The sequence below is a fragment of the Dendropsophus ebraccatus genome, chromosome 4, assembly GCF_027789765.1.
Source record: "Dendropsophus ebraccatus isolate aDenEbr1 chromosome 4, aDenEbr1.pat, whole genome shotgun sequence".
In the NCBI taxonomy this organism is placed as follows: domain Eukaryota; kingdom Metazoa; phylum Chordata; class Amphibia; order Anura; family Hylidae; genus Dendropsophus; species Dendropsophus ebraccatus.
The window spans coordinates 100201791-100345969 of NC_091457.1; the positions used below are offsets into that span (position 1 = coordinate 100201791).

The 144179-nt window shown below is 43.8% G+C and overlaps 5 protein-coding genes across 19 annotated transcripts; 2 read left to right on the forward strand and 3 right to left on the reverse strand.

The window, feature by feature from the left end:
- The first annotated feature begins 6397 nt into the window (after nt 1-6397).
- On the forward strand, nt 6398-24958 carry KIFC3 (kinesin family member C3). 5 transcript variants are annotated; one of them, XM_069966427.1, is made up of 19 exons: nt 6398-6673; nt 8470-8557; nt 10791-11287; nt 11399-11443; nt 13065-13172; nt 13310-13531; nt 17778-17951; nt 18533-18680; nt 18906-19036; nt 19116-19227; nt 19482-19663; nt 19744-19848; nt 19928-20058; nt 20268-20391; nt 20481-20610; nt 20727-20956; nt 21853-21987; nt 22855-22918; nt 24796-24958. In XM_069966427.1, exons 2-19 carry the CDS (start codon nt 8533-8535, stop codon nt 24819-24821), a joined length of 2589 nt encoding a protein of 862 aa, XP_069822528.1. In that variant the 5' UTR covers nt 6398-6673; nt 8470-8532; the 3' UTR covers nt 24822-24958. The 5 variants fall into 5 exon arrangements, with proteins under 5 accessions (XP_069822528.1, XP_069822527.1, XP_069822526.1 ...); XM_069966426.1 differs by having other exon boundaries at nt 6398-6588; XM_069966425.1 differs by lacking the exon at nt 6398-6673 and adding an exon at nt 10571-10641 and having other exon boundaries at nt 8479-8557.
- Nucleotides 24959-25035: 77 nt separating this feature from the next.
- On the reverse strand, nt 25036-42197 carry KATNB1 (katanin regulatory subunit B1). 2 transcript variants are annotated; one of them, XM_069966433.1, is made up of 20 exons: nt 42047-42197; nt 40466-40636; nt 40265-40395; nt 37246-37363; nt 36991-37091; nt 35355-35396; nt 35196-35279; nt 34164-34279; nt 34009-34080; nt 33684-33834; nt 31000-31187; nt 30809-30906; nt 30678-30728; nt 30298-30371; nt 26233-26373; nt 26005-26154; nt 25852-25928; nt 25703-25777; nt 25511-25627; nt 25036-25435 (listed from the first exon to the last, which is right to left on the reverse strand). In XM_069966433.1, exons 2-20 carry the CDS (start codon nt 40503-40505, stop codon nt 25303-25305), a joined length of 1959 nt encoding a protein of 652 aa, XP_069822534.1. In that variant the 5' UTR covers nt 40506-40636; nt 42047-42197; the 3' UTR covers nt 25036-25302. The 2 variants fall into 2 exon arrangements, with proteins under 2 accessions (XP_069822534.1, XP_069822535.1); XM_069966434.1 differs by lacking the exons at nt 40466-40636; nt 42047-42197 and adding an exon at nt 39289-39346 and having other exon boundaries at nt 40265-40327.
- A 40-nt stretch (nt 42198-42237) lies between these two features.
- Nucleotides 42238-82632, forward strand: LOC138788506 (pancreatic secretory granule membrane major glycoprotein GP2-like). 7 transcript variants are annotated; one of them, XM_069966436.1, is made up of 10 exons: nt 42238-42331; nt 57303-57629; nt 78223-78301; nt 78399-78596; nt 78670-78866; nt 79521-79696; nt 79866-80108; nt 80248-80404; nt 80534-80648; nt 82470-82632. In XM_069966436.1, exons 3-10 carry the CDS (start codon nt 78223-78225, stop codon nt 82613-82615), a joined length of 1311 nt encoding a protein of 436 aa, XP_069822537.1. In that variant the 5' UTR covers nt 42238-42331; nt 57303-57629; the 3' UTR covers nt 82616-82632. The 7 variants fall into 7 exon arrangements, with proteins under 7 accessions (XP_069822537.1, XP_069822539.1, XP_069822538.1 ...); XM_069966438.1 differs by having other exon boundaries at nt 57303-57419; XM_069966437.1 differs by having other exon boundaries at nt 42269-42374.
- Nucleotides 57212-72943, reverse strand: DRC7 (dynein regulatory complex subunit 7). Of its 4 annotated transcripts, none has more exons than XM_069966429.1 (18): nt 72841-72943; nt 71696-71819; nt 71432-71603; nt 69755-69880; nt 68821-69015; nt 67047-67205; nt 66535-66753; nt 65886-66011; nt 65720-65780; nt 62168-62296; nt 61967-62095; nt 61657-61883; nt 60437-60652; nt 58985-59095; nt 58330-58440; nt 58050-58244; nt 57571-57710; nt 57212-57447 (listed from the first exon to the last, which is right to left on the reverse strand). In XM_069966429.1, exons 2-18 carry the CDS (start codon nt 71812-71814, stop codon nt 57357-57359), a joined length of 2526 nt encoding a protein of 841 aa, XP_069822530.1. In that variant the 5' UTR covers nt 71815-71819; nt 72841-72943; the 3' UTR covers nt 57212-57356. The 4 variants fall into 4 exon arrangements, with proteins under 4 accessions (XP_069822530.1, XP_069822531.1, XP_069822532.1 ...); XM_069966430.1 differs by lacking the exon at nt 72841-72943 and adding an exon at nt 72675-72807; XM_069966431.1 differs by lacking the exon at nt 66535-66753.
- Nucleotides 82633-88894: 6262 nt separating the features above from the next.
- On the reverse strand, nt 88895-114028 carry LOC138788509 (adhesion G-protein coupled receptor G1-like). The gene is made up of 14 exons (XM_069966443.1): nt 113963-114028; nt 111268-111337; nt 105950-106378; nt 97090-97168; nt 96895-97009; nt 96655-96777; nt 96458-96574; nt 95377-95410; nt 95177-95277; nt 94428-94549; nt 93838-94103; nt 93644-93752; nt 93295-93560; nt 88895-89925 (listed from the first exon to the last, which is right to left on the reverse strand). The coding sequence occupies exons 1-14, from the start codon at nt 114026-114028 to the stop codon at nt 89780-89782; spliced, it is 2043 nt and encodes a 680-aa protein (XP_069822544.1). The 3' UTR covers nt 88895-89779.
- Nucleotides 114029-144179: the final 30151 nt, after the last annotated feature.

Below are 144179 nucleotides of genomic sequence, written 5' to 3' on the forward strand. Positions count from 1 at the left end.
GCTCTTAAAGGGACCCAGGTCGCTCTTAAAGGGACCCAGGTCGCTCTTAAAGGGACATATTTCGCTCTTAAAGGGACATATTTTGCTCTTAAAGGGACATATTTTGCTCTTAAAGGGACCCAGATCGCTCTTAAAGGGACCCAGGTCACTCTTAAAGGGACCAATTTCACGCTTAAAGGGACCAATTTCGCTCTTAAAGGGACCCAGGTCGCTCTTAAAGGGACCCAGGTCGCTCTTAAAGGGACATATTTCGCTCTTAAAGGGACATATTTTGCTCTTAAAGGGACCCAGATCGCTCTTAAAGGGACCCAGATCGCTCTTAAAGGGACCCATTTCGCTCTTAAAGGGACCCAGATCGCTCTTAAAGGGACCCAGATCGCTCTTAAAGGGACCCAGATCGCTCTTAAAGGGACCCAGGTCGCTCTTAAAGAGACCCAGGTCGCTCTTAAAGAGACCCATTTTGCTCTTAAAGGGACCCATTTCACTCTTAAAGGGACCCAGGTTGCTCTTAAAAGGACCCATTTTGCTCTTAAAGCGACATATTTCGCTCTTAAAGGGACCCAGGTCGCTCTTAAAGGGACCAATTTCCCTCTTAAAGGGACCAATTTCGCTCTTAAAGGGACCAATTTCGCTCTTAAAGGGACCCAGGTCGCTCTTAAAAGGACATATTTTGCTCTTAAAGGGACATATTTCGCTCTTAAAGTGACCCAGGTCGCTCTTAAAGGGACCCAGGTTGCTCTTAAAGGGACCAATTTCACGCTTAAAGGGACCAATTTCGCACTTAAAGGGACATATTTTGCTCTTAAAGGGACATATTTCGCTCTTAAAGGGACATATTTTGCTCTTAAAGGGACCCAGGTCACTCTTAAAGGGACCCATTTTGCTCTTAAAGGGACCCATTTCGCTCTTAAAGGGACCCAGATCGCTCTTAAAGGGACCCATTTTGCTCTTAAAGGGACCCAGATTGCTCTTAAAGGGACCCAGGTTGCTCTTAAAGGGACCCAGGTCGCTCTTAAAGGGATATATTTCGCTCTTAAAGGGACATATTTCGCTCTTAAAGGGACCCAGGTCGCTCTTAAATGGACCAATTTCACTCTTAAAGGGACCAATTTCGCTCTTAAAGGGACCAATTTCGCTCTTAAAGGGACCCAGGTCGCTCTTAAAGGAACATATTTTGCTCTTAAAGGGACCCAGGTCGCTCTTAAAGGGACATATTTTGCTCTAGAAGGGACCCAGGTTGCTCTTAAAGGGACCAATTTCGCTCTTAAAGGGACCTTGGTCGCTCTTGAAGGGACATATTTCGCTCTTAAAAGGACCCAGGTCGCTCTTAAAAGGGACCCGGGCCGCTCTTAAAGGGACCCAGGTCGCTCTAGCGACATGGGTCTCTTTAAGAGCGACATGGGTCCCATACCTTTTGGAGTGTCCTGTCCCTTTAAGAGCGACTTGGATCCCTTTAAGAGCTACATGGGACCCTTTAAGAGCGACTTGGGTCCCGTCCCTTTAAGAGCGACTTGGGTCCCGCCACTTTAAGAGCGACTTGGGTACCTTTAAGAACGACTTGGGTCCCTTTAAGAGCGACATGGCTCCCGTCCCTTTAAGAGCAACTTGGGTCCCTTTAAGAGCGACATGGCTCCCGTCCCTTTAAGAGAGACTTGGGTCCCTTTAAGAGCGACTTGCGTTCCTTTAAGGGTGACCTGGGTCCCTTTAAGAGTGATCTGAGTACTTATAATGGTAAAGACCATTGCTCGGTTACCATGACAATCTTACTCATGTCAGGGTGACAAAATCGTTAAGGACCTTCCATATATTACATCTTCTATTGGCCAATAGTGGACATGTGACTGTGGATGGTGTGATACATTGCATGACGAGACCTTACAGTTCCTATTGGCTGCTATATTTCAGCTATTTGCATATGTGCTGTGATTGGCTGTTAGCGGTTAGAGTGTGGCCATTATTTGCAATGGGCCATTATTTTCTATGGGAAATTTGGGGTCGTTTAACGTAAATTTCTTAAAAACAACAAATCCGATCGAAACGAAAAATAGATAGCACACCACACACCGCCGAGGGCTTTGTAACGCAGTTTGAACGGAGTCTGTGCACAAAGCGGTTCGGGCTGTATTACGTGCAGAAAAATGGCTGGAAGAAAAAGAAGAAGAATACGGATTACAATATAGTGCTTTTCAAGCACTATAATAATATTTATTTGTATAATGCCAGATTTCGCAGCACGTTTTTAAAAAATATATATATAAGTACAATACAGGTTATAATTTTATTAAATTATACAATAAATAAATTAAAATAAAATTACAGAATTAGAGACCTTCTCACGAGAGCATACAGACTAGGATGACTGGGAGTGACACGAGAGGCAACAAATGCTTTATTTGTCAGTGTTCCAGTCATTGTACAAGTACAAGTCTTAAAGTGCCTATAGCTGATTGGGCGAGCCAGTCACACGGATAGATAAATGAATGAGCAGAGGGTTGGATGAAGGCACAATACAACATCTGTCCAGGAGCAGGAATTAATATAGTCTCTCAGTACCTTTCACCGTCCATGTTTAGTATTTATGGTTGGGGCAGTGTGTGATCTCCGCATTCCTATAGTCACCCACCTGTGTCTCATCAATTATTGGCGATGCTCCATGTTATCAGTAGATGTACTTCTGAGAAAAACATTGCATATATTGCAGCTTCTGGGTGTGAGGACTTGTTAAAACTTGTCAGCACACACACCTTATGATGTTAAAAAAATGTGAGAAATTCAACTGTCAGGAATTGTCCCATTGCTAATGTGGCAGTAACAAGACTGCACGTCAGAAAATAATGCTCACATGAGGCCAAGCATTGAGTTAACATCTAATGAAGCTATTGATGCTATTTTTATAAGAAAAAAAAAACCTTTGACAGATATGATAAACTAAAACATTACCGCATAAACATAAAATCAATATAATATTCCTTCAGAAGAAAAGAGACCAAACTAAACCAATGCCACTTGAGCCAGCCCTGTAATACTATATTAACAACCATCTCTTAAACTCCCCCATACTCCATAATGCTTAAAAACCATAAACATCAATATAAATCATTACGCTCTTACTATGCCTTTATTATAATATTTAAATACACACACATTCTCAAACTGCAACACAAACCAAAATTAGCTGAACTCCCAAACCTAGAATTAAGTCAGACTGACTCAAACTGCAAACAAGCCAGTCTGGCCTACATATTATAACATATTAGACATGCTTAAATAACCTAATTAACCCACCCATAGACAAACAAAACGTGTCAGATGTATCAGGCCCAACTGCTTTCAACTAAAGAAATATTACCCTAGCTAATAATACCATGTATACACCTACATGCCGAAATAATATGATATATAAATGATAAATCAGATAAAATCTAATGGTGATTTATTTCTATATCCAAAAGATAATACATCCATCCGTGATGCTGCGTTTCAGGACCATTTCCCAGACATCCTGTACTACTGACCCATCCTGTCACTACTCACTTGCATCTTACGGTTTCTGTAGGGGTTGGGCAAGTGTTATCTCTCGAAATTCCTCTCTAAAACCAAAGAGTTGTGCCTAACATTCAGACACCTCATGAGCAAGGTTTTCACTCTGGAGAGCCCTTCTCTGCTTCCTTCAATGCAGACTACGTAAGGGTACCTGACTCTGAAACAAATTGTCAAAGGCCCATTTTACTTCCCCTCCTGAAGATTGAATTCAGACTCCAATAGCCTTTTCCTATCTGAGGGGTTTCTGTCACATTTAAGGAAAGCAAAATTTGACTGTGGTCGGAGAACTCCACCTCAATCATGCACACTGTAAAAGAGTCTGCTTCCTCCTTTAAATAAAACCTGCCTGATCTAAATCTGCAGCTACGTAAATGAAAGGGGCTATAATAACTATGCTATTGAGAGCCACACTATCATAAGCAAGCTTTGACACCCCTTGAGTCTTGAGACCTCACAACACTATTGAATTCTCCACCAAAGATCACCTACCAACTCGTAAAAAGAAAGAACTTAATCCCCAATTTACCAAGCTCTTTATGAGAGTAGAAAGTGCCCTAATACATTTTTAAAAGAATTGGATCCATTGGCTAATACTTGAGGTCACAAATGTTTAAACTTCATATATTTTATTTGCACTTTAGGTAACTGTAGGACTGGGAGAGTGGTGGAGGTGGGGGAGGGGGGGCTTTTGTATGTGTGAGTGTGTTAACTAAATAATGTTCTGTAATGTGTAATGTTTTGTTTTTGTTGTCAGTCTATTTGATATTCTGCAACTTTTTCTTGGTGGTTACATTGTTATTGCCATAGTGTATCTGGAACGTGACTGATGTTTATTATTTGCATTCTGCTAATGAATTTTTTATATTGTTATTATTGAAAAGTATTAAATAAATTCTTCTTTTTTTTTTTTAAGTGAATCTGTCTTGAACCTGACTGCCTATTGAACTGGCAGCGCCAATGGATACATATCAATTTAAAAAAAAAAGACCCAGACCAGATGCCATGCTGATCAAAGTCTTTCTAGGAAATGTCTGTCACTTTCCACATACTTACCCAGTCAAGTTATGATGCCATAACAAGAAAGATAGTCATTATGTGTGAAAATAGTCACTACCATGGTCTTACCATGCTCTGATGAGCTATAGCTTCCACAGTGAAACCTCGCTAACCGGACTCATCAATTACTAGCTCATAATTAGACCAGAAAAACTCGAGCCTCTTACAAAGCTAATGTTGCACTCAGACAAGCTGTAGGGGTGGATCAAGGCAAAGCTGTCACTTGCCTTGAATCCCATCTAGAAGTGAAACTCCACCACCTTCCCTCTGTGTGGATACGCATGACTGCCTCTCCATACCAGAAGGGCCACATTCCTACGGCCTGTCTCCTGCCTGGATGATGGAAGCGACCATACCACTTCCCTGACGTTCTCCTAAAATGCCTCTAGCATATATCCTTCAGGGTAGTCATCCTTTTCGCCTTTACCTCGGCTTTCAAGGATTTGATCTTTGCAGAAAACTCTGGTCTTTTTTTTTTTTTTAATCCTGGGAGCCACATCAGCTTGGAACCTCTCTTACGGCCCCCATACACTTTATACTAATGTTATCCAGGTTTGGCCATCTGCATAAGGTGTGTGGGCACCTTGGCCAATGGATTTTCAGTGCCTGAACCCTTTTTTCTAAGAGGGATGTATGGGATGCCAGGTGAGATAACTGTTGGCCAAATGATCGTTCTTCCAACAGTTACTGAAGGTGTATGGCCACCTTTACCATATTCATTTTCTTTCCTACCTGACCTGTTTTTTGTTTTTTTTTAAATGATGATATAATGTATGAGAAGTTTTTGGCAGCAGACTCTTTCTTCCCATACCTTGATCTGATGACCTCTGGATGTTGCTGGAGACTTCTTACTTGCAGGTCTTTCCCCACCATAACTCGGAGTCTTGCAACTCTCAGCCATTACCAGAGGATGAGCGCCTATATTGCAGTGTAACCTTCCAGGACTATTCAGCCCTGATCCATAGCTTCTACTCTTCACTTCTTGCCGGCCTGGTCCTGCAGTTGGAGGCCCTGTACTCTAATGGCTTATTCCCAAGTCCCGTATTCCATGGAAGCTACAGATGGGGAGCCCTGTAGTAAACTCGTTCCCTGCCCAGCATCATGTATCAGTATGATGCTGGAAAATGAAGCAGATGTGTGGCTGTGTCATTACAGTGACCCAATGAATCAAACACTTTCCAGCTCCCGGCATCATATTGATACATGATGCTGTGTGGAGAAAGAGTCCACTACAGGGCTTTCTCTTCTGTAGCTTCCATGGAATACGGACGTCAGAATAAAACACTTCTGGGAAAGGCAGGTGAAGCTCATGAGGACACACAGACACACCAGGTGACCACACCTGCTTAAACTCCAGTCACTTCTAGAGCTGCAGTCACCATTATATTGTTGATCGTGTCTTATATTCCTTTCACCATCCAGAACGCATTCACTATTCTGATATTAAATCATTTCTCTTTTTCTTTCCCTTTTTCTCTTGTACTTTTTCTCCTTTTGCTTTCTAGCTCTCTTTCTACCTATTAATTTCTCTTCTTCTTTCCCTCCTTCCTTTCCTTAGGTACATCCTTCCTCCTTTCCCGCCTTTCTTCTTTCCTATTTCTCTGTCTCTTCTCCTTTTTTTTATCTTATTTTCTTCACTTTATCTAACTTATCTGCCCCTTCCTCACTATTCTGCTATTACGTCATGTCTCCCTATTCCCTCCTCCTCCTCCCTCTTTTTTTGTCTCCTTTTCTTCTCTCTCTCTCTCTCTCTCTCTCTCTCTCTCTCTCTCTCTCTCTCTTTCTCTCTCCCTGACCTTCTTTATCTTTCTTGCTCTTTTCACCCCTCTCTTCCTCTGCTTTTTTCTCACCATCACATAGCAGGCTAGGCAGAGTTGGGTAACACAGGAATGTAGCAGATACTTGGGGTGTGGTGCCTGGATGAGCAGATGAGGAGAGGTTTCCCTGTATTACAGAGTCAGTAAGATCAGAGAACTCTGCTACTGGGAGGTAGGTCTCAGATATGTGTGAGGGTTGGCGGTGGGCACCAATCTCCCCTCTGACATCCAGAGTGGGACTGGAAGATTAATCTGAGGTGCGTGATGTATATAGTGTGATGTATATGTAGAGCATCTGGCATGAGGCTGATGTGTATGTAGTGTATTGATGATGTCATTATGGCTAGAATTGTAACAAGTAGGCATTCTCTAGGATTACTGGAGTACAGGTTTCTAATTTTAGTAAGAATGGATTCTTTATTGTAAGAGCAGTAAAACTATAGAACTGCCTGCCAGCGGAGGTGGTCATGGTATATTAAGTAAGAGATCAAAGATACCTTGTAGGAGGGTTTGTCTTCTTCTGGATTAGCATTAAAGGATAATAGACTGAAGTGGATGGTTATATCTACTCTTCAGCCTCACAAACTGTGTTAATATGGAGTATATGATGTGTGCCTTTGTGTAGTGTAGATGTCTTCTATCCGGGTAGACATACAAAATGTACAAATGGATAAGTTCACTGCCACCCTAAAAGCGGATGGAAATTGGGTATTACAGCTATATAGATTTTTTAATTTACTTCTATTTAAACATCTCAAGTCTTCCAGTACTTATCAGCTGCTGTATGTATTGTAGAAAGTGGCATATTCTTTCCAGTCTGACAAAGTGCTTTCTACTGCCACCACTGTCCCTGACAGGGACTGTACAGAGCAGTAGCAAATCCCCATAGAAAATCTCTCCTGCTTTGGACAGTTTCTGTCAGGGACAGAGATGGCAGCAGGGAGCTAAGTGTCAGACTGGGAAGAATATAGCACTTACTGTAGGGCATACAGCAGCTGATAAGTACTGGAAGACTTAAGTGTTTTTTTTTAAGAAGTAATGAGGTACTGTGTAGATGTCTTGTATCTAGGGTTTGTATATAGTATAGCTGTCTGCTATCTAGAGTATAACCTCAGTCTATTATATGTAGTGTATGATGGGTATGTAGAATAGGAGACATCTATGTAGTATGTGATTTGTATGGAGTTTATAATGTAGATGTCTTCTATGTAGGATATGACATCTTTGTAAGCTATAGAGTAGATGTCTTGTTGTATAATGTAAATTCTTTGTATTTAGAGAATGATATGTGTAGTATATAGTCTAGATGTCTTCAACTCCAGAAACAACATCAAATCCATATACATCAAGACTTTATACTACACGTACCATAAAACATGTACATTATACACTACATAGGGTATACTGAGGTTATATCCTACACACAACACATCTACACTATACTATACTATACATCAAATGTTTTCTATGTAGAGTAGGATACTTGTGTTGTGTACAGTCTAGATGTCTTCTATGCAGGATATGTCTGGTACAACCTCTGTGTTATATATTTAGCACATGGAGTTGATGTCTTTTAAGTAGGATATAACCCGGGGGAATTGTAAGTAGTGATGCTGTGTGTATGAGTGCTATTCATGTTGGGGATGTTAAATATTTCATGTGTCAAGTATCAGGTTTACTGCAGACAGGGGCGGCTCTCTTGTTATGTGGAGATAACACGTGACAAGTACTGAGCCACCAGGAGCTGTTCTCATTGTGACACTATCAAGTATATTACTATGATTGGTAGGAAGACTACCAGATACTATACAGATCACATTAGTATTGGAGGACCTGAAGACAGATTTTTTTGAGCCAAAGCCAGGAATGGACTATAAACAGAGATTAGGTCATAAAGGAAAGACTGAGATTTCTCCTCTTTTCAAATCCATTCCTGGATTTGGCATAAAAAATCTGTCAGATAATCTGTTGGTGTAATAGGGCCCTATCTGTTAATGCTCTGTATCTATATAGGATGTGTCTACATTATAACAGGGTGTCTCTGTCTCCCCAGGGTGCCAAGGACTGCAGTCTGCATCAGTTCTCCCAGCGCTGCATCTCCAGTCTGACCCCTTGTATGAGGGATACCCAGAGACCCAGTGGTAAGTGTCCCCACCCAGCAGGGTACAGGAGGGGATAAAAGCTGCATGATCAGGTTAGATCACATTCCTGCCTTTATTAGACAGCCTCAGGCCCAGATATACATGGGCCTGAAGCCAAGACCATCAGCCTGCAGCCAAAGGGACTGCACCAGGTATGCTATTTAGAATATGTATGTCCTTTCCAGTGCTGAGTATCAGGTATATGTCTTTGTATGCTGCCAGTGTCTCATAGAGAGCTGAGTATAACTCCTGTATCAGGTATATATCTTGTACAGGGTCAGATATACTTGCAGTTTAGGAATATGTATTGTACAGAGCCGAATATACTGCCAATTTTAGGTACATGTCTTGTGCATATGGGATGATGGTTGTAGTTCTTTAATTGTCTGTCACCTGTCTCTGAAATGGGTTGTAGTCAATGAGTGACTCTCTCTTCCTTTGCTCCTCTGTCTGGGGCTGTCTCTGACATGGGTTGTAGTTTCTTAACCGTTTTTCTCTGGCGTCACTCCTGTTTTTCCAGTTTGTCTCTTACATGAGTTGTAGTCTCTGAGATGTCTCTGACAATGCTCCTGTTTCTCAGGCTGTCCCTGATGTGGATTGTAGTCTCTAAGTTGTCCCTCACATTGCTCTTCTTTCTCAGGCTGTCTATGAGTTGTCCCTCATGCTGCTCTTGTTTCTCAGGCTTTCCCTGATGTGGGTTGTAGTCTCTGAGTTGTCTCTCTCATGCTGCTCCTGTTTCTCAGGCTGTCTCTGATGTGGGTTGTAGTCTCTCAGTTGTCCCTTATGCTGCTCTTGTTTCTCAGGCTGTCCCTGATGTGGGTTGTAGTCTCTCAGTTGTCCCTCATGCTGCTCTTGTTTCTCAGGCTTTCCCTGATGTGGGTTGTAGTCTCTCAGTTGTCCCTTATGCTGCTCCTGTTTCTCAGGCTGTCTCTGATGTGTGTTGAAGCCTCTGAGTTGTCCCTCATGTTGCTCTTGTTTCTCAGTCTGTCCCTGATGTGGGTTGTAGTCTCTCAGTTGTCCCTCATGTTGCTCTTGTTTCTCAGTCTGTCCCTGATGTGGGTTGTAGTCTCTCAGTTGTCCCTCATGTTGCTTCTGTTTCTCAGGCTGTCCTTGCTGTGGGTTGTAGTCTCTGAGTTGTCACTCTCATGTTGCTCCTGTTTCTCAGTCTGTCCCTGATGTGGGTTGTAGTCTCTGAGTTGTCCCTCATGTTGCTCTTGTTTTTCAGGCTGTCCCTCATGTGGGTTGTAGTCTCTGAGTTGTCTCTCTCATGTTGCTCCTGTTTCTCAGGCTGTCCCTCATGTGGGGTGTAGTCTCTGAGTTGTCTCTCTCATGTTGCTCCTGTTTCTCAGGCTGTCCCTCATGTGGGGTGTAGCCTCTGAGTTGTCCCTTATGCTGCTCTTGTTTCTCAGTCTGTCCCTGATGTGGGTTGTAGTCTCTCAGTTGTCCCTCATGTTGCTTCTGTTTCTCAGGCTGTCCTTGCTGTGGGTTGTAGTCTCTGAGTTGTCACTCTCACGTTGCTCCTGTTTTTCAGGCTGTCTCTGATATGGGTTGTAGTCTCTGAGTTAGGCGCCCTCCCTCTGCTCCTCTTCCTCCCCCTTCCTCCCCTCTCCAGGCTCCCTCCCAGTGTTGAGCTCTCACTTTCCTGCCTGAAGTTTGTTATGGACCCTGGCACTCTCTATGAGGTATGGATCAGCAGCGACAGGCAGCTTGTGGGCACAGGGGCGAGACGCTATGTGTGCAGGGCACAGCTTTCTTGGTGCGTAGCTTCAGCAGCTTAATGGTTAACAGTGAGCGGACTTGTGTATGTGGAATGTACAGGAGGGTGACCTTGGTGCAGGCAGTGGTGGCAGTGAGGAACAATCCAGCGCTTCACCAGCTCTGGAGAGGCAAGAAATTCCTCTCTGCTGTGCTCATGGGAATGGCATTCATTTCCTTGTTGACGTCCTGACATTACCAGATAAAATCCACTTCTTATTTCTTCCTGTGATATCTTAAACCTCTCTGAGAAACCAGGGACCGATGAACTGAAAGGGTTAACTGCAAACAGATGGGACAGGACAGCAAACAAAGTTTCAGCTCTGAGGGTCAGTATACAACCTATGGTTTCTGGGGCTCCACCTGCAATACAGGATTACAAGCGACAATGTTTTCACTTTGTTCTGTTTGTATGAATGTGTTTGCCCCCTGTCTGGTGGACAGGAGTTTATATTAACTTACTGTTTGTTCATGTCAGGCTGCTGGTGGTGTGTGGTTGGGAAAACCTATGGTGCTCCTATCCCTTTGACCATGGTGGGGTCTCTGAAACAAGATGGTCAAGGTCCCCCAGAAAGAGAGGAGCCAGGGCAGAGGCCTCAGGAGCTGAGAGGAGCACAGAGACTGCCATCAATGGCAAAAGTCCAAGAGAGAAGAACACAGCAGGAGGGGAAAACTGCTCCAGGAAAGCGATGGCCTGAGCTCAGTAAACAGCAGGAAAACACAGGAGACGTCAAAGTACAGTTGCAGCTAATGAGACTTCAGGCAGAGCCGAGACGTCAACAGGAAAAAGATGACAAGAGACAGAATAAGCGTGAACACCCAGCAGAAATCAGACAGCTGGAGAGTGAGAGCTCCAGTCATGGAAAGAGCGCGTATGTGGATGACCACATGTTACATGTGAAGTTGCACGACATGCAGGACATGTTAGAACAGAAGCAGAAGGAGCATGAACAGATGTGCAAGAAACTTGAAGAGGTGAGGCGTTGTCATCCATATGGGCTGTTTTATTACACATAGGGGCTGCGTGGTGACCTTTGCAGGCCCCCTAACATGGCCACCCTGATGGTTTTTGCTTGTGTTTTACAGATGCAACATCAGGCTGAAGAGATCTCTAGTCTTCACACCCAGCAAGTAAGTGGCTCTATAGATCCCACAACTAATGGAGACAGTAATGAGATGTTTTACAAAAAAAGCTGGATTAATAATAGTACAGTGGTGCCTTGGATTACGAGCATAATTTGTTCTGGGACCGTCCTTGTAATCCAAATCCACTCTTAAACCAAAGCAAGTTTTCCCATAAGAAAATATTCTAAAGCCCCCCCCCCCCAAAAAAAAAAAAATAGTCATTTTTTTATTTCTGAATAACACGTAAAAAAATGAAACAAACATTTAGAAACAGCTGAATATGTCATATTATAAGTTACTGTACAGTATAGTATCAGCATGTGGAGTATAATGTATAGTAAGTGCATAAACCTGAAGAAACAGCAGCAGTTTGTAGATACAGGATGGAACTGCAGATCCCCATAATGCAGTAGCGTAGTACAACAGGCTAGAATAGAGAAGCAGGGCTGCTGTCAGAGGTCTGTGTGGTGACATGACTGCAGTTGGGAAGGGGTGTGTGTTCAGCATGGACCAATCAGGAAAAGAGAATCAGAGGTGTGCAGGAGGATGGTGACAGAAACTTTTCTATACAGCAATGTGAATGGAGGAGTGTAAGTACAGGAAGATTATAGCAGGAATGGAGAGGATGGGAAACACAAGGGCTGACAAAGATTGCAGGGAGCATGAAGGAATAAGCAGGACATATGTGGGCACATACATGCAGCACTCTCTGTACAGGAAGAGAGAAATCACAGCTATGTAGACATTACCTTCACAGTCCTGTCCCCTGATGCAGGCCCCAGCCTGAAGTGGATCTGCTATAATTTGGAAGGTTAACATTATTTAACATTATTAACATTATTTAATGTTATACAGAGGTTAGGAGACAAATGAAGGGTAGACTGAGCAATAGTTTTTATCTTTGCATGGACTTCCATTACAGATGGTGAGGCCCAGGCATCATTTAGTCTATTAGGTGAGGCTCCCATAGAAAAAGCACTGCTGTAGACCATGCTATGCTGACCAAGCTCTTCTTGCAAAACGCTTTAAATCCAAGTTACTCTTGGATTGAGAGCATGGTGGCTCAGTGGTTAGCACTGTAGCCTTGCAGCGCTGGAGTCCTGGGTTCAAATTCGACCAAGGACAACATCTGCAAAAAGTTTGTATATTCTCTCCGTGTTTGCGTGGGTTTCCTCCGGGTACTCCGGTTTTCTCCCACACCCGAAAAAAAAACCATACAGATAGGTGAAGCGCTGCGGAATCTGTGTGCGCTATACAAATAATAAAAAAAACAAACAACCAAGGTGCCACTGTATAAAAATATATCGCTATATTCCTACTATTAGGAGAATGGACGCACGTAATACAGTCCTAGAACACCATTTATATTTAATATACTCCAAAAAAAGAAAGTTCATAACAATCTCAGGGGTTCATGCAAATAAATGTACAAAAATAATTATTCTTCCATAGCAGGGAATGTTATGTTTCAATCTAAATTAGAACATGCTCAATAAAGACCTACTGTAGGTTAAAATCATTGATGTGAACCAGCCACTGAAGGTAGGGTGACCCCACAGTAAACCTCTATATGGGGAATTAATTTACATTTACAATAATTTGTGTGGCCTCTTCTTTTTTTTTTCAGGGGGGGACAGATTTAGAGAAGCACCGTGACCTCCTGGTGTCAGAGAATGGACGTCTAAGACAGGAGTTGCAGCGGCTGAGAAGTCGACTGGACTGTAAAAGTAACCAGGTAACACCATGTCCCGTCATAACCTAAAGTCTATAAGTCTGAGCCCAACTTCAGATCCGATCACTCTGTGGAGACCTCACCTTATTGTACCAGCAAAAAAATCTCATGATCGTCCCATGATTGTACTTGTGTTCCAGGAGCTGGCATCTCTGAGGGAACGTCTACTTCACATGGAGCAGGAGGAGAGCGAGAGAAAGGCATTAATTTGCACTTTGCAACGTGAGGTGCAGCAGAAAGCAGAGAGGCTTGCCGAGGCCGAACTCCGAGTGAGAGACTCAGTACGTGAGAGGGTGGAAGAAGAAGAGAGGCTAAATCGCAGATTAAGGGAGTTCCAGCTTTCCCAGCAGCCACAGATAAAGGTTTGGGGTTAATTACCATTTGTTCCCCTGAATATTATGGCAAAAGCACACAAATGTCTCTGTCCTTTTCCTGCTGGAATCTTAAAGTGTACCTGTCAAAAAATCCTGAATGTTCTAGGGACAGTGTTGTGTTTGCCACTAGGCACCCAATAGCCTATGCCCAGGGCGGCAGTGTTGAGGGAGGCGGCATATATATGAGTAAAACAAAAGTTAAATATTTTTCATGTGGCAGATGTCACAAGGCTGTGGCCCGAAGAAAAAAATCAATTCACCCCTTTGGATGAATCTACGTAGGTCAGAACTGCTGCCCAATTTATCAGCAGATTATGTTGTGGATTACTATTATTATTATTATAGGGGCTGGTGAATCCACAACACAATCCTCATGTAACGTTTGGGATTTTGCTGTGTATTTATGACAGATCTGCATGTGCTGATGTGGAATGACCCCAATGGGGTTTATTCAGTCCAAGAGTCTAAGGCAGCACAAGCTGTAAACATTACCCTGCCTTGGGACATGTCAAAAGTTTTTATTGGTCAGTGTCTAAGTGTTCAGACCCCAAGTGATCACTAGAAGAGAGTGGAAAGAAACGTGTGACAGTCCGCTTCTCAGCCCGTTTAGTATCTATGGTCACATGGACTAGCATTATTTGACTCTCAGCCTGTTTAGTATCTATGGTCATATGCAGGGGCCGTAGCAGCGATAGAGGTCGCTATGGGACCCACCACATCAGAGGTGGGGGGCATCCCTGCAATACATTGGGCCTCCTGATTTGTCTACATAATACCAAGGGAGCTGGGGGACACTATGTACTGGGGGGTAGGATAAAAGAGGACACTATGTGTGGGTGGGGGTGATACTAGGTGAGATGCCTACCACGAGGGATGCTAGGGGAGATGCTTTCCATGAGGGATGCTAAGGAAGATGCCTATCATGGGGGACACTACCTACTGGTGGTGGTTTACCAGGGGAGATGCCTAACATATGCAATCTACTGGGCAGAGGGCTAATAAACAGGGGGACTACCTACAGTGGGATGGGGAGGAGGGGGGGGGGCCCAATCAAAAGTTTGCTATGGGGCCCAGCCCTTTCTAGTTATGCCCCTGGTCATATGGACTTGCATTATGAGACTGCCAGCCTGTTTTGCATCTGTGGTCTCATGGACTTGCATTATGAGACTGTCTCAGTCATGTGACACAGAGCTTGGAAAGAATGTGCTAAGCATTCCCTTCTTAACACTCAGACCTAGACCAATCAGACCAATTTGTTATGTCTTTATTTAAAAGAAGAGAAAGGGCACTGTCAACACCCAGTCACTAACCCATTCACTATCAGCCTGTTCCCCAACTACAGACTGACTCAAGGCCTCTTACCTTATCCAGCATTAAAGGGGTATTCCACTGAACCATAACTTTTGATATGCTGCTGCCCATGGTGAGACTAACAATTCATTCCATACTTATCTATTTGGTTTCCTTCCCCCAGTTCTCAGCTGCTGCTTTCTGCTGAAAACGCAAAAATCTGTATGTGAGCTTTTCTCTTGGTCTCCCCTCTACTTTCTGAGACAGCTGATGTAAGTCCCTGACTGGCTTTATCTGCAACATTGTAGCTTCTTTGTAATGCTGGGAGGATTAATCCCATTAGCAACTTGACCTCAAAATAACCCTCCCAGCATTACAAAGAAGCTACAATGTTGCAGATAATGCCTGCCACTGACTTTTTTTTACATCATCTGTCTCAGAAGGGAGGGGGGAGGAGGGGGAGACAGATAGAGAGAGGTTCAAACGCAGAGTTTTGTGTTTTCAGCAGAAAGCAGCAGCTCAGAACTGGGGGAAGGAGACTGAATAGATAATAACATGTATGGAATGAATTGTTAGTCTCACCATGGACAGCAAAATTTCAAAAGTTATGTTTGAGTGGAATACTCCTTTAACTAGAAGCAAAAAAACCCAAAAACATTTATACCTTGCTGAAATGTTCTTGTCCTCACTGTATTAGAGTGCGTTCACACTGAGGAATCCACATGGAGAAGTTCCCGTGAATTCCGCTGCTCCCGCTCACATCACTGCCCGTCCAATAGAGTTAATTTTATGGTGAGGCGTATTCTGCCTGAGCATAGAAGAATGGAGTATACAGCACGGGTGAGGGTCAAGTGGGAGTGCGCGGGGTAAGCGTCAGAACCCGCGGGATGCTCTCCGAACAGATTCCGTAATCTGAACACGCCCTTAAAGTGGAATGAATATATCTTGTCATTGACCCTAGAAATGAAGACACAAACACTTGGTAATAACAATCTCTCTATAACATCTCCTTCCCCTTCCTGTGTGTGATATACGGCCATGTACAGCACGCAGGAGCTATTTTATTAGTGGAAAGGAAGCTGCTTGAGGACTTCAAGAAAAAGAAAATTTCTGAAAGAAAAACAGTTTACCTTTTCTCAATGTCCTCAGCATCAGTGCGACTTAAGCAGAGGAATATAGGAGGGTATGAAATGGAATCTAGCTCCATAAATACCGGTGTAGCAGGCCAGGTTACCCCCCTCCCAGATTAAACCCGGGTATAGTCTGTACTAGGCTAAACTTTACCCCAGGGTGTAAAATAGCCTTGGTCAGACTATATCCCTCCAGGCCATAATGATATCAATTCACTGGTTTTCTCACCATCTCTAATCTGTTTAAAAGTATGCAGACCTTTTTTTTTCTTTTTTTATTATACTCAGACATACAGCTGCTTCCTCTTGTTGGAAAATAAACAGCCTAGGCCGGACTGGTTTTCTCACTTTGTGGGAGAATTATCTAAGGCTATGTTCACACTACGTAAATGTATACGCTCCGGCCGGGATCCCGTGCGGCTCCGCAAATAACTGACATGTCAGTTTTCTGCATCCGCAATTCAATGAATTGCGGCCGTAGGAAACCTTATCAGTTCACACAGTTGTGCGCTATGGGAAGTTCTGTTGCGGGCGTGTGCTGATGCGCCCACATCAGAACCTTGCGGCCGGAAAGATCATCCGGCCAGTACTTAAGTACCGTAATGTACACGTACACGTAATGTGAACATAGCCTAAGGGTGTAAAATGTAGACTGGTGAAAACTGGCCCCAGCAAACAATCACAGCTCCTCTTTCTTTTCACCAGAGCTGGAAGCTGAGCTGTGATTGGTTGTTGTGGCCAGTTTGCACCAGTCTAAATTTTACACCCTTTGATAAATCTCCCCCTTTGTCTTAAATTTTTTGAAAATTGTGCTATCCCTTATCTCTGCAGGGCTTCTGGGTCATCTGACAGGTCAAATGCTGATCAGGTGACCCATAAACATTTGGCTGATAATCACCCCATGTAAAGCCACCTTTATAAGTTAAAGTTTCAGAACACTATGAATTCCTTATTTTTGAACACTCAGGTTTTTCTAATTGAAGTAATAAGTCTATGGGGGAATTTATCATCTGCGCAATTTTTTTAAGCAGGAGGTGCTTTTTATGGGTTGCGCAAAATTTTTATGGTTGTTGCGCAAAAATTACCATTAGGCGCAAGTGCCTTAAAAAATCTTCCCAATTTTTTGCACGATGTTTGCCTAAAACAGCTTGGCTAAAAAACTACACTAGGGTAGGAGTGGAGTTCTGCTGCAATATATTTGGGGCATAAACTGAAAATTCGCACAATATGAAAATGATGAAAAATAGTGCAAAACATCATTATTAACCAACAGAAATAGTGCAAACGCAATAATAAATGTTGCCCTATGTGTTTAGACTTTTAAGATTTATGTCAGTTAGCATTCCCACTTCAGCGTCTCTTCCCCTATAGGAATGTAACAGCAGGTTAGACGCTGCTGGTTTTCCTTTCAATGTGTCCCACACCACCACAGAAGAAGCAGAATAGATATGAGCAGAGAGTAGATTCAGTCTAGGCCTGGGCACCTCTCAACCCAAACTAAATTTAGTGCACACAGGTATATAGTCTGACAGACTCCTTTTAAGATATTTAACATTCTAAAAAAAATGTGGCCGAGCCCATAGTGTTTGAGCAGTTATAAGGTGTCATCAGGCGTCCCAAGGCGTCATTGGGATTTATCAGTCATCAACCGTGACCAGGTATAGTCAGCAATTATCAACATACATAATCAGGAGTCATCAAGATTTATCAGTTTTCACATGGTATGGTTATATTGCAGATCTTCATGCTAACCTTAACCGTTACATATTTAGGCAATTAAGGTTTATTTGTGTATTGTATGAATTCTATTGTAGTATGTGGTGAAGACTGTCGAGGTTGAGTCCGGAAAAATGAAGGCTGCTCTAAGCCAGGCAGAAGTGAGATGCCTCCATCTCCAGGAACAGTTGGATAGCCAGAACCAGGCCTTAGGGGACATGAAGAAGCAACTACAGCGTGAACAACAAGAAACAGCCAAGCTTCGTGCTCAGGTCAGGCTCTACAACAAACTCGCTAGTATTAAGCAGGCACCAGTCAACCTCTGCCCCTCCCCCCCCAATAACTTCTCCAGGTGACACTGGGGTCCACCCAACAACCTCCCCTGCTGAGATCTGGGCTCCTAACAAACTCCCTAGCTGAAATTGTGGCCACCCCAACAACTCCCTCAACTTAGAACGCCACCCCCCCCCCCCAATAAAACCCTTTCCAGCTGAGATTGGCACCTCCTTACAACCTCCCCAGCTGAGATTGGCACCTCCCAACAACTTCCCCAGTGGAGATTGGTGCCCTCCAACAACCTCCCCAGCTGAATCCCCCCCGCCCCCCCCCCCCCAAAACAACATCTTCGGCTCAGACTGCCTCCCCCCCCTCCCCCAACAACTCCACAGCCGAGATTAGTCCCCTCTCTCACTATGATCAGGCTTTTTGGTGACTTTACGGTCACTCTTTGGGGGGGGGGGGGCTGTTTTGGGATTTTGTTCAGTGTCTCCTTCACCAATTTAAACAGATTCCTGAACAATAAGTGCGATACATCTTGTAAAGTCATTGCATTCATTACCCTCCTTTCCTGCAGTTGGCACTGTATGCGTCAGAGCTTGATCGTGTCCAGGAGCAGATGGTGCAGGAGTTCCGTTCCCTGCAGGAGGAGAAGGAGATTGCTGTAGCTGAGGCATTTGAGCGAGCCCAGGAGGAGATGAGAGCGGTGCATCAGAGCCTGGATGGTGAGTTCCATTTGCCACCAAATTGTCACAGTTAATTGATCCATTCTGCTTCCTTCTGCTAACATTTCCCCATTATCCAATCATCTTTTATCTATCCTCTCATGCCAGGCCAACTGCATATCTCCAGTAAACTGATATATATGTTGTAAAGTCTAAAATGATATTGAGGTCTTCATGATGACATCCATGTTCAATGACTGTTTCTCTTGTCACTAATGATCATAGGTGTTCGCAGGAATCTCCTCATGTTACAGCCAGCACTCCGCACTCTGACCCATGACTACAATGCTCTGAAAAAACAGGTGCGAGACTTCCCTGGCCTGTTATATGAGACCATGCGAGAGGCTCGAGATGAGGTGGGTGCTGTGGGACACCAGATAAAAGGGTAGCTGGTGGGGAGTCTGACATTATTCTATATAATGTTGCCATTTTCAGTTTTCTCTAGCTGTGAAACGTGTTGAAGACACTAACTCTGAGCTCCTCTCCAAATACCGACGAGAACTTTACCTTCGTAAAGAGTGTCACAACCAACTGGTGCGTCTCCGAGGTGAGTGATTACCCCAATCTCTATAGTTCCCCCCTCAAGTATAGACTGGGGCAAAGACTTGGAAGACTTGGGTCAGGGGACAAAGAACCTATGGAATTCATTATTTACTTCATAGATTAGATCCTGCTTATGTTGTCTGCGGATGTAGTGTGGTATGGGAGAGCTGTCTTTTAAGGAGTATGGTGTCTCCATTACATCATATGATTTATTACTTATTAATTATTACATAGAGGTTTCTGTCTTGTCCCCCACAGGTAACATCCGTGTGCTCGCTCGTGTTCGGCCAATCACATCTGAGGATGGGATGGGTCCTGGGGCGCAGAATGTTGTCACCTTTGACCAGGATGATGATGGAATCCTGCAAGTCACAAACAAAGGAAAAATGCAGAATTTTGAATTTGACAAAGTTTTTCCTCCCAGCACAACACAGGAGGAGGTAAAAGCGGGGGAGAGGCCTTGTGTATAACAAGGATTGCAGCATGGACAGGTACTGGATCAGTTCTGTCTGTTTTGCAGGTGTTTGATGAAGTTTCTCCGCTCATCACCTCCTGTCTAGACGGGTACAATGTCTGTATTCTGGCCTATGGACAGACAGGATCTGGTAAAACATACAGCATGGAGGTAAGGGATGATGGAGAGGAGTTTATCTGCTTTATGTTAAGGTGAAGGCATGGGGTTAAACTATATGTCCACCTCTCAGGGTACTTCTGCAAATCCTGGGATAAATCAGAGAGCCCTACGTCTGCTCCTGTCAGTAGTGAGTGAACGGTCCAGCTGCTGGGAACATCATCTGAGCGTCAGCATGGTTGAAATCTACAATGAGACACTGAGGTAACTGCTGCACTGTGTTCCGGTAAAGCACATTACATTCCTAATAAAAATTACACCAACTGCTAACATTACACTAGTCATTGTATCTGTTCTGCCTATTCATATCCTATACAGTACCTGGATTCTTCGTATATATGAATTCTCCATGGTTGTCTTGGTATAATCACTCTGGGGTGGCCACATTTCCCTAACCACTCTGTGACTTTCAGGGATCTGCTGGGCTCTGACTGCCAGAGCTCTCTGGATATAAAGATGGTTCCAGGAAGCACTGGGGAGTTGTATGTCCCAGGGCTGACACAGCACAGTGTAAGGAACATGCAGGACATGAATAAGGTGAGCATGCAGTGATGCTGGAATACTTCACAGCAGCCTATCTCAGGTATATGATACACAAACAGGTCATTTCTCTTTTTCTGTCATAGATTCTGGAACTTGGACGCAAACAGCGAGCTACAGAACACACATATCTTAATGCCCACAGTTCCCGCTCTCACGCCCTCCTCATCCTGACAGCCAAGGGGCGAGAGACTAGCACTGGGATCTGTACAACAGGTGAGTGGGCGCTGCAGCACTACCCTCCACTCAAGCCCCGCAGTGCTCTTTAGAGGCATCCACACAATTAATTAATGCCGGGTGTTATGGAGTAATTGGCTCTATCTTCTCCTCAGGAAAGCTCTACCTGGTGGACCTGGCTGGGTCAGAACGAGTGTCACGGTCAGGAGCGTCTGGGGAGCGTTTGCGGGAGGCTCAGTGCATCAATCGCTCTCTATCTGCACTTGGTGATGTCTTCTCAGCAATGCGGTCTCAGCAGGCCCATGTTCCATACCGCAACTCCAAGCTCACGTACCTGCTGCAGGAAGCTCTGAGCCGAGATGGGAAGGCTCTTCTGCTTCTACAGGTGATTTCCTACAACACTCCTTTCATGGAATATGATCCAGAAGCAAAAAACATGGTTTACATGGATTGTGGATGCTTACATTGATGCTTTGCCTTGTTCGACAACGGGTGTAGCTTAACAGAAAGTGGGCAGACATTGTGATGTAATGTAAGGCAACCTATACTTGCTCTACAAAAAACAGTAGATTACTCCAGGGTAGTGATTTCCCTTATTGTGAAGCCTTGAATAACATGACCTTCAGTTACTCTCTAAGGAGAGGGAAACTACGATAATCTCAACCAAAACCAGCCGTCTGTTTATTTTAGTCTGGCAAATAATGGCCACTATTTCAAAACAATGGCTGTTGTTGTAAAATAATTGCACTTATTTGTCATTAAATGGCGGCCATTCACTCAATATCAACAGTGTGTGAACATAGCCTTTCTGTATTTTCAATCCACTCCTGGTTTTGGTTGCAAAATACGGACCAAAATACTGTGCAAAAATCCTGGATAGGAATTAGGGTGCATTTACACAGAGATTTATCTAACATATGTTTCAAGCTAAAGCCAGGAACAGACTATAAACAGAGAACAGGTCAAAAAGAAAAGCCTAAGGCCCCATTCCATGTTCATTCTTCAGTGCGGACAGAGCAGGAGCGCGCACCTCCCATAGACTCCCATTATAAGCAGGAGGCTAACGACATTCCGTGGCGGAATTGTCCGCCGCGGAATTCCGCAAATTTTGCTCAGTGGGAACGGGGCCTTAGATTTCTCTTTTCAAACCCATTCCTGGCTTTGGCTTGAAACATCTGTCAGATAAATCTCTATGTGTAAAACACACCATTACTAACCCTCTATTATCAGGAGTTTACAACTGGATCTTGCAGAAGTTCCAATCTCTTTACTTGTCTATAGGTTTCACCAGTGGAGCAAAATGTCAGTGAATCTCTCTGTTCCTTACGGTTTGGGGACAGAGTTCGATCTGTGGAGTTGGGAGTCCCAAGCAGGAAAATAGAGCAACCACCAGCAGGGAGCACAGAGAGTTCTGAGGTAAGAGCCCTTCAGCCAGGAAGGCGGCACACTATTAAAGGAGTAGTGCGGTGTTAAGCATTTATTTACTAAATAACACACATTACAAAGTTATACAACTTTGTAATTTGTGTTAAGTGAATGCCCCTCTTCCCCATGTTTCCCCCCACCCACGTCATCTTCAGGAGGCCGGCCAGACCTCTTCAGCCCTCCCTCATGCCGGCCCCCCTACAGCACGTCATCAGCTGCTCAGCCGCGATTGGCCTCCTGAAGATGACGTGATTGTCCCAAGATGGCAGCTGGGGGTCGACAGCAAATGCGTAACTATAATGCACCACACTTCCGGGTCTGGTGTGGGTGGGGGGGAAACACACATTGTATAGTTGTATAACTTTGTAATGTGTTTTATCTAGTAAATAAATGCTTATCACCGCATTACCCCTTTATATGCAGACCTCTCACAATACAAGGCCTCTGCAGCCAGTGGAAAGTGCTGCTTTACTAGGGGGAGATCTGGTAAAACATATGGGGGGACATTTATGAACCTTGCGCCCCTTCTCCCTGACGTACACCTAACGTATGCCCCGCTCGTCTAATAGGCGGACAAGTTGAGTGTGGCAAGGCAGGGAGGAGGTGTGGCCTCCTCCCCTGCCTCATTTACCATGATTTACGCCTGCTCGCTGGAAGCAGGTGAAAATTTGTTGTTCCAAGTGCAGGACTGGCCAGGTTTACTAAGAGGCCTGCACCTCTGAGTGAATCCGGTTGGGGAAAAGGGAATGGGCCTAATTTAAGCCCAGCACACTTGTAAACTGGTCTTAGTAAATGTCCCCCAGAATGCCAGTATTATAAAATTATTCTATCCTATAATCTATGCTTGTTCTTCTCCAGAGCGACAGCCCCTGTCCACGTGGCGCAAGACCATCATCTGTGCGTAAGAAGCTGCCAGCCTCAGGTATACAGAGCACCATAACCATGGGACACATAGTGAGTGAAGGGTTAGGATTTCCTAGGCCTCAAGGCATCCTTTGTGAGAATTTAACTGGGATGTGCATTTACATCTAGGAACTTAAGTAGATTTTAGCAATAGTCAACACCAGTTTTCTGGCATCGATTATAGGAAATCTGTGCTATAGCAGCTACCACCACTTTCTAAAAAGTGCTGAGTGCAGTGTAAAAAGTTGCAAAATGGTAGCTTGTTGGTGGGACTAGCCAACTATCTAATGTTTATAGGACCCTCTCAATTCTCTACTGACAGATGTCAGGGGTTAGAAGGGTCAGGCATGTTGGAGTTCCAACTGCTGTACCCTTTCGCGTTTATATGGAGATAAGATGTTGCTAGAACTGTCTCAGCTGCTTACCTCATGTCTATGGGGTGAATTGGAGAGAGTGTTGTCGGCCTAACAAACATATTAGGCTTTCAGATATTGATGGGGGTGTATGGGCACTTTAAAGCGAATCTGTACCCACAATCTGACCCACAAAATGCTTGTAGCTTCAGATAGCTGCTTTTATTCAAAGATCTGTCCTGGGGTCCGTTCGGCAGGTGATGCAGTTATTGTCCTAAAAAACAACTTTTAAACTTGCAGCCCTGTGCCCAACGGCCGTGGCCAAGATTGTGTATGCATTAGGCTGGCACAACCTCTCTGTCCCTCCTCATCATTAGGAATGCTCCAGGCAGATTGTCTTCTATTCCTCACCTGTGTCAGCCCGGCACATGGGCTGGATCGTTAAGGCACCTGTGCAATGTTCAGACAGGAGAAAATGTTCTAGGGGCATTCCTAATGATGAAGAGGGTGGGGAGGGGGGATGGAGGGGTGGTGCAAAGTTAGGGCACAGATACTCCAAGCCACTGCTGTTTGACTCAGGGCTGAAAGTTTAAAAGTTGTTTTTAGGACAATATCTGCATCACCTGCCGAATGGACCCCAGGACAGATCTTGGATTAAAAGCAGCTATCTGAAGGTACAAGTGGTTTGGGGTGGGGGTCAGATTGTGGGTACAGAGTCGCTGTATATTTACACTGTCTAAAACAGGGTAGTAAATAATACAGATGCCTAGCTAGTTTTATAAACTAGCATTATAAAATCTGACTTTTATATAATTCTTTCTGCCATTTTTATTGTGGTGGTTTCTTCATCACTTTTTTGTGCCAAAAAGTAAGAGGAGTTTATTAAAAATCTATCAAGAACCCTCACATTTACAGGAAGATGAGCATATTTTACCATTTGGCCTTAGGCTTTATTAACACATCAATTTTATTGCCATCTTTTGTAAACAAAAAAACAAAACTGAAATGAATTGGCCGTTCCAAGCCCCCCCCCTAAAAATCTGCTGATAATGCAAACATTGGTGGGAATAAATGTCAAGTCATACATTCTGTTTGGGGTTTCCAGTGCTTCCAGCACACACTCATAATATGGTCAGTTAGAAACTTTTTCCGGTGACACAAAGTAATTATTTTTGAGCTAAAAATGCACCACTTTAGCGCCACAAAATGCCAGCTTTCCATGTAAATTCCTTATTGTCACATATTTAGATTTTGTTTTTGTTTGGCACAAACCCCAGCAAAAAGTACTGGGAAAAGTCTCAATTTCTATTATTGTATAATTTAACAATTATTGCTACAGAAAAAAAAAATAGACACCTCCCCCTCCTAAACAGTGTATGTGAACATGGCCTTAGTACAAAATAATTTTTGGCAATTCGTATATTGAAAATATGGCTGACCAAAAAGTGGCACAAATAGAACACAATTAGAGTGCCAGGTTTTCATGGTTTTCCCCCTCCTGTATGTAATAAAGGTCACTAATAATAATGATGTTTCTTTTTAGTGCGACAGCGGATTGGCTTCCCCTGATGACAGCTCTATCAGCTGAACAATTCCTAGAACTAGATGGTTACATTAACCCTTTGTCTGCTGCCTGTGTACATGTTAATTTGTATTTTAATATATTTCTAGAGACCTACAAATTATTACAGAGTATTTTATAAGAAGTTCCTGCCTCATGTTTTGTTTGCGTCAGTCATTTGGAAGCAGTGCAGCATTTTACAGCAGATGAGTAACACACGTGTAAAATATGACACTTGTTTTATTAAACTATGAAGGAGACACTTAACACACAGGTTTGGGGCTGACAGAGTCCGGCAGGAACGATGCCATGAAAAATGCCAGTCTCACAGAGACAGTTACTCCTCCAGGCCCTTCTTTAGGGCCACCTTGGAATGTCATCAAGGCATGTGCCACAAGCCACCCCATGAACAAGTAGTCACAGCATCCATTGTCTGCTGCTGTAGTTTGAGGCCACGGCTATAGATCTCCGCAGGATCATCCATTCACATCACTCCAGTCCAGACATTAGGAGCTGCAGCTCACGGAAGGCACTCCCATATCTTCCAGTCTGCATAGCTCTGCTCTTCACAAGCATGTACAGGCTCTTCAGCTGCTTGTAACACAGCTTACATTTCATCAACCTGCAAAGAGAAGATGATCATTGGTGACTGCATCAACATGTGCTAGGTGTCTGTGGTCACACTGAGGCACCTTACCTCTCCTCACGTGAAATATCCACACCCACAGAGGGTGGAGCTGAAAGCATGTCTGTGATCAGCGGCAAGAACCTCTGCAGGAGAAGTTTGAGGGAGACGCACCCGGTCTGTACATAGCTGTAAAGAGAGGAAGAGATTACTCAGAGTGTGGCAAGCATGATGTGTCCTGTCTGTCATCACTATGGCACTCACCTCTCATACTTGCTTTGCAGCAGTTTGTCAATCTGAGGCAACACAGTTAGGCAGAGGTCCAGCTTCCATAGAGACCTAAACCAGACACTGAACGGTAAGTGACAAACAAGGTGAGGGCAGCATTACTATCATGAGGACAAGACACTTACGCTTTTTGGTTGATGATATTTAAGAGATCCACAACCACAGAGAGATCATTAACAGCCACTGCAGAGTCCATCGAGGTCTAGAACAAACAAAACTGCTTAGAGTGCCCTCCTCTGACCGTACAGCCCCAGAGAGCACACAGTACTGAGCTTTACCTTGATGTCTCCGGTGGTCCACACAGCTCTTACAGTATCAAGATTTCGCATTCTGCTGGTGAGCACCATGCACATGGTGTCATGGCCTTTCCGGATCTGACATACAGCTTCTTCATCCACAATTTCTGCTGGGCATGATCCCTTCACCACCTGCAGGAAAGAAAATGGAAGACATTCAGCCTATGATTTCTGGGTACCTTGACTCCTCCTTTACAAGATTCAACTTACCGGAAGAAAGTCTGCAACTTTAAGACCAATGGGCTCGTTGCGTGCAGCAGATATAACAGGGGGGGTATTGGACACGGCTGGAGGCTCCTGGCACACAGTTGGTGTAGAAGCTGCAACTGGGGGTTTGTGCATTTGTTCGCACTAATAATTTAACAAAAAGAATAATAATTTTTACATAGCTCAAACATATTCCACAGTACACAGTCACAATACCAGAGGATACGCATACAGTATAAAGAGCACATTACTTAGTATTCAACTTATCAACTATTTGAATAAGCATAAAAAGCCCTGCTCATAATAAGTAAAAAAAAAAACACTTGGGGGGAGATCTATTAAACATGGTGTAAAGTAGAATTGGCTCAGTTGCCCCTAGCAACCAATCAGATTCCACCTTTCATTTTCCAGAGTCTGTGAGGAATGAAAGGTGGAATCTGGTTGGTTGCTAGGGGCAACTGAGAAAGTTTCACTTTACACCATGTTTGATAAATCTCCCCCTTGATGTGTACAACTGTCTAAACTGTCTAGTCATCTTATTAAAAATAAAAAGTAAAATAAAATAAAAAAAAGCATAAAAAAATAAGTTAAATTCAACCCTCTAGATCAGGGGTGTCAAACTCAATTACACAGTGGGCCAAAATTAAAAAATTGGAGAAAATCGCGGGCCAACCTTAATATTTAATGAAGATTGCATGCAGCGTTTCTGGCACTGTCAGAGCAGTGTGCAGCGTTCCTGGCACTGCCTATCCTAAAATAATTGTCCCCACATGGTAGTTACCCATTATAGCCCTCAAGCAGTAGGTAATCCTATAATTGTGCTCCATGTAGTAGCCACCCTAAATAGTGCCCCACATACTAGCCAGGTCTACTATTAGAGCCCCATATAGTGTCTTATATAGTGACCAGCCCTTTAATAAGTGCCCAATATTGTAGCCAGCCCTCCCAATAGTGTCTTATATAGAAGTCAGTCCCTAAAATAGTCTCTTATACAATACCACACCTCCCCCATAGTTTTATATAATAGCCAGCTTTCTCCAATAGTCTTAGAAAGTAGCCAGATCTCGCAATAGTCTCTTATGTAAAAGCCAGCCCTCCCCAATAGTCTCTTATATAGTAGCTAGTCTTCCCAATAGTCTCTTTTATAGAAGCCAGTCCCTAAAATAGTCTCTTATATAATAGCGATCCCTCCCCCATAGTTTTATATAATAGCCAGCTCTCCCCAATAGTCTCTTATATAGTAGCCAGCCCTTCCTAATAGTATCTTATAGTCTCTTTTATATAAGCCAGTCCCTAAAATAGTCTCATATAATAGCCAGCCCTCCCCCATAGTTTTATATAATAGCCAGCTCTCTCCAATAGTCTTATGTAGAAGCCAGCCGTCCCCAATAGTGTCTTATATAGTAGCTAGCCCTCCCTAATAGTGTCTTATATAGTAGCTAGCCCTCCAAATAGTCTCTTATATAGTAGCTAGTCCTCCAAATAGTCTCTTAGCTGTCCGGAACACCCATATTATAATCTGCTGCAACCTCAGACGGGCCAGATTTAATACAGCAATGGAAAAGCTCAGCAGGCCAAAAATAATGGCACTGTGGGCGACTGCTCTATATTCAGTCATCAATACGGACATCGACATATAAACTGTTAGTAGCTACCAGGATTTGAATAGCCTCCCCATGGTGCAACTGATGTCATGATGTAGATCAGTCATGTCAAACTGTGGCCCGTGGTGCCATTATTTTTGGCCCGCCAGGCAATTCACAGTTTTAATTACATCTGGCCACTATATAAGAGACTATGTGGGAGGGCTGGCTACTATATAAGAGACTATGGGGAGGGCTGGCTACTATATAAAGAGACTATGGGAGAGGGCTGTCTACTATAAAAGAGACTATTGGGGAGGGCTGGCTACTATATGGGAATCTTGGAGGACTAGCTACTATTTGGGCACTATTGGAAGGGCTGGCTAATATGTGGGTCAATTTTTTTGGGGGGGAGGGGGGGGGGTTGGTTATTACATGGGTTGGGGTTTAAACATGTCATAGCAATTTATCATGTCACGTCATTTATCATAGTGCACAGCACCGGGAGACGCACACCACTGACAGTGCCAGGAACAACGCACATTGCTCTGACAATGCCAGCACTGCGGCATTCCCGCTTCTATAATTATCAAGGTTGGCCTGCGACTTTGTCTAATTTTTAAATTTTGGCCCACCGTGTATTTGAAATTGACACCCCTGCTGTAGATTGACAGTTTATAGATCATGGCAATACATCGAATGATTTACAAGTTCCCAAGGGGCATATATTCGCTACCTGTGGAAATATGTGACTCATCCCATACAGTTAACACCATAACAAAGAGGAAAAAAAAAAACAGAATTGCCATTTTTTGTACCCTCATCCCAAAAATGAACTAAAAAGCAATCTAAAAATGTCCCATATAAACAGTACTGATAACTACAGATGACACCACAAAAGATAGATCCCTCACCCAGCTCTATAGACAGAAAAATAGAAAAGTTATAGGGTCACAATATGACAATTCAAAGCAATGAAAAAAAAAAAAATGACATGGCCACAGTTAAGCCTCAGTGTATAGTAAGTTAACCATTATAATCATTATTATGGTTTATTGCAAAGTTGTTCAGACGTGACCAACCTGTTTATAAGTGATCAACTAGAGAGAGATAGTCAACTGAGCAAAAGACTATATGCTTCAAAAGAATCTTTTTTTACACAGCTGTAGTTTCGCATTCGAGCCACTAAATTTATCAAGAGGTGAAGTGGTACATTTTGCTGTCACTAGATTGATGCAGCTGGTGCCCATGAATATCGAGGATTGCAGAACACATAATGGAGAGGACTACTTATTGTCCATAGTATTCAGAAGGATATCTCTTATTTTTTTACATGTCCTAGAGACATGCTAAAAGTTTTAATTTGTCAGAGTCTGTATGTTGAGACCCCTAAGAATCATTGGGTCAGGTAGAAGCATTTAGCCAAGTGCATCACTCCATGGCTTGCAACTTTTTTCCATTACACTGAAGACAATCTCCATTGCAAATCTATAAAGGCTTTCTCCTGCAGCAAGACAGATTGCAGCAAGCTAGGGAGTGAAGTGCTAAGCAAAGTTCTTTTCCCACCTCAATGTTACGATTAGTGGGGATCTGAACAGCCAGATCCGACAATCAAAACCTTTGACAAGTCTCTAGCACATGTAATATTTTTTTAAACGACAGGGACACTTTAAAGTGAATCTATCCACTGTAATTCGCATCCCAAACTGATGATAATGTTAGGTCACAGAGATACTTTTCATCTGTCAGTATGTGTTTCCAGAATGTAGAAAAATGCTTTCATTCTCCTGTGAAAAAAATGCTTTACCAAGCTCCTAAAGTGAATTGCAAGCTGGGATGCCTCCTCACTCCATCCATGACCCTGCTTCCAGCTGACTGTCAATCAAGCAGAGATTAGGATGGGAGGAGGAGAAGCAAGAGGGCATTCCAGCTTGCAGATCAGGGGCTTAGGGATGCCTGACACTTTGCACAGGAGAATAAAAGTATTTCCTATGTCTGAAAGCAGGCAGATATATAAAAAGTACAATGTGTCTAACAGTTATCTGACAGTGTGAGCAGTTAGGGAGGTAAATTTCAGCTGACAGATTCATTTTAAAGAAAGAGCAAAAACTTGCAACTCAGGATGGGTCTGAAGAAAAAAGAAACCCACAATAATAGACAACCCGTTTAAAAGAGAAGGGGAAGATCCTAAAAGAAAAGATAGATTGAATATTTAAGTTGTGGGAGTGGGGGGGCTGGGGGGAGGCTGAACAAGGTGCAAGGAAATAGGGTCAGGGACGGGAAAACTGACTAATCCAGCATAAAATACATTTTGAAACAAGTGGCAAGGTCTTCAGATCTGTGATAGATACCAGCAGTATACACAACTTATCGAGGCAGGTGCTCCCAGCCTATAGGAGGGTCACAACCACAGTCATATAAAACACTACTCAGCAAGCCCCCCCCCCCACACACTTTCTATACTCATATACTGAAAGGTACATACGTTTTTCTTAACAGTGGGAAGAGAAGTAATGACCTCTGGTGTTGCTGGCACAGCTTCTTTTATCGCAGTGGAGTCTGTGGGCAGGAAAAGTAACAATATGGAGAGTGACTGAAGAGACTGGTAACATATCAGGTGTATGCAATATGGACCAGCATTCCTCAGTGCCATCCACACAAAAGTCATAGTTCCAGCTTTTCTTACTACTAATTTATATATGAATTAAAAATGATGAATTGATCTTCCTGTGGGATATTCATACATCATGACCTATTAGAGGTACAGAGCACTCACAGAAAGTTAAGGGAAGCTACAACCAGTAAGGGCGGTCATCTCTTTAGTGTTGTGGATAAAGGAAATGTAGGTATGAGTTATAATCTTACCATCCTCTGGGGGAGCTGGAAAAGGTTCATCATTTCGTGGAGGAGTCCGAGCTGCAAGCAAGGGGGGAAAAAAAACAAACTATGTTCCTTGTGTTCTGATCAGAAAGAATTGATCCAGTGTATCCACTTACAGATTGCATTCTTGGGCTGGAAGATCTCCTTGTAATCTTCTGGATTCTGGATCTCAGCTCTTGACTCTTTTTCCTCATCATCACTCGTTGGGCTGACTCTGCGACATTAATACATTCAATATTACAACAAATATTATGCCCAAAAGGAAGTCACAGTGAGCCCTGAGTATACCTGGCTGATGGCTCCATACCTTTTTGGCTTTGTGCAAGTAGTGGATGGTCGCTCATAGTTGCGCCTCAAGGATGATCCTGTTGGAGTGGGATGACTGACTGGTGTTTCTTTTTGTAGAGACCCCTGTGATCCTGATCCAGTCATTTTCACACGATTAAGGTCAACCACAAAAGAAGAGACATTGGTCTGGGTGCTAGAAACTCCAATCTGCAAAGCAATATGGACAGCTCAGATTATGTCTTTTTAAAGGGGTTATCCAGCGCTACAAAAACATGGCTACATGGCCTCTCTTGTCTCCAGATTGGGTAGGGGTTCCATTGAAGTAAATGGAGCCTAATTGTAAACCACACCTGACCTGGAGACAAGAGAGGGGGAAAAGTAGCCATGTTTTTGTAGTACAGGATAACCCCTTTAAGCAGAAAAATCAGGTACCCTAATTTGGTCAGCCCACCATTTTTTTTACACTCCTAGTACTTGTTTCCAGAATAAAATACATAAAGTTTCAATAAAAATAGTAATAACAATGCAGAGTACCCAGATAGAATAAATATATAAAACAATTAGATATTGGATAAAGTAAATTGACACTGGTGCATACGTTTACATCAGTACACACAACTGATACATATAAATAGGACTGTATCTCGCATATACTTATGAGAATAAAGTGAAGAAAAAAACAAGTACATCGCTTGTCAGAAGAAAAAAAAAAACAATAAATATAAAGTATGGCCCATTGTATATAGTGAGATATGTGATGAATACTGCCTGAGCTATATTTCATAGTGAGATGGGTATAAAAACGGGGGCAAAGGTAGTTACTAAATTATGTAGTGTATGGCACCCTTAAAATGTCTTACAACAGAGGGACATGTTACATTAATGCCTTGCTGAAAGCTAAGAATGCGTATTATACCATTATAGTAAAAGACTCCAATGATATAATAAAGAAAAACGTCACCAACATGACATCGCCAGAGAATGAGAGAAATGAAGGAGATATATTCAATGAATCATATTGTCATGTATAGTAAATATGCATAGAACGTCTCATCTTGTCGTCTTCATCATTGGTCATACAGGGAAAACATAATCCCTCTTACTTGAGCTTTTACACACAGATTTGTCACATGCACTATACTATTAATAAAAGATGGCCGGACTATTGTAGAAATTAAGCCAAAATTGTAAAGTACTGCAAAATAGTGATGGCACTAAATAAATAACATTACTACTATATATTATATTGGTATCTATCACTTCACTCATGTAGCAAGATACACTGGTAATTCATAGTCCATTTCTAAAGCGAACAGTGTATGAACCTGTTAGAAATGCCATAGCAAAGACCACCATAAATAAACTATAATGCTGTGAAGATCTAAAAAGAAAATTATTAAAACTTAGCTTTTAATAGTATAATAAAATTGTGCGAACAAAATCAGTGAGTTAAAATAAAGTGAGATGTAGGGAGTCCAGTAACAGTACAACAGTAGTCACTTAGTGATATATTCAACAGACTCAGAGTAAATTGCAAATCATGCAATAGTACATATCAAACAACCATTAGGTGGCTACAGAGACTTAGTATGTACAGTAATTCACATAAGGCGACAGCGGCCCAGGTACTTTGGCTGTATTATAGCTCCGTACCAACTCAAAGTTTACTGTTCCCTAAGTAGCCATTAATCATTAAAATCACACCAACATCCCATCACCACCCCAACGTTTCACCACTAGCCACTTTCAATGTAAGTGTCTATTGGTACACTTTTGGAGCGGACTACAAATCTGTTGGGATGTTGAAAGGGTAAGGCTGCATTCACACGTTCAGTGATTGTCAAGGTCCACTATCTACCTCTGTGATCCGTGCAAAAACATCCATTTTGCAACAGTTTTGCTTCTGTGTCTGTTTTTTTTCATAGATTTGTTTAAAGGAGGAGTCCAGCGAGAATTTTTATTAAAGTATTGTATTTCCCCCCAAAAGGTATACAAATCACCAACATACACTTATTATGGGAAATGCACATGAAGTGCTTTTTCCCTGCACTTAGTACTGCATCCAAGGCTTCACTTCCTGGATAAAATGGTGATGTCACGACCAGACTCCCAGAGCTGTGCGGGCTGTGGCTGCCGGAGAGGATGATGGCAGGGGGACACTGAGGGACACAGGACACTGAGCATCCCTCTGCAATCATCCTCTCCAGCAACCACAGCCCGCACAGCTCTGGAAGTCGGGTCGTGACATCACCATGTTATCCAGGAAGTGAAGCCTTGATGCAGTAGTAAGTGCAGGGAAAAAAAGCACTTTACAAGCATAATAAGTGTATATTGGTGATTTGTATATTTTTTGGGGGCAATACAACACCTTAATTAAAAAAAATTGGCGGACTTCTCCTTTAAAGCTTTTTAAATTACACTAATTACATCACATCTGTGTTTTTCACGGATTGCACGGTGTACAAAGATGTCAGATCAGTGGAATCCGTGAAAAACACAGATCTCTAAGACTTCTATGGGGAAATCTGTGCCATGATCTCGTCTGAGTTTTGCCATGTCCTATTTTTTCATGGAACGGATTGTGGATCTGTGAAAAAAAAACGCAACGTGTGAATAGCCCAATAGAAAGCAATGGGCTATAAAATTGTCCATGATCCCCTAGGTCAGCAAACATCAGTCCCTTACTTCATAGGTTTTACTTACAAGCTGATTATTACAGATAGACAGGTCTGACACCTTGCCCCATACCACAGGAACAGTGTCGAAGCAGCGCTCTGGTTCCCAACCATAAACACGTAGAGCATCCCGGCCTCCACAGAACAGACAGCCACCATCACTACTGAATAGAATGGACCTGCAGAACAAAACCTTACATGTTAAACATAAGAATCTACAAAAACACAAGCTAATGTGGACATGGTAACAGCTCGGGGCTAACCAAGCATAACAATCATTACCATCCGCCAGACATATGGAAATGCAAGGTAGTAACAAATTGTGAGATAAGAAAGCAGACTAAAATTCTCACCTGAATGGTGTGGCTTCTCCCTCCATGCAACCCACTGACTGGAACTTTTCCAGATCCCAGAAACGAACCGTCCTACAAAGTAAAACCCTTAGTCACAAAAGTCAAATAAGATGAGAGATAAGGAAGTTTTAGGGTAAGAGACAACCCCCATATACCTGTCTCCACTCGCTGATGCCAGCAAATATTCATTGGGGTGAAACTCAACAATCTGCACAGGTCCAGTGTGCTCTGTGAACTCAGCCATTAGTTTTCCTGCACTTATATCCCACAGCTGGAGAAGGAAGAAAAAAAAAAGTCTCCGCCATGTGTTGCCATTAAGTATACTGTATTACACACCACAAAATCTGAAACTTTACAATATATAACTTCTAATATTCAGTGAATGGAACATTCTTGATTATATTCAGAGGATAACAACCACTATTTCCTAGTCCAGCTAACACGTCTTTGTTTCAAAGTAATTTTACTGAACTTCAAAAAGGCACGTAAACCTGTAGCACAAATCACTACAACAATTTTCCACACAGAGATAAAAGGTTGCAAAGAAGAAAAAGCATATAAAATAAAAAACGACAGTCCTTCTCAGGACCCAACTAATAGAAAGATTTAAGATGGTCTGCACCTATATCCTTGTGGATTTGTAACAAAAACATCCAGATTCACTAACAGTAAGTAAGGATTTTAAACAGTTACTGTCAAAAAATACTATTGGTAGGTCACAGAGACTTGTCAAAAGATTTGATCAGTGGGGGTCCAAGTGCTGAGACTCCCTCTGATCTCTAGATACAGTCAGGAAAAGCTCCCCCTGGTGTCCTCCTATGGGATCGCGGGTTCCCCGCTGAATAATCCCGCCTCAACTTTTGAGAAGGACAAGTCTCGGCAGTGACATTCCGCTCAGCAAATCACTGGACGAAGCACTGTGACGTATCAGAAAGTAATTTTCTTTCATTGCCAAGACAAGTCCATCACAGAAGTGGGGGTGGGATCGTTCAGCGGAGGACTCATTTCATTCTTAAAACATTTTATTGCAGATTCTGACTTGCCCATTGTAGTCAATGGGAAAAATTCACAGATTTTTTCTTATTGTATCTTTTCTTGAGGACCTCAATTTTAGCTATACATCTTTATATGGACTGACTGACTTTCAGGATTCTCTCACAAATGTACACACCAGGCCCCTCGCCTACCTTTACAGTGTGGTCATCTGAAGATGATGCCAGCCACTTGCCATCTGGACTGAAGCGCAAGCAGCGTACGGCTTGTGTGTGCCCCTGAACATAAAGCAAACAGAATGAGGAGCTGGACATGGCTGCAGCTTACTATATATAATCACAGAGAGCACTTACCTTGTAACGAAACACACATCCCTTTCTGCGCACGTCCCACAGCTGCAGAGAACAGATGGTGATAAGTCTACAGTGGAAACCCTTCATCCTGGCACCACAAAACTCCATCGTTATGCCCTATTAGCGGCAGGATCTGTTCTATGTGACTTTCACATAACATACGTAAGGAGAACATTTAAAAAAGGTAGATTCTAAAACTGGGGAAATATAGGGGCAGCAGTGGAGGAGATCAGAAAAACTAGTGGACAACACATCATCTACTGGAAGCTAAGTCACACTATGGAGCCCTCTACTGTAAGAGCAGTCACACTATGGAGCTCTCTACTGTAAGAGCAGTCACACTATGGAGCCCTCTACTGTAAGAGCAGTCACACCATGGATCTCTCTACTGTAAGAGCAGTCACACTATGAATCTCTCTACTGTAAGAGCAGTCACACTATGGAGCCCTCTACTGTAAGAGCAGTCACACTATGGAGCCCTCTACTGTAAGAGCAGTCACACTATGGAGCCCTCTACTGTAAGAGCAGTCACACTATGGAGCTCTCTACTGTAAGAGCAGTCACACCATGGGGCCATCTACTGTAAGAGCAGTCACACTCTGGAGCTCTCTTCTGTAAGAGCAGTCACACTATGGAGCACTCTACTGTAAGAGCAGTCACACTATGGAGCCCTCTACTGTAAGAGCAGTCACACTATGGATCTCTCTACTGTAAGAGCAGTCACACTGTGGAGCTCTCTACTGTAAGGGTGGTATTACACGGGCCGAGCAGGGCCCGATAATACCTGTAAACGAGCGCCGATCTGCTAGATTGTCGCTCTTTTACTGGGCCTATTACACGGCCCGATAATCGTTAAACAAGAGCTGCAAGGACATTGTTACCGATGTCCTTGCAGCCCTTGCTAAACTGGCATACATTACCCATCCACGTTCCAGGGCTGCTCCTGCCGTCCGCTTCTCCCCGGGTGAAGCCGCTGTGAAGCTAGAGCGCGTGGGACCCCGGGAGAAGCGAACGGCAGGAGCAGCCCCGGAACGTGGATGGGTAATGTATATCGTTAGTCGCCGCCCATGCACCGCTATTACACTATAACACGCAGCGGTGCGCGGTCGGCGCCCGACAAAAATAGGTTCTAACCTATATCAACGATCAGCCGATGATCGTAGTCATTGCCTGATCGTTGCATTTATTACATGGAGCGATAATCGGCCAATTCGGACGATTATCGTTCCGTGTTAATAGTACCCTAAGAGCAGTCACACTATGGAGCTCTCTACTGTAAGAGCATTTTCAAACAGAGTAAAACAGGCAGCAGCAGGGAGTGTGTTTAATGGGACGGTTTGCGCACCTACACTCAAAGAATTGACATGTCAGTTCTTTGAGCAGAGAGCTTTGGAAGCGGAGGCGCGCGGGCATCCTACTGACACATTGAGGCAGGCGGGATTCCGCGGCAGATAATTCTGCCTATCATACTCAGTGTGAACGGGCCTATAGAGCAGTCACACTATGGAGCTCTCTACTGTAAGAGCAGTTATACAATGGAACTGCGAGAGGGCTTAGTGCTACTAGTACACATTATACAGGAGTAACAGTTTGTTTTTACAGGATAGCTACAACAAGCAGAGAACACACTGGATACCTTAATGTTTGTGTCCAGAGACCCCGATGCCACAAACTCCCCATATGGGTGGAAATCTAGGCTGCATACATTGGCTTTGTGCCCCATTAATGTCCTCTGTACTAAAGAAAAAGAGAAAAGGGTCATACATATGGATCTCACTTTCAAAAACAGAGACAATGCACATGTATTACATACACACCCAACATACATTTCTAATACATATGCAGCATATGTATCTAACACACACCAGTGAATCAGGTATGGGACACTTACTTTTAGCTTCTTCCATGTTCCACACCCGCAGAGAACCCGACTGAGATCCGGCCACAATGAGCTTCTCAGAAGTGCTAAAGCGGACACTCTCTACTGGGGATGTGTGTCCTGTCAGACTCTGTTAAACATACACATGAGCCACGTTACAGAGGGCTGTATACTGGTGAAACACAGGCCATTTAATGGGGGAGTGCAGGGTGGGTTCATTCAGTTGATTTTAATGTTCTTCTTTCCCATCACTTTTTGTTTTCTCCTTCAAAATGTGAGCCTGCTGTTACTCTGCAATATGCACTCATACTCAGTCTCCTGTTTTTATATAACCCACAAAAAAGAACTACACACACAGTGATAAAAACATATGCACTGCATGATCAAAGAACCTGATATCTTGTGACCAATAGGGGCACCAGAAGGTGACAGCTTTGCGATTAGCTCTCAGATGACATATTGGCTTCTCCTCTGCACCGCAGAAGGTAACACTTTCCAGTCATGGGTAAATATGGTGATTTGAGTGTCTGCACTTGTTAGCCAGGAGTGTGCCAACATGGGATGAACCGTGGACAGCCATCCCCAGCAGATGATCACACAGAGGCAAACCACATGTGGTTGATCCAAGGGGTGAGCATCAGGTGGCACGTTTGGTATTTCAGCAATGATGTACCACAGAGGACCAACTAATAACTTAGGCCCCCTTCACACGTCCGGAAAATCTGTCCGGATTTCCTATCAGGAAATCCGGACGGATTTCCGGACTCATAGGCTAACATTGGACACGGACACCCTTCCGGATTTTTCCGGAAGGGTGTCCATTCCGGAAAATAGGACCGTATTTTTAAGATCCTGTCCTATTTTCGTCCGGAAATCCGGCACGGACGCCCCCATAGAAGTCTATGGGAGCGCCGGAATCACGGGCATTTTCCTGATGTATATCAGGAAAGTGCCCGTGATTCCGGAATGGTAGAGAGCCAGGACCTCACCACGGGGCCGACCGCCCGCCCGCCCCGCTCGCTCGCACGCCCGCGCTCCGCTCCACCCCCTCCCTCCCGGAAACTCACCACCGGCCCGCCGCATGCTCCGGACCTCCGACCGCTGCCGCCGCCCGGATCTCTGCACTGCACAATGCCCGGACCTCAACCTCGCTGCCCGGACAGAGCAGGATCCAGGACAGGTGAGATTACCCCTTTAGGACTACTACTCCCACCATGCTCTGATGGAGTTACCAGGCCATGATGGGAGTTGTAGTTCTGCAGCCTGTGGCCATCCAGGTTGCAGAAGTACAACTCCCATCATGGCTCTGCTGGCAGGCCATGATGGGAGTTGTAGTTCTGCAGCCTGTGGCCATCCAGGTTGCAGAAGTACAACTCCCATCATGGCTCTGCTGGCAGGCCATGATGGGAGTTGTAGTTCTGCAGCCTGTGGCCATCCAGGTTGCAGAAGTACAACTCCCATCATGGCTCTGCTGGCAGGCCATGATGGGAGTTGTAGTTCTGCAGCCTGTGGCCATCCAGGTTGCAGAAGTACAACTCCCATCATGGCTCTGCTGGCAGGCCATGATGGGAGTTGTAGTTCTGCAGCCTGTGGCCATCCAGGTTGCAGAAGTACAACTCCCATCATGGCTCTGCTGACAGGCCATGATGGGAGTTGTAGTTCTGCAGCCTGTGGCCATCCAGGTTGCAGAAGTACAACTCCCATCATGGCTCTGCTGGCAGGCCATGATGGGAGTTGTAGTTCTGCAGCCTGTGGCCATCCAGGTTGCAGAAGTACAACTCCCATCATAGCTCTGCTAACAGGCCATGATGGGAGTTGTAGTTCTGCAGCCTGTGGCCATCCAGGTACACTAGGGGCTGTGTGGGTACCTGTGATTTATGTTGGCATACTAGACCATCTCATCAGGAAATCCTGAAGGTTTTTCCTGATGGTTTCCTGATGGTAAAAACGGATTACTATCAGGAAATCCTGATACTATCCTGATGACATTTGAGGTCTCCTGATCAGGATTTCCTGACAGTAAAAACTGACACGGACGTGTGAATGGGGCCTTACCAATACATGGAGCCTTCCCTCTAGTGATGTAGCTCGGTCCCTGCCCATACACTTCTTCCTGTATAGAAGCATGTGATGTTACGTGGTACTTTATCTCTTCTATAACACAATGCACTCAAGCAAGGAGCACAGGCACCGTGAAAGAGGCAGAGTGACATGTATCACCATGTCGGAGCTACATCAGAGTATGGGCCAAAGAGAAAGCTCCCTGTATCATTAGGTCATCAGTTATACTTACTACAGTGCTTTTTTAAAAAGACAGGAGGATAGGGTAGAAAGGGTGGTCTACATGTAAAGGTGTCAGAAGGTTGTCTAGTGATCAGTACTGTTTCCTGCTGAACCAGACAGATGGCCGGGTCCACATCTAGCATAAACAGTATGAAGCCATATCCCCTGGATGCACTATTGGGGTTCAGCAGGCCAGTGGTGATAGTGTCACGGTCTGGGGAACATTCTCCTGGCATGCCCAAGGACTGATTGTCATCTTACCACAATCCTTGAATGATAAACCCTATAGGGAGCTGTTATCTCACCTTTTATTCAGAAGGTCATCCTTGACCACAGTGCTGTCTTTCAGCAAGACAAAACTCAATGTCATTACGCTCAGACTACTAGAGAGTGGTTTGAAAAACACATAAGCAAATACTTCACAATGCCTTGGCCTCCAAACTTGCTGGACTTTAGAATATGCTTGGGATATGCTGGGATGGGCTGTAAGATCTACTCCCATGTGTTTAAAAACTGTGGCCCATCTGAGTTGCTGGAGCAGGCTTGGGTTGAGTATGGAGACTAAGTATGTTCCCGGATATCTGCATGATTTCCCAGAAAATGGGTCAATTATTCAGTATATTACACACACACACACACACACACACACACACACACACACACACACACACACACACACATGCAGTGCTATTGACTGAGAGGGGTGCACTATATCCTCAGTGTTTGGAGAGGGGATGTGGTTTCTCACCATTATGCAGTTAGGTTTACTGACAGACCACAGATTGACACGGCAGTCTTCTCCGCCAGTGGCCAGGAGGCGGCCGGAGCTCTTCCCCAGAGCGAGAGCTGACACATTGCTGGCGTGAGCCACTATTTCTTCTGTAAGAAAAGCAAGATGTTACCACACAGAGCCCGCCAACACGTGCCCACCGTGCCCAGCGACACTTACGCAGCTTCCATGCTGTTTTTGTCATTCCAGAAGTCGCCATGTTTATATGCCAAGGGACAGAAAAGCATCACAGGACTGAAGACGTGACGTTTCTGGGTTTGGAGGGGGTGTACCCCCCAGTCCTCCGCCCCAGACACAAAGGGATCCGTGTAGTGAGGACACTTAAGGGATCTAGGGGCAAAATAACATCAGAGGTCACCACAAGGCAGAGTTCCCCAATACCTGACTCAGCACCCATCCCACACCTGTCATCCGGCCCTGGGCTGTGGACGTCTCATACATATAATTACCAATGAGGAATAACTCAGCTGACACAATGAGAGTCCACAAAGGACGAGTCATTGGGGGAAGGGAGACAGCTGGCTGATAACAGAAAACAACACCTGCACCCCAATCTACAATGATCAGCCCGCACATGGATCCCCCACATCTACTTATCACCCTAATGTGTAATAACTCACTCAACCTAGTTACCATACAATCCCATAGTCACATACCCCCCAAACACCCTGATACTACACCCACCCATAATCAGACATTACACCCCATGTCTACCTGCCCCCCAATATCACCCTGATACTACACCCACCCATAATCATCAGACATTACACCCCATGTCTACCTGCCCCCCATTATCACCCTGATACTACACCCACCCATAATCATCAGACATTACACCCCATGTCTACCTGCCCCCCCAATATCACCCTGATACTACACCCACCCATAATCATCAGACACTACACCCCATGTCTACCTGCCCCCCAATATCACCCTGATACTACACCCACCCATAATCATCAGACATTACACCCCATGTCTACCTGCCCCCCATTATCACCCTGATACTACACCCACCCATAATCATCAGACATTACACCCCATGTCTACCTGCCCCCCCAATATCACCCTGATACTACACCCACCCATAATCATCAGACACTACACCCCATGTCTACCTGCCCCCCCAATATCACCCTGATACTACACCCACCCCTAATCAGACATAACACCCCATGTCTACCTGCCCCCCAATATCACCCTGATACTACACCCACCCATAATCATCAGAGATTACACCCCATGTCTACCTGCCCCCCAATATCACCCTGATACTACACCCACCCATAATCATCAGACATTACACCCCATGTCTACCTGCCCCCCAATATCACCCTGATACTACACCCACTCATAATAATCAGACACTACACCCCATGTCTACCTGCCCCCCAATATCACATACTACACCCACTCATAATAATCAGACACTACACCCCATGTCTACCTGCCCCCCCAATATCACATACTACACCCACTCATAATAATCAGACACTACACCCCATGTCTACCTGCCCCCCCAATATCACATACTACACCCACCCATAATCAGACACTACACCCCATGTCTACCTACCCCCCAATATCACATACTACACCCACCCTGGTCACCTACTTTATCACATACCCTACACCCCAAAACTACACCTGTCCTACAATCACCTACCGTCCCACGTGTACTCTGCCCCACCCCCCTACAATATGCCACCCTACTACACCCCCACATGCACCCGGTTCTACCTTCGTATTACAGTCGCTCTCCTAAACGCATCCAAAGACCCAGTTGCCCCCGACCCGGTCTACAGGCACCAGGTTATAATCTGAGCTCTCATTCGCGGTTTCCTGACAACAGGCTTCAAAACAAACGTATCTCCACGCCCCTAAACGGCCAGCGCGTGCCTCTGACGTAGTACGTAACACGCTCGAGAACGTGTCCCCAAACCGCCATGACAGTTACTGGCAGAGTCACCCGGGAACATGGGGATTGTACTGTAACAGAATAAAGACTGCCGACCGGACTCCTGTGTAATATAACTTGTATCTGAGGATCGGTGGTCGTAGCACTGCGGTATAATATAACATGTCTGGAGAGCAGTGATGTCACTTCTGCATAATATAGTAATATAGAAGTGACAACTGTATAATATATTAGGGGAGCAGTGATGTAAGTGCTGTATAATATACCAGGAGAGCAGTGATGTTATTGCTGTATAATATACCAGGAGAGCAGTGATGTTATTCCTGTATAATATACCAGGAGAGCAGTGATGTTATTGCTGTATAATATAATATACCAGGAGAACAGTGATGTTATTGCTGTATAATATATCAGGAGAGCAGTGATGTTATTGCTGTATGATATAATATACCAGGAGAGCAGTGATGTTATTGCTGTATGATATAATATACCAGGAGAACAGTGATGTTATTGCTGTATAATATATCAGGAGAGCAGTGATGTTATTGCTGTATAATATATCAGGAGAGCAGTGATGTTATTGCTGTATGATATAATATATCAGGAGAGCAGTGATGTTATTGCTGTATGATATAATATACCAGGAGAACAGTGATGTTATTGCTGTATAATATAATATACCAGGAGAGCAGTGATGTTATTGCTGTATAATATAATATACCAGGAGAGCAGTGATGTTATTGCTGTATGATATAATATACCAGGAGAGCAGTGATGTTATTGCTGTATAATATATCAGGAGAGCAGTGATGTTATTGCTGTATGATATAATATATCAGGAGAGCAGTGATGTTATTGCTGTATGATATAATATACCAGGAGAACAGTGATGTTATTGCTGTATGATATAATATACCAGGAGAGCAGTGATGTTATTGCTGTATAATATAATATACCAGGAGAGCAGTGATGTTATTGCTGTATAATATATCAGGAGAGCAGTGATGTTATTGCTGTATGATATAATATACCAGGAGAGCAGTGATGTTATTGCTGTATGATATAATATACCAGGAGAACAGTGATGTTATTGCTGTATAATATATCAGGAGAGCAGTGATGTTATTGCTGTATGATATAATATATCAGGAGAGCAGTGATGTAAGTGCTGTATAATATACCAGGAGAGCAGTGATGTTATTGCTGTATAATATACCAGGAGAGCAGTGATGTTATTGCTGTATAATATAATATACCAGGAGAGCAGTGATGTTATTGCTGTATGATATAATATACCAGGAGAGCAGTGATGTTATTGCTGTATAATATACCAGGAGAACAGTGATGTTATTGCTGTATAATATATCAGCAGAGCAGTGATGTTATTGCTGTATGATATAATATATCAGGAGAGCAGCGATGTTATTGCTGTATAATATATCAGGAGAGCAGTGATGTTATTGCTGTATAATATATCAGGAGAGCAGTGATGTTATTGCTGTATAATATATCAGGAGAGCAGTGATGTTATTGCTGTATAATATATCAGGAGAGCAGTGATGTTATTGCTGTATGATATAATATACCAGGAGAGCAGTGATGTTATTGCTGTATAATATAATATACCAGGAGAGCAGTGATGTTATTGCTGTATAATATATCTGGAGAGCAGTGATGTCACTTCTGCGTAGTATAGAAGTGACAACTGTGAAATATATCCGGAGAGCAGTGATGTTATTGCTGTATAATATAATATACACTGCTCAAAGAAATAAAGGGAACACTCAAATAACACATCGTAGATCTGAATGAATGAAATATTCTCATTGAATACTTTGTTCTGTACAAAGTTGAATGTGCTGATATCAAAATCACACAAAAATCATCAATAGAAATCACATTTATTAACCAATGGAGGCCTGGATTTGGAGTCACACACAAAATTAAAGTGGAAAAACACACTGCAGGGTGATCCAACGTTGATGTAATGTCCTTGAAACAAGTCACAATGAGGCTCCGTATTGTGTATGACCTCCCTATAGTGCCTGGGCATGCTCCTGATGAGGTGGGGGATGTTCTCCTGAGGGATCTCCTCCCAGACCTGGATTAAAGAATCCGCCAACTCCTGGACAGTGTGTGGTGCAACATGATGTTAGTGAATGGAGCGAGACATGATGGCCCAGATGTGCTAAATCGGATTCAGGTCTGCGGAACAGGTGGGCCGGTCCATAGCTTCAATGCCTTCATCTTGCAGAAACTGCTGACACACTCCAGCCACATGAGGTTTAGCATTGTCCGTAAACTCGTAAATCTGGTTTGCGGACCAACTGTGTGATTTACTCAATTGTGAGCAATGTATCTGGATACAACCAATTCCCACTTCCTTGGTTCATACAACTTCATATATAGTGTATCCTGTACTGACTTGACCTATGTCCATATTCATGTGAGTATATAGTATTAGAAAAGCAACAACTCACGTTTGGTAGTCTTCACTTCGACTTGGATTTATTTTGCTTACTTGCAAGATTTGGCTGCGTGTGATCAGAACACTGGAGCTCGCTGGAGGCTAGGCGTCCTCTCCCTGCCGCGCGACGTTTCGGAAGGCGTGGCTTCCTTACTCATGCGCACAGGTGAGTGGTACCTGCTCAGCTAAGTACCGACGTCTGAGATCACATGTGACCTGTAGCATATAAATTCATATAAACTTATGATTATACAAGTATAACAACTTTTGCATGGCACATAATAAATCCACATTAGCATGATGAACTAATTATAAAGTGAGATGAACTCATTATAAAGTAGTATAAGACGTCGTTTACTTGGGGGTAAATGTATCTATAGGTACGCCTTGAAGCTGCACACTTCATTAAGACCGGATGGTTCAACGCTCTCTAGCTTTCTTATCCAGTATGTCTCCCGTTGTAATAACAGCTGTTTGTCTCTTGTTTCTGACCCTGTTGTTTGTATTTCCTCTAATATGCACCATTTTAGCTCATACACATGATGCCCTACCTGTTTAAAGTGTTTGGCTACACTCGTCTCTCCATACTTCGATTCTGTTGTGTCTTCCTGTTTTAAATGTTTTCTGATCATGGATTTGTGTTCATTTATCCTCACTCTCACTTGTCTCATTGTTTGCCCAACATATGTTTTGCCACACGGGCATTTCAACATGTATATAGCTCTTTGTGTATTACATGTGAAGAACCCTCTTATGGGGATCTTGTAACCTTGTGTGGGATGTTGGATGTATTCCCCTTTTATGATGGATGTGCAATTCTGGCATTGTAAACATCCATATGTTCCTTTTCTTTGTGATCTTAGGAAAGTTTGTTTGTTGGGTTTTCTCTTTCTGATATCGCCCTTTATGACACTACTTGCTATGGTTTTGCCTTTTTTCAAGGCTAGCATAGGGACATTTTGAAACAGTTTTCCAAATTTTGGCTCTTTTTGCATTATTGGCCAGAATTTTTTAATGGCTCTACGTATGACTGGTATATGGTGATCATATGTTGTCACAAAAATTTGTCTCTGTTGGTTAGATGTTTGTGAATTTGTTCTTTTGTTTTTTGTTATAGCACGATTTATTTGTTTGTATTTGTACCCTCTCTGTTCAAATTTCTTCTTCATGTTGTTTTGACACTCTGTTTTCTCTATGTCAGTGCTGACTATCCTCTCTATTCTCTGCATCTGACTTTTTACGATGCTGTCAAATACTTGTGGTGGATGATGACTCGTGCGATGTAATAAATTATTTTTATCAGTAGACTTGACATATAATGTTGTATCAAATTTGTCTCCATTTTTCACCACCTGTACATCAAGGTAGTTTATAGTGCTTCTGTCATACTCTAACGTAAATTTTATTGTGGGGTGACACGAGTTCAGATAAGACACAAAATCCATCAGTGATTGTTCACTATCTCTCCATAGGAGGAACACGTCGTCCACATATCTGTACCATGTGAACGGCGTGTTCCCCCCTGTTTTCTCTATCACATAGTTGTTTTCAAAAGTTTCCATGAAGATATTGGCGACACTAGGTGCCACCGCTGACCCCATGGAAACTCCATACTTTTGTAGAAAAAATTCCTGGTCAAACCGGAAATAGTTTCTAGACAGCACTATCTCCAGAAGTCCCATTAAGAAATTTATGTCTGCGTTTGTCATTTTTTCATTATTTTGCATAAGTTCTCTAATGGCTGCCATGCCCTCGTTATGTGGTACGTTGGTGTACAAACTTTGTACATCCAACGTACACACAAACGTGACATCTTCCACTGTTTCTTTTTTTATTTTGCTTAAGAAGTCTTTTGTGTCTTTCAAACACCTGGGAAAGCTTTTTATGATGTCCTGTAGGAAACCATCAATGTAAGTGGCCACTGGTTGAAATATGGACCCTATTTGTGAGACTATGGGTGAGACTATTCTCTAACCAACAATAATCCTAGGGTTCCAATTCTATATTTGGCCCCTAAGATACATAAATGTTTAAAGTCACCACCAGGCAGACCCATAGTCTCACAAATAGGGTCCATATTTCAACCAGTGGCCACTTACATTGATGGTTTCCTACAGGACATCATAAAAAGCTTTCCCAGGTGTTTGAAAGACACAAAAGACTTCTTAAGCAAAATAAAAAAAGAAACAGTGGAAGATGTCACGTTTGTGTGTACGTTGGATGTACAAAGTTTGTACACCAACGTACCACATAACGAGGGCATGGCAGCCATTAGAGAACTTATGCAAAATAATGAAAAAATGACAAACGCAGACATAAATTTCTTAATGGGACTTCTGGAGATAGTGCTGTCTAGAAACTATTTCCGGTTTGACCAGGAATTTTTTCTACAAAAGTATGGAGTTTCCATGGGGTCAGCGGTGGCACCTAGTGTCGCCAATATCTTCATGGAAACTTTTGAAAACAACTATGTGATAGAGAAAACAGGGGGGAACACGCCGTTCACATGGTACAGATATGTGGACGACGTGTTCCTCCTATGGAGAGATAGTGAACAATCACTGATGGATTTTGTGTCTTATCTGAACTCGTGTCACCCCACAATAAAATTTACGTTAGAGTATGACAGAAGCACTATAAACTACCTTGATGTACAGGTGGTGAAAAATGGAGACAAATTTGATACAACATTATATGTCAAGTCTACTGATAAAAATAATTTATTACATCGCACGAGTCATCATCCACCACAAGTATTTGACAGCATCGTAAAAAGTCAGATGCAGAGAATAGAGAGGATAGTCAGCACTGACATAGAGAAAACAGAGTGTCAAAACAACATGAAGAAGAAATTTGAACAGAGAGGGTACAAATACAAACAAATAAATCGTGCTATAACAAAAAACAAAAGAACAAATTCACAAACATCTAACCAACAGAGACAAATTTTTGTGACAACATATGATCACCATATACCAGTCATACGTAGAGCCATTAAAAAATTCTGGCCAATAATGCAAAAAGAGCCAAAATTTGGAAAACTGTTTCAAAATGTCCCTATGCTAGCCTTGAAAAAAGGCAAAACCATAGCAAGTAGTGTCATAAAGGGCGATATCAGAAAGAGAAAACCCAACAAACAAACTTTCCTAAGATCACAAAGAAAAGGAACATATGGATGTTTACAATGCCAGAATTGCACATCCATCATAAAAGGGGAATACATCCAACATCCCACACAAGGTTACAAGATCCCCATAAGAGGGTTCTTCACATGTAATACACAAAGAGCTATATACATGTTGAAATGCCCGTGTGGCAAAACATATGTTGGGCAAACAATGAGACAAGTGAGAGTGAGGATAAATGAACACAAATCCATGATCAGAAAACATTTAAAACAGGAAGACACAACAGAATCGAAGTATGGAGAGACGAGTGTAGCCAAACACTTTAAACAGGTAGGGCATCATGTGTATGAGCTAAAATGGTGCATATTAGAGGAAATACAAACAACAGGGTCAGAAACAAGAGACAAACAGCTGTTATTACAACGGGAGACATACTGGATAAGAAAGCTAGAGAGCGTTGAACCATCCGGTCTTAATGAAGTGTGCAGCTTCAAGGCGTACCTATAGATACATTTACCCCCAAGTAAACGACGTCTTATACTACTTTATAATGAGTTCATCTCACTTTATAATTAGTTCATCATGCTAATGTGGATTTATTATGTGCCATGCAAAAGTTGTTATACTTGTATAATCATAAGTTTATATGAATTTATATGCTACAGGTCACATGTGATCTCAGACGTCGGTACTTAGCTGAGCAGGTACCACTCACCTGTGCGCATGAGTAAGGAAGCCACGCCTTCCGAAACGTCGCGCGGCAGGGAGAGGACGCCTAGCCTCCAGCGAGCTCCAGTGTTCTGATCACACGCAGCCAAATCTTGCAAGTAAGCAAAATAAATCCAAGTCGAAGTGAAGACTACCAAACGTGAGTTGTTGCTTTTCTAATACTATATACTCACATGAATATGGACATAGGTCAAGTCAGTACAGGATACACTATATATGAAGTTTAGCATTGTCCTGCATTAGGAGGAACCCAGGGCCAACCACACCAGCATATGGTCTCACAAGGGGTCTGAGTATCTCATCTCGGTACCTAATGGCAGTCAGGCTACCTCTGGCTAACATAGGGAGGGCTGTGCAAAGAAATGCCACCCCACACAATTACTGACTCACTGACGGCCGCACGTTGCCTCTAACCACCCCAGGTTGCATGTAATCACAACAGATTACCCGTAACCACCCCAGGTTGCCCGTAATCACCCCAGATTACACTTAAGCACCGCACGTTGCCCGTAACCACCGCACATTGCCCGTAACCACCGCACGTTGCCCGTAATCACGCCAGATTGCACGTAACCACCGCACGTTGCCCCTAACCGCCCCAGGTTGCCTGTAATCACACCAGATTACCCGTAACCACTGCACGTTGCCCCTAATCGCCCCAGGTTGCCCGTAATCACGCCAGATTACACGTAACCACCGCACGTTGCCACTGACGGGCGCACGTTGCCACTGACAGCCGCACGTTGCCACTGACCGCCGCACGTTGCCTCTAACCACCGCACACTGCCTCTAACCACCCCAAATTGCCAAAGACCCCCTCCAGATTGCCGTAACCAACCCAAATTACATATAAGCACTTCAGTTTATCCGTAACCAACCCAGATAGTCCGTAACCACCCCACGTTGGCCGTAACCACAGCAGGTTACCTGTAACCACCCCAGATTGTCTGTAACCACCACAGATTACCCGTAACCACCTCCAGATTACCCGTAACCACCCCATATTACCTGTAATCTAATTTTTTTATTGTATTTTAGTAACTGCGCTATTCTAATAACTGTTTCTAGCTGCGGTTTTGCTCCAGCAAATTGGCGCTCCTTCCCTTCTGAGCCCTGCTGTGTGCCCATACAGTGGTTTATGCCCACATATGGGGTACCGTTCTACTCAGGAGAACCTGCGTTACAGATTTTGGGGTGCATTTTCTTTCCTGTTCCTCGTGAAATTTAGAAATTTCCAACTAAAGGAACATATTACTGGAAAAATTCGAGTTTTTCATTTTTACTGTCTACTTTTGAATACTTTCCTCTAATACCTGTGGGGTCAAAATGGTCACCACACCCCAAGATGAATTCTTTGAGGGGTGTACTTTCCAAAATGGGATGACATGGTGGGATTTTACTCCGCTGGCACTACAGGGGCACTAAAAAATGCACGTGGCGCTCAGAAACTTCTTCAGCAAAATCTGCACTGAAAATGCTAATTGGCGCTCCCTTCCTTCTGATCCCTGCTGTGTGCCCATAGAGTGGTTTATGCCCACATAGGGGGTACCGTTCTACTCACGAGAACCTGCGTTATAAATTTTTGGGTACATTTTCTCTCCTGTTCCTCGTGAAATTGAGAAATTTCAAAGTAAACAAACATATTATTGGAAAAATTTGAGTTTTTCTTTTTTACTCTCTACTTTTAAATACTTTCCTCTAATACCTGTGGGGTCAAAATGGTCACCACACCCCAAGATGAATTCTTTGAGGGGTGTACTTTCCTAAATGGGGTGACTTTTGGGGGGGTTCTATTCTGCTGACACTACAGGGGCGCTGCAAACGCACCTGGCGCTCAGAAACTTCTTCAGAAAAATCTGCACTGAAAATGCTAATTGGCGCTCCTTTCCTTCTGAGCGCCCATACAGTGGTTTATGCCCACATATGGGGTACCGTTGTACTCAGGAGAACCTGCGTTACAGATTTTGGCATGCAGCTTCTCCCCTGTTCCTAGTGAAATTGAGAAATTTCAAACTAAACGAACATATTATTGGAAAAATTCTAGTTTTTCAATTTTACTGTCTTATTTTGAATACTTTCCTCTAATACCTGTGGGGTCAAAATGGTCACCACACCCAAAGATGAATTCCTTGAGGGGTGTACTTTCAAACTGCAAACGCTCCTGGCGCTCAGAAACTTCTTCAGAAAAATCTGCATTGAAAAAGCTAATTGGCGCTCCTTCCCTTCTGAGCCCGGCTGTGTGGCGATACAGTCGTTTACGCTCACATATGGGGTACCGTTGTATTCTGGAGAACCTGCATTACAAATTTTGGGGTACTTTTTTTCTCTTGTTCCTTGTGAAATTGAGAAATTTCAAACTAAACAAACATATTATTGGAAAAATTTGTGTTTTTCATTTTTACTGTCTAATTCTGAATACTTTCCTCTAATACCTGTGGGGTCAAAGTGCTCATCCTACCCAAAGATGAATTCCTTGAGGGGTGTACTCTCCAAAATGGGGTGACTTTTGGGGGGTTTCTCGTCTGCGGACACTACAGGGGCTCTGCAAACGCACCTGGCGCTCAGAAACTTCTTCAGCAAAATCTGCATTAAAAAAGCTAATTGGCGCTCCTTCCCTTCTGAGACCGGCTGTGTGCCCATACAGTGGTTTACGCCCACATCTGGGGTACCGTTGTATTCAGGAGAACCTGCGTTACAAATTTTGGCATGCTTTTTTTCTCATGTTCCTTTTGAAAATGAGAAACTTTAATCTAAACGTTTATATTATTTGAAAATTAAAATTTTCGATTTTTTTTTTTACGGCCTAATTGTGAATACTTTCCTCCAGCCCCTTTAGGGTTAAAATGCTCATTATACCCCTAGATTAATTCTTTAAGGTGTCTAGTTTCCAAAATGGGGTCACTTATGGGGGTTTCCAGTATACAAGCCTTCTAAATCCATTTAAAAAAAAGAACTGGTCCCTAAAAAAAATCAGTTTTGGAAATTTTCACAAAATGTGATAATTTGCTAATAAATTTCTAAGCCCCATAACACCCTAAAAAAGTAAAATATGTTTCCAAAATTATGCCAGAATAAAGAGGACATATTGATAATGTGATTTAGCAACTAATTTATGTGCTATGACTTGCTTTTTTAGAAGCAGAGAATTTCAGAAGTTCATAAAATGCAAAATTTTCAAATTTTTCATGATATTTTGATGTTTTTCACAAAAAATACACAAAGTAGTGACCAAATTTTGCTACTAATATAAAGTGCCATATGTGACGAAAAAACAATCTCAGAATCGCTAGCATACGTTACAGCATCACTGAGCTATGAGCGCATAAAGTGAGACAGGTCAGATTTTGAAAAATGAGCCTGGTCATTAAGGCCAAAACAGGCTTTAGAGGCAAGGGGTTAAAGCACCACCAACATTCAAAAGTGACAAAAATTTCAGCCAGAAAGCATAGGTACTGAGAAGGGGTCTGTGGTCCCCACCTGTAGAACCATTCCTTTATTGAATATGTCCTGCTAATTGGCAATAATTTACACCTGTATTTTAATTCCACTTGCACAGCAGCATGTGAAATTGATTGTCAATCTGTGTTGCTTCCTAAGTGGACAGTTTAATTCTGCGTTTACACGTAACGATTATCGTGCGACTTTGCGAGCTACCGATCAAATTCGAACGATAATCGTATGTGGAAACGCAGCTAACGATCAAACCACGAACGAGAAATCGTTCATTTTGATCTTTCAACATGTTATCAAATCGTCGTTCGCAAAAAATTCGCCGATCGTTCCGTGTAAACAGTTGTCGCGCGATAGTCCGGCCGCCATCAGCCCCGCCCCGCTCGCAGCCCGGCCCCCGCTCATTCGCAGCCCCTCCGCCGGCTCGATCGCCACCCCCGCCGCTCCGATCGACCCCCCCCCGCCTCGCCGCCGCCGCTCCGATCGCCACGACCATACGTTACCTGCTCCGCTTGGCAGGTCTTCGACATCCCCGACTCCGCTCTTCAGTGCACTGATTGGCTGAAGAGGTGATCCGGGAATTTCAAACGGCTCCTCTTCAGCCAATCAGTGCTCCTCTTCAGCACTGATTGGCTGAAGAGGAGCCGTTTGAAATTCTTGGCTCCCCTCTTCAGCCAATCAAAGCACGGCAGCACTGATTGGCTGAAGAGGAGCCGTTTGAAATTCCCGGCTTGCCTCTTCAGCCAATCAGTGCACTGAAGAGCGGAGTCGGGGATGTCGAAGACCTGCTACGCGGAGCAGGTAACGTATGGTCGCGGCGGGGCGATCGGAGCGGCAGTGGCTGCGGGGGGGGGGGGGGGGGGAGCGATCGGAGCGGCGGCGTTACCATCGGAGCGGTGGGGGGGTGGGGGGTGGCGATCGGGGCGGCGCAGGGGGCTGCGGTTGACCAGGGGACCGGGCTGCGAGCGGGGGGCCGGGCTGCGGGCGCGCGATCGCAAAATTATTTTCCGTACGATATACTGTACCGTCTAAACGCTGATCGTTTTGAAAAAAAAAATCGTTACTCCGACATCGTTAATTGTACGATCGGCCCAATTATCGTTTCGTGTAAACGCAGCACTATGCTGCGTTTACACGGAACGATTATTGTTCGAATTTTCGCAATAACGATCACATTTGATCGATAATCGTTCCGTGTAAACACAGCAAACGATCAAGCGATGAGCGAAAAATCTTTTATTTTGTTCTTTCAACATGTTCTCAAATCGTTGTTCATTGTTCGCTAAAAACTCGCAGATCGCTTCGTGTAAACAGTCTTTCAAAGATTCACCCTATGTAAAAGATGGGCTTAAGCGATCTTAAAAATGATCGCATTAACGATCTTTCTTACGAATTTTCTTACGATTTTTCTAACGATTTATTTGTCTTAACGCTGATCGTTATAAAAACCAAATCGTTGCTTCAAAATCGTTAAACGATCGATTGGGCGAATTATCGCTCCGTGTAAACCCAGCATTATTCCACGGAAGTTTGATTTACCTGTAGTTGTATTATATAGTGTTGTTTAAGTGTTCCTTTATTTTTTGAGCAGTGTATTTTTTGAGAGCAGTGATGTTATAGCTGTATATTATATTTCTGCAGAGCAGTGATGTTATAGCTGTATATTATATTTCTGCAGAGCAGTGATGTTATAGCTGTATATTATATTTTTGGAGAGCAGTAATGTTATTGGGTTTGGAGGGGGTGTACCCCTCAGTCCTCCGCCCCAGACACAAAGGGATCCGTGAAGTGATGACATTTAAAGGGGTACTCCAGCGGGGGGACTATTTTGGGATCTGGCCGGGGAGGAGGGGGCTGAGAGAAAAGATGTCCACTCACCTCCCCGGATCCAGCGGCGGGTCCCGTATCGCGGCGCTCCGGTCCCTGGTTCCCGGCCGCTTCCTGGTGTCTGACGCGGGCTTGAGACGTGACGTCTCAAGTCCGCTTAGCCAGTCAGTGACAGAGGCGGGATCTGAGCGGACTTGAAACGGATCCCGCCTCTGTCACTGACTGGCTGAGCAGACAGGAAGCGGCCAGGAACCGGGGACCGGAGCACCGCGATACGGGACCCGCCGCTGGATCCGGTGAGGTGAGTGGACATCTTTTCTCTCAGCCCCCTCCTCCCCGGCCAGATCCCAAAATAGCCCCCCCCCCGTTGGAGTACCCCTTTAAGGGATCTAGGGGCAAAATAACATCACAGAGGTCACCACAAGGCAGAGCTCCCCAATACCTGACTGGAATGTCTCACTTCCTTGGCTTCCCTGTTCACCAGATTTATTGCCAACGATTTATAGTACCGTCTTTGACACCAGCTTCAGCAGCCTATAAGGGTCAAGGATCTACATGCCCAGCTGCAACAGCTATGGGCAAATGTGGTGCAGGATGCCATAAGAAACCTATATGCCTCCATACTCCACATAACATATCTAGGGAGTTGGGATTAGAGATGAGCGAATCTACAGTAGGAACAAAGTGAATGGCTTTGTTCAGTGGCGTAGCCACCGTGGTCGCGGGGGTCGCCGCCGCGACCGGGCCCGCCACAAGGGGGGCCCGCGGGGCCCCCCGATCAATCACTCTTGTGACCGCAAGCATTGTTTTGCTTGCGGTCACAAGAGTCTGGCTCCGTCTTTCCCCGGCTTCTGCGCGGCTGCCGGGGGTGTCGCGTCTTACCCCCGGCAGCGCGCGCATCCCAGAACTCCCTGCGCGCCTTGGGCCCTGACTTCCGGTGTCCGGCGCGCAGGGAGTTCTGGGATGCGCGCGCTGCCGGGGATAAGACGCGACACCCCCGGCAGCCGCGCAGCAGCCGGGGACAGACCGAAGGCGAAGGAGTGAGGATCAACGTGGGAGCGCGATGTCAGGTGAGTTAAGTTTTGTTTTTTTATCAGCCTGTACGGGTGGGGGGAAAGAGGGGGACATCTATGAGGGTGGGGGGAAAGGAGGGGGACATCTATGAGGGTGGGGGGAAAGGAGGGGGGCATCTATGAGGGTGGGGGGAAAGAGGGGGCCATCTATAAGGGAGGGGGGGGGGAAGGGGACCATCTATAAGGGAGGGGGGGGAAGGGGGCCATCTATAAGGGAGGGTGGGGGGGGAAGGGGACCATCTATAAGGGAGGGTGGGGGGGGAAGGGGACCATCTATAAGGGAGGGTGGGGGGAGAGGGGGCCATTCATAAGGGAGGGTGGGGGGAGAGGGGGCCATTCATAAGGGAGGGTGGGGGGAGAGGGGGCCATTCATAAGGGAGGGTGGGGGGAGAGGGGACCATCCATAAGGGAGGGTGAGGAGAGAGGGGCCATCTATAAGGGAGGGGGTAGAGGGGGCCATCTATAAGGGAGGGGGTAGAGGGGGCCATCTATAAGGGAGGGGGTAGAGGGGGCCATCTATTTGGGGGGGCAACATAGGGGGAGAGGGAATACACAGAGGGGGGCATATATTAGGAGGTCACATAGAGTCAGGGCTACCCACTAAATGAGGGTGTAAAGGGGACAGTACAGATGTGCAGTGTGTAGAGAGATGAGGATGGTGTCAGAGTGTGGAGCCTAATATGTCTGTCTGGCAGATTCTGTGGATTCGTGGCTCGGAGAAGTTCTCATAACGGCCCAGGACGGATGGAGAAGATGATGAAAAGGAAAGAACTCCGATCAGAAAAGACGTCTCCTGTGAGTCACCTGATATATCTGCACTGTAATGTATATGGTGTATAGAGCCTGTGTAGAGCTGGGGCCACCTCTATATGACTGGATGAGGTGATTTAGTATACTGGATTTGGTCAGTAATAATATGGTGGTGATGGTAGTGGTTGTGGTGTGGCGGTAATGTTTCCTCCCTATATACTGGTATTACTGGTAATATTGGTCTCAGTATACAGGATTTGGTCGGTAACAGTATGGCAGTAATAGGTAATATCTGTCTTGGTGTGTGTGTGTGTGTGTGTGTATATATATATATATATATATATATATATATATATATATATATATATAGTGGTACCTTGGTTTAAGAGTAACTTCGTTTAAGAGCGTTTTGGTTGAAGAGCTCACAGTTTTTCAAAATTGTGACTTGGTTTAAGAGCATTGCTTTGGTTTAAGAACTTCCTGTATTGGGTGGGAGCGCGAGTGGAGAAGGGGCATGGCCTGCATAGCGGGGTCTACAGCACTGTACTCTAAACACCTTCCAAATCATAGCAGATCCCCTTCAGGCTGGGGCTTACATCAGGGGACGGGACTGTGTGGGGGGGGTTAATCTCTCCATAGCTGTAACCCCTCTCTCCCCGGACAGAGAGTGCTGCATGTATGTGCCCACATCTGCCCTGCTCATTCCTTCATACTCCCTGCAGTCTCTGTCCACCCTTGTGTTTCCCATCCTCTTCATTACTGTACAGTACAGAATAATAAATATATTTGGGGTGTGGAACCAATTGTCTGCATTTACATGATTTCTTATAGGAAAATTTGCTTTGGTTTAAGAGTGGATTTGGATTACAAGCACGGTCCTGGAACGAATTATGCTCATAATCCAAGGCACCACTGTGTATATATATATATATATATATATATATATATATATATATATACACACACACACACAACAATAGCATCACTTGGTCGTGAAAGGAGGGGGGGGGGGGGCCCAAGTTGGCCTCTCGCACCAGGGCCCAGGAGACATTAGCTACGCCCCTGGCTTTGTTCCTATCTGCCTCCTGCTCATCAGGCTGCGGGGCTTTGAAGTCTGCTTTGCTCCCTGCTGCTTCTCCCCGGGTGCTTAGAAAAGATGGATCCAGTCCTGGGAAACTGGGAGAAGTTTCCCAGCACTGGATCCATCTTTTCCCAGCACCCGGGAAGAAGCGGCAGGGAATGGAGCAGACTTCAAAGCCCCGCAGCCTGATGAGCAGGAGGCAGATAGGAACAAAGCCATTCACTTCGTTCCTACTTTAGATTCGCTCATCTCTAGTTGTGATGTCATTGCTCAATAATACAACTTGTATATCTGGAGAGCAGTGATTTAACCTTATGTATGGAAAAATTAGTTTCAAAAGTAATGCCTTTTGTATAATATGACTTGGCTGAGGAGAGCGGTGATGTCAGCTCCTGTATTACATAACATATCTGGGGAGTGGTGATGTCATTCCTATATAATGTAAAGCACTGGATTGTATAGCAGTATATCAATTGTGCAACATTTATTCTATCGCTTGTAGTTTTAGTACATCACAGAGGCAGAAACATTTTGTAAGGAACATCCCATCTTCATCTCTTCTCTGTCTCACAGGTCACATGACTCCTGACTGGGGAATTGGAAAATGACAGTATTATCAGGTTCAGACTAAAGAGAAAGCAGCTGCTCACACAGACGAGGGTCCTTGCTGAGCCGATCTTCAAGGGCCAGGTACTTCTGAGGTGCCAACTCCTTGTGCCTGGAAAGGGACAGATATGAAGAGTCATCAGATTAAGATGATCGGAGATTTACCAAAGAGAAAGTAGGCAGAGAGCACATAACCCAAAGTAATGAGGGTGTTGTAATGACATCAAAGCAGCACCTGTTCAATCTGGTCTCTAGGATCTGGATGCGGAACATGGCCTCAGAGCAGTACTCTAGGTATGCCTCCTCATCCTCCTTGTTCATTGATGGCTGGTTCTGGTGATACCACTGCTGCTTCTTCTGCAGCTCTTGGGTCTCCTAATGTGGGGAAAATTATAGAGACATATGTAGTAGAGTTATGTACTGTGAGTGTGGTGTCCAACTCCTATATAAGCATGGATTAGAATTTATGTGTGGGGTAAACAAGCCACCCATGGATTCAGTCTGCAGGACACAAAAGTCTATGAGAATATCCAGGGTCATTACTGAGACAGTATAGGGGACAAAGGAGCCTATGGAAAAATCTGTACGGTCACGACCACACAACGTCCTTTTTTTGGCCATTTGACTACCGTTTTTTTTTTTTTTTAACGTTTGTCATTTTGGTGCCAGAATGCAGCTGTTATGGCTGTAATTTGTTGTGTGACCAATACTTACCTTCTCAAAGCGTGCCTGGATAAGATTGGCTTGCTGAATAAGCCTGTTTTTCAGGTCCTGCAGACAGTCCTCCTTCACCTGCTGAGCCTGTACCCTTGTCAGCTTCTCAGGGTCTCCCAGAAGTGCCAAGTATGGAGCCAAATAATCCAGTTCCAGTACAGCTCTTCGCTGCCTCTCCTCTTGTAGAGCACGCTCCTATGACAAAACAACGGCTTATCATCATATCCATCCATGATTTACCCTAAGGGCCAAACAGATACCTCTCATAGTGACCACTTACCTCTGAGGCACGCTGCTCCTTGCTTTTCTTATTTCTCTCAGTGTCATAGATAGAAATTGTTAGCTGTGGATCTGCCTCTTCCTGAGCCCGTCTAGAAAGGATCTCTAGCACCTGTGTGGACGGTCATACTCATCAGCATACCTCAGTTATCTGCCACTGTACACATCACATCTATCAGTATACCCCCAACATCCATCACATCCAGCAATTCCCCAAAATTCTATCAAAATGTATTGGAAGTGTATCCCTCTATCCATCACACTGTTTTACAACTACCAGTTTACTCCATCACCCCTTATGGTGCATTTACACAGACAGATTTATCTGACAGATCTTTGAAGCCCAAACCAGGAACAGACTATAAACAGGGAACAGGTCATAAAGGAAAGACTGGGATCTATCCTCTTTTCAAATCCATTCCTGGCTTTGGCTTCCAAAATCTGTCAGATAAATCTGTCTGTGTAAACGCAGCATTAGTGTATTCCATCATCAGTCATATCTGTCAGTATAACCACTGTCATCTCCATAAGTTTACCTCATCATCCAGCACTGTACCTGTGGCATGTGTCACATCTGTCAGTGTATCCTTATTAAAGCATCAGCTCATATCTCCTTTTATTATAATACACCTTAGCAGAACTGTATAGCTGTGTACCTCTGCCTCAGATTTCCGAACTGCCTCCTGAGCGCACTGCTCCCCCTGCTGGAGCTGAACAAGAGTCTCGTAAACGTAGAGCTGTTTGTTAAACTTCTCCAATGGTTCCACCTGGTGGACAACACACAACAAAGCTTGTAAGAAATATATATTTCTATATATATGTTTAAAGGGGTATTCCAAGAAAAATTAACTTGTCCCCTATCCACAGGATAGGGGACAAATAAGAGATCATGGGGGGAGTCTGACCTCCGAACCCCCAGCGATGTCTGTATCGGCCCCTGGGCACAGCAGCACTGATTGGCTGAGCGGGACCGTAGCCAGGAGCCTGACATGCAGCTGCATCGCTGAGCAGGTAATGTATGCTGTCGCCGACAGGCTGCGGGGGGTTAACGCACATACTCACAGCGGGATGTCAATCCTGCCCTGTACACTCTGGCAGACAAACTCCCAGCAGGATGGACATCCCGCTGCGAGTTTGTCAGCAGCCCGCCCCGTTAACCCCCCCCCCCGGTGCCAGAGCCCTGCTCTTCACCAGGTCCCCGCTCTGGCTTGCTTCGGGGCTCCCAGTGTCTTCATGTCCCGCTCAGCTAATTAGTGCACTGTGCCGGGGCAGCGCACTGATTGACCAAGCGGAACGTGCCGGGAATCCCCGAAGCAAGCCGGAGCGCGGACCAGGTGATGTATAGGCTCCGGCGGCGGGGGATTAGCGGGGCGGGCTGCTGACAAACTCGCAGTGGGATGTCCATCCTGCTGCAAGTTTGTCTGCCCATAGGGCGTACAGGGCACTGATCCGCAGCGAGAAATCCGCTGCGGATCCGTTACGTGTGAACGCACCCTAAATGTTACCCATTCACTTAAGTGCAAATAAATAACGTTATCATGTAATGTTGTAACTGGAGCTTATACTATACAGATGCACCCTCTGTAATGCCAGGAACAAGTGTGAAGAAGATGGATCAGGCACATTCAGTTCAAGGGCATCAAAGTGTCAGACTGATTTACTTTAAAAGTGTACCTGTCACATTTTTCCACCTGCAAATGCAGCCGCCAAAGGACAAACGGCTTGCAGTGGAAACATCAAGCATTGGCAAGTTCCATGCACAAGCCCTATTAAGAAGAATAGAGCTGATGCACAGAACTCATTAACACTTTGCATGTTTCCACAACAATTCAAGACCCCCTTAGCAGCAGGGGGAAGTTTGAATGGACCCACGGTTTACACCACCAATTAGGACCCACAGACTGGACTATGCTGAGCCCAGTGATTGGCTGCAGGGTGGCCCAGGACCTAATCAGGGTGCCCTGGGAGGAAGTGTCATACAAGTAAACAGAATCAAGGGGCAGGACTGGAGCGGCAATGCATCCTACAGAATGTTATCTCCCATTATACAACCTGTAGCTTCCCCTCCTGACATGTGCCAGACTTGATAAAGGATAGCTGCCAATCACCTGGTAGGAGATGCAAGTTTCAGGGCTTAGCACCACATGTGCCCCCTTCTCCCCTAGGTTGGCTGGCTTCAGGAATTCCCACGTGGATGTGGTGATGTGATCGTCTTGCCGTTGATAGCGTACATGGATGCGATCCTCAGTGATCAAAAAGATCCGCTCAGCCACATCCTCATTTGCTGACTTCTCAGGGTTTCTATGGAAACGTTCAGTGATTTTCTATCAGAAATATAGAAAATTTGAAGATTTACAATTATATCTGGAATTCAGAAAAAAATGGTGTATGAATTAAAGTAGTCCCTGAAGATGAATCTCTTGTGAATGATGACAGAATACATTGGAGCCCTTTGACACCTTATATCACGCATGTAATATTACAAAGTGCCTGTATGACATGTTTCATATTACATGACAAAAGCCTCTGTGTAACATCTACAAGATCAGAGGTATTGTCTATGTTACATTTGTGATATTACATGGGGGGTGTCTGTATTACATGTGACATTACATGGAGGGAAGGGAGAGTCTTTATAACATGTGTGATATTACACAGGGGGACTGTCTGTATTACATGTGTGTAATAGAGAACATTTTTTTCCCCCTTAAAGGAGAAGTCTGGCGAAAATTTTTATTACAGTATTGTATTGCCCCCCAAAAGTTATACAAATTACCACTATACACTTAGGGGAAATGCTTATAAAGTAAATTTTTCCCTGCACTTACTACTGCATCAAGGCTTCACTTCCTGGATAAAATGGTGATGTCACGACCCGACTCCCAGAGCTGTGCGAGCTGTGGCTGCTGGAGAGGATGGTGGCAAGGGGATGCTCAGTGTCCTTCCAGTGCCCTGTGTCCCTCTGTGTCCCCCTGCCACCATCCTCTCCAGCAGCCACAGCTCGCACAGCTCTGGGAGTCGGGTCGTGACGTCACCATTTTATTCAGGAAGTGAAGCCTTGATGCAGTAGTAAGTGCAGGGAAAAAAGCACTTTTTAAGCATTTCCCGTAATAAGTGTATAGTGGTAATTTGTATAACTTTTGGGGGGCAATACAATACTTTAATAACATTTTCGCTGGACTTCTCCTTTAAGCAATAGGGCCTAGACACGTATCTCTGCACCCTCTTAAGTTAAACCAATGACTGTGTGTATAAAAAGTATGGATGAACAAGAATAAATGCTGATCTCTGGTCACTTTTCTCATGAATGATGGATTAGGGTCAGTACCAGGATCGGTCGAGGGTTGACCTCAGTAGGTCCTCCAGCTATGGATACTTTCTTTGGCCTCTTCCCATAGAGAGTGTGCCGGTAAGAAAGGAAGTCCTCCCGACCCTGAAAGATCTCCACCATTTCCTTTGGTTGCTCCTCCCGTTTCTGTAATCCATCTAGGCGAGCCTCATGGTAAAATAGCATTGTGCGCTCTGTTTCTGGGGCCAGTGAGCGGAAGGTGTGAACTAGAAGATAGTGGGAAGGTTAGTAGCATCATTTCTTAGCAATGCTCTTCTTTTCTTCCCCCATCATAGAGTCAACATATTACCCTTTAGAGCATCCATGCGACCTGGAGAAAAGTATTCAGTGGTGACTCCAGACTGTCTCTTCTGCTGCCTCATGTCCAACTTGTCCTTTCGATTCTGAAACCAGTCCTGGACTTGCAACTCTTTGCAGCCTGGGAAGAGGAGTGGGGGTCTTAGCATTTGAATTTTAACCAAGTCTATCATGGAAACTTGTGGGAACTTACATTCTGTGTCCTGGTAGAGGGTGAGACGGGATATTTGACCATCCTTCTGTAAATAAGGGGCCCATTTCTCTAGCCTGGACTTTTTGTATTGTAGAAGCTTCTTCCCCTGAGGACATCGTGTTTCAAACTCTGAGGGATGATGCGTTAATAAAGACAAACATACAAATCCTTAAATTTCATGGTGACCAATGTGGGTCTTGACCAAGTCTGACCAATAACACTGATATAATCTGTGATGGCAATAACTGACATATGACTGGCAATAATAAATTGGAAAGGTAAATCAAGACTTCATCTCATCTCTTAACACCCATGAAGGTCTGGGCAGCTGTCCCATGTGTAAATGACAGTGTACCTACTGCTGTATATCCCCAATGTTGCACTTATTCTCCCCTCCCCCTTTAGCTCTTCAGCAGCAGCAGCAGCAGACCAATGCTTAGTATAACCCCTTCTTTGCTGTGATCCTGCTTCTATTTTTTTAGAGACTCTCATAGGCTGGGAGTAGACATAATATTTTTGTCAGTACTTTGGGGGAGATTTATCAAACTGGTGTAAAGTAGAATTGTCTTAGTTGCCCCTAGCAACCAATCAGATTCCACCTTTCATTCCTCACAGATTCTTTGAAAAATGAAAGGTGAAATCTGGTTGCTAGGGGCAACTAAGACAATTCTACTTTACACCAATTTGATAAATCTCCCCCTTTCAGTCAAAACCAAAAGTGGAATGTACACATAGAATAGTGGTGCGTTTACACAGACAGATTTATCTGACAGATCTTTGAAACCAAAACCAGGAACAGACTATAAACAGGGATCAGGTCATAAAGGGAAGACTGGGATCTATCCTCTTTACAAATCCATTCCTGGCTTTGGCTTCCAAAATCTGTCAGATAAATCTTTCTGTGTAAACGCACCCTAACAATGATGGAAAGAGTTGTACCTTCTACTGTGCTATAGACCCACTTATTTTTTAGCTAAAAATACTGACTGAAATGAGGAATAAAATACTACAAGTGAAGCCAGCCATAGACTGAGGATAATTTCCTCAAAAATAAGTACAGACACGAAATGGAATAGTTTTAAAATCCTATTTATATTAATTTCACTGTAAGCGGTGTATACCTTATTGGGATAAAAGGGTCAGGAACGGGAAAAAAACCAATGAGGATAAATAAAAGAGAGCAATAAACAAAAATAAAGCATTTAACCCTTTGAAGACCAGGCCCAAAATGACCCAGTGGACCGCACAAATTTTGATCTTAGTGTTTCCGTTTTTCCCTCCTCCCCTTCTAAGAGCTCCAGCACTTTCAGTTTTTTATCTACAAGGCCATGTAAGGGCTTATTTGTTACAGGAATAGTTGTACTGTGTAATGGCGTCATTCATTTTACCATAACATGTATGATGGAATTCCAAATATATTATTTATGAAGATATAAATTGGTGAAATCGCAAAAAAGAATGCAATATGGTAACGTTTGGGGGGTTCCCCCCCCCCCAATCGCCCGCGGCAAGCTCGGCCCCCGCGATCACCCGTGACAAGCTCCGCCCCTTGCAATCGCCCGCGTCCCCGCCAACTCAGCTCTGCTACATCGGCGTCCCCGCCAACTCAGCTCTGCTACACCGGCGTCCCCGCCAACTCAGCTCTGCTACACCGGCGTCCCCGCCAACTCAGCTCTGCTACACCGGCGTCCCCGCCAACTCAGCTCTGCTACACCGGCGTCCCCGCCAACTCAGCTCTGCTACATCGGCGTCACCGCCAACTCAGCTCTGCTACACGGTCACTTCCAACTCAGCTTTGCTACACCGACACAGCCAACTCAGCTCTGCTACACTGTCATCATCTCCTTCATTGTCTCAGTTCAGCTACTTCACCATCATCAGGCAGAAGCATTGCATGATGGGAAATGTAGTTTCCTATCTTGGATATAGACCATGTTTTAGAAAAAGTTGTAACTCAGGAACGGCAGCAGCTAGAAAGATGGGAGACGGCTCAAAATACTCAGGGGGACTTGGTGAGGAAGACCAGCTAGGTTTGGGAGCATTTCATTTTTTTAGCTCTTGGGGGGAATACCCCTTTAAGCTACTAAAACAGGAGAAAAAAAAATAAAAGGATAAAATATGTTTAAAGAATGCAGCAAAGGTGGGGACAGAGACTCGTTGTCAAAGACAGAAGAACTAACCCTAAAATGTTCTTCAGGATTACAAACAGAAGGTTAAGGCTGGGTTCACACACAGTATATTTCTTTTATGATTCCAAAGAGCTTTATTGAATTAACATTACACATCACACAGTATATTTCAGGCAGCATTTGGTCCTCATGGCAACCAAAACCAGGAGTGGATTAAAAAACACAGAAAGGCTATGTCCACATAATGTTGTAATTAATTGGATGGCCGTCATTTAATGGCAAATATTTGCTGTTATTTAAAACAAGGGCTGTTGTATTGAAATAATGGCCGTTATTTACTGTTATATGGCGGCCATCCACTCAATTTCAACATTGTGTGAACAGAGCCTTTCTGTGTTTTCAATCCACTCCTGGTTTTGGTTGCCATGAGGGCCTGACATGAGGACCAAATACTGCCTGAAATATACGGTGTTTAAACCCAGCCTAAGGGTAGCTTCACACGTACCGTATAGCTGCGTATTTAAAGCTGCGTATTTATCGCTGCATTTTTAGCGCTGCGTTTTTGGTGCGATTTTTACATGCGAGTTTTAATTTCCACATGAAAATCATGTAAAAATCAAAACTCGCATGTAAAAATCGCACCAAAAACGCAGCGTTAAATACGCAGCGATACGGTATGTGTGAAGGCACCCTAAGGCTAGATTCACAACCCGCCGCACTAATTGGCTGAGCGGGTCATGCAGACAAGCCCCCAAAGCAAGCCGGAGCGTGGAGCAGGTGCAGTATGCTCTAGTCTGCGGGGGGGGGGGGGGGGGGGGGTAATGGATCTGCAGCGGATTTAACTGAGATTTTGCAGCATGAAATCCGCTGCAGATACATTGTGTGTGAATCTAGCCTAAGTAAACACTGCGTAATTCCGCGGCGGAGAGCTCAGTGTGCTGCTTTGAGTGAATCAGAGGGCGCACGCTTGTCCACTGCCGCCGCTCTCCATTTAAAGAACTAACATGTTAGTTCTTTCAGCGGGGAGGAAGCAGAGAGCTCCGCCGTTGAATTGCGCCGTGTTTACTCCTAAGGCTGAATTTGTCAACCCTTTAAAAAGCAACGAAAGAGGATAAAGTGACGAATCTAGATACCATTTACTGTCATGTTCTAGGAGAAATATGTAATGTAACCAAGACCTAGACGTAGGGTCTATTTCACAGGACTGGCACATGGCAAATGCGGTGCACATATTCAAAAGGGGTAAAAAAAGGAATTCTGGCAACTATTGGCCTTCTTTAGTGAATAAACTAGGAACTAGCAAGTTTTCTACGAGATGCTGTACTGGAGTATCTCAATGAAAATAAACATATAACTCCATACCAACATGGGTTCATGGGGGATTAGTCTTGTCAAAGGAGGTAAGTTGTAGACTGGCACAAACCTTTTGGTGACACCACAATAGGCAGCGCCCAGGACACTGGCATATGTAGCATCACCTGGTCCTAGAGAAAAAAAAAAACAATGTGTCATAGCTACACAGATTTCATGACTCTCAGCCTTGTTAACTTCTAGTAATACTGATGACAGGTGATCCATCTAATCCTTACCTGGTCTCCATCCTCCTCCTCCTCATCTTCCTCCTCCTTCATGTCTGGGATGAGCAGCAAGGGCTTTGCGGTACTTAAAAGCATAAATTCCCAGCACACAGGATCCCCCAAGTCAAAAGTCACATCCTATCAAAAGAAAAAGGTAGGCCCATGGACCATATAATAGCCTTCTATGGTGTTCATCATCCAAATCCCCGTGTTTATCTGGCACACATCACCACCCCATGTCAATCCTTCCAATCTACAGACTACACTGCCCTTATGTCACTTCCCTCACACTACACTGCATGCTGCCTGCACTGCCTTCATCCTTCATGGTTCATATTATAGGAGTTGTCCAGGTTACAAAATGTAACTTAATATTTAGGTAACAGTAAACTAATAGAGATGTAGAAAAGCTACTCTAACTCGGGAAGCCCTATCCTGCTCTGCCTTACACTGACAACCCATTGATATGAATGGGCTCTGTGTAATAATTAATTTTCCTTGTGGTGGTACTGTGTGGAAATTAAAAACTCACTGCAGTTTAAACACAGGCTTGCTGTCAAAGGATTCACCAAAGTGGAAAGCAAAGTTAATTCCAAAAGATTTTGAAAATCTACACAGATCCATGATCAGATGATACAACCCCTAACTTCAGGCCTGGTACCTTGCAGCCATTGCGACAGTCTTGCATGTTGACCCAGTAATTTTCATGATTCCACAGACTCTCAATACCCAGAAAATGTGGGTCTTTTGTTTCATAAGAATTGCCTGTCAGGCTATCAATGAAGAAATTGTCTGGCACTTCTCTCTTCCCAGCCAGGACTAACACCCAGCAGTGGACTCTGCGACCGTACAGGGGATCTGGACCAGGCCTCTCTGCATCCTGTGGACACAGATCATGCTGTTAACTCATAGATGGTGAAGACTGTATTAGTAGGACATACTGCACCAGCATTACGTACTAGAAAAGATGATCAGTAGGGATCACACCACAACTCATCATCTGCCTGGGTGTCAGTGATGCCGCATCCCAGTGTATGATAAAAGACACCTGTGTGCTCATTACACACAACATACAAAGCCTTTATACAGTGCAGGGCATGGTCTGCATGCACACATGATTTGGAATTACATGGAGATACCTAATATACCAAGCACTCTTGCATGTAATCTTACCGCCAAGCGCTGCTCCTCCTCTTCCTGTTTTTTGAGGTGGGCAGCCTGGACTTTGGCCTCTTTCTTGATTTCTTGCTCAAGTTCAAATTTACTGACCAACTGTCTTGGAGGACGCACACTGTATTTCTTGTGAGTCTTTACAGATGATTCTCCAGGGCTCTGCATTACAGAATAATACAGGAATTATTGGGGAAAGGGGGGATGTATTAAAGAGGTATTCCACTCACGTATACTTTTGTTAGGTGATCGAAATGCAAAAGAAAGCAATTTTGCAAATGAAGTTTGGCCCCCTTCTCTCGCTGTCCTGTTGACAATGGTTGCCTAGGATCCCAATCACCTCTCAGCTATGAGAGAGGTAGCGGGACAGTAACGGGACTCGGTAGTCAGAAGCTGGTCTCTTTATAATTTTACTATGTCTCCCTCTGACATCCCACATATCTCCAGGGCTTGGGTTGTCCCTGGAGGCATGTGTATTGTCAGATGAAGACACAGGAGTGCCAAGCTCTTTCAGCTATGGACCTCTAAAGTCCTATTCTAGCTATGGGATGTTAATTTTGCTATAAAGGTATGTCAGTCATATGTACTGAATATGCAGTTTATTGGGAAAAGAAAACACACGTGCATGCACATTTTAAGCAAAATGTTATGTTTATTGCTCTCTTTACATTGTTTAATCTAAGGAATTTTAAAAAAATAAAAAGTCCTGTTCTCGCTCCCCCCACACAGAACCAGGGAGTGGTATGCGGCAGGGCCTGTCTAAAAAGGGGGAGATGGGACTCCTCCTTTAGGCTATCTTCACACTGCGTATCTTTCCGTCCGTAGTGCGAACCGCGAATATACGCACATAGTTTTGAGGTTGATGCGTTTGCTTGAAAGTATACATTATACGCCCGCACAATTCACACTACGTATGAGCTTACGGCCGGATCATATACGGCGCCGTGAAAAATGAACAAGACCATTGTTTGAGGAAGGAAATGTTGAAACTCACGGCCGTGGATTTTAGTGCGGTCCCGTACAAAGTACTTATTTCAGCCAAATTGAACTTGATTTTTCGATCCAAAAGGTTCTGTGTGGTTTACGGGGCTGGGCGAAGATTTCCAAGTAAATGACCTGCCTCAGATCGCTTCGAATCATAACTGTACTACAGGCGTATGTTCGCGGTTCGCACACATCCGGCCGCATGTCGATTTTTTCTCACGCCCGTAGTTTCAGCCGCACTTGTACGGCGGCGTACGAACTACGGACGGAATCATACGCAGTGTGATCATAGCCTCAAGGTTTTATGCAGGGTTTTTGGTCTAAATAGTAGCAATTTTTTTGCAAGGCTCAGTTACACAAAAATGTGTGACTTTTTAAATGCAATTACACCATGCTTATGGGTGGAGCATGGTTTAGAGAGGTGTGACCATGACAGTCTGCCAAATCATAATGGAAATCTACACCAGCTCTGGACGGTCATTCAGAGTTATTAGGGTCCGGTGTCTCTGCTAAAATAACAGGCAGCCTGGTCAGGGAATAAGGGGTGCAGGTTTTAGAAGTATTTACCTATATGGGAAAAGATTGGAAGGAAAACAACAAAACCCAGTCTCTGATATCTATATGGGTTGTACAGTTTTGTCATTGACGGGCATCAGCCAAGGAAGTCCTTGTTTCTATCCTAACTTGTGGAAGACAGATTTCTGCAAGATTCACTTCTCAGCTGTTTTACTTAGTGGGCGCCATCCACTGCACAGCAGAGACCAGGGTGGACACAAGTAGGACACTTTCTCACCTCTTGTGAGGTTTTCAGTAGTGGACAAGTTTCCCGCGTCTCATCCATAAGACACATTTCTCGAGTGGCATAGCCGGTGACACAGTAGGCATCGTATCCAGCACCCAGCAGCAAGGAACAAAGCAAGACAGAGAAATCAAAGCAATTCCCCTTCTGTTCCCGCAGAATCGAGTAGGAGGAAAAGAGGTGGTGTGGCTGTGAATGAGAATATGGGGGGTGAATGAGGGAAACAGGAAGACTAATAATTAATAATACATAAAGAAAACTGAATATGGGAAAGAAAACTATAGGGAAGAAATTTGAAGGCAAAATTGTTAGAGATATATGAAGAAAAGAGAAAGGATGGCTGAATGGTGGAGACGTATGAACAGCAGAGAAGCGGATGGATGGATTAATTAATTAATGATTGAGATATATTAGGAGAGGATGAATAGTAAAGTTGTGAGAAGAAAACTTAAAAGAATGGAGGAAACAAATAAACAGCATGAAGATAAATATATTGTGGAGAAGAGAAGTTAAATGAATGCTGGAGATATATGGAGAATGATGATGTAAGAAGAGAACATGAATGAATAGTGGAGACAAATGAAAAGATGCGATTAATGGATTGTTGAGACTTATGAAGAGCAGAAAAGATGAATGCATGGTGGGGATATATGAGAAGATGGATGAATTGTGAAGTTATAGGAAGAGAAGATGAGCAAATGTGGAGATATATGACGATAGGGTAAATGAATCATGGGATATAGGAAAAATAGATAAATGAGTGGTGTCTATAAACGACAAGAAGATGGTGGAGGTAAAAGAAGAGTAGGTGAATGAATGGTGGAGGTAAGGGAAGAGTAAAAAAGATAAGTTATATGAAGAGCAGAAAAGATAAATGCTGATATATGAACAGTTATGGGTAAGGAACTTAGGAAAGGCTGCTTCTAACCGGTTCCATCGCTGGGTTCAGTGGTTCCATTGTTAAAAATTCTGACACAAAATTTGCACATTCGGCCCAGTTGTAGAGATCTGGGTATGGAAGAAGCGTCGGTCGCAGCGTGGTGCACACAAACTTCTGTAAATGCAGAAAAAGATTGAGATGGTGAGCAGAGTGCATGCACAAATCCATATAACACACCAGGAGACAGTCTCTGCTCGTCCCCCATCTTAGGGCCCTATTCCACGGGACGATTATCGTTTGGATAATCGTTAACGATTAACGATCTCAAACGACCGCTATTGCGAAAGACCTGAAAACGTTCACTCATTTCCATGGAACGATAATCGTTACTTATGATCGTAATTGCGATCGTTTCTCTTCGCTATTTATTCGCTATTGCGTTCGTATCTATTGAGAACGACCGAACGACGTCTTATTCAATGCGAACTATTTGGGAACGAGCAACGATAAAAATAGGTCCAGGTCTTATTAAACGATCAACGATTTCTCGTTCGGTCGTTAATCGTTAACTGCATTTCAACCGAACGATTATCGTTCAGATTCGAACGATTTAACGATAATCTGAACGATAATCGTCCCGTGGAATAGGGCCCTTACACACACACACACCAGGAGACAGTCTCTGCTCGTCCGACAGTCTCTGCTCGTCCCCCATCTTACACACACACCAGGAGACAGTCTCTGCTCGTCCGACAGTCTCTGCTCGTCCCCCATCTTACACACACACCAGAAGACGTTTCTGTTAATGCTCCATCAGACACACACCTCAATACAGTCACCGCACATCCTCCATTGTACACACCCTACAATACAGTCACCGCACATCCTTCATCTTCCATGACACACTCACTAGGTGTCTTCCATTCTAAAAAAAATGCAAAATAGTCCACAGCACTCCAGATAGTTCGTGCAAAAAAACTGTGATTTTATTCCGTCAAAAACGATAATTCAAACATGTGAATATAAGCGGCATGTGCAGACGAAACCTTTCGACGATCTCACGCCATTTTTTTTTTTCATGCTTGAAAAAGATGGCGTGAGGTCATCGAAACATCGCGTCTGCACATGCCGCTTATATTCACATGTTTGAATTATCAATTTTGACAGAATAAAATCTCAGGTTTTTTTGCACAAACTATCTGGAGTGCTGCGGACTATTTTGCATTGGATTTATCAGCCCTTGGTCAGGGCAATGTGCTGGCACCAACTTACCACAATTTTGTATAGTGCTGCTTTAGTATTTATTTTGGTTCTATTCTAAAAAAGGATAGTTAACAGACATCCTCCATCTTCCACACCCCAGGAGTCGCTCACCTTATGTCTAGTGTTGAGCTGATCTGTCAAATTGTTCGAATTTGGCAGCTGGAACACTCTGCATTTGATTACCCGTAGCTGCGGAAACTGCATGCCGCCCTAGGGCTGCCAGGAAAACATCGACATTACCATAGGTTGTATCCATGTTTTCCTGGCAGCCCTAGGGCAGCATGCAGTTTCCGCAGCTAAGGGTAATCAAATGCTGAGTGTTCCAGCTGCCAAACTCGAACACTTTGACAGATCAGCTCAACACTACTTATGTCTTCCATCTTGCACATGCCATTAAGCAGTCACTGCAATATCCTTTATACACAAGTGAATCAATGCATGTCCCATCTTATACACGCTTACCTCCACCCCACACTCATTTAATGGGGACCTGAAGAGCGGCTTCCTGTCAGGGTAGAGGTGTGTGTACTGACGGCAGAAGTTCTCGGCCAGGTTCAGCAGCGTCTGCTCCTTAGGTGAATTCTCTGTGTAGGATAATGGGAATCTTGTGACATCTGCGACTCCTTCCTCTTCTCTGGGAAACAAAGAGAAGATTTCAGTAAATAGCAGAAGGTGCAGTTGATGCCATGTCCTGTCACCTGCACTGCATCACTGGACATTGCTCACCTGAAGGCGTCCGTCACTTCAATGAGCTCTATGTGCTCCTGTATATGGTGCAGCTCCTGGTCATCCAGGATGTCTACCTCCTCAATTCCACGCTCATCCACCTCCTCTAAAGCCTCCATGACACCTGGTAAGGAACAAAACAAATGTAGGAACAGCACCATATTGACAACTGATGGATACACCTGACATAAAATGTCAATGTTTAATCAATAGGCCAGGTGATTTTAAGAAACTTTGTAATTAGGTTTATTAGGCAAATATGCCATTATTTGCATTCAAAAAGACTTTCCCAGGTCCCCCCCTCCTCTTTCTCATCCACTGCTCATTATTAGGAAATCTCGAATCTTTTACATCAGTCGGGCCCTGTGTAACCTATAGAGGGGGGGGGGGAGGGAGATTAGTTGGCAGCAGAGAGCAGAGAACAAATGATTACACAGCGGGATCTGTGTGAAAGCGGTATTTAGAGGTCAGCGTTGACTGTCAGAGGAGATAGCCGGTGATGTAGCAGTAAATTAACTCTTTGTTGTCCTGTTTTGGTGCCTCATCTCCCTCCACCCCTCCCCTCTCCATAGACAATCATAAAGACAGGGGGGAGCTTCAATCTGCTTTTTCATGATAAAAATGCATTTTTCGGCTAATAACCCCAATTACAAAGTTTCTTAAAATTGCCTGTACTGTTCATTTCTGCAAAAGAAATTTAAACGACAGTGACTTGTTAAACCCTCTCTCATCCCCCTTTTCACTTCACTAGTAGCTGCGACTGCAGTAACCGGATACTACACAGGGCACAGTGCCCACTGCCTCCAGCTCTGTTCTCACTGTAGTGTGGGCACCGAACAGCTGGCAGAGGGGCTGGACAACCACTTTAAGTTGGATGGACTTGATCAAGTATACATGAAGAAAATGTCCAGCCTCAGGCTTAGGAAAGACTATGTAAAAAGTAGAAACCCTTGCTGTTGTGTACTGCTGTTGTCTTCACCTGGTACAGAACAGACATGCCATGATGGTCACAGTGCAGGCAATGCTGATGGTTATGATGATAACAGTGTGGAGGGCATGGGGCTCCGGATAATATGATGATAGGGAGATAGTGTGGAAGCCAAAATCACTCTTATTATTACCCTGATGCTTATGATAAGTCTTACCTGCACGTTTCTTCTGCGCGTCCGGTTGCTCGGCAACAGAACCGGAAGCAGAGCGCAGAGGCTACAGGGAAATGTAGTCCCGCTCTTCGCGGACTAAGCTGCGTTACCTGGAACGCGGTGGCTGATGGGAGAAGAGAACAGGAAACAAACCTGATGATTGACATCTGCTACTTTATAAGGGGGAGGAGAGGGGAGAGAATGGGGTCGGTTGGAGCGTGGCGTTCACATGGTGATTTATAGCGTTATTTCACGGGGATTCGTGCATATATATATATATATATATATATATATATATATATATATATATATATATATATATATACACATACATATATATATACACATACATACATATACACACATACTCCCTCTTCAGATACACCTCTACACATTATACATCGCATTCCCCTCTGTGTGCTCCCTATATGTTATATACATCGCATTCCCCTCTGTGTGCTCCCTATGTTATATACATCGCATCCCCCTCTGTGTGCTCCCTATATGTTATATACATCGCATTCCCCCTCTGTGTGCTCCCTATATGTTATATACATCGCATTCCCCCTCTGTGTGCTCCCTATATGTTATATACATCGCATTCCCCCTCTGTGTGCTCCCTATATGTTATATACATCGCATTCCCCCTCTGTGTGCTCCCTATATGTTATATACATCGCATCCCCCTCTGTGTGCTCCCTATATGTTATATACATCGCATTCCCCTCTGTGTGCTCCCTATATGTTATATACATCGCATTCCCCTCTGTGTGCTCCCTATGTTATATACATCGCATCCCCCTCTGTGTGCTCCCTATATGTTATATACATCGCATCCCCCTCTGTGTGCTCCCTATATGTTATATACATCGCATTCCCCTCTGTGTGCTCCCTATATGTTATATACATCGCATTCCCCTCTGTGTGCTCCCTATGTTATATACATCGCATTCCCCTCTGTGTGCTCCCTATGTTATATACATCACATCCCCCTCTGTGTGCTCCCTATATGTTATATACATCGCATTCCCCTCTGTGTGCTCCCTATGTTATATACATCGCATTCCCCTCTGTGTGCTCCCTATGTTATATACATCACATCCCCCTCTGTGTGCTCCCTATATGTTATATACATCACATCCCCCTCTGTGTGCTCCCTATATGTTATATACATCACATCCCCCTCTGTGTGCTCTTATATACATCGCATTCCCCTCTGTGTGCTCCCTATATGTTATATACATCGCATTCCCCTCTGTGTGCTCTTATATACATCGCATCCCCCTCTGTGTGCTCCCTATATGTTATATACATCACATCCCCCTCTGTGTGCTCCCTATATGTTATATACATCACATCCCCCTCTGTGTGCTCCCTATGTTATATACATCACATCCCCCTCTGTGTGCTCTTATATACATCGCATTCCCCTCTGTGTGCTCCCTATATGTTATATACATCGCATTCCCCTCTGTGTGCTCTTATATACATCGCATTCCCCTCTGTGTGCTCCCTATATGTTATATACATCGCATTCCCCCTCTGTGTGCTCCCTATATGTTATATACATCGCATTCCCCCTCTGTGTGCTCCCTATATGTTATATACATCGCATTCCCCCTCTGTGTGCTCCCTATATGTTATATACATCGCATTCCCCCTCTGTGTGCTCCCTATATGTTATATACATCGCATTCCCCCTCTGTGTGCTCCCTATATGTTATATACATCGCATTCCCCCTCTGTGTGCTCCCTATATGTTATATACATCGCATTCCCCCTCTGTGTGCTCCCTATATGTTATATACATCGCATTCCCCCTCTGTGTGCTCCCTATATGTTATATACATCGCATTCCCCCTCTGTGTGCTCCCTATATGTTATATACATCGCATTCCCCCTCTGTGTGCTCCCTATATGTTATATACATCGCATTCCCCCTCTGTGTGCTCCCTATATGTTATATACATCGCATTCCCCCTCTGTGTGCTCCCTATATGTTATATACATCGCATTCCCCCTCTGTGTGCTCCCTATATGTTATATACATCGCATTCCCCCTCTGTGTGCTCCCTATATGTTATATACATCGCATTCCCCCTCTGTGTGCTCCCTATATGTTATATACATCGCATTCCCCCTCTGTGTGCTCCCTATATGTTATATACATCGCATTCCCCCTCTGTGTGCTCCCTATATGTTATATACATCGCATTCCCCCTCTGTGTGCTCCCTATATGTTATATACATCGCATTCCCCCTCTGTGTGCTCCCTATATGTTATATACATCGCATTCCCCCTCTGTGTGCTCCCTATATGTTATATACATCGCATCCCCCTCTGTGTGCTCCCTATATGTTATATACATCGCATCCCCCTCTGTGTGCTCCCTATATGTTATATACATCGCATCCCCCTCTGTGTGCTCCCTATATGTTATATACATCGCATCCCCCTCTGTGTGCTCCCTATATGTTATATACATCGCATCCCCCTCTGTGTGCTCCCTATATGTTATATACATCGCATCCCCCTCTGTGTGCTCCCTATATGTTATATACATCGCATCCCCCTCTGTGTGCTCCCTATATGTTATATACATCGCATCCCCCTCTGTGTGCTCCCTATATGTTATATACATCGCATCCCCCTCTGTGTGCTCCCTATATGTTATATACATCGCATCCCCCTCTGTGTGCTCCCTATATGTTATATACATCGCATCCCCCTCTGTGCTCCCTGCATATGTTCTCTGTATGCTACCATTGTTATATACATCACCTCCTCCTCTATATGCTTCCTATATATGTTATATCCATTGCCTTGACACATCAAAATGTTATACACATTCCCATTCCTGCCATATACATGCCTTACATGTGACACCCATCACCACTATATATACACCTGCATGATATATATTTCACCGTATATAATTCCCTCCCCCTCTTTATATGCATCACTGTGTGTGTGTGTATATATATATATATATATCACCTAGCTGCCTTATACACCCCTACATATTCTATAAATTTCCCCTTTTTATACACCCCATACATCTTGTATACAGCATCTCTCCCCGCCATATATACCCCTTACACATTATAAATATCTCATCAATATACAGCTTTTTATATGCATATCTCTTAATCCATCACTGCATGTTATATACATAATTTTCCCCACTATATATTCTCTTTTAATCTAAGACTTTATATAATACGTGTTATATACATCCCCCTCTCCTTTTCATATACCTCTTACGTGTTATATACATCCCCCTCTCCTTTCCATATACCTCTTACGTGTTATATACATCCCCCTCTCCTCTCCATATACTTCTTACGTGTTATATACATCCCCCTTTCCTCTCCATATACCTCTTACGTGTTATATACATCCCCCTCTCCTCTCCATATACCTCTTACGTGTTATATACATCCCCCTTTCCTCTCCATATACCTCTTACGTGTTATATACATCCCCCTCTCCTCTCCATATACTTCCCACGTGTTATATACATCCCCCTTTCCTCTCCATATACCTCTTACGTGTTATATACATCCCGCTCTCCTTTTCATATACTTCCCACGTGTTCTATACATCCCCCTCTCCTCTTCATATACTTCCCACGCGTTCTATACATCCCCCTCTCCTCTTCATATACTTCCCACGTGTTATATACATCCCCCTCTCCTCTCCATATACTTCCCACATGTTATATACATCCCCCTCTCCTCTTCATATACTTCCCACGTGTTATATACATCCCCCTCTCCCCTCCATATACTTCCCACGTGTTATATACATCCCCCTCTCCTCTCCATATACTTCCCACGTGTTATATACATCCCCCTCTCCTCTCCATATACTTCCCACGTGTTATATACATCCCCCTCTCCTCTTTATATACTTCCCACATGTTATATACAGCCCCCCTCTCCTCTTTATATTCCCTGCCAGTAGAAAGAGAAGCACACTGAATTTTTAGGTAAAAATGTAAATTTTTATTACCCGTCAGCAAGAGAGGTGATGTTTCGGTTCCTCTAGTGATAATGGTTCCATAGAGCAGTGTTCCCCAGCAGGTGGTGATGAGGGGATTTCCTATATATAGTGATATAATACTAGTCAGTGTATTGGGTATTTCCTTAAATCATGACCTGTTGGGGTTATGTTAAGACTGGAGTTAAGAGACACTGCTATAGAGGAACCAAAACATCGCCTTGATGAACATTTACGTTCTTGTTGGATGATTTAGTGTGCTGGTTGAACATTCGACATCCACCCACGGAGCTGTCCACCAGGTATCTACACAGTGTTGTCACACTTTGGATTGTTACTGTTACCTGCCATATACATTCTTACTTGTTCTATACATCACCTTTCCCCTCCACCTCTTTACATTATATACATCCCTGTTCTCTGCCATATACACTTGTACATGCTATATACATGACCTCTCCCCTACATATGCACCCTACATGTTATATTCCTCTCATGTTCACATCTGAATGTCTGAATATCTGAATGTTATATTCCTCTCATGGTCACATCTGAATGTCAGAAAGAATCTATTACCTGCAATACACATTCCAAACTGCTAACACACATGGTACCTTTCATATATTCATTTGTGCTTCTAGAATGTAGAAAGTGGCTTTAATCTATAGTAAGAGTCAGAGGCTTTCCTGAGCTCCTGATGTGCACCAGGCTGTAACACCTCCTTCCATCCCTGACCCTGCTTGGGACTTAGGAAAAGGAGACACATGGTATCTTTTCCCAACAGATATAGTGTCAGTTTGGAACATGAATTACTGCTGACAGATTCCTTTTAAATACATCACCTCTCCCTACATGTTAAATATATAACCCTTATGGTGTCATTTAGACATCCGCACACATTTTAAACTATGTATAACTTCCTCCTATATACTCACGCTAGTTATATACATCACATTTCCCAATTTGATACATAAAGTACAGCAAATGTCACATGGCGGCCCTGAAAGGTACAGCAGACTTTCATGATCTAGGATTGCATTGGAGCATGGGTCTCAGCTGCGGCCCTCCAGCTGTTGTGAAACCACAACTCCCATTATGCCTGCACAGCTAAAGCCTTGGATTTTCCTGTCCAGGCATGATGGGAAATGTACTTTTGCAACAGCTGGAGGGCTGAAGTTTGGAAACCCATGCATTAGACTATACCTAATGTTAGAACATACAGTGGCTGATAACAGAGAGCAGCTGTCTGGACTTGGTCAGTAGTGATTCAGCAATAGAAGCTGCATTGGTTTGGAGGCTTTCTGGCCAATGACTTGTCCATGTGTTGTGGTATGGGATGTGTATGTGGAGCTTTAGGTTACCATCTCTGTTTTGTTGTACAGATGGCGCCCCTGGGTACTCACTGGTGGTTAGTTGCAGCGCTAGGCCTGATGGTTTTGGTCAGTTCAGAGCAGGTTGATGGTAAGTTGTGGGACTGTGGCAGCTCCTCCATGCACCACTTCTCTTTTCACTCATCTTTTAAGTTTTTTTTCCCTTACACCCATTCTTCTTCATTCAGGAAAAGATGGTGAAGATAATGTGCATGTCTTCTACCGGGACCCGTGGCCCTTGGAGCAGAGCACAGAGCCTGCAGCCACCTTCAGGATGGGCGCTGCTTGTCCTACTAATATATGTGAGAATCAAGGAACATGCAACATGCTCAATGGACAACCTCATTGCCTGTGTAAACCAGGCTTCATGGGTAACATGTGCCAAGGTAGAGTGGCATGTATATACTTAATGGGTGGGACAGGGTGCTGGATCCTATCTAAGTTTGTTTTTATTTTCAGATCTACAGCTCCAGCTGAGCTGTGATCCAGACAAGATGACCTTCCATGTCCTAAAGAGCGCACTCCATCATCTGAATGTGAACATGTCCTTCTTACACCTGTCCAACGCAGCATGTAAACTGCTGGACATGTCTGAGCTGTATGCCTCTGTCACACTGACCCATGAAAATCACACTCTGTGCGGCACTAAGGTCCAGGTAAGGGGAACCTCAGTCCTGTTTTACAAGTTTGGGGCATGCTGTGATCTCCAGAGTCGGCCTAGAGGATATTGTCTCCCTCAACCAGAAAATTAGTTGGTGTCACTTTAGTTACAAAAAACTCTTTTGACATGTCAAAAGTTTTGGATCAGTCCAGGTCTGCGTGTTCAGACCCATACCGATCGGGAGAATGAGCGGGGAGAAAACGCACTGCAGCACATCCACAATTTTATCTGAGTATGAAAAAAAAAAAAGTCCGACTTATAATGGAGCCAGACTCCATAGAGCTGGAAAGGGCGTGCTGCGATGTGGTCCTTTCCCTACTCTTTCTCCTGATCGATATGGGTCTAAACACTCAGACCCGGACCAATCAAAACTTTTGACATGTCAAATGTTTTGTGTAACAGTGACACTTTAAGTTGACATGAGGTTGTTTGAGTTGGCAGTTGCTTAAGGTGCTATTAGGAGGGGGGCACGGTTTATGATTTGATGGATTTGACAAGAAAGGAGCATCAAGGGACAAGTAGAAGAACAATTGCCCATCCAACATATTCTAAAACCTAAAACCACCACCTTGGTCACCATTTGAGATTGCACCACCTCTGCTTTACTTGATTGAATTTTATTTGTCCTGTCATTTATCATCTGTAACAGGTGAATGGCAGCCATCTTATCTACACCAATGAGCTCAGTACAAGTACAGCTATGGAGAGGGCAGAGGTGCCCAGCCCTATGATATCCAGGTCCCCTGGCATCCAGATTGGCTTCTCCTGCATATATCGCTATGACCAGGTTGTGTCCCTGCCGTTCCCTCTTGTCACTAGCGCTGCGTAAGTAGAGAATAAAGAACTGTATTGTAGTCCCTGAACTATACTCCAACTCATCTGCTGCATAAAGATTTGTACAGTCTTTTTTTTGGTCATGTAAGTAGATTCTCTGATGCACTCAGAAAAGGGCCTGTCCCACCTGACCACTTCTGCTTCCTTTCTTTATATTCAGATTGGTAACTTTCATGGTCAAAGAAGGAGAATTCAATGTCACAATGACGCTTCATCCCACAGAGGAGTACCTAGAACCATACGCTCACCTCCCTGTCATCCCTCTGAATCGTCACTTGTATGTCCAGCTGCAGATCCATGGTCACGGCCCACAGAACTACTTTACCCTAAAGCTGGAGGAATGCTGGGCCACACCATGGGCTCACCATGGCAGTGCAGTCCGGCATCTCCTTATCACCAATGGGTATGCTTCAAGTTCCACCTTTAGTAACATTAAAGGGGAAGGTGGATCCTCACACTTGTCTTCTCCTGAGGCTTTTATTACTGGGCTGTGGAGGAGACAGCAGGTTCTCCAGTGATTCATTGCTTCTGTCGTCTTACAGGATTGCTAATGACTCCACGGTGGATGTTATTGACTTTGGAAACCAGTCACTGAGTCGCTTCTCCCTTCAGATGTTCCGCTTCATAGAGTATCAGGAAGTTTACCTGCACTGCCGTATCTGGCTCTGCCAGTACAACGTCACACATTGCAACCAGCAGGTACGTGCGGCCCTCTTAGAGGAGCTGTGTAATAGCATTATAATGCAGCAGTAGGAGTAACACTTGCTCCTGAACATTATAGTGTTCAAATGTTTCATGGTAAATATTTATTTCCGGTGTCCCCTGCAGCCCAGCTCCATACGACATAAGAGAGACCTGAGTGACCCATACAGAAAGGTTGTGTCTTGTGGTCCCATCCAGCTGGCTGGAAGTGTCAGGACCAGCATAGTGGAACCAGAGTCTGGTATGTCATGCCCTGAATGGTGAAGATTAGAGGATAATGGGATAGCAGTGCTCTCATATTTAGTTAGAGGGAAGCATCTTTTCACAGGCTTTCTGTCCACAGTTCTGAATACAGTCCTGGCCACTGCAAGGAGTGTAGTATTCTTTCCAGTCTGACACACACAGTGCTCCCTACTGCCACCTCTGACCATGTCAAATTCCCATAAGAAACCTCTCCTGCTCTGGGCAGTTCCTGACACAGACAGAGGTTGCAGAAGAGAACACTGTCAGATTGGAAAGAATAGACCACTTCCTGCAGGGCAATACAGCAGCTAAGTACTGGAAGACTTGAGATTTTTTATTTTTTTTTACATAGAATTAATTTACAAATCTATATAACTTTCTGACATGTTTTTTTTTCTTCTCCAGAGTACCCCTTTAGGGTATGTGCACGCTAAGGAATCCGGGATGATCACATGCTGCAGATTTCGCAGCTCGTGTCCCCGCGCATCTCCACTGGACTTCATTCTAAGGTCAGGCAGATTCCGCTGTCCGTCCGAAGAATAAACAGATTCATGCTTTGGGCAGACGGCGGAATCTGCCTGTGCATAGAATGGTCTATGGCACAGGCGGAGATACGAGCGGGGGTGAGCTGCGGAATCCACAGTGGGTGATCTGCCCGGATTCCTTAGTGGGCACATACCCTAAATTGGCAGCTCTCCTTGAGTAGAGGGTGAATTAACCATAGACTGCTGTCTAAAGACTATAGGACATGGAATTTCAATTAAGTAAATTTTATCTATGTATAAAAGATGTAATAAAGGGGTTATTTGGCACTTTGCTATTTCCCATATGTCTGCAGCACAATATCAAAAATTTTAAAGAGCTTATGTTCTTCCCACACCCCCGTCATTCGGCAGTGTCTCTGGTGTCCCTCGCTGGTCGCAGTCGCTGCCACTTCCAAGACAAACTTGTCCTGGGAGTGACAGCCTGCTCAGCCAATCAATGGTCTCAGTGGTGTCCCATCTCAGTCAGTCAGTGGCTGAGTGGGCTTCCACTCCTGAGACATGTTCATCTTAGAAGTGGCAACAGTGGCTGCAACGAGCGGGGGACACCAGAGACACTACAGAACGCAGGGGGTGTCCAAAGAGGTAAGCATAAGCTTTATTTAATAATTTTTATGCGCTAGATAACCCCTTTAATTCCTCAAAGCAATTTATGACTATAGTGAGAACTGTTTATCAGCTGAGGGTTATCTCCCTACACAAACTAAAAACATCCAATGAGTGCTGACAGGCTCTGCAGGGGAATCCCTTCTGACTGGGATAATGGCAACAGCCAGCTGTCAGTTCATTCATAAATATTCAGAAGGAATAAGAGGAACAATGCAGTGTAGAGATCTAAGACAGAGCTGCTGCTGTGCAAAATACGAGTTATTCTAATTGATATTCCAGGAGAGGTAATGGGTCCTTTTTAGGGCTATGTTGACACATAGTATTTCTAACAGTTTTTTTTCAACCAAAAACGGGAGTGAAACGAACAGGACAAAATTATAATGGAAAGATTTGCAGTTTTCAATCAACCCCTGGTTTTGGTTGAAAAGAACAGAAATACTTGTGTGAACATTGCCTGAAGAGGTTTCCAGAATTAGAAAATAACTACTTCCTTCCAGAAACAGTGCCACCCTTGTCCTCAGTTTAACTGCAGCTTAGTTTCATATTAGTAAATGACAGATCTGGCACAGTTTCTAATTAACCCCTTTAATACCAGCTGGCACAATGGTGGTTGGCATATACTGTACCTGCATGGACTCGTCCTAATCTTTGGCTTTTCTCTTCTCCAGGGCTCAGTGCGCTCGTCCTTGCAGGGTCTTTTGCAGCAGGAATCATTCTCCTTCTCCTCAGTTCTGTTGCTTTTGCAAAAGCTTTTAAAAAAATAACCTCATTGAGAGAAAGCACTAATCCTGCTCGGACTGATCCTCCCCTCTGAATAAACATTGAACCTACCATGTTGTGTTCGCCTCTTATGTCCTAGATGGGCCACTAATGGCTCTGAGAGTTTCCAGGTCCCTATGATCCCTACAGTCATAAAGATATAGATAGATCTATACTTAACATACAATAAAGAGATATGCTATAGCCTGAGATAAGCTGACAACTCCTGGTTTTATACAGACACTGGGGAAAATGTAGTATCTTTTGAACAGCCATTCTTATGCCTGTAAGTAATGTACTTACAAGCAACCAATTTATCAAACCGACGCACAATAATTAGTGAATTGGTAGTATGGAAGTATATGCTTAAGGCTAGGTTCACACTGCGTTTTCAGCATCCGTTTAACGCATCCGTTTTTTGCAAAAAACGCATGAAAAACTGATTGCAAGAAACGGATTCATTTGTGTGCATCCGTTTTTCCATTGACTTCCATTATAAAAAAAAAAAACGGATCCGTTTTTTTTGACGGACCAAAACGGACAAAAAACGTTGCTGACCCTATTTTTCTGGACGTTAAAAAAAACGGATCCGTTAAACGGATGCTGAAAACGCAGTGTGAACCTAGCCTAACCAGGATTTCAACACTTATCTGTGCAATAAGAGTGTAAATTTCTCTGTTAATACACTCCAAGTTAACTTCACATTGTGCAAAAATGTGCGACTTAAAAAAAATCAGCGTGTAAATGATCCTTACAGGCCAGAGAATATTTACGTATCAGGCACTTCAACATCTGTTGGAATTTGTAAAGAAACAAAGTTGCAAATGTTTGAGCAATGAAGTAATTGCACAAAAATTACCATCAATTTGCTGAACACAGCCATTCATATGTGCTTAGTAAATATATAGTGTGCCGTACAGTTTGCCATCTGCTTTCCTGTAAGCTGCATTGGTAAAAAGCATATCATTGCAAGTTGGCACCTGGCAGGTGAATGGATGGCTAACTGGTGATGTGACTTTCAGCCAATAGAACATACAGAACACCCACCACACGCTTGAAGTGATGACAATGTGCTGATATTTCTAGCTGCACAGTATGATTTACTGTGCAGCTCCCCAAGGCTACCAGCTATGTCTGCAGCGGTAGCTTTACATGGAAAAATTTAGTTTTATTCTGGTGCACAAGGCTAGGAGACGGATGGAACTAGTCATCTGGGTGGGGAGCCGCCAGTGACTAGTTTTTTTTTTTTTATAAATGTAATTTTTATTAAGATTTTTGAAAAACATTTTGTAAGAACTATACAGAGTAGCCAGACAGGCAAATAACACAGTATTGGACAAATGTGGAACATGCAGCTCATATTCACATCACAGGTGATCCCTCAGCATGTATAGCCCTGTGCGGAAGAATAAGCATCCCACGGAGCCCAAACCTGGTCGAATAAGTCTATCCTTTAATTCAGGGAAGCCGTGAGGTACTCCAGAGAGAATCTCCTTGATCCGAGCAACCAGGTCTGTAAAGGGAGGCAGGGTCCGCTGCTCCCAGTGTCGAGCAATCAGGGTCTTCGCTGCAGTTAATAGGTTCAACAAGAGTTTAGTGGGTTTTTTACCGAACGTTTTAGGCGTGAGATTTAGTAATCACACTACCAGATCATATGGGATGGGCTGCGGGAAAATGCTAGAGAAATTATTGCAAAAGGTTGTCCAGTAGGTTTTAACAACTGGGCAAGTCCAGAAGATGTGATACAGGGAGCCTGTGGTCTGGAGGCATCTCCAACATGTAGGGGCTATACTCCTGTTCAATTTGTGTAGGCGCTCCGGGGTATGGTACCACATCGCCATTAGTTTGTATTGGGTCTCTTTATACGTTACGCAGATAGAGGAGGAAGCCGCCCGATCCCATATGATCTGCCAGCATTCCGGAAAGATCTCCTTCCCCAGGGCCGCCTCCCATCTATCCATATATTTATGACGAGTGAGGTTATCATCTCCCGGAGAGCCCAGTATTTTATAGATGTCTGAGATTAAGCCTGTGGTGGATAAGCCCGTTCTCATCCTCTGTTTGAACGGTGTTGGCCGGTAGACTGTGGTAGCACCTAGGCACGTCCTCATATAGTGCTGCAACTGCACATACGTGAACCTTTCAGAGGAAGGTAAATTATATTTATCAGCTAGGTCTTCAAAGGACAACAGCGTGCGGGTAACAGGATTAACTAAATCTGCGAACTGGGAGAGTTTCTTACCCCCCCATGTTCGAACCACACCAGACTCTAACCCAGGGGCGAAGGACGGATGAAGAAAGAATGAGATTAGCAGGGGGGCAGGAGAGACAAGCTGGAATTTAGAGGCACAGATAGACCAAATGGACTTCGTAAATGCAATAGGGCCTAACAAACAAGTGGAGGGGGGAGGAGGCTGGATCCGGTGCCACAATAGAGAGTTGGGATGTGCCAGTGACTAGTTATGACTCTCTGCTTGTCAGCGCACAGTGCAGAGATGATTGACAGGCAGAAAGCCCACTTAGTGGCCTCTCTGCCTGTCAATCATCCCTTCACTACACGCTGACAGGCAGAGAGACATACCTAGTCACCGGCAGCTCCCCACCCAGATGACTAGTTGCTGCCCTTCTCCCAGCCTTGCACGCTGGAATAAAACTCCCTTTCCCCTGCTGTTAAAGGGGTTATCCAGCGCTTCAAAAACATGGCCACTTTTCCCCCTTTCTGGTCTCCAGATTGGGTGGGGTTTCAAACTCTGTTCCAATGAAGTAAATGGAGCTTAATTGCAAACCATACCTGAAATGGAGACGAGAGGGGGAAAAGTGGCCATGTTTTTGTAGCGCTGGATAACCCCTTTAAAGGGGTTATCCAGTGCTACAAAAACATGGCCACTTTCTTCCAGAGACAGCCCCACTCTTGTCTCCAGCTTGGGCGGGGTTTTGCTGCTCAGTTCCATTGCAATTAAGCTCCATTTACTTCAATGGAACGGAGTTTCAGAACCCCACCCAAACTGGAGACAACAGTAGGGGGAAAGTGGCCATGTTTTTGTAGCGCTGGATAACCACTTTAATTGCAAACCACACCTGAACTGGAGACAAGAGTCATGTTGTTTCTGAAAGAAAGTGGCCATGTTTTTGTAGAGCTGGATAACCTCTTTAAAGCTACCGCTGCAGATACAGCTGGTAGCCTTGTGTGGATTGGTTCCCTTTAACAGTCTGTATATTACAGCTACACATCATTATTGTGGAGAAGTTTTATATGTGAGCAGTTGTGGACCCTGTTCCATTACTTAAAATGGTCCCACCTGTAGGGATTTATAAGGGAACAATGCTTGTGTATTCCATTAACTAACTGTTAGGAATATGAATTCCAGACCTCATACGGATCACAGGGATGGAGACAAATCTTAAATAGATTTTTTTATGGCGCAAAAAGAAGCAAATATACAAGCAAGGGGGGAGATTTATCAAACTGGTGTAAAGTAGAACTGGCTCAGTTGCCCCTAGCAACAAATCAGATTCCACTTTACATTCCTCACAGATTCTTTGAAAGGTGGAATCTGACAATTCTACTTTACACCAGTTTGATAAATCTCCCCCAAGATCTGTATATAGTACACTAAATACACATAAAATCCATGTCCAGCACACAGTATACACGTCGTCTGTGTAGAGCACCCCAGGTACACACACTAGATTAGCATATATGCAATACACAAATAAGTAAGTTTTCTGGTCATCCCACAAAATGCATAATAAGTTATTTCACCCTCCAGCTGGAAGACATATACAGCCATATACATTTTAGTCCATATTGGCCATTACAGTTGTTTAGAGAGGCAGGGCAAGCAAACGTTCTAGGAAAATTCTGAGAACTTTCTTGTGAAAGATTGTTTGTGGACTAGCAATTCTTGGACAGCAATGTCAAACATGGTCAACTTCATTTCAGAATCTAATCAATTAAAACAAGACATTTCACATGAAATTCAAAGAGGTTGGGGAAATCTTATGCTTGCATACTGCCTCCCCAGGATATAAAACAATATGTGCTGGTTTCCTGCTCCCCTGGTGTGCAGAATGTGGCACAGCGAAGGGGAACAGGGGGTATATATGGTTTGTTTGTTGTTTTTATGCCACAGGGAGGCAGTATGCACGGTTTCAAGTTTCAGCAACCTTACTTAGCAGTTACCATTTACAATGGTATTTTTGTGCAAAAATTAGCAACACTTGCCATTTTTTTTGCCAACTACACCACATTTAGAGGATGATGCCAGTCTTAGTAATTGTGTTTAGGCACCACAGAGGTGATGTTTTTACTTTGACATGGAGGGAATGCTACCTCCAGCAGGTGGCACCAGAGAGCTGCTTTCTATATCCTTTTTACCATGTTTAGGGTTTGCATTTAGCAGTGTCCCCTACATGTCGCTCGATGGCTTCTTTGGTTAGGCTCCATTCACATGAAGCAAAACTAGCGGAATGCCACCAGCCTCCCTGTCATAATGACAGTCTATGGGAGGCTCGCACCCCTCCTCTCTCCACGCTGTAGAATAGACATGTCCAGCAATAGTAATAATTGGCCATATTATGTAAAGTGCTGCAGGAACTGTGTGCGCTATACAAATAAAAGCATTATTATTCCGCACGGAGAAAGGAGGCGCACGAGCTTCCCATAGACTGTCATTAGGACAGGGAGGCTGGTGTTACTTTGCCTCGGAGAATTCCGCCAGTTTTGCTCCGTGTGAATAGAGCCTAAAAGGGGCATTTTGGAGAAAAGAATTTTTTAAATCAACTAGTGTCTGAAAGTTATCCAGATTTGTAATTTACTACTCTATTCTGTCCTTCAGTAGAGGGTGAATAAACCATAAAGACTGAAGGATGTGTAATTTTACTAAATTTCATCTTTTTACAAAAAAATTAATGTACAGTACAACATATACAATCACAAGCGCTGTAGGATTCTTCTCTGTACATAGGGAGCTAGTCATGTATAACATTGTCAGAGACCAGCACCATACATTGTGCTGATATAAAAGAGCCCTCAGTCTATACAATGATATGAGTATGCTTAGTCTATACCACGATGTCAGAAAATACTAAGCTTATACTATGATGATGCATCTTATTACAATTTGGCATCCTGTTGAAACATCCTGCTTTGTAAGACTAAAGCTATGTTCACACTGCGTTTTTGCAATCTGCTTAACATATACATTTTGTGGAAACAAATGGATGCAATTGTGTGTCATCCATTTAGATCAATTTTCCATTGACTTCTATTATAAAAAAAAAAAAAGGATCGAAACTGATGTGTTTTTTTTTAACACACAGGAAAGTAGTTTTGACACTACTTTTCTGTACATTTAAAAAAAAAAAAAAAAAAAAAGCATCTGTTTATATATTAAACGGACTGCAAAAACACAGTGTGAACCCAGCCTAAGGGGGAGATTTATCAAACTGGTGTAAAGTAGAACTGTTTTAATTGCCCCGAGCAACCAATCAGATTCCACCTTTCATTTTCCAAAGAATCTGTGAGAAATGTAAAATGGAATCTGATTGGTTGCTAGGGGCAACTAAGACCATTCTACTTTACGCCAGTTTTCTAAATCTCCTAAGTGTCCACAGGTTGACAGATCAGTTCTATGCATTATATGTTTTTAAATGGATCAGGTTTTTTTTCTGTGTCTAAGGCCTTATTCAAATGTTCAGTATTTTGTCAGGGCCATATATTATATCCGAAATTTTTATCCAACATTTTTGGTTGATCCGCAAAAAATTGCGTCGCCGATTGCAGATCCATACGACTACGGGCAGTGTGCATAGCCAAATAGAAATCAATGTACACTAAATTTACAGATAAATTTATGGAATGTGTTAATTTGCTCTTAGAGGTGTTAAAGTCAATTTTGTGTTTAATTAAGAGGGAATGGATGTCATACAGGATGGTACACCAGGATGCTTAACCTACAACAGGGGTAGGGAACTTTGGCTTTCTAGCTATTGCAAAGCTTTAGCTTTCCAGGCATGATGGGAGTTGTAGTTTTGCAACAGCTGGAGAGCCAAGGTTCCCTACCCATGTCCTACAGGAAACTGTTGCCATAGACTTGCACAAGCTAAATAATGGATCTATCAGGATCTTGTTTTTATTAGGACAGTAAAATAAGTCAGCATCTGCCTATCCTGTTAAAAGAAAAAAAACATCCTGATGAAAACTTGTCAAACAGACATATTTAACCATAATGAAAACTTGTTTGAAATAGGTAGAAAAACAAACAAACAGTGGGCCATTTTAATAGGACAGCCAAACCTGACGTGAACAGACCATAAGGCCTTGAACATACCATATTTTTGCATTCTGTTAAAAAACAAACAAAGAATTAGAAAGAGGGCTCCTTTAAAAATGGATGCAAAGGGGTACCAATCCTGCTGCCATTGTTTTCTTTGTTAGGGTACGCGCACACTATGTAATCACGACGGAAAACCCGTTGCGGACTCTGACTGCTGCGCGCATCTCTGCCCGTGTCATAGACTCCATTTTATGCACAGGCGTATTCCGCTGTCCGTCCAAAGAATGGGGGTGACCGTATCATTTTAAGGGTAAATTTGCTCACTAAAAGAAACAGCACTAATCACTGTCTATACAGTGATCATATAACAAAATAAGAGAGCGCTTGCTATATAACATGATCATATGCACTCAGTATTCTGTTCTAAAGCTACGACTTAGAAGATTTGTGTGTTCTTATTGGCCGCGGTCCCAACAGCTATTTTTACGCTTTATCTCCACTACTTTTCCTCCACACATCCTTGTCTGGCGCCTTCGCTCTCACGGGAGATATATGGTCACAAAATGTTCCACATTTCACAAGAAACTTCCTTTTTCCTGGATATGTGGCAAACTGTGCAGGGGGTGGTTGGTTATGTTGCTGCTGTTTGGTTTAAGTCCTATTACAGTAGGCGTAATACATGATGCAGACAATAGTTGTAAAATACCAACATGAAGAGAGAAAGGATTATTGATACTCCATGCGTGCTGTTACTTGAAGTCCTGGCAGTGAAAACGCCTTAATGCAGTCATCAAAAGCTTACAACGTAGACCCGACCAACAGGAACACGAGCTGCTGAGACAACAATGCCCCTTCCAGTCTGTGGTTCTGGCCAAGTGCTCCAGTTTTAAGTAAAGTGCTTGTGTGAGAGGAGAGAAGACAGGGTCATCAGGGCTGTATTATCACGATAGAAGTTTCTTGTGGTCACTGCTGAGGCTCTGATCAGCCCGGGGGGAGGCTGGTGTGGCACTTGTACAGTCTGAGGATTGTGACTGGTTCTTGGCAGAAGGTTGCGACAAGGCACAATACCAGAGGAAGATAAAGAAACCTGGAGGGAAGGAAACATCAAGGAAGTTACAGGGAAGCTTACATTACCTATAGATATATGTAGTATATATGGGGGACCCTTGAGCTAACATCATCTGTAGATATCGACAGTATATATGGAGTAGCCTGGAAGTGACCTTGCCTAGATATATACTGTAGGTACAGTGCATTTGTAATGTCTTAAGTCCATTTCAGCCGTTTTTTTAAATTTTGTTATGTGGTGTCCAAAATAAAAATAAAAAAATCACACTTATAAGATGTACTGAAAGGAAAAAATGGAAAAAGGAGGACTTATTGCAGAGCGTCTCCGTTATTCTAAATGTTTGACATTTCTGTATTATGACTACATATACATAAGCATACTATACAATTGATAAGACTGTGCCTATTACCAAAGTACTGTTTACTGCACTGCAATGAGAATAAGAAAAAAAATTGATATATAAAAAAAATCTTATTTTATTTTTTAACTTAGACATGCTTCTGCACTTCGAATGGAGTCTATCTGTGGTAGATTGTTGATTGGTTATGATTGGGATACACACAGTCCTTTTTATAAGGTCTCACATCTCACAATACATATCAGAGCAAATCAAGAGAAGGAAAGGACTGCTCAGGGTTAAGGGAAAACTGGCTGGAGCAAAATAGAGAGACAGGGGTTTTCTGATTAAAACTTGTCCCCTAGGGACATAGGGAAACAAGTAAGAGATCTCAGGGGACCGACCTCTGTAGCCCCCCCCCCCCCCCCCCCGGCGATCTCCAGATGGGCCCCAAGCCTCTTTGTTTTGAGTACAGCCATGGGTCAGCATGTGACTTGCACCTCTATTCATTCTCTATTGAGCCCCCGGAAAGAGCCAAGAGCTGTACTCTGTTCCCTTTGGTGGCTTTATGAGAATGAATTTTAGCACAAAGCCATAATATGACAAAGTGTGGAAAAAATTAAAGGGTCTTAAGAATTTCCAAATGCACTGTAATAAATAAATGTAATCCGTATACTATGTATGAGGATGCGTGGAGGTGGCATAGTATATATGAGGCAGTATTTTATATCACAGTCAGCATGTCCAGTCTCCATAGCAGTCAGATGATATGTATTCTGGTGGCGTTTTCAAGTGCGTCAGCTACCGCTTGTTCCTGTTCCAGTTCCTTCTGGTCTCCTGTTCCTGTGGGTTCTGCCACAAGCTGCCTCGTTCCTGCTCTGCTCTTGGTCTCCATTCATGGCCTTGTTATTTGTCTGTTACTGGTCCTTGTTTCTAGTTTCTGACTCTTAGCCTTGTCCTCCTGGTTCTGACCTGGCCTGATCCTGGATTGTGCCTTGCCTTGTTCCCATGATTCTAATCTGGCTCGATATGACTACAAGCCAATCCTATGTCTACACCCCTGTCCTATGTCCGCCCTCCAAATCTGATCTTCCTGGTCCTGAGTCTGAATAACAGCTTGTGACAATTTTGGGGACTGCAACTTGGGGATCCTCCTGCAGTATCTACATCCGCTGCCTTATTCACATGTTCCATAGTCTTCCGCAACTGTGGACAGATCTATGGACCCATTCATTTAACTGGCCTGTTCACATGTCTGTTTACTAGTATATATAGGACTAGTGGGCACCGCTAAAAGTAAGGAGTGCTAAACCAATGCATATAAGTAACAGACAACTCCACAAAAAGACAAAAGCATATGCACAAAAAGGTAGCACATCATAACAATACTTTATTTAGACAATAACAAAATTATAAAAAATACCATCAACTATGCAGGGGTAAAGCAATAAGGGAGACAAATCCCAAACACTACCCTACATTGAAAACACTTAAAATGTCAACATGAGGCCTGCCGGTGTACCAGCAAGGTCTAACAACCACTCTGACCCCGGACCATATGAGTTCTAACGAAGCTGCCTAAGCAGTATCCCTATGACATATAATATCAAGAGAAATAATTAACATGAACAAAGGGTAGAGAAATGAAACAATCACCATGTACAGTCCAAAAAAAATTAGGAGCGGGTCAGATAGGCAAGAGTCACCCCACGCATTCCGCCGCCCAGCGGCTTCCTCAGGGATGTCATGGCAGGCCTCATGTTGACATTTTAAGTGTTTTCAATGTAGGGTAGTGTTTGGGATTTGTCTCCCTTATTGCTTTACCCCTGCATAGTTGATGGTATTTTTTGTAATTTTGTTATTGTCTAAATAAAGTATTGTTATGATGTGCTACCTTTTTGGGCATATGCTTTTGTCTTTTTGGGGAGATGTCTGATCACTATACTTCATTGAATAGGTCAATGTAATGTGGATGCACTTGTGAATGAGGCCTTAGGGTGAAAACCAGGGGATCCCTTAGACCAGGGATGGGAAACCTTCGGCCCTCCAGCTGTTGCAAAACGACAATTACCATCATGCCTGGACAGCCATAGTGAAGCTTTGATGGGAATTGTCGTTTTGCAACAGCTGAAGGGCCAAAGGTTCCCTATCCCTGCCTTAGGGCCCTATTCCAGAGTAACGATAATCGGCCGGATCGGCCCCATTTGGCCCGATTCGGCCGATAATCGTTCAGTGAAATAAAGAGAACGATCAGCCGATGATCGTGTCATCGGCTGATCGTTCATTTAGGGCCAGACCTAAAATCATCGTTCCCCTACCGCGCATCGCTACAGTTGAATAGCGGTGCGCGGCGGGCAGCACCATCATCATACATTACCTGTCCAGGCTTCTCCGCGCTGTCTTCATCCCAGGGTCCCGCGCCCTCTATCTTCTGAATTGCCGGTCAGCTGACGGAGCGCTCAGCCAATCACAGGCACATAAATCCTCAGTGATACTGATTGCTATCAAGCCAATGTATGTGTATTCTCACTGCGTGTTTGGTGCGATTTTTACATGCGAGTTTTGATTTTCATATGATTTTCTCAGGCAAGTTCCACAGCACAAAAAATGCAGCTACTTTCATGCGAGTTTGATGCAAGTTTTGTGCGAGAAATAAGCAGCGATACGTGTGAAGGCACCCTTAAACTGTTTATATTATGGAGCCTGCCCCTTTATTGCCCAAGGCAGATTAGGCTGTTCTGCAGAATGTGGAAGTCTGGTGATCACACTGTGTTGCAGCACTATGCTTTACACACTATACAGTGTATACCTATATACACTCCCGTTTACAATATATCATACTTTTGTATACATATGTATTGAAAAGTGCATTAGACTGACACACTACCAGAAGGCTTCACAGGAACTGCTGCCCCCTCCCCCTGGCAAGAATGTGACACATCTGACTAGCATTTCTCAGTCAGGTGGGTTTATCCCACAGACCACAAGATGTAACTGAACAGCAATGTTGTGTGCTGATAATGACCAGTGGCAGGAGAGGGGGCACTCACCTTGCAGGGCATTCAGAATGCTAAAGACATATTGCATAGGCAGACTAAAGGCTCCATATGAAAAGAAAGCCAGGCTCCATGGCAGCCCCAACATACAGCTGAGGCCCAGCAATGTGACACAGTGGCGCATTTTCTCTGCTCGTGAGTGTGGGGAGAGTCTTAGGACGTGGCGGGTCATGGCCACCATCATAAAGACATTAAACACAAGAATTGCAGCGCAGATGCCCAGATTCAGCGCCAGGATGATGGGATCGACAAGCCAACAGCTGTAAGAAAAACACACAACAGAAATGTAGCAGACAAGAAACTGTGAACATGTCAGCCATGCGTTGTGGCAGGAAGAACTTACATGGAGGCTGTGGAGTTGTGAACAGACGGTCGCTCTACTGGGATGTGATAAACCCCGTAACTCTCCCGATGTATAACGATCACAGCTACGACAGTAAGAATGGGCATCCCTGCAGAGAAGATGTGACAACTCTTAGCACTAATGCCGCTGTGCAGAAGTCAAACAACTCGAGAGGACAAAAGACGAGAACTCACCCCAGCCGACCAGGCAGAGCTTTGCAGCTGTAACTGAGGAAGCATGGAAGACTTTGACAACCAGCCGGTAGAGATTGAAGCCTTCAATGGCCATCCAGGAGAAGGTACAGAGCAGAGCAAGGTGTAGAACAGCTGCCGAACTAATACAGAGGTTCTGCTCCTCCAGAGCCCCAAGCACAGCACTTACTGTGAAGCTCAGGTCCAGTATAAGAACAGCCCCCAACAGGTTCACATGGATCTGCAATGTGGGGTTTGACTGCATCTTCCTGTCAAGAAATCGAATGTCACAATACGCCATTGTACACATATATATAACAAGTTGACGCACAACACATTACACCTATACATGTAACATGTCAACACAAACTGCATCGTACACATGCAAGTATCACTTCAGCACACACTGCAATATACAAATGTGTAGCATGATAGCACACACATATACTTTATGGAACACATAAGCACACACAGCGTTGCACAAATATATGTAACATGAGGCATGTTACATATATTACAACATGTAGCACACTAAGAATTGTATACATATGTGTAACACTAGGACACTGTTCACATACATGTACACATAATACCTGGAGCAGCAGATCCAGATGATTGTGAAGAAGCATGAGAGGGCAGAAATGCTGCATCCAGCGAATGTCAGAATAGACAGCGACACGAGATGGGCCTCAGAGATGACTTCATCGGGCATACGCTGGAAAACAGAAAACCACTGTATTATTTGGGCTTGGTTGGTATAAAAGATTACTGGGATTCAGGATGGGGGGATGTAGCAAGTTTCTTAGGTTTAGGATGCCAGTGGTGTAACAGGTTACTGGTGTTCAGGATGAGGGTGCTGGAGAAAGTTACTAGATTGAGGAAATTATTAATGTGGTAAATTATTGGGTTCAGGTTAGGGATGTGATAGATTACTTTTTCCAGAATTGAAGTAACAAAATAGACAACTGGGGCTCAGAAATGAAGGAAATGTAGCAATTTACCTGGGTTTAGTATGGGGTCACGTAATAGATTACTGGGGATCAGGATGGGGCTGATATAGCTGATTGCTGCGTTCAGAACAGAGGTAATAGAAGAGATAGTGGGGCTCAGAAATGATGGAGATATAGCTGTTTTCTTGAGATCAGGATAGGGATGATGTAGTAGATTACTTAGGATCAGGATGGGGTAATGTAGTTGGTTACTGGCTTCAGGAAAGGCATGATTCATGATTACTGAGTTTAGAAGGGGTTGGTTAGCAGATTCCTTGGGTTCAGGGTGAAGTTGATGGGCGTTTACCAAACATTTATTAGGGACTGGCTCTGAATACTTCTATTTTACTCACCATTAACAGAGCAAAATATGTGAGGTGGTTACATCTACACTTTGTGAACTCCCTTCCGGGCTCTGTGCGACATCCATCTGTCTTCCAGTTTTCTGATAACTCTGTGGAAATGAACATACAGTATGGTCATTTATAATTATTCAGATTTTCATCCAGTGAACCAGGCCTAAAAGTGAACCCCAGCATGTCGGGATACTTACCGTCCCAAAACACACAGACTGGAGATGAATTCCCCTGTAACACAACAGAAGGAAACATGTGAAGGTAAATTGCAGTAAGGGATGATGACCCATAAAATAAATTGACAATGTTCCCCCTCCCCCACCCCACACACACACCCTTAACCGCCATGTCCTTATTCCATGTGGTCTATGCTGTGTGGAGCTTATATTTTTAAATAACTTTTCATATGGGGGTGATCAGATGAAGCAGACACCAGTGACATCTGCAGCCTTGTGACTGTTGGATCTTTATCCAGTACATCTGCAGTTAAACCACCATATTTACAGGTGCAGCCTCCAGACTATAACAATAAAAAAAGCTAATACACAAAACCCAACGTATACACAGCTGATTGGGACAGCTTTTTCTGGGGCAAGTGTTACAGAGAGATGGGTGTTATCTAGTTCTTCAAACTTGCCCATCATTCTGCCCCAACATACAATATACAGTGTATATGGGTAGGGTACAGACTGCTCACCTCGGGGACCTCCACTTATCTGTGGCTTTCTCTTTTTCTAATAGCCCTATTTCACGGAACGATTATCGTTCATAGATTCTCTCCAACGACCACTCGTTAACGAGCACTTAATGATTTTTTTTTAAGCGAACGATAACACATAATACGTGTGGGAACATGAACGATATCTGTAGTGTAACGATTTTTTTGCAGTCGTTACATCGTTACATGGTCGTTTAAAACGTGGGGAAATGTAGGTAGACATTTCAAGAACGACTGAAAGATTTTTTTATTCAACGAAAAGATTAGCGAATTATTGTTGAAAGACCAACAATTTTTTTTCGACATGTTGAAAAAAAATAGTGAACGACTCAACGACGATTTCACTGTTGTCGTTCGCTCGTTTACAGCTTTTCCACAGAACGAATATCGTTAACGAGCGGTCGTTTGAACGATTTTATGAACGATAATCGTTCGAAAAAGTTCCGTGGAATAGGGCCTTAACTCGGGTGTCTCCAGAACACCAGCAGACTCCAGAGAAGGGCCTGTGCATGCACATAGCCACCCAATAATTTTTGTTTGCCCAGTGTCACATCTGTTACCTGTGTAGGTTGATGGTGAAAGGTGATAACAATGTCTTCAGAGAGATCAGAGACCTGTGTTTCCTCCAGGGTGATGCCAACTACCTGACTGTCCACAATTGTGCTGTTTGAGGCATCCTGTGAGCACACATAAGAAAATATAAGATTCCCTGCAGTTTGGGGCACACCATGTAACAAGTATGCGCTTGAGACCTCACCCTGAAGATTGTTCCAGAGTCACGGATTCGGATAACATGTAGCCTGGTGCCAGGGTCAATTGTCTCCACCAGTTGGTTTGGAAAAGACAAAGAAACTCCCAGATGATCAGTAATAGAATTCAGCTGTAGGAGACAAAAAGAACTCAAATACATTATGCTGCTGGGTCACTATACATGGCCGCTATTGTTTTATTCTATGAGCAGAGCAAACATCCTTCATGACCCTTCATGTCCACTCACCACATCAGGGGAATCCAGCTTATATACAGCCGCCTGCAGAGAACCTTTTCCAAAATGGTGCTTGTCCTCATCGAATGTTACCTTAGACAACACAGATTCAATCCAGTTACGGACCCTGAAAAGAAATAAAAGAGGCTGTGATGTAGGGATGGGTCCCCCCGGGGATTCATCTCTCTGGTTAGGGGATTGACTTACACTCTTCCACTCCCGTTAAATTGCTTCTTGCCCAGATAGTCAGCAACTTGTGAGATTTCATGCTCCACACTCTTTGCATCTACAAAAGACAAGCAGACACAGTGATCAATACTGACCCAAGAAGCATGACGCCCATCATCTGCCATGATAGGGGAAACCGAAAAGAAATTATTTATTGTCTGGTAAAACCCTTACCTCTATTACTCCTCACTATCAGCACAAACAAAACACATTAGCCCAGATGTACTAGTGTGGTGTCCCACCACGGGTGTTTCGTGTTTCACACCTATAGCAAAAGTTTCTTCTCTAGGTTAAGTGGTGATGAAAGTATTTTATAGTTTCACCACAAGATGTCAGTGTTTTGTGTGTGTCAGCTTTTGTGTGTTGCACAGCTGAAGTAGGCAAGGGGTTGCTGTTTCCTATGTATTATGTACTTTTGTTGTCCAATGGATATGCTCTTCCTTCCTAAACCTATCACTTTTCTTCTTCTTTTCCTGCGCACATCCCTTTCCACCACTCACGCGGTCTCTTGCATGTCCTTGTGGGGGGAGGTGTGGCTTCAGTCTGACCCAGATTCTCGTGGGAGGAGGACACACAGAGCAGATGTCCCTGCTGTAGCTTAGCCAGGGCCTGGCTCTGCCAGGACCCTTGTACGGGACTGGTCTAGTCTAGACAGTGTGTTAGTGAGTGCAGTCTACACGTGTATGGAGATTCAGCCAGAGACACTCAGTTTCTCCAGTCTATCGACTATATCTACTATGCAGTGCTAGACACTAAGCAGGGAAAAGAGTCTGGGATAATCCTAGCTCACTCCGAGAACCACTCTACAAAGTGCAGAGCAGTATCCTAATCTACAAAAGGAACTAGCCTGGATAGAACAAAGATACCGGAAGGTCTACGTATTCTATCTCGCATTAAAAGTAACCTCGGGAAGTCTCGGACACTTAGCTTCACCCAGGTAACCAAGGATGGGGCTTGTATCACATCACCCTAGTAGGACGAGTAGCTCAACACTGTAGGGCAGAAGGTGGTCAGACATTAGTCTAAACACAGGTACAAGTATCTCTCTCACTCTCAAGTATTCTTCTAAAGTTCCAGCAGAATAGAAGTACTACATTGGGTTAGGATTCCTTTGACAAACTCCTCTCCTCTGCGCTGCTCTACTTTACTCTCCAAGCACCGCTACCACTACCTCTACTATATCCTATTTCTGCAAGTCTCTCCGCAGCACAAATCAAGTTGAGCACTGAAGTCTGTATAAAGATTACCTATTTGCTGCCAAAGTGTTTTATATTATTTAGAGACTGCACAGTAAAGTCATCTTTCTATCCGCACCAGCACCTATACACATTCGCTGCACACCTTGGGTCGTTTTACCCCTTTCTGTGGGTGGTGGTGCCGATGGTCCGGGAGGGTCGGTTGCCACTTAGGACTGCTGTGACGGGAGCCCAGGGGACCCATCACACCCCGGCAAGTCACCAACCATTTGGAGAACAGTGCAAACCAGCCATACACAAAGCAGGTACCAACATCACACTTGTGTGCTGGACTAGCACTGGCGTCACAACATTACCACCCTTGGCTGAGCTGTACAACACAACCGACCAACCATCACAGAAGTGGCGTCACCAGTAACACCTTAGCACGTCACCGGTCGAGTGTCACACTAGTATGTGCAGCAGAATTCTGTACAAAAACTGGGAGATGGGACAAACACTTAAGTTTGTTTATTGAACCTTTGATTGATACTATCTGTTATGTACACTGTCATCCATGCTTTTATTGCCTAATTTACAATGTTACTATGAAAAACTTTTAAATGAGTGCTGCAATGCTGAAGCTGTTTTTACCTGTTATGTAAAAAGGGCTAATACAAATATATTTAAAAATAAATGGGAAATGGGACTTTTCTGTGGATTTATTATGCATTTTAGATGACACTTTCCCATCAAGGTCCAAAAAGGGGGTTTGGTCTCGGTATAAAAGGGGGCATGACCTAAGGTGTGACACTGTGCGCCAAAAAGTACAAGATCTGGTCAAAAATTCTGGCGCACTTTTGGCAAACTAATAGTTGCTCTAAATTATGTTCAAATGCAACAAACTGCCTGCATTACATTAAGTGGATCAGATATATCAGAGACTGTCTACTTAGTTTACATATAGAACTCTAAGGCCCAGATTTATCAAAGGGTCTAAAATTTACACTGGTGTGTAACGCCTGGAGTAGTGGATCCACTGGACCGTCACCAGCGATGGCACTAACCTCACCAGGGAGCGGAGTCTAAGGGGCCGCTGGTTTTCACCAGAGCCCGCCGCAAGGCGGGACGGACTTGCTGCGGCAGGCGACCCCCAGGTCGCTACCCCTGGCTTGGTTGCTAGTGACGGCAGGCGAGGCGTGGCAGGAGCAGTAGGCAGGAGATGGTGCTGGCAGAGGTCTGTAGGCGTAACCGCAGGTGACAGGCTGAACACAGGAGCAATGGTGAAACAGGGAAACAGGAACCAGGAACAAGGACTAGGGACCAGGTAGCGGATAGGAATCAGGAACAGGGACTAGGGACCAGGTAGCGGATAGGAATAAGGAACAACAGGGAGCTGGGCCAAACGCTATGGGAAGCATGTAGAGGCTCCAACACAAGGGACAGGGCATGCTGGGATTTATAGGGGAGTGATTGGTGCAACTAACCAATTAAGGGCGGACTGGCCCTTTAAATCTGAGACAGCCGGCGCGCGCGCGCCCTAGGAGGCGGGGACGCGCGCGCCGGCCGGTACAGACCGAGACAGGAACGGAGGAGAGGTGAGGCGCCCCAGGGGCCGAACTAGCAGCAGCGCCGGGTCCCTACACAAGGACCCCGGCGGCTGCATGGGACAGGAGGCGGTCGCGGCGGCGACCCGGAACGCGGGAAGCCGCCGCGGCCGTGACATGGTGTAAACTGGCCACAGCAACCAATCACAGCTCAGCTTTCTTTTTACTAGATATTTTACCAGTGTATATTTTACACCCTTTGACAAAACTCTTCCTAAGTTTATACATAGAAAGTTTTTCTACATCTTGGTATGACCCCCTTAAAGAGGACCTGTCACCCCGTAACGGGGTGATAGGCTCCCGACCCCCTGTTAGATTCCCCTATACTTACCTCATCGCGCCGGGTCCCGCTTCCTGAGCAGGTCGGGTGACTAAGATTTCAGTGCCCGAAGCCCGGTGCGCGCTTACAGGAGAGTCGGATGCCCATAGAGAATGATGGAGCATCGGACTCACCATTCATTCTCTATGGGCATCCGACTCTCCTGTGAGCGCGCGCATCGGGCTTCGGGCGCTGAAATCTTAGTCACCCGACCTGCTCAGGAAGCGGGACCTGGCGCGATGAGGTAAGTATATGGGGATCTAACAGGGGTCGGGAGCCTGTCACCCCCGCACAGGGGGTGACAGGTTTCCTTTAAAGGCCTAATTACACAGAAAGATTATCTGTCAAATCAGGCAGATATCTCCCTGTGTAAAGAGCCTGCGATCAGCAAACGAGCGAGTGACTGATCTCTGACTTTCAACATATCAAAAGATAATCTGCCGTCGCACGCACATCTCTCTGTGTAATGAAAGATGCTCAGCCAACAGCTGATTAAAGAGCAGCATGAACATCATCAGCAATGTTCATGTAACCCTGGATTGTTGATCCTGTAATAGACACTCATCTAGAAGGTTGGTGCTCGCTTACACGGCAGGTAGGGCCGTGTACAGGGGTGTAACTATCACTGTAGCAGCCATAGCAGCTGCTATGGGGACTGCCGTATTAGGGGGCCCCGTTGCCCGCTCCTGCAATACACTGGGCCCCCTGAACTTTCATCATTTGCAGTACCAGGTGGCAGAGTGGGCCTCTCATGTTCTGCAAATGTCCCTTTAACTGCAAGCACTCCTGACGAATGCCTGCAGTTATGTAGTTATGACTAGACTTGACGGCTTAGGGTGAGGGGACACAATCAAAAGTTTGCTATGGGGCCCAGCCATTTCTAGTTACGCCCCTAGCTGTATACACGACCTTTAGTCTTTCTCTTTCATGTGCCATCTCTAGCCTGCCAGAAATATGTCCCTCTAGTTTATGGGCTCTGTCTCTCTCCTGTCTTAGTTAAGTCCTTCCCCTAAAGAGACATTACAGGCAGCACTTTTTCATCATTAGTTTGATGAATAGGACGCCAGATATATGTAGCTCACCACCGACACACCAGAGGTGAGACTTACAGTTTCGTGCTGTATAAGCCCTTGCTCAGCATTTCCATATTACCCTTCCACTGCCTAACCTACATCATATTCTCAGCCACAAGCCTGAGGAAGGGCTTACAGCCCAAAATGTTGTTTATACAACCAGGTACAGTTTTGTCATTTTTGTCTCCACCCTGCCTAAAATGTTGTTCTCCTTCATGTACACTGTTCCTACCCTGCCTGCACTGTCAATTCCCTTCATGTGCACTGTCCCTACCTTGCCTGCACTGTCCTTTCCTTCATGTGCGCTGTCCCTACCCTTCTTGCACTGTCCTTCCCTGCCTGCACTGTCCTTCCCTTCATGTGTGCTGTTTCTACCCTGCCTGCACTTTCCCTACTCTTTATATGTGCTGTCTCTACCCTGCCTGCACTGTCCCTCCTCTTCATGTGTGCTGTCTCTACCCTGCTAGCACTGACTCTCCCCTTCATGCGTGCTGCCTCTGCCCTGCCTTCACTTTCCCTCCTCTTTATATGTCCTGTCTCTAACCTGCCTGCACTCTCCCTCCTCTTTATGTGTGCTGTCTGTACCCTATCTACACTGTCCCTCCCCTTAATGTGCGCTGTCTATACCCTATCTGCACTGTCCCTCCTCTTTATGTGTACTGTCTATAACCCGCCTGCACTGTCCCTCCCCTTAATGTGTGCTGTCTCTACCCTGCCTGCACTGTCCCTCCCGTTCATTTGTGCTGTCTATACCCTATCTACACTGTCCCTCCTCTTTATGTGCGCTATATATACCCTGCCTGCACTGACCCTCCTCTTTATGTGTGCTGTCTATAACCTGCCTGCACTGTCCCTCCCCTTAATGTGTGCTGTCTCTACCCTGCCTGCACTGTCCTTCCCGTTCATGTGCGCTGTCTATACCCTGCCTGCACTGTCCCTCCTCTTTATGTGCGCTGTCTATAACCTGCCTGCACTGTCCCTCCTCTTTATGTGCTCTGTCTATACCCTGCCTGCACTGTCCCTCCTCTTTATGTGTGCTGTCTATAACCTGCCTGCACTGTCCCTCCTCTTTATGTGCGCTGTCTATACCCTGCCTGCACTGTCCCTCCTCTTTATGTGCGCTGTCTATACCCTATCTGTACTGTCCCTCCTCTTTATGTGCGCTGTCTATACCCGATCTGCACTGTCCCTCCTCTTTATATGCGCTGTCTATACCCTGCCTGCACTGTCCCTCCTCTTTATGTGTGCTGTCTATACCTTGCCTGCACTGTCCCTCCTCTTTATGTGTGCTGTCTGTACCCTGCCGGCACTGTCCCTCCTCTTTATGTGCGTTGTCTATACCCTATCTGCACTGTCCCTCCCCTTTATGTGCGCTGTCTATAACCTGCCTGCACTGTCCCTCTTCTTTATGTGCTCTGCCTATACCCTATCTGCACTGTCCCTCCCCTTTTATGTGCACTGTCTATACCCTGCCTGCACTGTCCCTCTTCTTCATGTGCGCTGTCTATACCCTGCCTGCACTGTCCCTCCTCTTTATGTGCGCTGTCTATACCCTGCCTGTACTGTCCCTCCTCTTTATGTGCGCTGTCTATACCCTGCCTGCACTGTCCCTCCTCTTTATGTGCGCTGTCTATACCCTGCCTGCACTGTCCCTCCTCTTTATGTGTGCTGTTTATAGCTTGCCTGCACTGTCCCTCCTCTTTATGTGTGCTGTCTGTACCCTGCCTGCACTGTCCCTCCTCTTTATGTGTGCTGTCTATACCCTGCCTGCACTGTCCCTCCTCTTCATGTGCGTTGTCTATACCCTATCTACACTGTCCCTCCCCTTTATGTGCGCTGTCTATACCCTGCCTGCACTGTCCCTCCCCTTAATGTGCGCTGTCTATACCCTGCCTGCACTGTCCCTCTTCTTCATGTGCGCTGCCTATACCCTATCTGCACTGTCCCTCCCCTTTATGTGCGCTGTCTATACCCTGCCTGCACTGTCTCTCTTCTTCATGTGCGCTGTCTATACCCTGCCTGCACTGTCCCTCCTCTTTATGTGCGCTGTCTATACCTTGCCTGCACTGTCCCTCCTCTTTATGTGCGCTGTCTATACCCTGCCTGCACTGTCCCTCCTCTTTATGTGCGCTGTTTATACTCTGCCTGTACTGTCCCTCCTCTTTATGTGCGCTGTCTATACCTTGCCTGCACTGTCCCTCCTCTTTATGTGCGCTGTCTATACCCTGCCTGCACTGTCCCTTCTCTTTATGTGCGCTGTCTATACCCTGCTGGCTGCTGCACTAGTGTCACCAATGATGACAGCGGAAAACCTTGGCAATCCTGAATGTGAGGAAATTAGTAAAAAAGCATAGTGGGGAAGTGTTACACAAAGCAGAACAAGACATAAAACCCACAATCCGCAGACTTACTCCTCCACATATGACATCTAACCACACAACTCTGCTATGTTTTCTCTGGACACATATGGACACATGTCTATTAACCCCATTCCTCACTCTCCTCTTTTCAAATGCTCTGCTGCTGGGAGACTACATGGCATGGGCCAGATGTCACAGTACAATGAGTGAGGCTCTAGACGCTGCAGGTGACTTTTGTTGTGAGAGTGTGAGCTCCTGTGCCCAGAGCCATGAAGGATTAATACTGTTATGTTTTCTCCTCCGCCGTTTCCCACACACAACAATGCCCTGGTGCAGCGGAGGGGAGGATGTGACCGGCCTTTGCATTTGGCACAGATTTCAGATAACTGAAATTCCATCAATTGACAACAAGTGCTCAGCAGTGGCGCCTCCTCCTCCCTGTGGAGAAAACATTAAACTTTCTGTGGAAGAAGTAATCAGCATCTGCACCTTTACTGTATACAGAATGCAGACATCCCACATTGCACACCATACAGAGAAATAGGGTCTAATAATGACAGCAGTGGGGGAGGGGTGTCTTGTACACAACGTGTGGTCATCAATGACAAATTATTAACAATGGCAAGAGGCAACTGCGGCGGAAAAAATCCTGTGACCTGGAGTCAGAGAGGACGGGGGAGGGCTGGAATGTCTGCTCAACAAGAAAATGCTCCATTGTGATTTATGGCCGGGCCAAACATACAGTATCAGAAGATTCACATTTATTTCAGGCAACAGGTGACCAACAATTCTCTCTTCTTAGGAATTATAAAGAAGATTTCCTAGAGGCCCTTGACCATTCACTGTGTGGATGCACTGTAAGATCAGAGTCCCCATCCCCATCAGTCACTGGGTGTGCTATGTCCTTCTATTGTGACAGAACCCCCCCTTCATCAAGTCACTGTTTGAATGCACTACTATGTCATCATATGGCCAACCCCCCTCATACCAGATACCAGTCATTGTTAGTATCATCTGATCCCAGAACCCTACCATTGCCCCATCCCCCACATATTGGATCACAGAAAGAGACAGTTCATGTACAACAAACTGTCCTGAAGATTATACAGTCTGTTAGGAGCTGCAGTTCTACATAACAGACAGCAGTAAACTATGTGTTCTCTATAATATGGGGGGGGATAAGCATGTGGTGTGGGACGTCAGGGTATTTTAGGATACAGAACCTACAACCCCGTGTATATGCTTATGCAGCCCCAGCACCTAAATAAAAACCACAGGTTGTGTGGGAGGTTTAACATAGTCACTGAAAAGATGCAAAATCACAGACATATGGGGAATGGAAAACTTTTGAGGTCTCTGGTGTAATACAGAGATAGTATGCTTGTAAAAACTAGAAAGAGAGAGAGAGAGAGAGAGAGAGAGAGAGAAAGAAAGAAAGCTTCTCTTTTGAAGTCTTTGCTAACACAGAACTGCCAATATGATAGTCAGATAGAGGATTCCTTCTCCCCAAGTGCATTATTTTACACCTGGAAACATTGAACTGCAGTTTCCATAGTTTTGACCACATATCTAGTAATACTAAATTATTTTCCATATTACTGACACCTCCAGGAATATCAACCCTGTTGCACACTTTTGTGTCACCAGCAAACAAACTTTACCTACCAAACCTTCTCCTATGTCACTTACAAACATAATAATAAGAACAGGTCCCAGAACAGACCCTTGTGGCACACCACTTGTAACCAGTCTCTGCTCGGAATATACACCATTAACAACAACCCTCTGATATCTATCCTTCAGCCAACCACAAGGCCAATTTTCATTGTCTTCTCTGTCAGCTTCTTAAGGCGAACCTAGTCAAGATGGGGAGGCATTGCTTATATAGAACCATCAGGGGGGCAACAATTACAGATCAGCGTTCTTTAAGACGGGCAAATTCCTCTGAAATATCTGAAATTTCCACTATCAGTCTCTGAAAACACTGGGGCTGAACCCATACAACAGGAGGTAATGTTCTGTTCAATCATATTGTCATTGTGAAAGCCTCCTTCTGAAAACAGTGAGCAGAAGTAGCTATTTAAATGGTTAGCGACCCTCTTATCTCCATCAATAAAGGTACTGTCCCCATTACATATTTTTGTAACTTATATATCTAAAGAAGGTTTTATTCCCCTCTTTAACCAATTTGACAATTTCTTTCTCTTTTGAGGCTTTAGCAGCATTTATAATCTAAGAGAGAAAGAGAGAGAGAGAGATCAAGCACTCACTCTTTCTCCGATCTTACCCGTCAGTGTAGTCTCACCTGTGTCCATGGATTGGAGGGGGAAGCTGAAGTTGCAGGAGTTGGTAAGCGGTCGTCCATTGATAGTGACATTAATGAGCAAGGTGTCAGAGTCGCAGGCATATGATGGGGGTGCTTCCTCGGGCAGCTCACTCTTGGTCTGTTGGCTGACTGGCACATGGAAGATGAAAGATCTGGTCACTCCATATGTAAAGTTGAAGATACGCAAGGCAGGAATCCAGTGAATACAGAATATATAGGGTCCAGGCTGTGGTTGCAGAGTGATGTTATCAGACAACGAAACGGGAGAATGCACAATCAGAGCCTCTTTTGTGTTCAACACGGTCAACACATTTTCTCCAGAGCTGCCGGAATGTCTTAGTACATTTCCATCAGTCAGTTGCTTTCTCCATCCACACAGTGACCACCCTTGGGTGCCTGGTGCTACCCCTACAAGACATTAAAAAATACCTTAAAAAAGAATTCTGTTATTCATAATGGCACCTGTCTCTCATGCTCTGACCTCACTTCCCTGCAGCTTAGCCTCTCCTTCTAATCAAGCACCTTCTTGAATTTTGGATATCACTCTCTAAGCTATTGATCCCATGATACCTCAATGCTGTACCACATGGGCAGCTACATCCATACCAACTTTTGAAGTGACGCAGTTATAACAATCAAACCCCCAGGGCGTTTTATTCTTTAGGCAATAATGGTCCTGTGTCTAGGGCAACAGTATTGAAAAAAAAAAAAATAATAATAATAATTTAATCTACTTTCTATGTTTAGAGTGAGCCTCATAGTAAATCTGCATATTTGTGACAAATCTGCATTACATATGACAAATAATCGCCTTAATGGGGTGTATTCAGTCCGAGTTCCTAGGAGATCATGAGCTGTAAATATAGCAATGCCCATTCCCCTACATCTAAACCCTCTTTGGCCAATAAACATGTGGATTTTTGTAGCCAGAAATACATGTAACCAGCACTTACATTTAAGCGTATATTCACATGACATGATTTAAAGAAATGGCTCTGAAGGTTACATGAAATGGAGGCTGTGATGGATGCCTAATAGTGGTGTCTGTCACCTGTGGACTGAGAAAGCGTCTATTTATTGATGCCTGTGAGCTCTTTTACGATGTATCTGGTAAATGAATGCTGTAAACACATCACTCACCCATAGGCAATATTGGCATTTGTTTAACAGATATATCTTGAAAAGCTACAGAAAAGCCTTGACTTAGCCATTAAATGAATGCCGTTAATGTCCATACAGTGGCATCTATCACCTATAGCAGGGCTGTCAAACTCAAATATGTAGTGGGCCAAAATGAAAAAAATTGCACTGCGGGCCAACCTATACAGTGTATATATATATATATATATATATATATATATATATATATATATATATGTGTGTGTGTGTGCCTGCAGTGTTCAAGTATATGGACATTGCAAACATAATGTGAACACAGTGTAACTGAGTGACAATGGTCTTCCAGATGTGAACTTAAAGGGAATGTTTTATCAGAAAACAATCTGTTGCTTAAAGGGGTTATCCAAGATTACAAAAAGCGCAGCCAATATTTTGCAAAAACAGCACCATACCTGCCCTCAGGTTGTGTGTGTTAGTACAATTCAGCTCCATTTACTTCAATGGAACTTAGCTGCAAAACCCACACTAAACGGAGGGCAGGAGTGGTGCTGCTTCTGGAAGAAAACAGACATGTTTTTCTATGCCTGGATCACACCTTTAAATCAAGTTTCTATTTTAGGCTCGGTCCACACACAGTAAATCTACTCCAGTACACACAATCTATTCCAGTGATACTTCTTAACAATGTGGGCACTGCCCTCTGATTTCTCATTGAATTCAATGAAGCACATTGTTACATTGAAAATACAGCTGTATTTGTACTTCAAAATTATAGACATATTTTACCTATAATTATATAGGTATAATTATCTATGTAACAAAATAATCCTGAAATCCTGCAGTCCTTAGTCTCACCTCTAGGCCTAATATTAAGATGAGATGTCTTGTTCTATTTGTAATGATAAGGAAGAGGCTTCAGATTAATGATCTTTACAGAATTACAGCAAAAGGTGACCCTCTGCCCTATGAAATGACCTTTGCACAGGTGACAGAGGTCACAAAGCATACTTACAAATACATCCCATAAAAATAATAGGGTCTGGAGATGTTCATAATGTCTATGGGGCTTGCTGTAATGCAAATCACTAAATGCTGTTAAAACATCTCAAGCAAGATGGCAGCACTAAATTAATTAACTAAAAATAAAATAAATCACACTTAGAAAATTGAAACAATTTAGAAAAAAAAAATTGTTCAGTATCTGGCTATAAAAAAATTAAATGAAAATTAAATGACACGCATGACGCCGCCGTACATGTGCGGCTGAAACTACGGGCGTGGGAAAAATCGACATGCGGCCGGATGCGTACAAACCGCGAACATACGCCCGTAGTACAGTTATGCTCCCCTAGCTTGTTTCGAAGCGATCTGAGGCAGGTCATTTACTTGGAAATCTTCGCCCAGCCCCGTAAACCACACAGAACCTTTTGGATTGAAAAATCAAGTTCAATTTGGCTGAAATAAGTACAGTGGTACCTTGGTTTAACAGTAACTTGGTTTAAGAGCATTTTGGTTTAAGAGCTCACAGTTTTTCAAAATTGTGACTTGGTTTAAGAGCATTTCTTTGGTTTAAAAGCTCCCTGTACTTGGTGGGAGGGCGAGTGGGGGAGCGGCATGGTCTGCATAGCGGGGTCTACAGAACTGTACCCAGGAAGTCTCCTCCACCTTCCAAATCATAGCAGATCTCACATCAGGGGACAGAACTGTGGAGGTAATCTCCTCATAGCTGTAACCCCTCTCTCCCCGGACAGAGAGTGCTGCTATACTGTGCCCACAAATGTCCTGCTCATTCCTTCATGCTCCCTGCAGTCTCTGTCAGTCCTGATTGGTCCATGCTGAACACACACCCCTTCCCAACTGCAGTCATGTGACCACACAGACCTCTGACAGCAGCCCTGCTTCTCTATTCTAGCCTGTTGTACTACACTACTGCATTATGGGGAGCTGCAGTTCCATCCAGTATCTACAAACTGCTCCTGTTTTTTCAGGTTTATGCTCTTACTATACATTATACACCATATAATATATATGACATATAGCTGTTTATAAATGTTTGTTTCATAAGTTTTACATGTTACTCAGAATAAAAAAAAAAATATTTTTGGGGTGAGGAACCAATTGTCTGCATTTCAATGATTTCCTAATGGAAAATTTGCTTTGGTTTAAGAGTGGGTTTGGATTACAAGCAGGGTCCTGGAACCAATTATGCTCGTAATCCAAGGCACCACTGTACTTCGTACAGGACCGCATGGAAATCCATGGCCGTGATTTTCAACATTTCCGTCCTCAAACAATGGTCTTGTTTCAATTTCACGGCGCCGTATACGATCCCGCTGTAAGCTCATACGTAGTGTGCACTGTGCGGGCATATATCGTATACTTTCAAGCGAACGCATCAACCTCAAAACTACGTGCGTATATTCGCGGTTCACACTACGGCCGGAAACATACACTGCGTATAAAGTGAACATAGCCTTAAAGTGTACCTGTCATTATAACTTTCAAAATCTAAATCAACAGTAGATGTGATATAAAGCAAATTTGCATTTTTATTTAGTTACCATGAAAAACACAGCACTTCCTGTGTTCTGACTTTTTTTTTTTTCCAATAAGTCTAATCACAGGAAGTCCCGTGTTTACCAGGTCATCTGCTCTCACAGAGAAGGCAATCGTGACTCTCTGTTCTGGTCGGGAGTTCATTTGTTTAGTTTTTTGTTTTTTTCCCCAACCAGCACAAGTCAGAAAATCTGCCTTCAGGAGACTGGACCTGGATATCTAGTTAGTTCAGCCTTGTTTTACAGCATGATAACTAAAAAAAAAGAAAAATAATGAATGTAAATTGCAAACTTGCTTTATATCACATCTACCGTTGATTTAGACTTTGGAAGTTATAACGACAGGTACACTTTAATCTATTGAGTCTTAGTTATTCCTGCCCTATAACAGGCTGCTGAAAGGATCAATCATGTTATGGTGAAAGAGAATGCCCTCAGTCAGATGGCGGATGCCCTCAGGCACTGGCTGCGCTTGGTTTGTACACATTGCTTTACAGCGTGGATCCGAGTCACACAGTCATAGTGATGGGTTTCGAGAGGGGGGGGACAGTGCCTTTTTTGCAGTATATGTGTCACAGGTGTCTCAGTCTTTTCTTGCTTTATGTCAGCTGTGTCTGGTTTCATGTAGCATAAGACGCAGGAAATTCCTCAAAATATCATTGTTTAAAACAATACACTTGTAACTTCTAGGACAAGACACAGCCTGCAAAGCCAGCACAACGCCTTAGCCATATTACATGATGGGAAATGTAGTGCTGTGTGGTTTGATGAGGTATCACACATGCTAGGATTAGATCTGCAGCCCACCAGACAGTACAAGCACACATGATAGGATTAGATACAGTAGCTCAGCAGTCAGCATTCTATACTGCAGTGGAGTATCGCACATAAAAGTATTAAATACTTGACCTGGCAGATAGTATTACACATACTGGTCTTAGATACAGCAGCCCGGCAGTCAGTATTACACATCATAGCATGAGGTATGGCGGGGAAAGCCTAACATTATACACGTAATATTATACAAGCATTATGCACACAGTAACACCAAAAACAGTCACAATATATATATATACACATAATGCAATTATATATATATATATATATATATATATATATATATATATATATATTCACACATGCTATACCGTTACGCAACAATATTAGAGTATACACCTTATACATAATACCATAATACATACAATAAGTTTATATGGTAAACAGTATCACACATGATAGGGTTAGGTACAGCAGCTCCGCTGACAGTATCACAAATGACAGGCTTAGATACAGAGCCTCAGCAGACAGTATCACACATAATAGGAAGAGATACCTTGGTTTAGTTGGGAGTATAGTGTAATAGTGTAAAAGACAATATCATTACAAATGATGGGTTTAGATACAGCAACTATACAGACAGTATCACATTATATAGTTAGATACAGGGTTCAACAGAAAGTATCATACATGACAGGATGAGATACAGCAGTTTAATAGGCAGAAGAACAGGAATGGATACAGCAACTTGGCAGACAGAATTGTACACAAGAGGATGAGGGGTGTAGGTGGAGGGCAGTTTTTGGGGTGCAGGTGAAGAGATGTCAGGAGAAAGGTGGCACCTACCATAGAGAAGTAGCATCAGGAACAGCAGGGACATGGTGACTGATCCTCTAGGGTGATCCGGGCACTGAAGCTGGAGGAGAAAAGAACCTTTGTTAATGTTTGCAAAAGGAGGAGGAGGGGGGAGGGAGTCTCTTACTGACACCAACAATATAAAAGACACAAGGACAACGACAGCTCTGTCTGTCTGGGAAGATCTACACTGCACAGTGTCTGGGAGAGAAGGGGTTACACTGCAAAGTCTTTGGCAGTAAAGGGGTTACACTGTCAGGTAGAAGGGGTAACACTGAACAACCCCTGCAAGAAGGGTCACATGCAAAACTGAGAAGAGGATGGGGGCATCACTGCACAACCTCTGGAAGAGAAGCTACACTGCTCTGACCTTGGCAGGGGAAACATTGCACTCTCTATAGAGAAGAGATGGCTACATTGTACAGTCCATACAGGAGAGTGGGCTGCCTTGCAGTCTGTGGAAAAGAGTGACCTACATTGTATAGTCTATAGAGAAGAGAGGGCTGCTGCACTGCACTGTCTATAGAAAAGAGTGGGTTACATTGCACTGTCTATAGAGAGGAGTGGGCTGCACTGCACTGTCTATAGAAAAGAGTGGGTTACATTGCACTGTCTATAGAGAGGAGTGGGCTGCACTGCATAGTCTATAGAGAGGAGTGGGCTGCACTGCATAGTCTATAGAAAAGAGTGGGTTACATTGCACAGTCTATAGAGAGGAGTGGGCTGCACTGCATAGTCTTTAGAGAGGAGTGGGCTGCACTGCATAGTCTATAGAAAAGAGTGGGTTATATTGCACAGTCTATAGAGAGGAGTGGGCTGCACTGCATAGTCTATAGAAAAGAGTGGGTTATGTTGCATAGTCTATAGAGAAGAGGGGGCTGCTGCACTGCATAGTCTATACAAAAGAGTGGGTTACATTGCACAGTCTATAGAGAGGAGTGGGCTGCACTGCATAGTCTATAGAAAAGAGTGGGTTATATTGCATAGTCTATAGAGAAGAGGGGGCTGCTGCACTGCATAGTCTATACAAAAGAGTGGGTTACATTGCACTGTCTATAGAGAGGAGTGGGCTGCACTGCATAGTCTATACAAAAGAGTGTGTTATATTGCACAGTCTATAGAGAGGAGTGGGCTGCACTGCATAGTCTATAGAAAAGAGTGGGTTATATTGCATAGTCTATAGAGAAGAGTGGGCTGCACTGCATAGTCTATACAAAAGAGTGGGTAATGTTGCATAGTCTATAGAGAAGAGGGGACTGCTGCACTGCACTGTCTATACAAAAGAGTGGGTTACATTGCATAGTCTATAGAGAAGAGTGGGCTGCTGCACTGTCTATAGAGAAGAGTGGGCTGCTGCACTGTCTATAAAAGAGAGTGGGTTACATTGTATAGTCTATAGAGAAGAGTGGGTTACACTGCACAGTATATAGAAGAGAGTGGGTTACACAGTATAGTGTATAGAGAAGAGTGGGCTACACTGCACAGTATATAAAAGAGAGCGGGTTACACAGTATAGTCTATAGAGAAGAGTGGGCTACACTGCACAGTATATAGAAGAGAGCGGGTTACATTTCAATGTACTGTATATAGAAGAGAGTGGGCTACACTGCACAAAATATAGAAGAGAGCGGGTCACATTGCAATGTATATAGAAGAGAGTGGCCTACACTGCACAGCATATAGAAGAGAGCGGGTTACATTGCACAGTCTATAGAAGTGAATGGGCTACACTGCACATTAAATGGAAGAGAGTGGGCTGCATTGCATTGTCTAGTATTTCTGTCATGTTTTGATCCCTACTTGTAGCCAAATCTGGAGTGGAACCAACAAAGAAAAACTATAATGGAAAGATTTGTACAGTTTCTGTGTTTTTAACCCACTCCTGGTTTTGGTTAAAAAAAATAAATACTGACCGAAAGACTGATGGAAATACTATGTGTGAACATAGGGCCATGAGCCACCTTGCATAGTCTATTGAAGTGAATGTCTACACAGCACAATATATACAAGTGAGTGGGTAACATTGCAAAGTCTAGAGAAGTGAATGTCTACACAGCACAGTCTATAGAAGTGAGTGGGCTACACAGTACAGTCTATAGAAGTGAGTGGGTTACATTGTACAGTCTATAGAGGGGAGTGGGTTACATTGTACAGTCTATAGAGGGGAGTGGGTTACATTGTACAGTCTATAGAGGGGAGTGGGTTACATTGTACAGTTTATAGAAGTGAGTGGGCTACACAGTACAGTCTATAGAAGTGAGTGGGCTACACAGTACAGTCTATAGAAGTGAGTGGGTTACATTGTACATTCTATAGAGGGGAGTGGGTTACATTGTACAGTCTATAGAGGGGAGTGGGTTACATTGTACAGTCTATAGAGGGGAGTGGGTTACATTGTACTTTCTCTAGAGGGGAGTGGGTTACATTGTACAGTCTATAGAGGGGAGTGGGTTACATTGTGCATTCTCTAGAGGGGAGTGGGTTACATTGTACAGTCTATAGAGGGGAGTGGGTTACATTGTACATTCTCTAGAGGGGAGAGGGTTACATTGTACAGTCTATAGAGGGGAGTGGGTTACATTGTACAGTCTATAGAAGAGAATAGGCTGATTTGTCTACATTACATGCTCTCTGCCGTGCCGTGTACAGTGTGGTGTGTTCTCCTGTTTTGTCCTTTGTCCTTTACCTGTGCTGTCTCCTCTGATTCCGGTGCTAAGGGCTCCTCCCTCTCAGGTGTGTGTACAGGTAACATAAAATAATCCCATAATCCCTCACAGATGTATGAGGTCACACCTTTTATTGACATTCTCTAGATCCCTGTTTAGGAACATTGCATGCTGGGGGTTGTAGTACTCCCATATTAAATCCACACACAGGCAATAATGGACAGGTGATAGACATATAAAGCCGCCTATTATGGGAAATATCACTTGCTTTTATCCCCCCCCCCCCCCATGTACTTACTGTTAAGGTATACACTGGGGGGACACTATGCCAGGGTGTTTTGCATCCCATCTCCCAGGACTAGTGTTACTATCACCTATTAGGGGTGCATTGTTGCTGCACAGATGCTGAGACTTGTCCGCAGGTGACACATCGTGCAGCTCTGAGGTCAATGTTTCCTGTGGTGCAAAAGAATTATGTTACCTTACCACCACAAGCCCCCTTCCCCGACTGTTTGTTGTTTTATCTTGTACATACACATTGTACATATACTGGGTCACAATGGATTTAATTTTGACTCTAATGAACAGTAATCCCAGCTGCTAAAAGGCTGTGAACACACAACATGACACACAGCATACACAAGGTAACATACACACAATAATATTCTATACACAATATATAATAAAATTATACACGTTGTACACATAATATATACAGAAAATATACACCATACACACACGCGCTCTCCCATAGACAGGCTATGGCACACTGAGACAGGCGGTCTGCCGCGGAATTCCGCCTGTTTTACTCATTGTTAACATACCCTAAAGCCTAAATTCTGCAGTTTTCATACCTCACTTTGTTATAAATTTCTTGGTGCTTGGTCTAGTGAAAAATGCTTTTTATCGTTGGCGGAGTGTGCCACCTGGACGTCTGCAGTGCCACTTGCCCCCCCCACATAGGCCCCCCCCCCCCCCCCCCCATGACGCCATTGCCATCCAGGCACCCCCACTAGGTCAACCCATTCCAATGGCTGCAAAGGAGGCGGGCCTAGATTGTAATGACGTCACAGAGGGGTGGGACCTACATACGCTTATGTGGGCGGGGCTAAATGGCGTTGCAGGCGTGAAGCCCCATCCAGGTGGCAAAACCAACCAACGATAAAAAGCATTTTTCACTTGACCAAGCACCAAGAAATCTATAATAAAATAAGGTATGAAAACTGCAGAATTTAGGCTCTACAGCTGTGTAGAGAAGTCTTCATACAGAAAGGGGTTGTACACATACACACATCATTTAAACAACATTATATACACATACCCACATTAACAATAAATACACATTAGAATACATAGAATAATTAAACAGATATCATACACACAACACAAAGAAATCATAAAGCAATAAATTACACACATAATAAACATAATATTATAAACACAGCACACAAATTCATATGCATACTCACATCATACACTTAATTACATCATACATACAATAACATATATATATATATATATATATATATACACACATATATATATATATATATATATATATATATATATATCACACAATAACATTATATATACAATGGCATTATACACAAACTTATAATGAATTATATACACATTTATCAATATACAGTAACATCATTCATACAATTACAAAATATACACATGATAACACAGAACAATATCATATACGTGCACAATATTATGATATTCATTATGAGTTTTAGACAATTTCCTGCCTGTCAGACAAATAGGGACATGACCTCTGCAAAAAGGGGAGTGGCTTCTGTAAAGGGGGCGTGTCCCTGATGTGCCAAAAATGCAACAAGATTTTGTGACATAATTCTGTCTTGAAGTAAGCTAATAGTTAGTCTTAATTTAGACTAGACAGTCCTCAGTCATGCCAGACATACTGTAAAAAATCTAGCCGTGTCTGCCTATATTTGCACTGTCTAACAATTAGAAAGATTTCGTAAATATTGGCCATTGTTTATGCAATAATATGATACATATCATACTATACTATAATAATCTACACATCTTTCACACACAATACCATTATACTGACATATACAATACATTATATTTATACACACAAAAACAAGAACATCAACAAAATACAGGGCCTGGGGATGAGTGGGGTATTACCCATAGGAGGGCTTCTACCAGCTCTAGTGAGGCAAGGACCACAGACCCTGGGACAGAGGAAAGCGACAATCTTTATTGTTTGCAGATTGTTTCCCACCAGAGGCACAGTACTTCAGCACGGTTCCTTAAAAGTTCACATGAGAAAAGTCTGTATATGCAATCCATAGCTCAGCACTTTTGGCCACGGCTGGTCGGGGCACAGTCACTCTCTTGCAACAGAAGTCTGACATTTGCTTCTCACGCACCTGCGGCTATGTTTGACACACATAGTTGCTAAGATCTCATTCAATAGTACTCAGAGACAGTCACAGCATCTTAGAGCCAAAGTCACTTGTTTTTGCAGGTCAGGCCTCTGTAGACAGTCTTGGCACCCCACATAACTCTCTCAACTATCTATACTTGTCACACATGTGGTTAGGAACCTGGTCGTATGACCTTCTATCTTTCCTATATACCCATGTGCTCCACCATCTGAAAGCAGAGATGGTGGGGAATGGATGTCATCTTTATCCTGCCAAAGCACCCGCCATACACCACATAAGGGTTAGGTCACCCAGCAGTCAAGGTGGTAAATCACCCGTCATGCTGGAGCCACATGAGCAGCCCAGCCACCAGCCTGCTAATGGCAACAGCTTGTATATTATATAGACATTTCAAAGTGCAAGCATATTAAGGTGGAATTTGAATAATAACACACCGTACATATAAAGCATTACAAAGAAAAAAAAATTACATATTAGAACCTGTACCAAGAATATGTCACACATTTTACCCCAGGACTTAGCAAAACATTCATGACTTGTAAGATGGCCCGTGACTACCTCCCTACCACCCTACAGACCGTGAGAATGTCAGTAGCGCCTTAGTGTGACATTTCACACCTGCATGGTTTGCTGATTTTATAGGGTGGATTCCTACAACATGTTCTATATCTATATCTATCTATATCTATCACCACTGTACTCTGTACACTGTACACTGTAGTGCAAAACCACCTCAGTCTGTACCCGATGTTCTCGCAGCCTGTGCCAAATGTGTTACTTTCCCTAGTATTTTCCCTCAGCCTGCACCCACTGTTTTCTTTTCTGTTTGTCTGGTCTAGTAACCCATTTTCCCCCAGCCTGTATCCTGTGTTCTCTTAGCCTATTCCCAGTGTTGTCTCAACTTGTAATTTCTCCTGTCTCAGCCTGTACTCTGTGCTGTCTCAGCCTGTGCCAGATATTGTCTTAGCCTATGCCCAATGTTGGTCAGCCTGTACCCTGTGTTGTCTCAACTCGTACCCCTTGTCTCAGCCTGTACCCTGTGTTGTCTCAACTCGTACCCCTTGTCTCAGCCTGTACCCTGTGTTGTCTCAACTCGTACCCCTTGTCTCAGCCTGTACCATGTGTTGTCTCAGCCTGTATTGTCTAAGCTAGTATCCTGTGTTGTCCCAGCCTGTGTCTATTATTCTCTCAGCCTGTACCCTGCGTTGTCTCAGTCTGTACCCTATGTTGTCTCAGCATGTGTCTATTATTCTCTCAGCCTGTACTCTGTGCTGTACCAACCTGTACCCTGCGTTGTCCCAGCCTATACTTTGTGCTGTCTCAGCTAGTACATTGTGTTGTTGTCCCAGCCTGTACCCTGTGCTGTCTCAGCCTGCACCCTGTGTTGTCTCAGCCTGTACCCTGTGTTGTCTCAGCCTGTACCCTGTGTTGTCTCAGTCTGTGTATATTATTCTCTCAACCTGCACCCTGTGTTGTCTCAGCCTGTACCCTGTGTTGTCTCAGCCTGTATGTACCCTGTGTTGTCTCAGCCTGTACCCTGTGTTGTCTCAGTCTGTGTATATTATTCTCTCAACCTGTACCCCGTGTTGTCTCAGCCTGTACCCTGCGTTGTCTCAGCCTGTACCCTGTGTTGTCTCAGCCTGTACCCGTGCTGTCTCAGCCTTTACCCTGTGTTGTCTCAGCCTGTAACCTGTGTTGTCTCAGCCTGTCATCTGTGTTGTCTCAGTCTGTACCCGTGCTGTCTCAGTCTGTACCCGTGCTGTCTCAGTCTGTACCCGTGCTGTCTCAGCCTGCACCCTGTGTTGTCTCAGTCTGTACCCTGTGTTGTCTCAGCCTGCACCCTGTGTTTGCTCAGCCTGTACCCTGTGTTGTCTCAGCCTGTACCTGTGCTGTCTCAGCCTGTACCCTGTGTTGTCTCAGCCTGTAACCTGTGTTGTCTCAGTCTGTACCCGTGCTGTCTCAGCCTGTACCCTGTGTTTGCTCAGCCTGTACCCTGTGTTGTCTCAGTCTGTACCCTGTGTTGTCTCAGCCTGCACCCTGTGTTTGCTCAGCCTGTACCCTGTGTTGTCTCAGTCTGTAACCTGTGTTGTCTCAGTCTGTACCCGTGCTGTCTCAGCCTGTACCCTGTGTTGTCTCAGTCTGTACCCGTGCTGTCTCAGTCTGTACCCGTGCTGTCTCAGCCTGCACCCTGTGTTGTCTCAGTCTGTACCCTGTGTTGTCTCAGCCTGCACCCTGTGTTTGCTCAGCCTGTACCCTGTGTTGTCTCAGCCTGTACCTGTGCTGTCTCAGCCTGTACCCTGTGTTGTCTCAGCCTGTAACCTGTGTTGTCTCAGTCTGTACCCGTGCTGTCTCAGCCTGTACCCTGTGTTTGCTCAGCCTGTACCCTGTGTTGTCTCAGTCTGTACCCTGTGTTGTCTCAGCCTGCACCCTGTGTTTGCTCAGCCTGTACCCTGTGTTGTCTCAGACTGTACCTGTGCTGTCTCAGTCTGTACCCTGTGTTGTCTCAGCCTGTACCCTGTGTTGTCTCAGCCTGTACTCTGTGTTGTCTAAGTCTGTGTATATTATTCTCTCAACCTGTACCCCGTGCTGTCTCAGCCTGTACCCCGTGCTGTCTCAGCCTGTACCCTGTGTTTGTTCAGCCTGTACCCTGTGTTTGTTCAGCCTGTACCCTGTGTTGTCTCAGCCTGTACCCTGCGTTGTCTCAGCCTGTACCCTGTGTTGTCTCAGCCTGTAACCTGTGTTGTCTCAGTCTGTACCCGTGCTGTCTCAGCCTGTACCCATGCTGTCTCAGCCTGCACCCTGTGTTGTCTCAGTCTGTACCCTGTGTTGTCTCAGCCTGCACCCTGTGTTTGCTTAGCCTGTACCCTGTGTTGTTTCAGCCTTTAACCTGTGTTGTCTCAGCCTGCACCCTGTGTTTGCTTAGCCTGTACCCTGTGTTGTTTCAGCCTTTAACCTGTGTTGTCTCAGTCTGTACCCGTGCTGTCTCAGCCTGCACCCTGTGTTTGCTCAGCCTGTACCCTGTGTTGTCTCAGTCTGCACCCTGTGTTGTCTCAGCCTGCACCCTGTGTTGTCTCAGCCTGTACTCGTGCAGTGTCCCAGAACAGACCCTCTTATCCTCACACTTTTATTATGACCAGTCCTGTTCTGGAAAGTTATGGTTCACTGCAAACTGTTTGTATTGTGTCACCCCTCTCAGTATTCAGGTCGGCTATTCCATTCATTTCTTGTATGCATATTCAGTTATCAGTGCCTAAAGGTATTATGTCGCCCCCCCAGTGTTCAAGTATGGTACTTCTCATGTATATTTCACTGTATATTCCTAATGGTATGATGATGCAATGGCTGGATGTCATGTGACTGCCCCTCCATGGTAACTCCAATGGCCATCGAGCTTTGGCTGAGGATACCATGTCACTTCCTCTCTGCCTCAGTCTTGTCCTCCACCATCAGGGGGACAAGTTCTGTGTGTGTTCTCTCTCCCCTGTCAGGAGAGAGATACGTGTGCTCTGCTGCTCCAGCTCCACAAGAAGTATTTCTGGCTGTGTGCTATTCTCAAGTTCTCCAGATTCTCATCTATTCTCCAGATCTGGGTGCAGTTCTTCAGTCATTCCTCTCATCATCTTCTCTAATCATCAACAGCAAGTATTCATCTCAGTCTCATTCCACCCAGCATCTTATCCTCAGTATCACTACTACTCCCATCATTCAGTACGCTATCAGCACAGCCTATTGCAGCATCACCCATTACTCTGCCTTATTCAAGTCTGCCTTATACCCGGTTACATCCGGAGAGACTGTTGCTACTAGTTACCACCGTTACAATAAATATACAACTACCGTTGTTTCTGAACCTTGGCATTGGTGTAATTATTGGTGCCCTGACTAAGGACAACGAAGAATCGCATGCCCAGCCTCTGCATGGTCAGGAGCCTGGTTCTCAGCTGTGTTACCCTCGTGCCAAAACCGTGACAATCCTTTGCTCAGCAGCTGCTCCGGCTCCTGCCAGTAACTACACCTATCAGCGGAGAGGCCCCTAGGGGCTTGGGCATCGTACCCGTGCTGTCTCAGCCTGTAGCCTGTGTTGTCTCAGCCTGTAACCTGTGTTGTCTCAGTCTGTGTATATTATTCTCCTAACCTGCACCCCGTGCTGTCTCAGCCTGTACCTTGTGTTGTCTTAGTCTGTGTATATTATTCTCTCAACCTGTACCCAGTGCTGTCTCAGCCTGTACCCTGTGCTGTCTCAGCCTATGCCTTGTTCTCTCTTGGTCTATACCCTATTTTCTCAGACTGCCTGATGTTCTCTATACATATTGGTGCTTGCCTCCCTCCACATGGAGTTGTGGCGGAGAATGTTCTCACATTCTGAATCCTGGTATTGTGTGTGATGGAAAGGGATCACTAGGGCCCCAATGACTGTGGATGAGTCACAGAAGAAATGCTTCTGCAGGGTCCACATGTCCACTCATCCATGACAGGTGCACGGAGGAGACCACTACCAGCTGCTAGAGATAGAGTCAACCAAGACTTCCAAGACCTGAATAAGACCTGATCCCTTCTTTTGTAAGAACAGACACAATTAACTAAGTTGCCATATAGATCAAGAAGTGGCCTGTTCTTATCCAACCAGAATAGTGGCGCTTACCCTGTTCTATTCTTTGAAATCTACATGTGTGTTTCTCTAAACCGAACCCAGCCATATCCTGGGTTATATACGTACCCTCAGTTTGTTACATCAAACAGTATCGCACATGATAGAATTTTATGCAGTATTGCATACTGTATCTAACCTATTAGAATTAGATACAGTCACTCATCTGACGGTATCACATAGACATGATGTGATACTGCAGCTCTGCATACTGTATCACACATATTAGAATTAGATACAGCCACCCAGCCAACAGTATAACACACATTAAGATTTAATATAGCAACTAGAATTAAGCGAACCTTGACTGTGCTATTGTAAGGCCAAATCATGATCCTTTCAGCCCAGGTTTGCACTTAGTTTAGGGGCCCATTGGCAGGGACAGTTCTCCTATACGGGAGCGCTGCTGCCAATGGGGAGGGGCGTCTGGTACAGGCTACCCTCAGTAAATAGTCATTATTAGTTTCCTGGCTGAAAGGTCGTGTTTTGCGTCGGGCCTCCCCGTTTGTGTTTACAATGTATAATAAAGTGCAGCGTATGCTGCAATTTCCGCCAAAGATGTGTTTATTGTGTTTATTGGGATGGGTCTGTGGAGGTGGGGTTAGCAGTTTCCCCCCTTATGAAAAAATCCATACAAGCTCTTTCGGAAATAATACATATCTATAGAGGTCAACTTTTGTACTGTGGAAATTTGTACATACAAGAAAGTAATGTTTTACAACCTTGTAATCTATAGGAAGGAAGTGTTTTTTAATATTGTAATTCACAAGAAAGAAGTCACTTTAATTGTGTAACAGCGCTCAAGGGTACTGCCCATACACTTAGATTAAATTTGATAAAACAATCTCTCGTTGGGTGAAATGTAACAATGAAGGATTTTACAATGAATGAGGTTTTAGCCGACTGATGACAGACAGTATCATCACAAAGAAATCAGCCATGTTTGTAATTTTTTGGCAACAGATTCTTCATAAACAAAAGATCTTTCATTCACAAATGATCTTTTACAAAAGACTATTCTCATAAAAATTATTCATCCTTTATTCAAAAAAAGGAAACAAAGAATTGATAAAAAAAGAAAAGAAAACTTGTTCATCCTTTGCCCAGTGTTATTGATCAGATCCTTTATTCAGCCACTTTTATCTAATGTTAGGGCATAGGCAAAGTAAGAGCCCTGTTACTCGAAGTGATAATAGGCCGAATCAGGCTGATTCAGCTGATTAACGCTCTGTGTAATGATGAGAACGATCAGCTGATGAAACGATCATCTCTTTAGGTCCAGACCTAAAATAATCGGCCAACGGCCGCGTATGACTACATGTAATAATACTTACCTACCTTATCACATTCCCCAGTGTTCTGGAACCTTTCTTGGTCTCTGCACTGACAGGCCTCTCGCGGTCCTGTCTCGGCCAGTGATTGGCTGAGTGGCCTGTCAGTGCAGAGATTGGTACAGAAGGGAATAGAAGGCATAGCTGCAGTTGCAAAGACCGGGGAAGGCCCGAGGTGAGGTAAGGTAAGTAAATACTTTATTATTTTACACTACAGGCAAGGGCTGAACAGACATTGCTAATGATGTCTGTGCAGTCCTTGCTGCTTGATAGTTGCCGTGTAATTGCTCAATTAACAAGCACCAGTCTAGCGCTCATTTACACTTTATGACTAATGTAATAGGACTCTAAGTGGCAGCAGTGGCAGAAAGGCTCTCCCAAACAGACGGCAGCCTGCTGTGCTATTCTACGGCAAAAAAACTGTTCTCAACTGGGTAGTCTTTGGGTACAACTGGAGAGTCCACTGATTATGGGCACGAAATTCCTACTACTACCATGGTAATTACTACCATTAGTATCAGTTTGGTCTCATAGGACCTCCCACAACTTGGACAAAGGGTATAAGGGTAAGTCTAAAAAGAGTATTACCTTAGATACATTGGCTCAGCTAGAATATCACACATGATTTAACTAAATACAGGGGTCAGTAGACAGTATCACATGTCATAGGATTAGATGCACTGCTTAGAGGACTGTATTATCAATTATTTTAATGTGTCTTTAATTGCAGGACTGGCAGAGGGGTGAAGCAAAACTGAAATCAGGGGAGAGGTAGCATAATAGAGGGTGGACTGGAGAGAACATGAGGATATTTGGATATGTGTCTTGTCCTTTGCCTTATAGAGTATAGACCAGGGGTGTCAAACTCAAAAACACAGTGGGCCAAAATAAAAAAATTGGACAAAGTTGCGGGCCAACCTTGCGCGGCATTCCTGTCACTATCAATGGTGTGCATCTCCCAGCATTGTACACCATGATAAATGACATAATAAATTGCTATGACATGATTAAACCCCATCCCATGTAAAAGCCAACCTCCCCCAATATTACCCCATGTAGTAGCCATCCTTACCAAAATTGCCCCATATATTAGCCTGCCCTCCCAATAGTGCCCAAATAGTAGTCAGCCCCCCAAGTGTCCCATATAGTAGTCAGCCCTCCCCAATAGTCTTATATAATAGCCATCCCTCCCCCATAGTCTCATATAGTAGTCAGCCCTCCCCTTAGTCTCATAAGCAGAATCTGTTGGGCGCTGCGGAATCTGTTGGCGCTATACAAATACATTTTTTATTATTATTATATAGTAGCCAGCCCTCCCCAGTAGTCTCATATAGTAGCCAGACTTCCCCCATAGTCTCTTATATAGTAGCCAGCCCTCCCCAGTAGTCTCATATAGTAGCCAACCCTCCCCAGTAGTCTCATATAGTAGCCAGCCCTCCCCAGTAGTCTCATATAGTAGCCAGCCCTCCCCAGTAGTCTCATATAGTAGCCAGCCCTGACCCATAGTCTCTTATATAGTAGCCAGCCCTCCCCCATAGTCTCTTATATAGTAGTCCTGGCGGGCCAGATGTAATTCAAACTCTTAATTGCCTGGAAGGCCAAAAATAATGGCACCATGGGCCAGATTTGGCCCGCGGGTCAGAGTTTGACATGACTGGTATAGACTCACACTCCTCTCCACTAGGACACTCCAGTCTGTATTCACATACATAAAAAATGCAAACAATGGATGTACATAGTTACCAGCCCCAGTGTCCTAAGTAGGACCACAACAGCATGTAAAAGCAAAAAAGGTAACAGCATCCAAAGGCGGCATTCAAGAATGCTGTTAGCTTTTTTCCTTATGTCTTGTCATTGGTGTTGGGTGTTACGTGTAGAGTTTTGCTTCCTTTTATAGAACGGTTTGGATAGGTGGAAGCTATAAGTATGGTTCATGAGACCTTTTTCTGGACCTACTTAGGGCCAATATTTGGTTTCAGTTGGTATAGTAATATCTAGTCATAGTAGTGCTGACACTACTTTATTTAAATGATAATAATAATGCTATGGACTTCTATGGCCTCACTCATTTGGCCTATGTTAGGCATATCTTTCTGTAAATTCATTAAAACTTTTGTAAACCAAAAGTAATAAAAAAAGGTATCATTATGTAGAAATGTCTGAATATGGAGGGGGAAAACCTGTTCATTGTAGAAGTAAGAAAATAATACTGAAAAATGCAGATAAAACCTTAACACAAGACAACATAAATACTATATAAACACATGAATAATATATTGTATTCATGGGCCCTCAGGCACAGAGTTTGACAAGGTGATCCCCTTATTGGGGCATACGCAAGGGGGCAGTTAGAAAGTTTGAACCACTTTGAATTGTTTAGATGTCCTCATTCTCAAGCGGCAACATTATGGAAACTCACATCTCTGGAAGTAGATGGAGCTGGGAGGTGGAGGTCAATACCTATTTGCTTCTATGGCCCTGCAATCTGTCTCTATTTTGAATTCTAATAAAATTTACAGAATATGTTTTTGCAAAATTAAGGATAATGTGGATTTAAAAAGTGTTTGATGTGGTAATTTGTTTGATGTCACTTAGATATGTAGTCTGAAGGAAAGGGACTTGGGGTAGAGAATAAAGGCTATAAGGTGTATGGGGACCTTCTAAATCTCCACCAACAGATGATGTCAGAGGAGATTCGGGTAAGGCCTGAGGAAATTTTACTGCCCAACCGTTCTGTTCCTTGTGATACATCACCCTGCAAGAAGTGCCCACTCAGTTCAAGGTTAAGCAGACACACGAGAGTCTTAGATACAGTTGCTGACAGACAGTATCTCATATGACTGGATTAAAAACAACAACTCTGCAAACAGTATCACATATGATAGGATTAGATACGCCAGCTCAACAAACAGTATCACACATCATAGAATTATATACAGCTTGAAAGCATCACACATGATAGGCTTAGATACACATGCTTACTACACTGGAAAGGCTTATGGTAACCACCAAAGATAGCCATCCATTGTGCCTGTACACTTACTCAGCCAACATCAATCTGTTCCGAATCCCCCAGACACATGAACCTTTTGCTTGGCCAAATGCCCGTGTGTTCTGAAGGAGACGGGGGGCTTAGGAGCTGTCAAACTCCTCTAGTGGTAGCTTATGTCCCCAAGAACAAAATGATCAGGCAGTTGAATGTTAAATTGCCTGAGCATTCTCTTTTTGAACATTATCTATTGGGGAGGAGGCCCCCATACATATTAGATAGTTGGTTGATACCACTTAAAATGGTGGGTTTGGCTAATGCATGTCTAATGGGCATATAAACCTTTATATCGAGCAGCTCATCAGACAGTATCACATAATAGAATTAGATACAGAGCTGAGCAGCTTTTGACGATTCACAAACCTTTCTTCTGGTAGGCACGTCTTTTCTCTCCTCCTGGTACTCTCTCTTCTCTTGGCAAGCTCAATTTCTTCTGGTAGGTTACTCTTCTCTTTCTTCCTGACAGGCTCTTCGCCTTTTTCTCTTCTCTCCTCCTGACAGACTCTCTTTTAACTTCTCTTGGCACCTTCTTCTCCTCACTCTTCCTGGCACCCTCTTCTCTTTCCTTCTGGTAGACTCTTTTCACTTTTTTGGCACCCTCTTCTCTCTCCTCCTGGCAAACTTTTCTCCTTACTCTTTTTGGCCCCCTCTTCTCTCTCCTCTTGGCAATTTCTTCTTTTCACTCCTTTAGCACCCTCTTCTCTCTCCTCCTGGCGGGCTCTTCTCCTTATTCTTCTTGGCAGGTCTTTTCCTCACTTATCCTGGTACCCTCTTCTTCTCTCCCCTCCTGACAGGCTCTTCTCCTTGTTTCTGCTGGCACCCTCCCACTCTCTCACCCTGGCAGGCTCTTTTCCTTTCTCCTCCTGGCAGCCCCTTCACATGCCTATTGCCACGCAGTTGTTCTCTGACACTTTGTGGTATGTCAGCCTGCAGCACATTGATGTGTGACACTGATGCTGGTTACATGGGCTTTATCTGGAGCTGCACACTCACTGACTCATCATTTAGTCAGATCTCATTTACATACAGTCACTGACACTATAGCCTGCTCCAATTCTCAGCTCCACAATGCACAGCACTCTACACTACACAATTCCACGGTACACAACACTCTACTGGGGAGCCCATACTACACACGTGTCAGTTGTCATACCCATAAACATACAGGGTAGATGTGATAAAACATGCCAAAACATGTTATTCTTTTTCTGTTAGATATAAGGTGAAACTACAATACATCACCTTACACCATTAAAATAGGGTGTGGCTGCTGGCACATGTAACCTTTTTATTCCAAAACAATTATAGCAAGTTGGAGTTGACTCTTCATAAACAAGACCTATTTGATGATCGACATAACAGAATATTTAGAGTAAATAAATTATTGATTTTTATAGAAACAAGAAATGTGACAATGAGAAGTACTCACAGACAGGCAAACAAGTCAGTAGATGCAATGGATGAATAAGACCATAGAAATTACATGAGGTCAAGGGAAAAGACAACAATTAACCTGGCAAAACCAGATGAATAGAAAGCAACATGTGACCAAGAGTATACTGCAGTATAAGATCTCCGGTAACATGTTCAGATATTAATTCTCTATTGTATAATACCCAAATAATAAATAAAACCACAACCAACTAGAGTTCCAAAGATTAAAACCAAAAAGAAATAGAGATACTGTTAAGGTTAAATTTATATGTTGACCTCTCTCTATGGAGAGAAGCCAAAAACCCAGGTAAAGGATGGTTTTTAAATTATATCTAGAGTTGGAATCCTGCAGTATTACCAGCTCGTTACTTATACGTCATGGACACAGATAAGACAATGTATCATGATTATAAGCCTGGAGAAAATGGCCCAAGTTTTATTATGGTAATCACATTTTATAGACAGATAAAATATAGGGTGGTAACAAATGCTAATAAGGCATAGATGAGGCGGTGCTAGTGATTTAGATATTCAGTCATGCGCAATGGCATCTATATTAGTATTCATTATTATTATTCAAAAAGGTTAGAACAATACATTCTCTGCAATGATACTTTCACATTATTCCCACTGTAACAGACAGGCAACTTTCCTCTGAGAACGGCCTTGGACGCTGATAAACATGTCTCTGAGGGAAATAGTTCTTGAGACAAAACATTCTTTCTAGTGTCCATATCAGAAGTTTTCCAAGGTAAGAAATGGTCCAACTATAAGTTAACCCTATCAGGGACTCTCTAATGTACTGGAGCTTCTGAGCAAGAGGCCTATATATATGTTTAGTCATATAGGTACGGTGCAGGTAGGTAAAATCGTATCGCTGGCCTTATCATTCCCCCATTTGACATCCGTGGAGCATGGATATGGTTCATCACTGGTGGTTGGGTCGTAGCCGGAGGTTTTAAGGACTCTACCCTCAGTCGCAGGTTGATCAAGGGACCACAGGTGAAAACATCCTCCAAGTACTAGTACAGCATCCAACCTCCAGAAATGTCCAGGCGGCACAGATTCAAGAGAACCGATAAGAGAAAGAAAGCATAGTAACGTTAGTCTCTTATATGAGGGTGAAGCTTCTTCCTGTTTGTCGAGGTTTTACACGAGAGAAAATACACATGAACACTTTTACTGAAAAACAGATCAGTATTATGCATAAGACCACTTGGAAGAGACCCTGAAGGACTCCCATTAGTTTATGGGCATCACCATAGGATAGACAAAAATAGTACCATACGTTTTATTGAAAGTTATAGATGGCGGAACAAACTTACAGCAGATGAGGTAGGTGGATCTGCAATAACCGAAAGAAAATACTAAACAATGGCTGAGTCTGTACAGTATACATCAATATACAGCTTAGTTACAACAAGACAAATAAAAGCTTATTATCAATACTCAAACAATCATATATATATGACAAATACCTCTCCGGATTTTATCAAAATAACCAAACCTTATTGTCTCATCACTCCTGTCCCTAAGATTTGTCCCTAATCTTGACTACAGATGTAGCCCCCTTCTCTAGGTCCCTTTACCGTAGGACTGCTTTAAAGGTAAGACAATCCTCCGTCCCGAACCTAACCTAGTCTCCTGTCACTCCTACGTCTCCCTGTGACACTGAGTGATCAGACAATAAGTTCTTCACTGTATATAACAGACGTGACTCTATCACAAGGACTCTACCACTTTGGTATCATGTGGGTATTGGAAAGTCACAAAAACTAACTTTAAAAAGTTTCTGAAAATAAAAAGTTTTGATGTGAGCAAATCTTATCTCATGGCAAAAGCAAAAATAAAAAGTTGATTGACACATAAACCAAAAACAGCATAACAGGTGAATGCAATAAAATCTCCACAATGTGACCTACTATGTAACCACTAGATTCACTTATAATAACCAATTAGTGAATTCACAATCTTCAGTACCGGGTTATCAGAATTTCCACTTCTTTTTAGTCTTTTTACTTCATTTTGTACCTAGAAAACGTCTTTATGATTAGATCACACAGGACTAATGACTGGTCGCATGGTCACATCTCTTCCTGTACATAATCATATAGTATAATACATACACCAATAATATGAAGTGACTGGGCGCTTATTACCGATATAATATTTGGATCCTACTGAATTGTCTCTTGTCTGACTGAGATCATCATATATTACACATAAGATAACCACCATAGAAATAACAGCAAAGTGTAAACCATACATCACCTAAGGTTTCAAAGACCTTATTATGAGAATAATATATATCATATGATCCTTTTTGTAATAGCATTGGTATGGATCCTTTATCCTTAAACCCATCTTTTGACTGACAGGCCTCTTTACAGACACTTGGACTCTTGGCCTCAGTTATATCGCTTCTTTTAAGGCCACTAGTATCACCTCAGAAATTGGCTTTGTCGTCTCCCATAGTTTTGGCTTGACCTGTAAAGAAGACACCAATACAGACAAGGACATACCTATATAGGCCACCTGTGGCAGGTGGATGACGTCCACTTACATTCCCTGAAACAGGCAGGAAGATGACAGACTATGCAGACAGGCACTTTACGGTGTTACTTACAGTAGGTTATGACAGGTGTAGATAATACAGCCATACACAACCCTCTTTGCATATTTGTTGTCCCCTGGGCCGCCCAATGTGAGGATACTACACCACATTACACATGGCTTCCTTCTGCTGGTTTTGTCAGATAACTTACAGTGGGATACAAGGCAGGCGGCAAACACAGTTACTTACTTACTGTCTGCATGCCATCTTTACCCTGTACCTTCTCTCCATCCGCTGGTCTCTCAGCTTGTCGCTGATTGTCTCTGGAAAAGACTTAAAAACAAACAGATCCACATCTCCCCCTCCACCTGTACACTATGTACGGTTACCTCAGGAAGAGACTGGAAGCATCTCCCCGTTCCCTTGTACGCTTTGTACGCTGTTACCTTGGGAAGAGCACAGAAACCACCGCATCACCAGCTTTATCCATCATCCATCACCCTTTTTGGCATCAGGGTTTGTCAGCGTGAACGTTGCGTCAGCCGCTCTATGGCAGCTTTTTGGTAAGCCCAGGGACCAAACAAATCTCTAATTTGCCAATTAACCCATAATGGTGGGCTTCATATAGACATCTGCACAGTTACCTTCAACCATCCTACATGTCTCAGTGATTGTCCTCACCTCCAGCTTATAGCAGGAGCGGTTTCTGCAGTGGAACGTCACACTGCATGGCGGTCACCATATATCCTTGCGTCTTGTGTCATCCATCTTTGAAAAGTCTGGGATAATCTACAATGAAAACTTTTAAACTTTCATTAATATTTGGGCTTTCAATTACATTTTCATCTTTCACAATTTAAAATATCAAACACAATAAGTAATAAAAACATCCTTATTCAAAAATAAAAAATTTGTACGGTGTTTAAAAAAAAATTTAAAACATCAAAATTGGCTACTCCATCAAAATGGGCTGCTCCCATTTCCATTCACCTCTATCCCCTCCCCCATTTGAATCTACATCAAGAGGCAACAGAGATGCTGGATTCAATGCACTTAGCAAAAAAATATATATTGGGGGCATAAGGAGTGCAGACTGGAGCCATGGATATGGGTTTGTTTTTTACTAGGGATAAAAATACATATATATTCATGAGCTAGTCTGCCATAATCATCACAAAACTGTTAACCCTAAAAGTAAAAACATAAAAAAAATTAAATAAATCCGCTGAAATGAATATTCCTTCAATACGCTGCTCTTATCAGTAAGCAGAACGCTCTGAGCTTCACTTCTAACCTTGAGCAGTGAGCAGTAAAATCATAGATACAAGAGTTAAAACTTCTTGGAAGTTTTTATTTTATTTTTTTTCTAACATCCTTGAAGTTATAGAAGATATCAGCGCTGTGCTCTTATGCACCAGACTGTAACCTTGGACAGTGACACACATACTTATAACTTAGTAGGAAAAAAAAACAATTTGCGTAGAACTTATTAGGATAGTTGTGTACACATATGTACACATATATATATATAAACACTTGTTAAATAAAGTTACATAGAAATATATATATTTTACTGTAGTAAACTACTTCGTCTTTGAAATATCATACGTTGGGGACACACACTTAAAGAAAATCTGCTTACAATATATATTGGGATACATATATATACTTTTTAAATAAATGTGTAAGTTACAGTAATAAGTTACTACAGGCTCCTTATACCATTGGGTTCTTAATAAGTGCACAAAATTCTGCGTTTGATCTTTACCAATTATCACTTTTCTCTTGACATTCCTAATAAAACGTACTTTTTCTCTCTGACTCCTACTGACACTTCCGTATAACAATCTTATACAATAATAGGTCTACTAGACCTGATTCCTTCAAACAGTCTTATTGCTTTTCCCTCCAACAAACCTTTGTCTAACTTTCTTCACCATCAGGTAATAATATTCATTAATAAATGTGCAAAACAGTTGTTAGACTCTATCGGAGAGTCCTGTGCCCGCCCCCTCAGTGACACTAAGCAGTATGGGCGGAGGACAGAAATGCCAGGAGTTAAAATGGCCTCCGGACTAGATAACCGGATATAGGGGTGTTGGCTTAGGGCATGGTTTTGAGACGTCACAATTATAATGGAGACGTGGATGATATGGGGAGTGTTTGGCTTTCCGTCGCCATCTTTGAGGGCTGATTACAGAAAAGTGGCGTACACAAATAAGCAAATGTTCCACGGTCGGGACAACAGAAAATGATCAACATTTTGTAACACGTAACATACTTCTAAAGGGGAACACCAGCTTAGTAAGACTGGCTGAAATACAGTATAATGTAGGAGCGTACATTACATTACACTAACAGCTCTGATTCTTTTTTTTTTTTTCTTCTAATGCTGCTTGCATGTGATCTGCAGCCCTCAGAGCTGGTTGATGGCCTTGTACAAAACATAACAAATAACACACATTATGTACTTTGTATGCTGCTTCACTACGCAGCATTAATTAACCTCTTCAGCTCTCTCAGTACTGTATCTAGCAATGAGCTGGACTGTTCTCCTTGTCTGAGTACGTGGCTTTGTATTTAGACACTTACATGGCAATATACACTATTTGAGGTTAGGCTGCCCACCTCCACAAAGGCATTGGTCTTACTATCAGGTAAGGGGCACTTTAAATCAAAGTAACTACTTCAACAGCCAACCAAGGGGAAGATTCCTGCAGAACAGAGGGTCTATACGCCACCATTGGACGTAGGTTGGCTTTTCGCAGGATCTGGGGTTTGTATACAGATATAAACTGGGTACAATGGTGTAACATAATGATGTGGCTTGGGTCTGCCACACACACTACAATATTCTGTCTTATCTAGATATTGTTGGTCACCGGCACATGACATGTCCACCCAGCTGGACCTGTGCTTCCCACCCATTATCCTAAATGTTTTCCTTCTGTCTGACCCTCTGGCTCTCATCTATCTACTCCACACCCTCCCCTCTTAGAACTCTAATCCTTGATTCCCCCTTAGGGATAGTACTTACATTAATCTCTAAGGTTCCTGGAAATTCCAAGGACCCATTTGCCCTGCATGTTACATGTAGGTCTGGTTACCTACCCACAAGGCAAAAATAAGTGTTCACAGGAGTGTAAGGGGTTTCCCAAGTGTTGGTCAGAGAGCCAGAGGTTGGTGGGGCTAAGGCATGCATCTGCCTTCATATCAAACCTCCTAAAGATCTGTTCTAGATCTTGCACTGCATCTTCTCATGCCCATCGCTAACTATCTCTTCCTTAGCTTCACATCAGCTTCACATAAACTTCTTGTGGAGACTGGGGATCCCTTCTTTTAGTGAATAACTGTCTCATCCTTGCTCAGCTAATCCCTAGGTAGCGTATTGGGGAACGAAACCTAAACCTTAGGTTTTAACAAGCACAGCCACTATAGGCCCAGCCGTCACAGTGACACACTATGGCGACGCACTACAGCAACCTACTGTCCCTCGTTGCTAATTCCTCCTAGGGGGCAAGGGGGTAAGTCACAGATCTTCTGACCTGCTCTCTACCACAGTACAAGCACAAATAATGGGATCAATACAAGTATTGTTCCCGCTGCTCGAGACAGATATCACTTATCAGGAACCCGTTCACTCCAAAAGTTATGTGCCTGCTGTCTGTGACCTCGCAGCTGTTCTCGATGCCATGCTGTATTACAAGGGTTAAGAATTAATCACAGCCTCCCCGTAAGGACGCAGAAGTGAATAAGTTCGGCAATCCCTTTCCTTAATTCAGCATAAATACAGCAACAGCTTATCTCAATCACACAACAGTTTGCGACGGCAATGCAGCACTTTAACCTTGTCCTATCCTGGGTTACAGAGTTCTTTGTCTAACAATTAGACTCAGCTTTACAAACATATATAGAGAACACAGGTGTGACGGGAATCTGATTAGATCCGTTCCCCTGAGGCGCAGATAGTACGTAAGAAAGGAAAGTCTTTCTTACCTGGCCAGTTATATCTGCGCGTCCGATGACGGATAAAATCACCGCATCCCGTCTGTCTGCGTTCTAGTTTGCAAGAGGCTGAGTCCCTGCCAAGGGCGCCAAATGTTAAGGTTAAATTTATATGTTGACCTCTCTCTATGGAGAGAAGCCAAAAACCCAGGTAAAGGATGGTTTTTAAATTATATCTAGAGTTGGAATCCTGCAGTATTACCAGCTCGTTACTTATACGTCATGGACACAGATAAGACAATGTATCATGATTATAAGCCTGGAGAAAATGGCCCAAGTTTTATTATGGTAATCACATTTTATAGACAGATAAAATATAGGGTGGTAACAAATGCTAATAAGGCATAGATGAGGCGGTGCTAGTGATTTAGATATTCAGTCATGCGCAATGGCATCTATATTAGTATTCATTATTATTATTCAAAAAGGTTAGAACAATACATTCTCTGCAATGATACTTTCACATTATTCCCACTGTAACAGACAGGCAACTTTCCTCTGAGAACGGCCTTGGACGCTGATAAACATGTCTCTGAGGGAAATAGTTCTTGAGACAAAACATTCTTTCTAGTGTCCATATCAGAAGTTTTCCAAGGTAAGAAATGGTCCAACTATAAGTTAACCCTATCAGGGACTCTCTAATGTACTGGAGCTTCTGAGCAAGAGGCCTATATATATGTTTAGTCATATAGGTACGGTGCAGGTAGGTAAAATCGTATCGCTGGCCTTATCAGATACAAATATATGAAAGTGATATAAGCAAGAACAAAATGTAATGATCACCAGGCAACATAGACATGAGACAAGGACAGGAGATTAAAGAGGGAAGGGGGAATAGAGGGGGCAAAGGGGCTCAAAGATGAGTAAAGGGCCATGTTTAACTGCACAAGTCTTCCAAGCGAAGCTAAGGGGTTTTATTTCTGATCCAAAACTATAACTCTGAATGAAGTAACCATAAGGTCCAGGTCACAGAATACTGGTTTCATTTACTGTGGCATTCAAGTCCTCCATTCTGTGTATACAGAGCAAATGTTCCAGGAATGCGCTGAAGGGTGGGGGGCCCAGGGACTGCCAGTGTTTAAGCTATAGTCATTCTATTAAATGAATGGAAGTGCCTCAGCAAGCCTTTTTTTGAAAACTTCAATGGACTAAGGGCTAATTCACACGTCTGTTGTTCCGTCCGCAATTGCGGGCACGCAATTGCGGATAGAACATTATATCAATGTTATCCTATGGCCCCGTTCACATGTCCGTAGGTGTATACAGGGCCGCGATCCATGCCGCAAAAAAAACGCACATGTTGTAATGTGGACCTTTTTTTGTGTCACAGATCGCTGGGGTAATGATGCGTGAACGTAGTGCTCCGTGAAGAACGGAGCAATACGGATACACATACGGTAGTGCGGTCCGCGGCCACGGACTGCACTACAGGTGTGTGAATGTGGCCTAAGGGCCCTATCCCACGGGATGATTATCGTTCGCATAATCGTTAACGATAAACAATCCAATCGACCGCTATTGCGAAAGACCTGAAATCGTTCACCCATTTACATGGAACGATTATCGTTACTTATGATCGTTCTTGTGGTCGTCTTGTCGTCGCTATTGCGTTCATCAATACTGCAAACGACCGAACAACATCTTATTCAATGCGAGGTTTGGAGCAAGGCTGACATTGAGAGAGACAAGTCCTAACCTGTGAGGTAGCTGTCTAGGCCTTCCAGAGAAGTATGCTGCACAATTCCTGTTAGTGACAGAAGGGCAGAGGAAGAACACCTAAAGAGACAGCTGAGGCCAGAGGACTTGTGGAGCAGAAATTGTTATATAACACCAAACTAAGGGACACTGGAGCAGCGCAAAGACAGTTATTAGGAGAATCTGTCACCTAGAAAACCTCAAACCGCAAGGACAATAATGGTACCATTGGTTAGCTTGTTTATGACTGCAATAATGAGAAACATAATTTGTAAAACATGCTTTTGTTTGCTGGTCTATAGCATCAAAAAGGTGTTACTGGGGATTCAACGTCTTTTCCTGTTCCCTTTTATCGTCCACTGTGGCGCACCAAGTCATATACAGCCAATAATGGGGGAGCCCAAGCTCTAGTGCTCTCACTGTCACTGATGTCAAATATGCAATGAACTAACCAGCTCCAGTGGAGTCTTCAGTGTCTCACTATGCATGCACTGTCAGTGAGAGCGCTAGAGCTCAAGCCTCCCCGACTCTTCACTGTAAGGGCCAGTTTACACTGAGGAATCAGCGAGGAAAGTGTTCCGGGCAGAAAGTGTTCTCGCATGAATTCTGCGAGGAAATCAACTTTGGTGGAATTCTGTGCAAATTCATTTTTTATTTGATCAAATTTATTCATTTTTTTTAAATACCGTGCTGATTCCGCTAAATGGAACTAAATGGACTTTGGCTTTGCATTATATTTTCAGGCAGAATTTTCAGTGAGGAATCAGCGCTGAAATTCAGCACTGATTCCTCAGTGTGAACTGGCCATAAGTAACTGTGTAAACAGCAGAGGGCTATGAAAAAGAGCGAAGAGAGGGGTGTCAGCCTGGCATTTTAGTGCTCCAGCCACATCTCTTTGACTCTTCAGACAGGTAAGAAAAAGCTTTTTCATTACATTGTTGTGACAACACACAAACTAACTACAAGTACCATTACCTTAGTGCTACCATTATTTAGGGCCATATTTACCGCTTATGCTGACCTAGGCACCCAGACCTTTATACATCCCATTAGGGCCAGTTCCCACAGAGTAAAACTGGTGGAATTCCGCAACAGAATACTGCCAGCCTCCGGGTCATACTGGCAGTCTATGGGAGGGCTCATGCCTCCTCTCTCCGTGTGGAAGAATTGACATGTAATTTCTTCTGAGCGGAGAGGCGCAGAGAGAGGAGGCACGCGAGTCCTCCCATAGACTGCCAGTATGACAAAGAGGCTGGGGGGATTCTGCGGCGGAGATTTCCGTCATTTTTACTCCATGTGAACTGGCCCTTGGGATGATTCCACAAACATTAGCATTTTTTCATGCAAACCTGTCGCGAATATGCAGTGGAACTGCATATGTTACATGTGGATTTTGTTGCGGAATGACTGTAGATCTTTTCCCTATACACAAAAGTAGTGAAATCTATAAAAAATTTACAACATAATGAGCATCTGTGGTGTGGTCTGCCCCCTGCTCTGTGTCAGCAAAATCAGTCAGGCTCCATAGACTTGAATTGACTATAAGTCGTAGTCCGACTGATCATGTGACACAGAGCTGGAAGAGGAACATGCTTAATGCAGTCTTCTCCCGAACCGTTCTTACAATAGGTACAGGTCTGAACACTTAGACCGGGACTGATCAAAACTTTTGACATGTCTCTCACGTCAACAGTTTTTTATGGTGACAGTAACACTTTAAAGCCATATTAGATGGCCTGATCTACAAGATTGGAGCTTGCTTACCGAGCCTATTACACAGCTTAATAATCGTATGAGAAGGGCTGCACAGACATCGTAAGCAATGTCCGCGCAGCCCTCTTCTTTAATCAGCTGTCGGCCGTGCATTAGCTATTAAGCGGAGTGATGATTGCTCTCTCTATTACATATGGAGATAGCGTCCTATTTCTTCAGAAAATTGCTCCATGTAATAGGGCCCTTAGAATCCATCAGGTACAAACATGGCCCCATGGGCTGTCTATTGAACATGTCTTGGCCTGCATGTAGAGGGATTAATCTGTTTTTGACAGGTGTTACTATCACCTGCTCAGCACTGGGGTAAGGGAAAGTCATAGTCTGATGCATGTCCTCACCCCTTCAGGTTTTTTTTTTTTTTTTGGCTCCTATCCACCATTCTTCTCAGTTAATAGAGATGGATTGAAGCCCAGAGCGGAAGAGGAGATGCTGAAACCCTGCAGGTGATTACCAGGAATGTGAAACCAAGAGGCGTCCAAGAGTCCCAGCCCCCTCTCGACATCCATCATTAACCATACTAACTGCAGAGGACTCATACATTGTACATTTCCATTCTGCACCTCGTGCTAACAAGGCCTGAATGTTACTGCCACACCTAAAATCACATGACGGGGGTGAATGTAATGGTTTAAAATAGCATATATTATAAGCAATACAATTAAGCAACCTACCAGCGACTGTAGTGGCATATCAGCCAGGTAATCATTTACTTTATAGCTGAGCCACCTAATTGTTCCGCATTTAGCAGATTATTAGCCACAGTCAATGACTTGTGTTTCCATTAAATAACAACCAGACATAATTTTTATGGCCACATAGAGAGTTTATCCGCACAATGAAGCACAAGCGCTTTATGGCTACACTATGTTTATTATGCATGCACGCTTACTACAGTCTTACCAATTAAATGCCCCTTTATAAAGCTTTAGCTCTTTGTACATTATAAGGCTAGGTTCACACTCTGTATCTGTGCGGCAGTATTGCGGGCGGTAAATCATCGGCCGGATTTTTCCGGTTCATGCGTACGCTGGAAAGTATACGATATACGGCTGCACAGTGCACACTATGTATGAATCTACGGCCCGATCGTAAACGGACCCGTAAAAAATTAACAAGACCATTGTTTGCGGCTGGAAATGCGGCCGTGGATTGACAGGCGGTCCGTACGGAGTACTTCAAAAATAGCCGGCAATGATGCCGAATGCCGATGCCGCTAAGGGTACAAACACACGCAGCAGATACGCAGCAGATTTGATACTGTGTTCAGTTATTTAGATCTAATCTGCTGCGTATCTGCTGCGTATCACAGCAGTAAATACGCAGCGTATAAGCCCTGTGTGTTTGTACCCTAATAGTTAATATATTAAATTAATAAAACACATTTTCTTTGTAATAAAGTCCCTTTCGTTGTTCAATAATTTAATTCTAACGAATCCATCATTGTGCAATTAAATATACTGTTAAAATAAATATATATATAAATAAATGTATATTTATATATATATTTATTTTTTGACAGTATATTTAATTGCACAATGATGGATTCGTTTAAATTAAATTATTGAACAACTGATTGGAAACTGATTTTATTTCAACGAAAATGTGTTTTATTAATTAAATATTAATTAGTACAGGAAGCTCCATAAGCCGTTAATTCATATTGCCGGCAAAAGAGCTTTCTGTACTAATCATCACTTTACTTTAATTAAAACATCAAATGTTTCTTCTAATTATGTTATCACAATAGCATTATTAGAAGAAACATTTAGAATTATATGTGCGCTCAGCTGATTGGCTGAGCGCACATATAATTAGCGGGTCCGCAGCACAGTGACTTCATTGTGCTGCGGACCAGCGAAGAGGCAACATCGGGGTGAGTATAGAGCTCTCCCCACCCCCTCCCCAGCACTGCACCCCTCCCAGCAAGGAAGGGGGGGTCACTTAACCCCTTCCTTGCTGGGATGGGTGCAGTCTGACATCAGTCTGGCCCCCAAGGGGTTAAGGGGGATGCAACACATCCTCCCTTAACCCCTTGGGGGCCAGACTGTAAACAGCGATCTGTAAAGATGCTGCATACTGTAAGGAGCACAACACCGCTCACAATGATGGGTGTTGTGCTCCTGTTTGTGTGTTTTTTGTGTGTTTCTCCCATTTTGTTTTTCAGATATCGGTATCCTGTGGATTACGTCGGATTCCGTGGACTACGTCGATAACCAGCGGTTGTTTGTTGTTGTTTTTTTTTAATAAAATGGTCAATGAGGGGTGTGGGGGTGTTTTTATTTGAATAAAATATTTTTTTAACTTGTGTCTTGTCTTTATTTCTTTACTTTATAGACTTAGTAGTGGAAGCCGTCTAATAGACGGAATCCATTACTAAGTCGGGGCCTAGTGTTAGCCGGTATAAAATGGCTAACACTAACCCCCCATTATTACCCCTGTACCCAATGCCACCAGGGGTACTGGGAAGAGCCAGGTGCCAGTGGTCCCGGAGCGTCAAAATTGGCGCTCCTGGATCGGGCGGCAGCAGGCTGGTAAGATTTAGGCTGGGGAGGGCCTAAACCAATGGCTCTTCCCACCCTGGTGTTACCAGGCTGCTGTCGTTTGGTTTTTAACCCGGCTGGTTATAAAAATAGGGGGGACCCTATGCGTTTTATCTATAAAGTAAAGAAATAAAGACAACACACAAGTGAATTTTTTTTTTATTCAAATAAAAACACCCCCACACCCCTCATTGACCATTTTATAAAAAAAAACAACAACAAACAACCGCTGGTCATCGACGTAGTCCACGGAATCCGACGTAATCCACAGGATACCGATATCTGAAAAACAAAAAGGGAGAAACACACAAACAGGAGCACAACACCCATCATTGTGAGCGGTGTTGTGCACCTTACAGTATGCAGCATCTTTACAGATCGCTGCTTACAGTCTGGCCCCCAAGGGGTTAAGGTAGGATGTATTGCATCCCCCTTAACCCCTTGGGGGCCAGACTGATGTCAGACTGCACCCATCCCAGCAAGGAAGGGGTTAAGTGACCCCCCTTCCTTGCTGGGAGGGGTGCAGTGCTGGGAAGGGGGTGGGGAGAGCTCTATACTCACCCCAATGTGTCCTCTTCACTGTACTGCGGACCGGCTCTTTATATGTGCGCTCAGCCGATCAGCCAATCAGCTGAGCGCACATATAATTCTAAATGTTTCTTCTAATAATGCTATTGTGATAACATAATTAGAAGAAACATTTGATGTTTTAATTAAAGTGATGATTAGTACAGAATGCTCTAATTAATAAAACACATTTTCGTTGTAATAAAATCAGTTTCGTTGTTCAATAATTTAATTTAAACGAATCCATTATTGTGCAATTAAATATACTGTCAAAAAATAAATATATATATATATATATATATATATATATAAATATACATTTATTTATATATATATTTTAACAGTATATTTAATTGCAAAATGAAGGAATCGTTTAAATTAAATTATTGAACAATGAAAGAGACTTTATTACAACGAAAATGTGTTTTATTAATTCAATATATTAACCATGAGAGGCATCGGCATACTGCAGAGGATCGCAAACCCCGGTAATAGCAATTCATGTAAACTGTTTCCCTGCTTTCCCAGAGGTGTTTGCATCACTTTCTTAAGATTTTATTTGTTATTTTTAGTTGAACCAGATTTCCAAGTAAATGACCGTATGTTTTCAGCCGCATGTCTATTTTTTTCCCACGGCCGTAGTTTCAGCCGCACATTTCCAGCCGCATAAAAAATACAGCCGCACACATACAGAGTGTGAACATAGCCTAAACAGATAAATGACACCAAGAACTGGCTCTCAACAAGTCACTAACCAGAAAGGAAGAGAAAAGCTGTGGCGGAGGGCCGCCTAAGCTGTGAGCGTGATTAAACATTACAAACTCAGCACTTCCTCCATGGTCAGAGACGGAGGGCATAGATGCAGGCAATAGAGAACTGTACTGGAGGATCAGGTATATTTACCCAGAGCCCCTACAGTCATTCTAGAGATCCAAGTGTATATTCCAGGGGCCACTGCAGTTATAGGATTACTATTGTGGACAGCCAGGTGTTTGTAGGGACACTCCAGCCATGGATGATTGTACTGGAGAGGCAACTGTGTATAGCTGGGATCACTGCAGGCCAAGGAGATAACTGTTCTGGAGGGCACAGTGTATGCGGCAGGGTCACTGCAAGCCAAAGATAACCGTCCTCTATGTACAAGTGGTCACTGAAGCCATAACCATCCTGTATGTGTAAAGGGTTGTTGCACCCATAACCATTCTGTATGTGTGGTGTCCCACCATGGGTGTTGCTACTTTATACACCCCTCGCAAAGGCCTGTACTTAAAGACAAGTGATAATGAAGTCATGTATAAGTTTTGCCACTAGATGTCAGTAGTATGTGTATTCATGCATGTATATTGCACAGCTGTAGTGAACAAAGGGTTACTGTTCATTTATGATCTGCACACCAATGGGAGCTATTCTTCCCTTTCACCTATCTCTATCCTCTTCTCTCTTTGCACTCTCTTCTCCACCACTCACAGAGGTTGTTACATGCCCTGTAGGAAGTTGTTGTGGAAGAGGAAGTGTAGGCTCACACTAAGGGAGTTCTTTGGATTTCGTAGAGGCAAGACACACAGACCAGAGTCTCCTGCAGAGTTTAGCCAGGAGCCTGGCTCTGCCAGCTTCCCCCTCCAGGACAGACCAGCTGTAGTGTACAGACGCTCATGGAAGACACAGAGACTCTTTTCTTTAAAGCAAAACTTATTCTTACCATGCAGTGCTAAACCACTAAAGAAAGGACAAGTCAATGATCACCCCCAACCCACACCGTAAACATCTCTAAAGGTGCAGGACAGTATCCTATAAGCAGAGTAACTGATCTGGATAGAGCACAGTTGCTACAAGCCTACGTACTCTATCTCGCAATGCAGGTGACACCGGGGCACCCTCAGACACTTCACTCAACCCAGGTAACTAGGACTGTGGCTTGTTTCACCTTGTTAGGATGGGTCCCCCGACACTGCAGGGCAAAAGGTGGTGTAGCGACAAAGGTCGAAACACGGGCACAAGTATTTCTCTCTCAAGTATTCTTCTACTTCTAAAGTCCCGGCAGAGCACAGTACTACTTTCTGTTGGGACTCTCAAGACAAACTCCTCTCCACTACTCTGAACTTTCAAGACAAACTCCTCCCCACTTCTCTGAACTCACTCTACCTTCTCAGCACACAACCAAGTCAGCACTGCTATTCTACCTCTACAGTTCTCAGTGCAGATCTAGTCTAGTCAAGTCCAAGGTCTATTGTCTGCTTGTATGCTAAAGTATTCCTGCAGTAAAGAAAAGTTTATTTATTCTATTCAGTGGTTATTGCACAAGCACCTACACAGCCGTTACACTGTCCTTGGGTCATCGCCCCTTTTCTGTGGGTGGCGGTACCGACAGATCGGGTGGGTCATAACTCCCCTCCGGACCACCGTGATAAGCTTCCAAGGGACCCATCACAACCTGGCAGGTCACCGACCATTTGGGAAAGGGTATAGCCAGCCTCAAAAAACAAAAAGCAGGTGTGCCTCCATACTTGTGTGCTGAGTCAGCACCTGCGTCACCGAAACATACCATCTGGCCAAGCTATATCCCACTGACCAACCACCAGAGAAGTGTCGTCACCCAGAACAACTCCACAGGTGACCGGTCGAGCACACACCACAGCATGTATAAGTGGTCACTGTAGCAAACAGATGACTGTCCTGTATGTATAATAAGTTAATGTAGCCAACAGATAAATTCCCTGTATGTATAATGGGTCACTATAGCAAAAAAATGACTGTCCTGTATGTTTCAGGGGTCAGGGGTTGCTACAATCAAGAGATAACCGTCCTATATGTATAAGGAATTAACCTCCAAAGAGAAAGCATATGTCATAAAAACTACAACTTGCACACCACTCATACAATATGATAATAATTCTTTTTTCATATGGCGCTAACTTATTCCTTAATGCTGAAAACTCAAATATGTCCCTGTACCCCCCCCCCGTATGTTTTGGATGCGGGAGGAAACCAATGCATGCACAGAGAGCACAAACTCCTTGCAGATGTTGTCCTTGGCGCTAACCACTGAGCTACTGTTAGTTTTGCAAAATACAGACGGTACATACAAAAAAAAACACTTAAAAACAACTACACAAGGGCTGTACTGGATAAGCCTATGGACTGTCAACTGCTCTATAGTAGATATCATCACTCTATATAATCTAAGATATAATATTGTACTATACCCAATAATTGAACATCCAAAGTGAACAAACCACATATATATTTATAAATATAAATTGCACTACAAAAAATATCCAAATGTGAAAAAAACAACAAAACACAGTAATCACTGAACTCAAGGAGATCAGTGAAAAAATTCCAATGAAGTACTCAATCAAGAGTCTCCACTGATGCCCCCAAAAATGTAAATATGCAAAACAAGAGTCAGTGGAGTCATGGTTGCGAGTCTCAAAACACAGGATAGCCAGACATTTCTAGCTTGTTGCCATGAGATGCCTCCATGATGGGGAGAGCACCACACCACCCTGATAGATAGCCCCTTAAGTCCCACTCGGTTGAGAGTATTGGAACATAAATAGGGAAACAACAGGATGGCCCCTTTTTGTCAACGTCTAACTCAAGGTGCGAGTATTGCGATCATGACAAGGGCTTGCCAAGGAAGGCATCCATCCAGACAGCCGTTTCGGGGTATTTGCCCCTCGTCAGTGTGGAGAAGGATTCTGGCTGGTTGGGGCAATGAAAAATCAACCAACAAAACACAGCACTGTGACTCTTGTTTAAGAACTTTATTGGAATTTTTTCACTGATCTCCTTGAGTTCAGTGATTACTGTGTTTTGTTGGTTGATTTGTCATTGCCCCAACCAGACAGAATCCTGCTCCACACTGACGAGGGAAAAATACCCCAAAACAGCTGTCTGTGGATGGATGCCTGCCTTGGCAAGCCCTTGTCATGATCGCAATACTCGCACCTTGAGTTAGACGTTGACAAAAAGGGGCCATCCTGTTGTTTCCCTATTTATGTTCCAATACTCTCAACCGAGTGGGACTTAAGGGGCTATCTATCAGGGTGGTGTGGTGCCCTCCCCATCATGGAGGCACCCCGTGGCAACAGGCTAGCCCGTGTTTTGAGACTCGCAACCGAGGCTCCACGGACTCTTGTTTTGCAAATATGAAAAAAGACAGAGGACAAAGGCAAAAGTATCATCAATGTTTTTATGGAATGATGTGGAGTT

Excerpts from the sequence above, each read along its gene's own strand:
- KIFC3 (XM_069966425.1), top strand. The coding sequence starts at position 10,605 with ATGGGACAGGACAGCAAACAAAGTTTCAGCTCTGAGG. Across the intron at positions 19,664-19,743 it reads CCAGCACAACACAGGAGGAG|GTGTTTGATGAAGTTTCTCC; the intron begins GTAAAAGCGGGG and ends TCTGTTTTGCAG. Across the intron at positions 19,849-19,927 it reads GTAAAACATACAGCATGGAG|GGTACTTCTGCAAATCCTGG; the intron begins GTAAGGGATGAT and ends TCCACCTCTCAG.
- KATNB1 (XM_069966433.1), bottom strand. The coding sequence starts at position 40,505 with ATGGCGACTTCTGGAATGACAAAAACAGCATGGAAGCTGC. Across the intron at positions 37,092-37,245 it reads GAACATGGAAGAAGCTAAAA|TACAGAGGACATTAATGGGG; the intron begins GTAAGTGTCCCA and ends CTTTTTCTTTAG. Across the intron at positions 35,397-36,990 it reads CTCTGGACACAAACATTAAG|CTGTGGGACGTGCGCAGAAA; the intron begins GTATCCAGTGTG and ends TGTTCTCTGCAG.
- DRC7 (XM_069966429.1), bottom strand. The coding sequence starts at position 71,814 with ATGGAGGCTTTAGAGGAGGTGGATGAGCGTGGAATTGAGGAGGTAGAC. Across the intron at positions 71,604-71,695 it reads GAAGTGACGGACGCCTTCAG|AGAAGAGGAAGGAGTCGCAG; the intron begins GTGAGCAATGTC and ends TTTGTTTCCCAG. Across the intron at positions 57,448-57,570 it reads CTAGAGACCAGATTGAACAG|GCACAAGGAGTTGGCACCTC; the intron begins GTGCTGCTTTGA and ends GTCCCTTTCCAG.
- LOC138788506 (XM_069966435.1), top strand. Across the intron at positions 78,867-79,520 it reads TGTGCGGCACTAAGGTCCAG|GTGAATGGCAGCCATCTTAT; the intron begins GTAAGGGGAACC and ends CATCTGTAACAG. Across the intron at positions 79,697-79,865 it reads CCTCTTGTCACTAGCGCTGC|ATTGGTAACTTTCATGGTCA; the intron begins GTAAGTAGAGAA and ends CTTTATATTCAG.
- LOC138788509 (XM_069966443.1), bottom strand. The coding sequence starts at position 114,028 with ATGTTACCTGTACACACACCTGAGAGGGAGGAGCCCTTAGCACCGGAA. Across the intron at positions 96,575-96,654 it reads ACTCTGGAACAATCTTCAGG|GATGCCTCAAACAGCACAAT; the intron begins GTGAGGTCTCAA and ends GTGTGCTCACAG. Across the intron at positions 93,561-93,643 it reads CACAACTCCACAGCCTCCAT|CTGTTGGCTTGTCGATCCCA; the intron begins GTAAGTTCTTCC and ends TTTTTCTTACAG.